Genomic DNA, 144,179 nt, shown 5'->3' on the forward strand with positions numbered 1-144,179 from the left:
ATATGTTTAGTATCGTTGTGATCGTCATGTTCTGACAAACCCATTTATCTAGAGCAAAGTAATGAAAAATGTATGTAATCTGAATTACAAACTTGCTAGAATAATCCCTTTACGAAATCTGACAAGTCCTAAATCATCCAGGGGGTTGGTTCCAGAGACAAAGGAACTTTCCCGCCGCTTCAGATCGCGGATGTTCATTGGGTGGTTCACGTGAAAAGGGGCGTGAACATCTCAATCTATAAGAGTCGACCGAACAAGGCCCGCCTAAGTTTTTAGTTCTTTTCTCTTGTTCTTGGTTCTCGGACACGTCGCTCCGCGCGGCCTCGGGCCGCGCTTGGTTCTCCTCCGCGCACGGACTGAGGAGAGGAAAGCCATTTTCATGGCTCATTTGGAAACTTTCATTTTCGTTGTTTTGTTTTCTTTTCTTTACTAAGTTTATTCAACTATTCGCCTCTCCACACAATGAAGACGAATTCTGGAACATTGTTTGTTGAACCTTTCAAATACCGCGCGAAGATGAACGAACACCTCTTTGCAACAAAGGAACACGTGACTCCACGCTCACGCCAAGATCCAGCGCAGCTTGCACGCGCGTCACACGGCCTCCGGCCCACGCGCGCAGTTTTCAAAGGACCACGTGACATCACACGTGCGTCGCCGGTACCACGCTCACCCACTGGGCCATGCAAGTATCGTTTTCTATGGAGATTTAAATGCTGCTTTAAAGTGTTGCTATTATTTGATTCGTTGTTGGTTTCACTAAGGTTTACTGACTGATTTTCATACCTGAGCTCATTCTGTGATCTCTCTCGCTTTCTCCACTTCTCTCTCTCTCTCTCGCTCTCTCTCTCTCTTTTATTTGGATTCCGTTATGTCTTGTAAACCTTTATTGTCTGTATTTTCGTACGCATATTTACTCTGTGTGATTTGTAGTTTGATGTATTATTAGTTTAATTATTAAAACCCATATTTAAATGATTGGCTTGGACTCCACCCCACTCACATTACGAGTCACTGAAATGTTTTGGTCTTTAGCTACAAGCTTTAAATTTAGAAACTAAATTTATCATAATGATAGGATAATGTTTTCATGGCCAGAGAATATTTTTCCTTGAATTATAAAAAGTGATAACGTTATTGGAAATTGAAATTCAATCTGGTTTGCTGGACAAACCATATGTTTGATTTGCAGTGATTTACAGTAAGAGATATCACAATAATTGATATGAAGAATGGAATATTGACATATTAATGAGTAAGTTACAGTGCCCTGTGATTAGTTATTGGTATAGACAATTGAGCTATTTTTCATGATCAATAAATTTAAATGTAACTGTCACCTGAGAGCTATATTAATCATATTCCTGATTAATTATTCAAATTCCCTATATATCATTTGAGTTAATTATTCTGTAAGACTCATTGTTGTTACATTTAATGGTGGAGAATGCGGGCATTTCAAACTTCGTTTTGTGAGCAATCAATCTGTGTATATGGTTTTTAATAATTTCTGCATGTGCGCTATGAAATTATGTAACGTTACTTGTGAGATAAGTCGCAAGACGCGAACTCACTCCTAACTGACTGAGGCAAAAAGCTGGTCAGTCAGCAGCACCTAGGTATTTATAGAAACTTAACAGTATAGTCACTGTTAATTTTAATGAAAGTAATCTGCAGTATAATGTTAAAAGTATCCTGTTAAGAAAGACCAAAATCTTTTTACAGTGAGAACATTTTAATATCAATGATTAAAAGATAAAGAAATCTTTTATTAGTTGCAACATGTAAATCTGAACATGAGCGATGTTCCTCTGATTCAGTTAAAAAGGCCTTACTTATTAAGTATCGTTATTGAATCTGTGGTGAACCACAGTGATATTCAAGATTAAAACGATAAAAACTCCTGGTCTAAAATTGGCTTAGCTACCCGATTTTTAAACCTAAAACATTTAAATCATAAGTGCTATTTTGATAAATGTTTATGGGATGTCAACAGGTGTAAAAATTCCTGTTTTTCACATTTGTGTCTGGGCAGTGAAACGAATCCTGTCCTTACACTCTTGTGAAGTATATAGCACCACAGAATCAAAACTTTCTGTTTGTTACTTGTGATTTTTGATGCAGAAAATCAGCCTGACAAACGATCAGATAATTTCTAAGTCATATTGAAATTGTAATTCCGCTATCTAAACACCAGAGGGAAAGCGTGGTTCAGAAATTTCAGGTAACGCCCTGCTTTCTGATTCCAGCTTGCATGAGTGCAAAGTCGCCATCCCGTGGCCGTTTCAGATAATGCGCTCTGATTGCTAATTTCAAATCCCCTGTGATGTATTTGAATTAGATGTTTAAATTCTCGATAATTATTTGCATTTACAGCTTTGCTAGTGCGAATATTATTACAGGGAAACAAAATTTTCCCTGCCTTTGACTGTTTACATTTACTTTGAGTTTGGTTCAAACACGATTTGAATTAAAATGTAATTGTTTAACAGTGGAAATCTAGATGTTTCAGGTCAACTACTGATTGACCCACTTAGAAGGTAAGCCATCTAGTGGCAGTCCCCTGTTAAATCGACTAACAGACCTCTGTCTTTTCCATTCTGTTTTGAAGTGCATGTCCACTTTTACCCTTTTTGATTAATCTCACCCTGTTTGATTAATTTCATGATCATTAATGATAACTTACAAGCTATCAATGGTTATTATAGGATATTATTCAGATTTTCCTTTTAATTCTTACATGCTTATTTTAAATTTTGATTTAAACCAGTTTTGAATTTTTAATTTGAATTAAGTTTTCTGCTCAGCAGGTTAAAGACAGAGAAGCAGTACTTTCCCCCCCTTGTGGTGAAAACCAGCTACTCCTTCTCTCTTGTTTCATTCCTGTTTTTTTTTATTTTATTTGATGTTTATTATTTTGCTTCTCTCTTTTGACTTAGGTTATTTTGATAATTACCATTATTATCATAGTTCCTTTGTTTTGTTTTATCATGATTAGGTAAAGCTGTTACCTTTCCTCTCTACATATAGTTACTCAATTGATGTTAAACAAACCAAACCTTAATTAACTTTAAGTTTCCTTTGTTCATCCTTTGTGTATTTGATTGTAGAACTCCCTTGGTGATTGGACAGTCATCTCAGGTTTCCAGTGAGCAAGGCTGCCCGACCGGTGTTACCGATACTGGCTGCGAGTGAAACTCGGTTCCTCTTGTCTCAAGAGACATCAGCAATTTTGGCTCTCCAAAGGTTGTGCTAAAAGTCATAAGCCGTTCGAGACGGCGCCACGCCAGAGTAACGGAGGACCGGGGACACTGCGGTTGAGTGTTTGGGGAGCACCGGGGAGGTTGACCAAGCCACTGGTTCCCACCTGAATGACTTCAATTCACCCAGGTGAACCCAATGTGATAAAACCCATCCACTTATTATAAACCACAGAATATTAGATATTCCCCCGGATATATTTTAAGTGTTCTGACCCTTTTACTGCTTTAAGCCACACCATATTTCTAGGTTTCCTACCCAGATAGCCCACTCACCTGTTGGCCCTATCTTAAAACCTAGCAGTAGGCTTAGGCCTCCTTATTCCCACTAACACATTGTGTTTCTATTGTTTTCATCTCATTTCAAGTGTTCTGCTTCACTTTGATCTTTTTCTACCCTCTTTTCTGTTGTGATTTGTTTCTTTCATTTCACATAGAGACAGTAACCTGGGAGCCACCAACGAAGTTAAATAGTAGAGCGACCACCAGCAGCCGGTGTCATCACACGACCCGCTAGGCTACTGCCTGTCAAATCTCCATTTCAGGTCCTTCGTTGACCCAAGTTAATTGGCTACTTAACTGGCTGACTGTTTGCATCAGTTAGCCCCAAAATTCTCATAAACGGCACAGCCCGTATGAATATAGCTCGTTAAACGTAGAACGAACTTGCATTGGTCTTTTTGTGTGTGTGTGCTGTGCTTCTCTCACCGACAGAGAATCAGGATGTTCCAGGCATCCAGTCCAGCAGTCCACGGGGGCCACCTCTCGACATGGTTGAAAGCAGTGACGACCCCCTTCCTGCCCAAGGATGCCAGTAACCTGCAGCACCCAGAGCAACTAGACACCGAACTAGATGAACTGATGGCACGCGATCCAAACCAAAGCGACTACTACAGAGAACTCGCCAGGATCTTCGGAAGCCCAGTTCCCATTCTCGTCGCCCAGGCACGGCTCAGTGAACGGAGCAACATCGCGGAGGAGGCCTGGAAGGACCAGGCCCCAACCCAGAGTCATCTTGATCAGCTCCTCCTCGAGACCCAGAACCAGCGCGAGAAAGAGGACGACACAGATCCAGAGCTACAGAAAGGAGTTGAAAGACTTCACAATGCCCTGCAAGATCTTCGCCTCGACACAGATCAAAAAGAACAGCTGGAGAGAGAAGCCAGAAAAGACCTCAACAAAAATCTCCAGCAAGGTGACGCTCTCCTAAAAGGAGCAGAGACTGAACTGAAAGAAAGAGACTATAAAACCTGGGCCTGCAAAACACACTTGCAAGCGGCCCGAGCTAAATTCAACAAGCTTACTCTGCAGAGAGACAAGCTCCAAGATGAACTTGACACTGTTCACACAGAACTGAGACAATCTCACAGATTACAGAGTGGCTGCATCGGAGAAACGCACACCACAAAGTTTCTCCCGGCCCGCCACTCCAACCCTTTCAGCCAAGAACCCAGAGCTGAAAAAGGGGGTGTAAGCTCACTTCTAACGAAATCACCAGCCAGCTTACAAGAACACCTGTCAACAACGGAGGGGAGAGAACCCTTCCAGAGAACGCATGTCACTAAACCCTGCACTGCTCACAGAGAACTTCACAAGCTAGCCAGAAGCATCTCTACATTCAATCCAGATCCGGCAGGAGGACATGACGTTCATGCTTCTTTACAAGCCATTGACTTTCATTTGCAAACTGTCACCAACGTGACAGATGTGAACACATTGTACCTGTTAAAAATCACGTCCAGCCGTGATGTGCAGTGTTTTCTGGATCGTCAACCAGAGACTGTCAAAGCGTACTACCAGCAACTGCTACAGACTTTGATTCTTGAATTCTCTGATCCAAACTCAGACCATGGGCTCCTTATTGCTATGGACCTCAAACAGGGCCGATTTGAAAACCCACAGACTTTCTGTAATCAACTACGAAAAGCCTACTTCGGAGCATGCAACGAACCAGGTATGGAGCAGGATGTCAACTTAAAAACTCTGTTCCCCCTAAACCTACATGCCAGTTGGAGTTTTCATCTCAGAGTCCCAGCGTGTCCACGTAACAGAACTACACAAGAGTTACGGAACTTAGCCCACAAAGCTTGCACCAAGCAAAAGACTATTTGTGAAAAGTCTGTGAAAAACCCCAAAATCTCTGTCTCTGAACACTGCCTGGAGTTATCCCTAGATGGCGCCCTACAACACCACAGTCACATACATTTTCACAGAGAGTCAATACCGTTCCAAGCCAGCAGAGGGCAACACAATCGTGGTGGTGCTCATCCAACGCACCAGAGCGAGCGATTCCTACCAGCCAGGACACAAAGCCCCAACAGCCGGCAGTGGAACCACTCTCGACACGACACTGGTAAGCTCAACCCTGAGCCCAGGTCAGAAAAACACAGTGCAGCCACGTCTGAGACAGCAGAGATCCTGAGGGTGCTGAAAGAGCTTCTTCACATGAAAACTCACAAGGAAGATGAGCCAAGCACCCAGAACACTGCCTGTCATCCACAGACCACAGAGCTAACCGTCACAGCACAAAGTGACAGCATCACCCAAGCTCCACAGCTGACAGCTGCACACCCTGAACGAGACAGCACAGGTCCTCACACCAGGTACCACAAACACAAGGTACCAGAAAATGCTGTTTTGACTACCTGCCTTCGCAGCGAGCTACACAAGACCGGTCCTCACCACCCACTGATCATCACACCTGCCCTGATGCCGACATTCCTGGGCAGCCTTGTCAAAAAGGGGGTGGACCGAAAAGGAGTCAGCAGGGCAAGACCTGATCGACACAGGATTTAACCTGACGGTGATCTCATCTCACCTTTTCAAAAGACTCCAATTTGAAGCTAAGAGACAAGATCGAACTCTTACACCTCAAACTTATGAACTGAATGTACAGGCGTACAGACAGAATGACATCCAGTTTGAACAGGTTGTTTCCATTCACCTGACAATCGTTCTGATGAGTCTTATACATCCAATGTATGTCCCACCAATGAACACTCATACATTTCTTATCGACAAAGACCTGCTAGAACACTTTGACCCTTTTCTGAACTTCAAACAGCTAAAAGACTTTGCTCAAGTGCGAGAACCTTTAACTCCCACAGAGCCAGACGGTCAGGTCACAGAGGTCACGGGAACCCCAGCAGCCAGCCATGAGTACAACACCCTTACGACAAGCTCAAGTTCATGCCTCTGTACCTTAGTCAACAAACAGGGTACGGTGGTACCAGCTTACACCAAAGGGGTCGCTGTTCGGCTTAACCTGCAATGTGTTCAAACCTTACACCACACGCTGGGTTTCTTCCAATCCTCACCTGAATGTGTGGAACTCGGACTCACACTTGCAAACAACAAGCATGTCAAACACCAACACCTGTTCCAGCAATGTGATAACATCACAAAAACACACAATGTGATCGTGTACTGGAAGAAGGCAAAAGGACACTCGAAGATACCAAGTCTAGACAAGGACTTTAAAGATCACACTGACACCCTTGCCAAAACTGGCACACTGAAACAACATTCTGTGGTCACTCCCAACCCACCCACCCACATTCAAGGTTGAAGTGATTACACACAGCATAAGAACTTTACTAGCTAAACTGCCTACATCAGAATCGCTTACGCTGGCTCCGTTGTCTACACAGACCAACATAGCGGACATGCGGGCTTCTGAAACCTCGATAATGACTTTGCTTTACCACCTCTCATACCCCTCCATCCACCCTGGCAACCAGTCTACAGTCACTGACAACCAAAGCCCCAGACCACTGCATGATACACAAATCATGCTGCGTGCACAGAACTATATTGTGGGTTGTGCACCGTCTGACATCACAATGCCAGGGCTTGTAATGCCACGGAGCAAAAGGGGGATAATGCCAATATATTTCCATGACGCAGCATGTGCTGCACCACGCAGCACCAGAGCCACTGACAAAACACTGAAGCAAGCGTCATGCCAGCAGCAAGATGTGGCAAAACATGGGCGAGGGCGAGCTAAACCCAGTCGCCGCCCACTAAGCAAAGAGGCTGCCCTGTCCAACCAAAGACAGCCCTCGTTTGTTTCTTTCTCCCCTTTCTCTCTCTCTCTCCCTATTATCTGTACCAGGATGCTGCTGTGGTTTGCCGTGCCGTGCTGTCAGCCAAAGAGAGGACAGCTGCCACAGAGAAAACCGCTGAGACTCCTGATCACCGATGACAGGGCACACTACCCCAGCACTGTCACGGAACAGCTGTACAGCTGTACAAGGTTCCGATGGAGAGAGGACTCCCTCACTCACACTGAGGCCGATGTCAAACACATGTTCAGCCAACATGAGAAAGTGACTGTTACACAAATGGAGTTAAGTGGACGCCACCACCGCTCCAAACAGTTCCCGGGAGCTTTGCTTAGAGCCGCTGCTGCCGCCAGAATGTTTAACATTGTTATGTCCAGTGTCAATGCAGCGAACCAGACCGTAAACTCCTTGAAACCACTGTTTACTGTCTTCCAGAAGAACTTTACCCAGACTCAGCTGTTTACAGCGTTAACAACAGACATGCTGTGGGAGGTTAGCTCCTCCAATGACAGCCTAACCACGAGTAAAACCCCACCATACATGACACCTTTAAGCCTTGTGTCAACTGTGCTGTCTTACGCCATTGCCATGCCAGCTGACCTGCTACAAATACATCTGGCCAACTCTCTGGATAGCGCCTTCCTTCGGCACGTCAACCCCAAACAGAGAGAAGTGAATGTGCTCCTGAACCAACCCATCAGCGAGTCAAGCCAGGTCTACAGACCTAAAGACATTGTCAGTGTCAGGTTTTGGAAAAGCAACACCCCACATCAAGACGCACATTCCAAATGTGGTTGCCTACCACGACAGCGACACACAACTGTACCTGGCCTCAAACATGCCCATGTGTACTTTGTCCAAAGACATTCATTATCTCGGCCTTAGCAAACCCTTCCTCAGACACAACTCTGAAGGAATCTGCGAGCTGCAACCCTGGGTCAGCGATACGCGCTGCCCTGCCGAAGCCAAGCCTCTTACACAAGTCACAGAAACGCAAGCAGAGATTGTGGGTAACAAATGGCTCGTCAACACTCCTGTGCGCTCAGCTACACTGAGCTACAACCAGCATGACACTGCCACCCGCGCCAACCTGCTTGACCAAGTACTGAAGGATACCACCCAACACATTGACATCACTCCCGTCGACACAGCCCTCCAGGCACTGTCTCGACAGCCCGTTCTAAACCCGCCATCTGCGGTCCGAGCCTGGACTGCTGCCGACACTGCACGGTGCATCTCCACCGTCATTGGTCCCGCCCTGACTCTGGGCGTGACCTTCATCCTATACAGGATACTCAACAAGATGCAAACCTCTACAGCCAAACTCATGACAACTGTGGCTGGAGGTCTCCGATGGAATCCCCGGAAAAGGGGGTGCCAAGTCAAAGACAACACCGAACCTCATCAAGCTGAGTCCTCAGCTTCAGGAACCACCTGCCATCATGACCCACCTGCTACATGACCATCACGATTCACCTGTCATCTGCCCATCCTGATGATTGCCGTCCGATGATGTCCACACAGGGACTTCATCCGACGAAAGGGGAGGTGTAACGGATATGCAGATCTTCGATTCATGGGTTCAATTCAAGCCACAAATGAAACCCTGTTTGTACTAAACGGCTGGCCTGGCGCCAGCCTGGCCGGACTTAAATTATTTTACGATACCCATGCGAGCCTCAAAGAAGAAATGAAAACCCCCAACCCAAATTCCTCCAACACACTGGAGACAAAGGAAACCTTTCGTATAAGTTCCTTACTTTCATTTTATTATTAATATGTATTTTAAATATGTTTATGGATTGCATAAAATGGTTAATCCTTGTTATGTGAAGAGTATAAGTTGCTAAGCTATACTTTAGGAAATGTTGAATTCATTCTCAAATAGTCATGTGTATGTAACCCCCACTTTAACAGGTCGTAAAATAATTTACGACCACCCTGGACAAACAGGAGAGGAGAGAAGCCAAATCACTGGTTTCTTTTCCCCAATGCATTCTATGGAATGTATTCATTACCTTTTTGTTTTTATGTTTTATAAATGTATAACATATTCCCTTTTGGTACATTTAGATGTTTCCCATATAAATTGGGACTATTTGCAGTGTTATCATGTGTTAATCAAATCTTTAAATATGTGTAATTCTGCATTTGAATGTAACTTCATGTTTTGATCATTTATACATATGTTTAGTATCGTTGTGATCGTCATGTTCTGACAAACCCATTTATCTAGAGCAAAGTAATGAAAAATGTATGTAATCTGAATTACAAACTTGCTAGAATAATCCCTTTACGAAATCTGACAAGTCCTAAATCATCCAGGGGGTTGGTTCCAGAGACAAAGGAACTTTCCCGCCGCTTCAGATCGCGGATGTTCATTGGGTGGTTCACGTGAAAAGGGGCGTGAACATCTCAATCTATAAGAGTCGACCGAACAAGGCCCGCCTAAGTTTTTAGTTCTTTTCTCTTGTTCTTGGTTCTCGGACACGTCGCTCCGCGCGGCCTCGGGCCGCGCTTGGTTCTCCTCCGCGCACGGACTGAGGAGAGGAAAGCCATTTTCATGGCTCATTTGGAAACTTTCATTTTCGTTGTTTTGTTTTCTTTTCTTTACTAAGTTTATTCAACTATTCGCCTCTCCACACAATGAAGACGAATTCTGGAACATTGTTTGTTGAACCTTTCAAATACCGCGCGAAGATGAACGAACACCTCTTTGCAACAAAGGAACACGTGACTCCACGCTCACGCCAAGATCCAGCGCAGCTTGCACGCGCGTCACACGGCCTCCGGCCCACGCGTGCAGTTTTCAAAGGACCACGTGACATCACACGTGCGTCGCCGGTACCACGCTCACCCACTGGGCCATGCAAGTATCGTTTTCTATGGAGATTTAAATGCTGCTTTAAAGTGTTGCTATTATTTGATTCGTTGTTGGTTTCACTAAGGTTTACTGACTGATTTTCATACCTGAGCTCATTCTGTGATCTCTCTCGCTTTCTCCACTTCTCTCTCTCTCTCTCTCGCTCTCTCTCTCTCTTTTATTTGGATTCCGTTATGTCTTGTAAACCTTTATTGTCTGTATTTTCGTACGCATATTTACTCTGTGTGATTTGTAGTTTGATGTATTATTAGTTTAATTATTAAAACCCATATTTAAATGATTGGCTTGGACTCCACCCCACTCACATTAGGAGTCACTGAAATGTTTTGGTCTTTAGCTACAAGCTTTAAATTTAGAAACTAAATTTATCATAATGATAGGATAATGTTTTCATGGCCAGAGAATATTTTTCCTTGAATTATAAAAAGTGATAACGTTATTGGAAATTGAAATTCAATCTGGTTTGCTGGACAAACCATATGTTTGATTTGCAGTGATTTACAGTAAGAGATATCACAATAATTGATATGAAGAATGGAATATTGACATATTAATGAGTAAGTTACAGTGCCCTGTGATTAGTTATTGGTATAGACAATTGAGCTATTTTTCATGATCAATAAATTTAAATGTAACTGTCACCTGAGAGCTATATTAATCATATTCCTGATTAATTATTCAAATTCCCTATATATCATTTGAGTTAATTATTCTGTAAGACTCATTGTTGTTACATATACTTAAACGTAAAAACTAAAAGTATACTTTTCCTATTTTTAGTTTAAAAGAAGTACACTTGAATAAACTTCTTTTTCGTAAGGGTATTAACACTGAAGACATCAAAACTATGAATTAACACATGTGAAATTATATATGGAATTATATACATAACAAAAAAGTGTGAAACAACTGAAAATATGTCATATTCTAGGTTCTTCAAAGTAGCCACCTTTTGCTTTGATTACTGCTTTGCACACTCTTGGCATTCTCTTGATGAGCTTCAAGAGGTAGTCACCTGAAATGGTCTTCCAACAGTCTTGAAGGAGTTCCCCGAGAGATGCTTAGCACTTGTTGGCTCTTTTGCCTTCTGTCTGTAGTCCAGCGCACCCCTAAACCATCTCGATTGGGTTCAGGTCCGGTGACTGTGGAGGCCAGCCCTTAGCAAAAAGTAGTATACTTCAAGTTTATTTTATTAAGTTTACTTAAGTAAAGTTCAAGTATACTTTTTTTAGCAAGTATACAAAGTGTTCTAGTGTTCTAGTAGTATACTTGTAAGTGTACTGTTTCAATACTCTTTGGGACTAAATCGGCCCACTTTCTAGTATATAAAATATACTTTTAAATATACTTTAAGTATAACAGTCGCAAACTTTGAGTACACAACTAGTTTACCTCTATGTTTGTAGTTTGTACTGCAATCATAATAAAAGTGAACTTGATTTACTGATAGTTTATTAATTAAATACTTTGTACACTTATAATGCAAGTATACTCATAAGTTTTCTCTAAGTGAAATTTATATCATACTTTAAGACTACTATGTCCCTATTTAGGTTTGAATTTGTATACATTTTGTTACATGGATATCTGAGCATGCAAAACATACAAAGAAAGAACAGTGTATCTGCTTGTAAACAAAAACATTTCATTCTAGCTTCATGCATTATTTTTTTTAAACACTTTAATGTGGGTAAGTTACAAAAAAAAAAAGTTGATAGATGCAGGCTACGCACACTTTAACTACACAGAAATCCTTGCAAAATTCCAATCAGACAACGGATGAGGAGATTTCGCTCAAGAGCAATTGATGACATGGCTGAGAAGAAAATATTTAAGTGTAGGTATAATTATGGTTTTTATGACCTATATGTACATTTTACCAGTTGTTACCTACAGTTTATACAAACATTATGGTCATCGACCAGTGATGGATATCTCAAACATAATAATAGTGGTTAGACGTTGGATTTTGGTTGAAAATGAAAATCGGGTTGACGTCAAGCTCCAACGTTGGGCAGATGCTGAATTTTGGCAGGAATAAACACCCCCCAACCCAAAAAAAAAAAAAAAAAAAAAAAGAAAACGGTGGAAAGTGTGGCAGTACACGTATTACCAGCTTCACTTATTACTAACCAGTTTGACTTTATTTCTGTCAGATGTCTACTGAAGTTATTTTTGAGAATTAACAGAGGTTTAGATGTTGATGTCTTATTTGAAAATGTTTGGTCACCATTATTGTGATCAGTGTTTGCTTTAGTTGGGTAGTTTGACTCTTGGCTTAGTAAGTTTGTGGTTCCAGTAATAGTGTTTACCAAAACACATAATTTGTTATAAAATGGGCCATAAACAAAGATAAGGTGATATAGTTTTCATCATCATGAAGAAATATGAAAATTCTTTTTATTGTCATGACCCAAAGTGGTTATTTATTATTAATGAACATTATTCAAGAGACTACGGTATGTAATTGAAAAAAGAGAAAATGGGAAAATGGGCGAGAAAATGGGCGCACAACAATGGACCCAATTATATGTCTAGAAAATGAAATCAGGAAAGCTCAAGTTAGTAAAGAATCTGTTTTGGTTATATTATTCGACATAGAAAAAGCATATGACATGTTGTGGAAGGAGGGGCTTTTAATTAAGTTAAATAAGATGGGTATAGGTGGCAGGATGTTTATTCTGGATTTTTTGAATAACAGAACCAGAGGTAAGAGTAGGGATGGAATTTTCAAGTATATATCAAATAGAGAACGGTACTCCACAAGGAAGCGTATGTAGCCCAATGCTTTTTAATATAATGATTAATGACATTTTTAATGGAATAGATCAGAGGATGAGTAGAGCATTATATGCTGATGATAGGGCATTATGGGTGAGAGGAAGGAATATTGACAACCTGACGGTTAAAATGCAATCAGCAGTTGTTAAGGTTGAAAAGTGGTCATATGAGTGGGGCTTTCATCTATCTATTGAAAAGACACAATTTATATGTTTTTCCAAAAAAAGAACAAACCCTAATATAGATCTTAAACTGTATGGGCAGCATCTAAAGCAAGTTGAAAATATAAGATATTTGGGGGTATTGTTTGACATTAAGCTAAATTTTAAAACGCACATTCAGAAAATGATAGATAAGTGCAAAAAAAGTATAAATATACTGAAGTGTTTAGCAGGGTTTAGATGGGGAGCATCAAGCATGTCCCTGAAAAGGATTTATACTGCACTGATTTGTTCTGTTTTTGATTATGAAAACATAGTTTATAGTTCAACAACTAAAACCTTAATGCAAGAACTAGATAGAGTACAGGCCAAGGCACTTCGAATATGTTGTGGTGCGTTTAGGACAACACCTATTCCATCATTACAAATAGAAGTGGGAGAAATGCCTTTAGACCTAAGGTGATTAAAACTATCCACGTCTTCCTGGACAAATCTGCAAGGTCATGAAGAAACACACCCCACAAAGCAGGTGTTATTAGAATGCTGGGAGTATGGGCGCCCATTATGCAGTTTTGGGTGGCATGGGAATAGGCAGGCAAAGGATATGGAAATTGACAGCATTTCGTGTTGCAAAACTGTCAGCATACCAACAACCCCACCATGGATGTTTTGTTATCCCAGGGTAGATTTGGAAGCTAAGAACATAATTAAATCAGGGATATATCAAAATGCTCAGCAATATGTTGACATAAATTATGAGGACACAGTTCAGATTTTCACAGATGCATCAAAAGATCAGACTGGGGAAACAGGGGTTGCAGTCCACATTTTAAAGTATAATGTTAATATTAAAAAAAGGACAACATACCATCTAGTCATTTTTACAGCAGAAATGGTAGCAATAATTCTGGCTTCACAATGGGTGGAAGAAGTAAAACCCAATAAGGTCATCATCTGTTCAGACTCAATGTCCTCACTAGCATGCATTCAGAGTGGAAAGTCTGCATGTAGACAGGATCTACTAGATGAAATGAATCAAATCATTTTTAAAATAAAAGTATAAGGGTAGGATTTATATGGGTTCCTGCACACATGGGAGTGGAGGTAAGGAAAGATGCTGATAAAGTTCAATGTCTAAGAGAATTTGAAGGAATTTCATATGCAGAGGCATTAAAGTGAGTCCAGAAAAGCACAAAGACGTGTAACGTTCCTGAAAACACAATCCCGGTGGAAGATCCCTCGGTAGGGGTAGTACCACATGCAAACAGTAGTTAAATAAATGAAAATACTTTGTTGGATACTTAAACGTAGAAGAAGTAACAGTGGATCAAATAAATGAGAAATTAAAGGTAAAGATAACAAATTCTCAGACAACATGTGGTGGATCTTAATGGTGTTAGCTATTCTTCAATGGAATGCCAGAAGTTTGATATCAAATGGTCTAGAATTTAAGAACTTTGTGGAAGATATTAGTGATAAACCTCATGTAATTTGTATTCAAGAGTCATGGCTTAAGCCATGTTTAAAATTTGAGTTAAACAGGTACTCCGCAGTTAGAAGGGATTGGGAAATTGGTACTGGTGGAGTGATAATGTTTATAAAATCTGATGTAACTTATAATAAAGTTGATGTGGAGGAAGAATGCGAGTCAGTAGTAGTAGATGTTTGGGCAGGAACACAAAAAATTAGAATAATACGTTTTTACAATCCATGTAAAAGATTAAATAATGAAGCTTTGACTAAAATAGTGTGACGACATAAGTCTAATCTGGTGTGGAGATTTTAATGCACACAATACATTATGGGGTAGTATACAAACCGATAATAACGGAAGTGGAGGAATTTTTGGAAACAAATAATTTGGTATGTATAAATGATGGAAGGGCTACTAGGTTGGATGTATCCAAAATGAAATATTCAGTTTTCGATTTAACAATTATGTCAGAAAATCTAGCTAAAATAAGTATGTGGAACATAATAGATCAACATATGATGGGCAGTGATCATTTTCCAATTAATTGTAAAATTGGTTTAGAAATATCTAAAATTGATATTGGAATGATCTCTAGATGGAAATTTAAATCAGCTGATTGGGACATATTTCAAGAAAAAAGTGAAAATAATTTAATTTAAGTTGTTTAATAGAAGATTTAGAGCAATATAACAATAAAATCTCTGAAAGTCTTTGTAAAGTTGCAGAGGAAGTAATAGGAAAAAGTATAGGTAGATTAAAGAAGAAAAATGTACCTTGGTGGACTGTTGAGTGCAGTGAGGTAATTAAAATAAGGAATAGATTTTTAAAGAAAGTAAGGAAATCATATTCATTTGATGTTTTTATATTGTATAAAAGAGCACAGGCTATAGTAAGGAAAGTTATACGTGCAGTTAAAAGAAAGTACTGGAAAGAATACTGTGACAAAATAGGTAAAAATATAAACATTAGCGAGATATGGGGAATGATAAGGAAAATGGGGGGAATACAAAAATCTAATAGAATTCCAGTTTTGATAAGTGAAAATAATCAAATCATTAGTAATAAAGAAAAGGCTGAGGTGTTGACAGAAGCATTTGTAAAGGTGCATAGCAATAGCAATATTTCAGATAATATGAGGGAATTAAGAGAAAAAATGGTAAGAGATAATCAAAAAATGTTAGATAAAAAAGACTTATCAGAGGGTACTATGGATGATGTTTTTACGTTATACGAGCTTAAGCAGGCCTTGGAAGGAGTTAAACATACGTCACCAGGAAAAGATGAAGTATGTTATGAAATGATTAATACGGAAAGATAATACGGTTCCAGCTAATTATAGATCAATAGCGTTAACATCTAACCTGTGTAAAATAATGGAAAGAATGGTTATATCACGTTTATCATATCTTTTGGATACTAGAAAGTTATTAAATGCATATCAGAGTGGGTTCAGGAAAGGACGTAGCACCATAGATGCAGTAATTTTCTTAGAAAATGAAATCAGGAAAGCTCAAGTAATAAAAGAAATGGTTCTAGGAGTATTTTTCGATATCGAGAAAGCTTATGACATGGTATGGAAGAAAGGGCTTTTAATTAAATTAGGTCAAATGGGCATTGATGGGAAGTTGTTTAATTGGATTATGGATTTCTTAAAAGAACGGAAAATACAGGTAGGTAAAGAATACTCTGATACCTATGTAATTGATAACGGAACTCCTCAAGGTAGTGTTTGCAGTCCTGTACTTTTTAATATTATGATAAATGGTATATTTGAGGCAATAGGATCAGAAATAGGAAGGTCATTATATGCAGATGATGGAGCCTTATGGGTAAGAGCAAGAAATTTAAGATATTTAGAGAAGAAAATTCAGAAAGCAATAGATACGGTTGAAAGCTGGACTAACCATTGGGGATTTCGTCTTTCAGTAGCAAAAACTCAAGTAATTTGTTTCTCAAAAAAAGAGGAAATCCCCTGAAGTTAAATTACAGTTATATGAGCAAACTTTAGAGCAAGTGTCTATTATTAGATATTTGGGAGTAGGCTATGGATGGACTCAAAGCTAATATTTGGAGCACATATTCAAAAGGTAATCTATAAATGTAAGAAAGGAGTTAATGTGTTGATATGTTTGGCAGGACTGGACTGGGGTGCCACAAGACACTCACTAAAGAAAGTATATTGTGCATTAATTAGATCATTGATTGATTATGGAAGAATAATTTATGGATCAGCATCAAATACTTTGCTAAAAAAACATTGATACAATTCAAAGTCAAGCACTAAGGGTTTGCTGTGGAGCTGTTAGAACATCTCCTGTAGCATCACTGCAGGTAGAAATGGGAGAGATGCCCTTGGATTTACGTGAGCTACAGTTAAAACTGGTCTACTGGTCAAATATTAAAGGTCATTTTTTAAACCATCCAGTTAAATATGTTTTGGGAAACTGCTGGGAATATGAACAATCACAGGTTAAAAGCTTTGGATGGATAATAGAAAAGCAAACTCAGCAAATAGGTATTAATAATGTTAATATTAGCATTGCCAGTATCTCCACCTTGGTTTTTCTCAATGCATTCTGTGGATCTCCAGATATTTAAAAATATAAAGGATAAACAAAATCAAGTTCTTAAAGCGATAGTAGTACAGCAGCATCTTGAGATTGAATATTTCCGTATTTTACAAATATACACAGATGGTTCCAAAGAATCACTAATAATATATATGTATATACTGCAGAGATGGTGGCTATTTTGATAGCATTACAATGGGTTAAAGAAGTTAAACCATCTGCAGTAGTAATTTGCTCTGATTCATTTTCAGTTCTTACTAGTTTAATAAGTGGGAAATCAGATTCAAGACAAGATTTATTAATAGAAGTTTTACAAAATCTATATAGATTATGTCAATTAAGACTTTCAGCAGTATTTTTATGGGTGCCAGCTCATGTTGGTGTGGAGGGTAACCAGGAAGTGGACAAGATAGCCAAACAGGCCCTTAAACATGAAAAAAAATGCTATTGATTTAGAAATACCTTTGGGTAAATCTGAAATGAAAAGTTGAATTAAAACCGCTATTAAAAATATGTAGCAGGAGAGTTGGGATAAAGGAAATAAAGGTCGACATCTGTATAAAATACAAAAACAAGTTGGTTTAGTTATGGCAACAGAAAGGAAGATACAGTCATTTCTCGTCTAAGAATTGGTCATTCTGCCCTCAACAAATCACTTCAAATGATAGGAAAACATTGTTCTGGTCAGTGCAATAAATGTGGATTTCCAGAAACTGTAGAGCATGTAATAATCAATTGTATGCCATATGAAAGGGAAAGAATTAAATTAAAAAACGATTTAATTTTTGTTGGCATAAATTCTTTAACTTTGCAAAATATACTTAATAGTTCTTTCAAAGGATATGAAGCTCTTTTTTTTGTTTTTGAAAGCAACTAATGTATATAAGAAAATTTAGAAAGGTAGGGTAGGTTGTTTTTTCTCTCTCTCTCTCTCTCTCTCTCTCTCTCTCCTGTTTACGTCTGATATCGATGCCTCACACTCCATCCCAGTAGGTGGCGGAATAGGCACCCAAGCTGGTTTGCTAAACGCCATTAAACGTTGAAGAAGAAGAAGAAGAAGAACCTTTGTCACACTCCGGTCATAGACCGTAAAAGAAATGGACACAGCGACCCCATTGGAACTCAATTGAGACAATTGAAGCCCATTTTTAGCGTTTTTTAGCACTTCCGTTTCTGACGCGCAGACTCAAACTAAGCTTGACGACGTCAGCAACCTGTCTGACAGATGTAAATCTTCTAGTAGCTGTGCGTGAAAACTGCCATCGTTAATCTTGCAGAGACGGCGAGCTTGAGCGGGGAGTTCTTTGGCGTGAGTGAGCAGGAGTAAGTATTCTGATTAATTATTTTGTATAGTATTTTAAAATGTAATGCCAGTACGCCATATTAAGTTAATTGCCTGTGAGCTTCTCCTCCTGTCTGTACGGTAATGCGACAGAGAGTCGAGTGGTTGTGACGCAATCGTTAGCCTATTTTTTTTACAAAAACTGTTTCTACGGGGCCATAATGTAACATAGAAGGTAATGGAGCCCTTTAAACATTGTCGTGTATCTTTAGAAATAAATAATGGACAAACGGAGTCTTTAAATGCCTCAGATGTAAAGTTATTCGCTGTCAAAGTGACGCCAAAATGAATGGGAGTCAATGGGAATGCTAACACAAGTTCTGCTACAAGATGGCAGCACGCAGCCGACTTCAACTTCCGGTCGACTTCCTTGCCGCCTGACTCCGGTACAGTAGGTGGCGGTATCCACCGGAAAAATTGGTTGCGACCCGCCATTAATACTAGAGAAGAAGAAGAAGAAGAAGAAGAAGAAGAAGAAGAACCTTTGTTAATGTTGTTGTCATAATGGATCCAATAGTATGTTTGGAAGATGGTATAAGAAGAGCTCAAGTAAATAGAGAAGCAGTGGTGGTAGTATTCTTCGATATTGAAAAAGCGTACGACATGTTGTGGACGAACGGATTGTTGATCAGGTTGCAGCATATGGGGATTGGTGGTAGAATGCTCCAGTGGATAAAAGCTTTTTTGGCTGAAAGAAGTCTAAGGGTTAAAATAAACGGAGAATTAAGTAATGAATATATAGTTGAGAATGGCACTCCGCAGGGGAGTATTGTAAGCCCTATATTGTTTGATATAATAATAGATCAGATATTCAAAAAAGTGAAGGGGCCTGATGGAGTAGCTTTGTTTGCTGATGATGGTGCCATGTGGAAGAAAGGGAGGAATGTGGAATTCATAGTAAAGGAAATTCAGAGAGCAGTAAATGAAGTTCAGAAATGGGCAGTTCAATGGGGATTTAGGATATCAGCAGAAAAAACTAAAGTTATGTTCTTTTCTAAGGGGAGTATAAGACCGGAATTTAAGATGAGCTTGTCAGGAAAAGAGCTGGAAAGAGTAGATGTTTTTAAGTACTTGGGTGTATGGTTTGACAAGAAGTTGACATGGGACTTCCATATCCAGAAGATTGTTGATAAATGTAAGACAATTCTAAATGTGATGAGGTGCTTGTGTGGGGTTGAGTGGGGTGCGTCTGGTGCAGCTTTGAGAACAATTTACACTGGTTTAATGAGGTCAGTATTCGATTATGGGAGTGTAGCATATGGATCAGCCTCCAAGTCATTGTTACATAAACTGGATGTAATGCAAAACCAAGCCTTGAGAATTTGCAGTGGAGCAGTCAAGTCCTCTCCAGTGGCAGCCATCCAAGTGGAGGTGGGGGAGATGCCCTTGAATTTAAGAAGAGATCAACTGGCCCTAGTGTACTGGGCTAATCTTAAAGGTCATAGAGAGGATCATATTGCTCACATAACCCTAAGAAATTATCAAGAGCGATTAAATAAAAAAGTAAAAAGCTTTGGGTGGGGTATTGAACAAAAAGTTGAGTGTATGGGTTTAAGTGCTCTTAATATCTGTATGACAGTACCATACTCTACAGTTCCCCCGTGGACTTTTGAGGAATTAAAAGTGGACTTAGGGCTGTTGGAAGAAAAGCAGGTATGTGGAGTAGATAAGGGGATAGTTAATAGATATATAACAGAAAACTACAGAAATGACAGGATTATTTTTACAGATGCATCTAAAAGATCAGATAAAAGAGTGGGAGTGGCTCATGTGGTGCCTGAGCTGGTTTGGCTGTAGGAAATAGGCTAAGTGATGATTTGGCAGTATATACGGCAGAGCTTGTAGCTATATGGCTTGCCCTGTTATGGGTAGAAAGTAATTGGGGGAATAGACAATCTGTCATAGCTTCTGATTCCAGTTCTGCTATTTTAAGTATCAAGAATTCCCATTCAGGGTCCAGGAAAGACATTCTGCTTGAAGTATTGCAGTTAGCGAGTGGGTTGCAAAAGGTGGGTAAAATGTTTTCCTTCTTATGGGTTCCAGCACACATAGGGGTGGAGGGGAATGAGCTGGCTGATGTATGGGCCAAAAGAGCAGCAGATAAAGATATCATTGATGTTGACATAAAACACAGTAAAGCAGAAGTTAAAAGTATTATTAAAACAAGAACTGTTGAAATATGGCAGCGCTGTTGGGAAAATGAATCAAGTGGGAGACATCTTTTTAACTTACAGTCTAAAGTAGGCCTAAATAAGAATGCAGGGTCAGGTAGAACTAGACATGAAGAAGGGGTAGGGTGACCACCTGTCCCGCATTTTGCGGGACAGTCCCGAAATTTGAAGCTTTGTCCCGCGTCCCGCAAGTCAAAAGCAGTGTCCCGCATTTTAATTTCGTCTTCGTCATTTTATTTAATCGTCCTTTAAATTACAATTCTACAATAAAAAAAATGTTAATAAGAAAACACTGAACATGCGCAGCGCAGCCGTTATTATTGGTTCTAGCGGCTAGCCAGAGCAGGAAAATAAACACTGAGAAAAAAAAACCCACACAGACAAAAAAAAAAAAAAAAAAATCCTGGTGAAAGTGAACTACAGCTACACCTGCCAGGAGTTCTAATGACACATAATGAATGAGAAGGCCCTACTCGAAGCTGCCAGATCAGACAAAAAATATAAATTCAAGATGCACTGAATCCGGTAAGAACACTTTTAATCTTTCTAGTCTTTCCTAATGGAATTTATGTGTTTATTTGGAAATGTGCTTTGTAGCGATTGGATTATTATTTTCACTTAATTATTTGGATTGAATAGACACGTTCTGTTAACGTGCTGTAACGTGCTATTTATGTTGATATTTTTTTACTGATATTACTATTAAATATTATTAGTGACGTTCACAGCGCCGGTCAGCACCGTCATTAACATTTTTATAAACCCTTTTAGCAATTTAAAACATGTTAAGATCACTGCAAAAAGATATCTAATAAAAAAAAATCTATATTTATTCACCTAGTATAATAATAGTAATTTCTCTGCCTCGTGTCCCGCATTGTCCCGCAAAATCAGGTCTGCTGACCTCCAACAGAGCAATAGCCAGGTGGTCACCCTAAGAAGGGGTGTTGTCCAGGTTGAGGATTGGGCACACCAGACTTAACAGTACATTATTTTTAATGAAAAAGCATGGTGATGGTATCTGTGAGTATTATCTTGGAAATAACTCAGAAACTGTAGAGCATGTATTGTTTTATTGTCAGAAATATAAGAATGAGAGGGAAAGGTTTATTGAGCAAGTAGACGCTAATGAAATTATATTTAATTATAGAAATATTTTAGAAGTTCTGATAAGATGTGTCAAATTTTGTTTTCTCTTTTAAAGAGTACAGGGCTTTTAAAAAGAATTTAAAAGTTTAGAGATAATATAAGTGGTGGGTATGCTCCAGTCCAGAGGTGGCGGTAATACAACAACAAGTTGTCAACCGCCAGTAAAAATAAAAGAAGAAGAAGAATGTTGTTGTCGTTGAAACCATAGACGTAATAAACGTATATATGTCTAAGGTTGAAACCGTGTGGGGAAGTAAAAATACAGATATAAATGGATTAGAAGTAGAGAAATTTATAGATGATAAGGAGTTGGTGTGTATTAATGATGGAAAGGGCACACGGTATAATAGTGCAAGTAATACAGAAAGTGCTATTGATCTAACACTAGTATCAATTGAAATTGCAGGAATTAGTGCATGGGAAGTAAAAGGTAGGTCAACAGTGGGTAGTGATCACTACCCAATAATAACTAGGATTGGCATAGAGGTACACCAGGAAGAGGAAGTGAAAATACCTAGGTGGAAATTGGATAAAGCTGACTGGCAGACATTTAAAGAAGTTAGTGAGAGTAAGTGTGTGGAAATACTGAGTAGAGATATAACAGATGTGGAGGAAATGAATAATGTAGTAGTAGCAACCATTATACAAGCAGCAGAAGAAACAATTCCAAAAAGTACAGGAAATAAACAGGGAAAAAGTGTGCCGTGGTGGGATGAGAGCTGTAGAATAGCAGTTAAAAAAAGAAATAAAGCATTTAGGCAGCTTAAAGCTCATCACACACTGGAAACTTTAATTAGCTACAAAAAGGCACAAGCAGTAGTTAGGAAAACAATAAGGTCAGTCAAACGTGTGTATTGGAGACAGTATTGCAATAAAATTGGAAGTGAAACTCAGTTGTCAGACATATGGAGAACAATCAGAAGAATGAGTGGATTAGGTAGAAAGGTCGAAATGCCAGTGTTATGTAGCAATAATAAGAATGCAGTTAGTAATGCAGAAAAAGCAGAGCTTTTGGTAGAAACTTTTGTGAAAATCCACAGTTCTGGAAATTTGTCCGCAATAGATAACCAGTATAGGAAGCAGACATTGTTGGAAAATCCTGGAATGAAAGACAGTAGATTTGCACCAGGAGGAGATATGGACCTGCCTTTTAATATGTTTGAATTAAAAAGGGCTATCCTAAGTGCACGACAAACAACACCAGGGAAAGATGCTATATGTTATAGCATGATAGGGCATATGAGAGATGGATCACTGGAGGTAGTATTAAGACTGATCAATATGATATGGAATGAAGGTAGAATTCCACTTGAATGGAAACAGGCAGTGATAGTCCCAATACTCAAACCTGGTAAGAATGCTTTAGACCCGTCAAGTTACAGACCTATAGCGTTAACATCACAATTAGGGAAAGTCATGGAAAGGATGGTAACAGATAGGTTAAGTTACTATATGGAAAGTAAGGGTCTCGTTTCAACATATCAGTCTGGATTTCGTAAGGGTAGGGGAACAATGGATTTTGTTTTGTGCTTAGAAGCAGAAGTAAGGAAAGCACAAACTAATAAGGAAAGTGTAATTGCTGTGTTTTTTGACATCGAAAAAGCATATGATATGCTGTGGAAGGATGGACTTCTTATAAAACTTGTCAAATTAGGAATAAAAGGTAAGTTATTTGGTTGGGTATTAGATTTCCTGGATAGAAGAACAATAGAAGTTAAGGTTGGTACAGAGTATTCAAGTAGGCATATAGTGGAAAATGGTACCCCACAAGGTAGTGTGTGCAGCCCCATACTGTTTAATATTATGATAAATGACATTTTTGATCAGGTAAGTGGAAATATAGGTAAGTCACTTTATGCAGACGATGGAGCACTCTGGGTTAGAGGTCGAAATGTAGAATATCTTAGAAAGAAAATGCAAAATGCAATAGAGAAAGTTGAACAATGGACTTATAAATGGGGATTTAAACTCTCAATTCCAAAAACTAAAGTTATATGCTTCTCTAAGCGCCACAAAGTAGTGCCACTGAAATTGTATGGACAGGATTTGGAACAGGTTAAGGTGGTGAGGTTTCTAGGAGTTCTCTTTGATGAGAGGTTGACTTGGTGTCAGCATATTGATAAGGTCAGAAATAAGTGCAAGAAGATCAACAACGTGTTGAGATGTCTATCAGGGCGAGACTGGGGAGCAAGTAGAGCTTCGCTAATAAACATATATCAGGCTCTCATGAGAACTGCCTCTGACTATGGTTCCTTAGCGTATATGTCGGCATCAGAATCTAACCTTAAAAAGCTCGATGTGGAGCAGGCACAGGCACTTCGGATTTGTACTAGGGCATTTAAAACATCACCAGTTACCGCTTTACAGGTGGAAGCAGGAGAGATGCCGCTGCGTATTAGGAGGGTCAAGATGATGTTGGCATATTGGACTAATTTACAAGGACATAGTATGGTGCACCCCACAAAAACTGTCTTGCAAGAATGCGCAGAGCATAATAAAAGTAATTTTTACAGTTTCGGATGGGTGGGGGATGCTAAGGCTCAAAATGCAGGTCTCAGTCAGTTGCAAATAGGACCCACTGTGGCAATATCAAATATACCACCCTGGAAATTTATAAAACCATCTGTAAATATAAGCTTACAACAAATACTAAAAGAAAACTCAAAAATAATGCCACAGTGGATAATAGTTCAAAACTATGTAGAGCAGTATCAGGAGGAAGTATTCATTTTCAGGGATGGATCAAAGCAGCCGGAAACAGGCCGTACTGGTGCAGCATTTTATATTCCTCGGTATGAAGTAGTAGTCAAAAAGAGGACTACAGACTACCTGTCAGTTTACACTGTGGAGTTGATAGCAATTTTACTGGCATTAGAGTGGGTGGGGAAAAATCATCAGAGTCAAGGTGTTATTATAGCCTCAGACAGTTTATCAGCATTATTAAGCATTCAATCTGGGAGAGCGTCATGTAGGCAAGACCTCATTTATCGAATACTTCACTTGCTTCTCACACTTCATAATAAGGGAGCGGTTGTCTCCTTCCTTTGGGTTCCTGCTCATATGGGGGTGGAAGGAAATTAAGTTGTGGATACGCTAGCAAAAAATTCTATAAAGCATGAAATAGTAGATGTACAAGTACCAATAAGCAGAGCAGAGGTCAAAACCATCATAAAGCAACATTCTCTTAATATATGGCAAGAATATTGGAACACAGCGGATACAGGATGTCACCTACACAGCATACAAAATCAAGTAGTCACAAGCATGAGGAAGGGCAGAAGCCCTAGGGAGGAGATGTTAGTCGCACGTCTTAGAATTGGTCACACTGGTTTAAATACAACATTGCATAGAATATGTAAACATCCCACTGGATTATGCACTGAGTGTAATGTGCAAGAGACAGTGAAGCATATATTGTTAGACTGCAAAAAATATGAAGAAGATCGGGCAGAATTAAAGGCACAGATGGATGAACAAAGCATGACACTTGAGCATTTATTAGGGAAAGCATCTGGGAGTATACACAATTTATTAATTTTGTTTTTGAAAAACACTGGGTTAAGTGAAAGAATTTAATAGGAAGGAATTTTCTTTTGTAAAGATCTTATATAAGTTTTTACTTCTTTTATTTACTAATTTAATTTTTCTTCACCTCTTTTTTATGTCATTCTAATACCCACACTCCAGTCTAGTAGGTGGCGGTAATGCACCTTTGAGATTAGTTGCCAACCGCCATTAAACCCGAAAGAAGAAGAAGAAGAAAAAGGTTGAAACCGTGAACGTCGGCGAGGCGGCGGTCGCCAACTTTGGCTTCAATTAGGCGTATTTGCGAGCTGTTTTTCATTATATGTCAGCGAGTTCTCACCAAGAAGTCTCATAATGTCGACGAATTTTGGTTAAATAGACCAATGAAAGCTCCGACATGAAGTTAAGAAGTGTTGTTTCGTAAGCCTCAGATTTCACTTTCACTTAAACGCGACATTTTGTTCAATGAAATCGGAGTTTTTCAGGATGAAAGTGATGAAGGCGATTCTTGCTTTGATGGTAGGATGTTTGCTCTTTCTAGTGCCTGGTAAGACATTTGCAGTCTCTTACGATCACAGGGTAAAACAGCGAATCTGATCCATTTTGTAGGCCTATCCTACAAACAGTACTTCTTTGCATTCAAATGTATCATTTCACTTATTGTTATTGTTTTATTATTGTAGCTATTGTGTTGCTATTATATGCACTAAATACAACCCAGACAGCAAGCAGTTTCGGCCCATGATCCAGCCCACATCTGGCCCGCATGGATTTCACACGGGCCAGATCCGGGCTAATGATGATGTTTTTGTATGCTGATCTAGTGGCAGAAAATGACGTTTCAACTGGAATAAAAGAATAATAATAATAAAAAAAAAAACTAAATTAGATTTTATATTTCAAAATTATGTCTTTATTCTTGCAGTTCCGAGATGATATCTCACAATTCTAATAAGGAAAAACAACTCGTCATTCTTTCTTTTCCCCTCAACTCTTCAGTGTTTTTTCCCTCAGAATTGACAAACGCAATATTGAGTTAAGTCGAGTTATAATGTCTGAATTTGGATATATAAACTTGCATTTGAGAGGAAAAAAAAAGTCAGAATTGTGAAAATAAATACATTTTGTGTAAAAATGTTAATAGTGAGGTTTGTAGGGCTAATACAATACATCATTGAACAGCAAATTTGAATATGTAGACCTATCGTTTAAATGAAATGTATGTTTTAAAAGTAAAAAAAAAGCAAAAATTGCACACAGCTGCAAGAGATATAACCATGACTCTGAATTGGTATATAGTTCAGTTCTGTCCACGCCCATTCGTTGAGCGTTGTCATCCATGATTCGTCTGTATGTTTTCATTTATAATCTTTCCATTTTGTTTATACTTTTATTTATTGTTAATTTTAGAAACAGCTGGCTGGGAACATACATTTTATTTTGTCACACTCCGTGTTAGATTTCTTTCTTGAAGGAGTTTTATAGTCCTTTCTATCATTTCAACTGACCGCTCTCCTGTAGGAATCATATTTCCTTTCAATTAGTCAACTCCAAGTCTCCAACTGCTTGTTAGGGTCTGGAAGCACTCTCTTTTAACTGCTGACTAATTAGCATTTTAGATATGTGCTGGTATTTGTTCAGAAATGCAAATTACTAGTTGATTCAATTTTTTTTCTCTACTTGATATGGACATTTTTTTCCCATTAATTAAAATATTTTAATTTAATTTGTTTGCGGTATGTTTTACATACAGTTTTGAATAATTAAACTTTTTTTGTGATATTTGTTATTTGTTAAAGTAAATAATTTGGGTAAACACCTAAGTGTGGTGATGTTTTAGCCAGGGGTTGTACATGCAGACACTCTCAGGATGACTTTTAAATGGGTAATTAGTTATTCAGAAAATACATTTTAATGGTGAATATAAAAAAAGGTTTAGACCTCATTGAGCTCAAAGCTGGTTAGAGCCATGATTATAATACATTGAAGTTACATTACAGGTTACATTTCTAGGACAAGTTGAGTGAATTATCAATCTTGTTTAGGTCGTGAAAACTTAAAACTGAAATTTGAATGCAGACATAAGTACTCATTTTATTTATGATCTGCAGAATAATAGTGCGCACACACAGCTTTTCACACCACTAATCATGTATATTTTTGTCCCACTGCCCCATGTTTTATTTATTTTTAACGGCTTGTTTCTTCTTCAGGTGTGTCCGGAGATGATACCGATGAAGAGTCAGTGTCTGCGATGGAGGGAGATTCAGTCATTCTACACACTGGTGTTGACACAAACAAAGAAAATAGAATGACATGGTATTTTAATAACATTCGTATAGCTTATTTAAATGGAGATAAGAATAAGATCTGTACAGATGATCGGTGTCCCCAGAGATTCAGAGACAGACTGAATCTGACAGACAACTCTCTTATGATCACAAACATCAACACTTCAGATGCTGGAGTTTATAAAGTAGAGATCACCAGCCGTAACATCGCAAGGAGCTTCAGTGTTACTGTCCGTGGTGAGTTATTTACTGTTTTAAAACAAGGTTATGCATGTTTAAGTCACATTCATGTGTTTATTATGTAGCAACTTGTGCAACCGTAATATACATTTTATAGGGCACACATGCTGCTTTAAAAACACATATGCTGTACAAGTGAAATTGTCAAATTCAGTTAACATCATTAAGAATAAGATACTGTACATCAATTACAATAAGACTGCAAACCAAATTTTATTTTGGTGAGCTGTTACTTTTAGCTCATAACAAGCTGCAATTTTCTGTTCTGTTGGAGATTACATTTTGTCACCCATCCATTACCTTTTAATTTTCATCTGTTTAATTAATGATTTGGTTCAAAATAAGTCGAGGGAAAAAAAAAAAAACCTTGAATAAATGTCACTTTTCAGACTGATAATCATATGTAATCACAATGTTAGTTTTTTTTTTATTTTATTAAAATATTCTACAGTCATCTGTTGGTTTGTGTTTCAGATGTTCCTGCTGCTGAACGAGATCAAATGAAGAGAAAGTCAATGAAGGAGGGAGAATCTGTCACTTTAGATCCTGGAGTAGGAAGAAAAGCAAATGATGTAATCATGTGGTATTTTAATGACACTCGTATAGACATTAATAGCTGTACAGACGTTGGGTGTAATGAAGACACTGAGAGATTCAGAGACAGATTGAAGCTGGATCATCAGACTGGATCTCTGACCATCATGAACACCAGAACCACAGACTCTGGAGAATATCAACTACAGATCAGTAACAGCAGATTCAGCATCATGAGGACCTTCAGTGTTGCTGTCATTAGTAAGTATTATTTAGTCATTGTAGACCAAAGTGGAAATGTGTAAATATCAGACAAAGATTTTGATAAAGCTGATTATCAGTTCCTGATTAAATATCAATGACTGTCTGTCTTCATCTGTTTCAGATTCAGGATTGTCTTCAGCTGCTGTAGCAAGAAAACATTATGGTGCTGTTGTTTCTGCTGTTTTTTTCTGCTGTTTGTTGCTGCTGTTTGTAGAAAAGATTAAAAGGTGAGTATTACATGCAGATGGTTTAACAGAATTGAAAATAAGATATGTATTGTGTGAAAACAGTTTGAAATATGTTAAAATATAAACAGTTTCCTTTTTTTCATGATTCTTTAATGAATAGGAAGTTCAAAAGAACAGAATTTAGCTCAAATATAAATATTTTCTAAAATAATAATAATAATAATAATATAAAAATAATAATAATAATTTTTTAAATGTTTTTACTGTCACTTCTGATTAATTGAATGTATGCATTGCTGAATTAAAGTTTTGAATGTAGTGTGTAGTGTTACACAAGCTCTGCATTTCAGATCATTTTGAACTATCTATTCATTAAAGAATCATGAAAAAAATTGCAAACAAATGTTTTCAACTTTAATGATAATAAATATTTATTGAGCAGCAAATCAGCATATTAAAGTGATTTCTGAAGGATCATGTGACAAAATTCAGCTCTGTTCACAGGAGTGAATTACATTTTACAATATATTCACCTACTGTAGAAAACAGTTTTAAATTGTTGTAGTAGTAGCTATTACAGGCCTCTAAAGTAATGTAAATTTAAACAGCACGAGACCCTGCTACCGCAACTGTCAAGACTGGCTCGCTCTGTGTTTAGTGTCCCGTCTGCAGCAGCAGCAGCGAACGTGTCTTCAGCGCAGCGGGAAGAGTGATAGAAGAGAGGAGGACTGGGTTAAAACCTTCCACTCTGGGGGCTATTCTTTTTCTCCACGATGCTCTGTAAGAGACTGTTCTAACTTTTCATTAAGACTGGACTTTATTTTCGTTTAACTGTTGGAAACTAATGGAAAAAAGAATTGACATGTTCTGTGGTGCATTTTTTGAGGTAAGATAACCTGTTTGTTTTTAATTAAATTAATTTGTTTAGATTGTAGTCTATTTCTCATTTAGTTTGCGAGCGCTGTTGCGAACCTGCCTAAGTATTTCAATTTTTTTTATTTGATTTTACTCACTGTGGTTTAATAAATAAACATTTATTAAACTGTCTGTGTGATATGCTTGAAGTGTTTTATATATGGATTTTATTGTAGCCAAGTAAAGTATTAGCGTTAATTTGAGAGGCTTAATTGATTAAATATGTGTTAGGTTACTCGCTGTTGGCTCGGCTGTTTAACGTTAATCGTCATTTTAAAAAAAAAAAATGCTCCAAACATTTTTCTAAATTAACTTGATAAAGACATGAAAAGAAACATAACACAAAACTTACCCATTTTTTAATTGTTGCAAATAGGGCAGGCTTCCACTGTGTAATAAAATAAATAAATAAATAAAAACACGGGCTTGTGTCGGACTCGAGCTGATAATTTTGATGAGCTGTCGGACACGGGTCGGGCTAGGGCCTGAGCGTCTCGGGCCAGGTCCGGGCTCGGGCCTAGATTTGAGGCCTGTGCAGGGCTCTATTTGAGTGCACTCGCGCTGCTCCGCTCGCGGTCAGTAGATTGAAGAGCGCGCTGAAAGACGGGGAGGAGACGGATCTGACGCCGGTTTCATATGAAATTTAAGGGGACTGACTCTCAGGCGATCGCAAATTTGTGTACAGTTTATTGAGCTAAATGCTACAGCCCACTAAAAAAGCCTAGCGACACCCGTGTTTCTTGTGTACATTTCGGAGAACCAGGACAAATTTCGATCGCTCAGGCATTTAAAAGGCACCTGAAATCTGCGTCCTTATTTGGTTCGGTGCATACCGGTTCCATACCCAACCCTACTTTTAAGAAATATATGTTTTGATAAACGAACCCAAAACTGGCTATGTCCTGGCTGGGGTGTGATGTGTCCTGTGCAGGTGCGATGGATCGCGTACAAACCAATAGGGTGTCGGAATTGTAAATGTTTATACATCTCATCCAACCACAATCCAATTCACTTCATCCGGATAGGTTTTTTTTTTTTTTTTTTTTTTTTTTTTGAATGATGATAAGCCGGAATGAAAACAAGCTAAATGGCAGTAACAAAGCTATTTTTAAAATGTAAGGAGTAGAAAGTATGGATACTTGCATGAAAATGTAAGGAGTAGAAGGAAAAATTTGGCTGAAAAATTATTACTCAAGTAAAGTATAGATACCCCAAATTGCTACTTAAGTACTGTAACGAAGTATTTGTACTTCGTTACTTGACACCTCTGGACATCAGCACCAGTGTATGGGGATACCCCGTTTACCCAAGTACTACTCTCGCCGCAGACTGTAGCGCAGTGACGACACGTAAGTACGTCATGTATGTACTTGACGTGTGTTTACCGCGCATACACAGTAGGGCTGCGCATATCCAGGTTCATTCACTTCCGGATGTTCGTAAAGTATGCTGGATATGAGATATTACTTTTGTTTTCTTAAAAATGTGCGTTTAAATTGCTTTTAATTGTAAGAATGCTTTGGTCATAATCATAGAGAGTGTCATTGCAAATGTGTGCGATTTCAAACATTTATGACATTTTTTGTGATATAGTATTTGAATGCTGGTCTTTCAAAGTCTTATTTCGCCTAAAATGAAACATTAAAGATGTCTTAAAATAGAGCAGAAAGACTTTATTAATATAAGTAATGCCATTGATGGTTGCATGCATTGCAAAAAAAAAGATCATATTTGTAATCTTTTTCATTAATGTTATCATAGATTAATAGATACTGTAACACATGTATTGTTCATTGTTAGTTCATGTTAATTAATACATTAACTAGTTGTGAGGTAGAGTATTGTGGGTGCTGGTGGAAATTGAGCAGACATAAGTCGCCCGGGTCAGAGACGAAGTACACTTTAATGATTTCAGACTTGTAGAGGATTTACAGTTCTTGAATTTAGTTGAGTGGATGATTGTAGTACAGGCAGCAAAGAGTATGGCAGAGTAGTACAGAGTAGTTTGGAGTGTAACTTAATATGAGTGAGTGGTTCTAAACAAACAGAAATAACAAGAACCAATTAGTAATGAAATATGAATTCACTCTGTTACATATACATAATATCTATACTTAAACATAATAGCAATAATAGCCTATTAGCAAATTAGTGATATAAAGATCGTTTCAGACATGTTCTGACTAGATTAGCACTTGTGAAAATGGCATCACATTCTTTGGCTATTGAGCTTGGAAGAACAGTTAAATATGGCTTAAATACCACAAACAATCTCACTTATTCAGTAAATAATAACATACAAAAACTCAAAGTGACTTTAAGTTTACGATATTATACACCAATATCGCTATATAACCATATCTTGTATGCATTACTAGCGCTAGCGCCGTATATGGATGATGCAATACACAATGAGTATGGTGCACATAAATAATTAGAATGAGAAATTAGAGATAACACAAACTTATGCCTTCAAATACAGCAATTTAAAGATGAATAACAAACACAATCACTCACTTGTATATGAACGCACTCAGTAGAAAACAACAACAGTTTGAACAACAGCGAGGAATGTCCATGCTTTGAACTGCATCCTGTCAATACTGTTAAAACTGTTAAAGGGATCGTTAAAGGGGAATACTGATAAATCAGTGTAATACCTCTTAAAGTCACAAGGGGGCACTAATGGCCCTATACTTAGCTGGCCTTTTCTACAGCCGCCCCCACATTTGCTGTGGAAATGTATAATTTGGATAAGGCACTAAGGTAAGGCATCAAGTATGTTAAAGAGGTAGTACTAAAGAGTACTCAAAAAGCTGGGAGGCTGATTAGCCGGCTGATGGGACGAAGATAGGTCTTATTCTTAACTTCCACTTCTGCAGTCCTGACTCGCCTATCTTCCCCAGGAAACACTTTTGTTACTTGTCTAACTGGCCATTGAGCTCTGGGTAATTGATGATCAACAATCATGACAACTATGCCTGGTTGTAGATTCTCTGCCTCTGTGCCATTTCTGTCGGACTTGCAGGTCTGGGAGATAGTTACGGAGGAAACATCTCCAGAATTGGTCTGCCAGAAGCTGACTGTGTCTCCATCTCCGTTTGCTCAGCAACTCTGATTCAGGGTATACTAATTGTGGCAAGGATGAGTCAGGCCGCCCCATGAGCAACATGTTGGGAGTGACTGGATCAAGGTCCGCTATGTCTGAGGACGTATATCCGATTGGCTTCGAATTGAGAATGCCTTCAATCTCAACAAGCACAGTACCCAGTACTTCCTCGGTCACAATTTGATCCCCTATACTAGAACAGAGAGCTGATTTTATGGATCTTATTTCTCTCTCCCAACAGCCCCCAAAGTGTGAAGCACCTGGGGGGTTGAGCTTAAAACTAATCTGGTGGTTTGATAATTTCTCCTGGAGGGAAGGATGGAGCACAGCAAAATCTTCTTGTAGTGCTTTCTTGCCACCTCTGAAGTTTGTACATTGGTCAGAGATTATCTCAAATGGCTTGCCTCTACGGGAGATGAATCTTCGGAGGGCCATTAAGAATGAATCTGTGTCCATCTGATAGAGCAGGTCCAGGTATACAGCTCTTGTTGTTAGACACTTAAATATGATACCCCATCGTTTCTCATGTCTGCGCCCAATCTTGATGAGGTAAGGGCCGAAACAATCCACTCTTGTAGATTAGAAGGGTGGTTGAAGTAAATGCAGTCTTGAAGGAGGCAAGTCTGCCATCCTGGGAATGCTGGGCTGGCCTCTCCATTGTTGACAGCCTAAGCATGTTCTCTGGTGATGCCGAATAGCTTCTCGGCCTCTCAGTATCCAGTACTTACGACGTATTTCAGCAAACACTCTCTCTGCTCCTGGATGGTGAGGAATTTCATCAAAGTCCTGGATGATGAGTCTGCTCAGGGGATGCTTAGGGTCGAGGACTATAGGGTGTATGGTGGATTCGTCTAACTGCTCTGTTCTTCTGAGACGACCTCCAACTCTGATGAGGTGGGTACTGCTGTCATACTCTGGGGCAAGGCACAAAAGACGACTTCTCATTGGTAGAGGTTTTCCTGACTTAAGATGAGCCATTTCGATTGGGAAACTGGATTTGTGGTTGATGAAGGAGGGTTAGTTGGGCTTTTCTATAATCCTCAGCTGTTAGCACTTCAGTAGGGGTAGCCGCCCCATGCAAGGCTCTAGTTGTAGCTGCTAGTAGTTCCTTATAAGATCCAAATTGATTGCAGTCAGGCAAAGCTGGGTTGGTGACAGGAATTGTAAGTCCACATAATGTGACCTGCTTCAGCTCTGAATCTTCAGTAGGTAGCTGTAGGAGAGGACTCTGAGGCCACTGATCTGCGGGCAGGAGAAGGAATGATGGGCCTTGACTCCATCGGCTTGACTTGGCTAACTCAGCCAAGGTCTTGCACCTAGTGATGTCATCAGCAGGATTAGACTTGGAATCAACATAACGCCAGTCCTTGGGGTCTGTTAACTCCTGTATTTCTGCAATTCTCGTTCCGACGAAGACTTTATATCGACACGAATACCCTTAAATCCATGCCAGCACAGTGGTAGAATCCGACCAGAGTGTGACCTGATGTATGGGAACACTGAGCTCTGTCTTCGGTAATTTGGCTAGTTGTGCTCCTGTCATAGCGGCACAAAACTCAAGACGAGGTATGTACTGTTGTTTCTTTGGAGAAACTCTGGAATGGACAGTCAAGAAAGCTATCTCCTTTTCTCCTTGAGGACTGAGTGTTTGGATGTAGGCTACTGAGCCATAAGCTTGCTCTGAAGCATCACAGAAAATGTGTAGGGTTCTGATACTCAGTGGGTTATCCAAGTGACGTAACATCTGGCAATGGAGATGTGCTTGATGTTTGGTAACTCTTGCTCCCATGTTCGCCAGGCTTGGAGCAGTTCTTCTGAAAGTTGAGGGTCATCCCTAGGATTTTTCAATTAATCGGTTTTTAAAATGTGGTCAATTCTCAAAGACCATGAATCGATTTTTTTTTCCATATTTATTTCCGCAGACATTGAACGTAAGATTAGCGTTAATCTAATTACAAATCTTCTCCACTAGATGTCACCCTCTTATGTGCCTTGTGTGATGTTACCAACGAACCTGTCATTCATTTATTCAGTTTAAAGCAGTGGTTCTCAACCCGCGGCCCGTCATGAATTCAAATGCGGCTCACCATATCCTGAACATACACGCACCGCTTTTGCAACTCACTTGAAGAAGTTAAAGCAAATGGAAACACCATATACTACGCAGCAATCATCGTTAATTGAAGAAATGTGGCAAAACATCTCTGGAGAGAACCTCATATTATTAAATTCGAAAGAGCTTTCCATATTTGGATCAACATAGGCTACATTTGTGAACGCACATTTTCTGCAATGTTGCGCGTCAGGTCATGCTCCCGTTCGCGTCTTACAGACTGCATCTTAAAGCCTCTTATACTATCTGCATCCGCGACTCCGCTATGGACCGCTATGCAGGCTTGATGTAAACATCGCCATCGGAGAGTGTGTACCGAGGCTCTAAGCAGACAACCGCGCGGACAGGTGCGCATGGTCAGTTGTCTTCAAAAGCACAATTGCACATGTTTAGGCAGTGTGAAGAACCCATTGCCAATCGAACCAATCGGGCTCGGGCTTGTGCGGTCATGTAATGTGTTTCGATAAGCGTGAGAAAGATGCGAAAACGTATGCTGAGTAGTTGAAACGGAGGCTTGCTTCTGACGATTACGTTTTGGTAGCACCAGCAACTAAAGCAAAGTCTGAGGTTTGGAAAAGTTTTGACCTTGTTTATAATGAGTGAATAATGACGCACCATCAGTGATCATCCAAAAGGCAGAGCCTTTATCTTAATTCATTTCGTTATTGCCAAATACCCATCTTAATTTAGAATTTATCTTAATTTTTTTAAGAAAGACTTGTTTTTATTGGTGCGTTGGCCTATTTATATGCTAAATGAGCCTAGGGCTATTTATAGTGCTTAGATATTATGATGTTACAGAGGACTTATTTTATTTCTTTGTTCAAACTTCCAAGTGGCCTATTACGTTAGACATGTATAAATTATGTTAAACCATGTATAAATGACTCATTCCTGACAAAAGGCAAAAGAGCTGTTTGCTGCATACATTTGAATAATGTCGGGTTGTAAATGGGTTCGGGCTTTTAAAAAGCTGTCAAAGAATCCCACGCGGTCTGAGAATTCCCAAACCTCCTACATTGTGCAAACAGAATAAACAGTTTTTAAAGAAATGGAGCGAGATTCTTAACAAGTGTTCTATGGATTTGATGCTTCTGATTGTGGAACAAGTATCTGCTGATGTCCAATAAGGATAAGAAGAAATGGATCGACCTTTTTCAATGGACAGAGTGATTCCACTGAGAGTGAGTTTACCATCGACAGTGATTCGAGTGCACACGCTTCGACTTCTTTTTTGGACAGACGAGCCCCTCCACGGAGACTACAAAGAAGAAATGTCGAAGAAGTTCAAGAGCCTCAAAGAAGTTTACGACCGTGGACTCGCAGCTACTCAAAGAGACTGTAATTAATATTTCTGAAAAGGAACTTTCTGATGATCAAAGTGTGGTTTTATCCAAAGGATTATCTTTTGTGCCTACTAGTGGTGTCAATTGTTTTGGTCTAAAAGTGGATCTGTTTAAATGTTTTAGACAGATGAAACTACAGTATTTTTTCTCCAAATCAGAATCAGGTTTATCTACGCCACCTTTTAGACTTAAAAGTAATTTTTGCCCTCATGTGTCTAACCACACTATTCATACTTTTTGTCGTTTGGTTGAACAAGAGGTGATGGAAGCTTGTTCTTCTAGTAATAAAATTTCTCATAATCTTTCATTAAATGAGAAAAAAGCTTTGACCGAACTGATAAGTGACCCAAGCATCATTATAAAACCAAGGCTATTGTAATCCAAGATACGAAAAAATACCAACACGAAATTCTTTCACAATTACAGAATATTAAGTTTTATAAAAAAACTTCCCAGTGATCCTACCAACACTTATCAATCTGAGATATTGTGATTTTTAACAAATGCTAAAACAGAAGGTTGGATATCTCAATCGGAGTTTAAATTTTTGTATTGTCAACACCCGATTAGACCTGTTTTTTATACTCTTCCTAAAATTCATAAGAGATTTATTGACCCTCCAGGTCGTCCGATTGTGGCAGAGACTAATTCCCTCTTATCTCCTTTATCTCAGTATGTTGATTTTTTTATAAAACCTTTTGTTTATTCGTTACCTACTTACATTCGAGATTCTACAGACTTTATCAACAAGATTTCTGAGTTATATGATTTACCCGATAATTCTTTATTATTAACTTTGGACATAAGTCTATATACTAACATCTCACATGAAAAAGGACTTATTGCCCTTAGACATTATCTTTCGTTACGCGAGGACTTTAGTCCACCATCAGACTTTATCATCGAGATGGCTTCGTACCTTTTGAAATATAATTATTTTAGTTTTGATAAGGATTTTTTTTCTTCAGATAAGTGGGACAGCAATGGGCTCGAATTTTGCCCCTAACTATGCCAATCTATTTATGGGTTTTTTGAAGAGAGTTATGTATTGAATACAGAAAATAATCCTTTCTATTCAAAGATCATCAAATGGTATAGATACATTGACGATATTTTCTGTGTCTTTTTGGGTGATCACGATGAGGCTTGAGAATTTGACATATTTGAATAGCTTGGTTGACGACTTGGATTTTACTTCTGAAATTAATCCGTCTAGAGTACACTTCCTTGATATGTGGATACAGAAGAACAAAGGCGGTTTAGCTACAACTTTGTTTACAAAAGAGACCGATCGTAACACACTTTTACTCGCTACCAGTTTTCATCCGACTTTTTAAAAAAAAGGACTGCCTAAGAGTCAGTTCTACAGACTGAGGAGGATTTGTTATTCTGATTCCGACTTTGAGAAATCGAAAATCATGAAAAATAAATTTTTGAACAGAGGTTACCCTTTAGATTGGGTTGATGAAGGATTCAATACAGCTTTTAAAAAGACGCGGTCTGAATTGCTAAAAAAGAAGACAAGAAAAACAAGAAAGTATTCTTTTGCTTGTATTACCACATATTCACCTAAGTCTTACATGATAAATTTTTAAAAAGCACTGGCATTTGTTGTCTTCTGATTCAGAGCTGAGCGATATTTTTAGACATCCTCCTTTGATTGTACACAAACGCGCTAGGAATTTAAAAGACAGCTTGGTACATGCTCATTTTCAGAGCGTTAGCCCTCGTGCATCTCAGAGTTTACTTAGTCCTATACAGAAGGGCAATTATCGTTGTGGGAATTTTGCTCAGTGTAACAATACTTTTAAAACATAATTTTTTTGTCATCCTAGAACTGGCAAAAAATATAGCATCAAATCTGTGATTACTTGTGTTTCCACTCATGTTGTGTATTTGATCCGTTGTCCTTCTGGTATAGGCTATGTGGGAAAAACGTCACGTCAATTGAAACAAAGAATTAGTGAACATAAGAGTTCGATCAGAAGAAAAGATCTAAATTATCCAGTTGCGGCACACTTTTTAACTTTGAATCACGATGTAACCTCTTTACGCTTTTGTGGGATTGAGAAAGTAACTTTGCCACCTAGAGGTGGAGACATCGAATTACTTCTACAGAGACGCGAACTGTTTTGGATTTACACCCTTCAAACTTTATCACCTATGGGTATGAACGATGAAGCATTATTTAATGTAATGTTATAGTCATGCAATTGTTTTGAATGAGGTGTTGTTTTTACTGTGTATTCACGATGAGTTTGAGAGACTATGGAGCCTGACTACCGGTTTAGAATTACAATTTGATGCTGTTTGATGACGATGTGTTGATTGTGTTTTTTGGATGATTTTGTTAACCTATAGGGGGATCTTGATTGTTGTAATTGTTTATGATGTGGTGCTAATTATGTATTCCGAATGAGCTTAATTCTGTGCAGATGGAGCTCTGTTAATTGGTCATGTATTTATTTTAAAAGAGATTAATTTGAACATTTGTATACTCCTGATGAAGGTCGTGTGACCGAAACGTTGGTGTGATTTAAAATGTAAAAAAAAAATTAATTTGCAAGTTAAGATAGTGTGCGGGAGTTCCTTATATGTTGATGCGACCCACCTGGTCTTTATTTTCTACGCACCTATCACTTACAGGTGTGCGATGGAGTTCGTTCACTAAAAAGCTGTCAATCAAAATGTACGTGTCGGGCTCGGGCCGAAACCTGTCGGGCTCGGGACATGTCGGGCTTAACTTTTAAGGCCCGATTACAGCTCTAATAGAAAATCGAAATCGAATCGAAATCGAATCGATTTGAGAGCTTGTGAATCGAAATCGAATCGATCTGGAACATCTGAATCGATACCCAGCCCTAGTCATCCCATTCCCTCTTCTTGTCCCACAGATAGGACTAAGACTTTAGCTCTCGTGGTGTAAGGGACGATGTACCCCAGGGGATCATACGGACTGGCTAGAACCTTGTAAATATGACACATAGTAGGGGCAGAGCTTTCAATGGGGCGATACTTGTATGACAGTGTGTCAGAGGTACAGTGCCAGAGTAGTCCAAGTGCTGACTCTTGTAATTCTGGTTGCTCTTGGGTCAGCTACAATACTAAGTTACTTGACTTGGCTTCTGATGGGATAGAGTCCAGTACTTGAGGGACATTGCTGGCCCACTGTCTTAGATCAAATCCTCCTGTGGCTAGGAGGTCTCGCAACTTAGATGCCAGTGCCAATAACTCTAGTAGTCTTGGCCTCTAGCAGTGAAAGGTCATCTTGATCTTGCTTACAGCGGGTAATGAGCTTCTCACTGCGGTACAGGAGCACATCTAGTTGCCACAATTTCTCAGCTTGTCGGTACAGGTTGGTATGCGAGCTTGAAGTAGCCGTAAACAGACACTGCTGGCTGGCAAAGCAATGCTTGATCTCTTGAGTGGGACCTTGCAGGGTCCAGCCTAATCTGGCCTTGATAGCGGCAGGACCGTTAGGTGGGCCTAGAGGAACTGGCTCTACTGGAGTTATGAGATGCGGGTAATCTGACCCTATAAGGAGGAGCGGTTGGACGGATTCAACAGGTGGTAACTGTACACCTTGTAGGTTCCTATACTTGCGTTGTAACTCATCTACTGTATATGTATGCTCAGCTAATCCCAATGTCTCAGCTGTAAATGCTTGACAAATCTTAAATGAAGTCTTGGGTTGGGAAGCTGGTGAAACTGTGAAGGTTACTGAAGCCCCATGCAGGATGTGAAGGTCTTGTCTGACTGTACGTAGAACAAGCTCTTCGGGTCGACCAGTCAATCCAAGCTGCTGGGCCGCCGAATGAAGGAGGATGGTGCATTCTGACCCGTCATCCAAGAGAGCGTACGTCTCTAAGCACTGATTGCCATTTCGGATGAGTACTTTACAGATCTTTAGTAAGACACAACGACTGTCGATGGGCTGATCAAGATACAGTGTCTCTGTAGTCATGTTCACCAAGCAATTCTCTGAAGGTCCAACCTTAGGTGTCTCGGGTGTTTTCACAAAGAATCGATCGTTAACCTCAGGGAGGATGTACAGATGGCGGCGATTACAACTTTTGCAGGGTGTCTTAAGGTTACACTGTGCGGCTTACACCACCAACATCTCTTGTGCGATTGTATCCAATGCACTTTCTGATCTCTGTTAAGTCTTTGGAAACTGGCACACCCATTCAAGTAGTGGTCTTGAGCATCGCAATATGGGCAGAACATCTTCCAGTCTCTGGGCTTAGGGTCGGAAGCTTTACCTGGCATGTCACTGCTGTCTGTCTCTGTACCAAGGAAGATACTTGTGGCCTTCATTGGCTGTCTTGTGTCTCTCTGGTGTCCCCTCTTGTGTATGGTTATTGGCCTACTCATTAGCCGCATTTCCACTGTCGGGCCAGTGCGAGCCAGGGCTTAAAGCGGGCCGGGCGGGGCTCATAGCCCCGGGCCAGTAGCACCGAGGCCAGAGTAGCGGAGGGTTTCCACAGTGGAGCTTGGAGCACCGCTGCACGTCACTAAAACACGCCCTTTACACGCCTCTCAGAAAAACGTCATGCAACCTCATTATTTCACCATCAAAGAGAAGTTATCAGAAAACTAAGAAATAGGTCACTGGAACATGTGCGATCACAAAACGAACATGATAAAAGCGGCCGTTTGTTTGCATGCTTTGTTATATATTTAAATTCAAAAACAAAGATGTTTTAACTATAGAATACGTGATACATTGATCATATTGATTTAATTTATCAAGACTCAAAATTAATCACACATAAATACACTTTCTATTTTATTTATTTATTTTTAACGCTTATGAAAATAGCCTGCTTATTCAGTCGAGTCTGTTTCTGTTTATTTGTAGTCACAGTAGCCTATACGTCACATTATAAGAATGAATGATAATATCTTTATTTTTTTATAAAGGCTCCCGAACAAAAACATTATTATATTTTTATGATAGGCTACGTGGAGCTAAACTCTGGAGACGACAGATAATATAAGTTAGCCTACTAAATAATTACACGATTGTGATAGAGAATAAGAAGCTGACGTCTGATTTCTTCAAGCGGTTATATTTACCATGTTTAATGTTAATGCCCAGCGTGCATAGTCTTTTACATCGCTTATAAATATTTTTGCCTTGTATGGTGATTATAATCCACATTGGATCAAGTTATTTCAAACACTCGCTGCTGACTGAAAGTGAGTTTTGAGCTTGACGTATTTAAAAAAAAAAGTGTTTAATGCTGGTGTTAGCTGTTATCTTTCTAGCGCAGACTCTCTATTTTTATAAAAGCTCACGAACAAAAATCATTATTGTATTTTGATGATATGCAACGTGGAGCTAAACCTTTGAAACCAGACGACCAATAAAATGTTACTTAATAAATACACAGTTGTTATAGAGAATAAGAAGCTGATGTCTGAATTCTCCAAGTGGTTGCATTTACCATGGTAATGTTAATGTTTAGCGTGCATAGTCTTTTACATCGCTTATAAATATTTCTGCCTTGTTTAGTGATTATAATCCACATCGGATCAAGTTATTTCAAACACTTGCTGCTGACTAAGAGTGAGTTTTGAGCTCAACTGATTTTAAAAAGTCTTTAATACCCGTGTTAAAGCTGTTATCTTTCTGAAATGATCCGCGCTGACGCTCTCCAGACACGGAGAAACCCCGCCTTTGATTACAACCCCTCCTCTAGCCCCAGCTGGCCCGCTTTGGCCCAAGGATTTCGTCGGGCCGAAAAAACCTGGCCGTTGGCCCCGAGGAAGCCCCGACGAGGCACGATCAAGCCCCGGAAGTGACAGTGGAAACGCGACTGGCCCTGGCACGCACTAGCACGCCCGGTCCTAGCTCGATAGTGGAAACACGGCTATTGAAGGATAGAATCTGGTACTGTCTTCTTGAACTTGCAGCTCGAATTCTAACCATGCTGAGAGATCGAGCAAGGTAGGGATGGGAACTTGTTGGGGATGGACCGACCGTCTAAAACTAGTCTGCAGATCATATAGAAGCTTACACAACAGTCTTGATACATGGGAAGCGCACTCTAACTCCATGTAGCCTTTATTCCCCAGCTGCTGAAGCATACTAACTAAAGAATGAACTTTCAGTGCAAACATTCGGAAGGCTCTCACGTCCCCTTGGCTGATGTTTGGACCATCCATAAGTTTGGCTATTCTCTGAAGGGCCAACTGGTGAGGCTGTCCGTACTGTTGGTTAAGTGCCTCCATAGTATCTGAGAAGGGGTATAATGAGTTGCAATAGGAGTCTGCAATCAACAGAGCTTCCTCCAACTTTAGATGATCAACAAGGATCTGGTACTTAAATCTCTCTGTAGCGTCTGCTGGCAGAATGTTCTCCAAAGCGATGCGCAGGCGGGAAAACTCTCGGATCTGGCTTCACAAAGTTTGGGATGATTGGAGCTGGTCCCCTATATTTACTCTCTTGATTGGAGGGAACCCTTAACTGGGTTGAGCTGTAGCCAGTACTACGATCATCAGCTCTGTCATTCGATCTATAGGTAAAGGACTGGTGCTGTGAGGGTCGTGCATGAGTTGCCGGTGATATCATCTACAGCTGACGAAGCCTCTGTTCGAAGTCATGTAGTTGATCTTGTTTGAGTGAATCTGCTGCACTCTCAATCGGTCTCGGAGGTAGCTTAGATCTAGGTAGAAGGATAGGCCTGGCATCTGTAGTGACAGGCGGAATATTGGTGCGGGGTTGAGGAACAGGGGAAGATGCCCTCTGTGGATAATGATTGGGCCGATCACTCATTGCAAGTAGGCTCAACTGAGTTTCCAGGGCCTCGTTCTTCTCTTTCAGTCTCTGTATCTGCTCATAGGAATGACATCTTAGTTTCTCTGTCTCTTTCCGCAACTGCTGGAATTCTGCTAGAACTTGTGATGACAGCTCAGAAGGGGTGAAGTAGGTGCTCGCTGTTGTTCATACTCTCTACTGTGACTCCACTCTGTCAGCGGCTGCCATGACTGCCTACCTGTTCCATACTCAGTGAAGGTGTTGGTGAGCTTGGGTGCAGTCGCTTCCTTGATATTCTGAATCATTCATTTCAGAATAAGTATCTACTTTCTGTCTTGACTGTAACCTTCGTTGATGATCAGTGAGCTCGAAATCTGACAAGTAACTAGGGAGCCGCACCACTCGTCTGGGTCTGACTGCAGGCTCAGGAAGGTCAGGTCTATGATCTGGATCACTGTGATGCATCTTTCTTATGACAGCTCTTCAAATCCGGCTCGAAGGACCATTTGTGAGGTAGACTATTGTGGGTGCTGGTGGAAATTGAGCAGACATAAGTCGCCCGGGTCAGAGACGAAGTACACTTTAATGATTTCAGACTTGTAGAGGATTTACAGTTCTTGAATTTAGTTGAGTGGATGATTGTAGTACAGGCAGCAAAGAGTATGGCAGAGTAGTACAGAGTAGTTTGGAGTGTAACTTAATATGAGTGAGTGGTTCTAAACAAACAGAAATAACAAGAACCAATTAGTAATGAAATATGAATTCACTCTGTTACATATACATAATATCTATACTTAAACATAATAGCAATAATAGCCTATTAGCAAATTAGTGATATAAAGATCGTTTCAGACATGTTCTGACTAGATTAGCACTTGTGAAAACGGCATCACATTCTTTGGCTATTGAGCTCGGAAGAACCGTTAAATATGGCTTAAATACCACAAACAATCTCACTTATTCAGTAAATAATAACATACACAAACTCAAAGTGACTTTAAGTTTACGATATTATACACCAATATCGCTATATAACCATATCTCGTATGCATTACTAGCGCTAGCACCGTATATGGATGATGCAATACACAATGAGTATGGCGCACATAAATAATTAGAATGAGAAATTAGAGATAGCACAAACTTATGCCTTCAAATACAGCAATTTAAAGATGAATAACAAACACAATCACTCACTTGTATATGAACGCACTGAGTAGAAAACAACAACAGCTTGAACAACAGCGAGGAATGTCCGTGCTTTGAACTGCATACTGTTAATACTGTTAAAAGGATCGTTAAAGGGGAATACTGATAAATCAGTGTAATACCTCTTAAAGTCACAAGGGGGCAATAATGGCCCTATACTTAGCTGGCCTTTTCTACACTAGTGTTTACTTATGACACCTTATTGTAAAGTGTTACCTCTTAAATTGACCTTCATATGTCTTAATATGACTTTTTGGGGACATTGTCAGTGAGAAGAAATTCAGAGAAGAGACTCACTTCATGTGGCTAGAGTACTGTAATTATTTGTTTTTCTTTCTCTGACAGACTGTATAGCCCTCAACTGTAAAATTTTCAAATTAAAAAAAACTACAAACTTTCAGGCCATGCTTTTCTCAAGCCAAGCCAACCTAAATTTTGACTTGACAAACTTTATTAATTTAGTTGATGTTAATGCTGGTTATAAATTAAATCTCTTAGGTAGCTTACAGACAAAGTAAATAACACTTTTTCTAACACCATGCTATGATATATTTAAAATATTTTCCTTGTATGGGTCTTCTGCCTTCAAAATGATTTAATATTGCTTTAGTATTGTTTGTTCTTTTCTGTAAATTAGGTGTCGTGAACTGGAGTGCATTGTCTGAAGAACACAACCAGAGTGTCCGGGCTTCATGTTCTCTGACCCAGTGTCTCCGGTGCAGAGATTAAAGATGGTCCACCTGGCTGTGTGAGGAATCGCAGGAGGAGAGTCCTGTGTGGGTTTTATCCATTCAAAGAATTTGAGGGCTACTGCTTGACTTATTGTTTTATCAGTGATGGAGGTGAATTTCAGTTTTTTTTTTCTTGTGTCATGTCTATAGTCTTAATCTATATTTGTATATACAATTATATTTTCTTGTTTCACATGCAGAATTGCCAAAGCAAAAGAAAAATGTCAAAATGTATAGTTAATAAATAGATAAACAAGAACCATAGCAAAGATTAAAATAAGAAAGGCAGTGGCTATTTACACCAAGTGCAAATGGCTATAGATTCTATTTATACGGTGTTAAAACAGCATGGTTTTCTGCTATTTATATTACTTATTGCAAATAGTGGCAATTATCTGCATCTCAGTATTGTAGTTCATTATAAAACAGTATGCAATAATTACTGAGTGTAAATTATAATTTTAATTCAAATTATTAAATGGGTGCCACCATATTAGGAAAATAAAGCCCTGCCTCACAACTTTTTGATTATTTCCTTCATGTTCAATTAAAAGAAATGCTTTTCTGATGTGATTTGAAATTTGAAAAGGGAGAAAAAAAACTGTCAAAAGGCAGATTCGTACTCGTATCAGTTGCATCAAATTGTGAACAACACACGCTTTACCATCTGCACCATTAGAGCTGATGACTGTTTGTTATCTGTTGTAATTTTGACTAGCTCAATAAGAAATATATAAGGTGTCATTAAAGTGTGATATTACAATATACAGTGAAGTAAAGTGCAACAGAATGTTAATATATTGTAAGTAAGATACTACACCGATATTACAGAATAAACTTTAATTCCATATAATTTTACCTCAGATGAAACATGGTTAAAATAATCGATATGGGCTGTTTTTTACTGTTGTTTTTCCCATCTTTTTTTTTTTACACCTTAATGTTCTTTAATACTTTAACATTTTATTAGAGTTGTCTGTTAAGTATGCGCATCATTTTAACGCACGCACGACCCGAAAACAACTAGTCATCACGTGATGCAAATTACAGGCGCATGCGCGGTAAACACGTACGTGACGTACGTTCGTGACGTCATCGCGCTACAGTCTGCGGCGAGGGGTAGTGGTACTGATCGTGTGGCATGAAGTCGGGTACAAAAAAGCATTAAAAGACATGTGGCAAATTAAATGGGATGGTGAGAATAAAGGACGGTATTTATACAATATTCAAAGAACAGTTGGAAATGAGAGGATAATTTTTGGGAATAGAAAGGAAGACTGCATAATATCTCGCCTTAGAATTGGACACACTGCACTTAACCAATCTTTATTTATAATAGGTAAACATGAGTCTGGACTTTGTGTAAAATGTGATCTTCCTGAAACAGTTGAGCATATTTTAATAAAATGTAAAGGATATGATAAGGAAAGATTACAACTTAAGTTACAGAATCAATTAATATAGAAACAAATCAGATCTCACTTCAGAGTTAGTTAGTTTTCATTACCGTCAATGCTCCACACTCCATCCTAGTTGGTGGCAGTAAATGCACCTAAAGCTGGTTTGCCAACCGCCATAAAACGTCAAAGAAGAAGCAGTCGGATACCAGGCGGCAAGGAAGTCGACCGGAAGTTGAAGTCGGATGGGTGCCGCCATCTTGTAGCAGAACTTCACTTGCGTTAGCATTCCATTGACCTCCCATTCATTTTGGTGTCACTTTGACAGCGAATAACTTTACATCTGAGGCATTTAAAGACTCCATTTGTCCATTATTTATTCCTAAAGATACACAACAATGTATAAAGGGCTCCATTACCTTCTATGTTACATTATGGCCCCGTAGAAACAGTTTTTGTAAAAATAGGCTAACGATTGCGACTCCACGTGACTCTCCGTCGCATTACCATACAGACAGGAGGAGAAGCTCGCAGGCAATTAACTTAATATGTTAATTTACATTTTACATTTTAAAATACTATACAAAATAATTAATCAGAATACTTACTCCTGCTCACTCACGCCAAAGAACTCCCCGCTCAAGCTCGCCGTCTCTGCAAGATTAACGATGGCAGTTTGCACGCACCGCTACTAGAACATTTACATCTGTCAGACAGGTTGCTGACGTTGTCAAGCTTCGTTTGAGTCTGCGCGTCAGAAACGGAAGTGCTAAAAATAGCTAAAAACGGGCTTCACTTGTCTCAATTGAGTTCCAATGGGGTCGCTGTGTCCATTTCTTTTACTGTCTATGTCAGATACAGTAGCCATTTCTCAATATGCATACTTATCTGTCCTTGTGTTCTTGTGGACTTGTAAAACTTCATCAGTCGCTGCCCAAGTACTGTTCCAATTCAAAGTTCACATCTAGCCAAGTCCAGTTCAAATCCCCGGATGTGTTCTTGATCCGCCCCTTTTACCGAGGATGCATGGAGAGGTGACTTGTGCGGACTTGATACGGGTCAGAACCCAGAATTCAGTTCGAACCAGGTTCGCATCAATGGCGAAGGAGAAAACTCACAACTTTAAGTAATACATTTCAAAATACTATTGTGCACAAAATTCAACATAAGGTGTTCCATTTTGATTTACACTGATTTACTATTGATTTACACCTTTCAACCGTTTTTCCTGCTTTTTTTTTATTTAAATTGTGGGTTTATTGCTAGATTGTTCTTAATGAAAAGAGGCAGTTGTTTCCACATATTTTATTTTAAATGACATAAATATAATCACAGTAGTAATGTTACCTGAACCACATATTAATATGTTTAATAGTTTTTAAAATAAAAAAGAGGCAGTTGTTAAATATTATATTAAATTTCATTATAAATATAAAGTGAAAATAATCAGAGTAGGTACATACAGTATTAGTTTTTAATACTAATATATTTAATATATTGAAAATAAATAAGAAGTTAATTCGAGTAAAGCATGCAGGCCTATTGCATGCTGAGTGACGCTATCAAGTACGCTGCCTTTCCATTTGTAGAAAGACTGGACTCGCATCCTCAAGAGTTCGTTTTTCTGAGTCGAACTTGGCAAGTCCAAACTCAGAAGACTCTTCGAAACTTAGACTCGGCAATTTACTGAGGTCCAATCCTGCGATCTCCAACTTCTCCAAATACCGTTCTTTTTGAGCACCTACCAGATGCCCTACCTCGACCGATAATGGTATGATAGCTTGTTCAGTAGAAGAAGCCATACAATTTAGTGTTATTTATTTTAAACTGATTGAAACTTCCCGCTCGTCCACTACTATTTAGCTTGTGCTTCCGGTGATTCTGCCGTCCGTCATGGCGTCGTCACATGCAAAGGGTCTATAGTGTCACCTAACCATGCCTTATTTACTAGCTCTGCTGTCAGTGTCTTTAATGTTAATCCAAGAAAATGAAAGAAAATCACTCACTGCTCTTTGTAGTTTTAACAGGAATTAATCCACAGTCAAACCAAAAAATTATTCAGACACCAGATATAATGGTTTATATTGTTTGAATGCAGAACACTATAGTTTATTTATGCAAGTGTATAGCAAAATAAAGCCAACTGTGACATTTTATACCCAAAACATTATTCATACATTGGTGGACTACCAGTAAAATTGATAAAAAAAAAAAAATAAATTGGGACCAAAATTATCCAGACACTTTGACCTGACCATGTTTTTGCTTTAGTGTTTTTTCTGAATTGCTAATGCAACCCTTTCACACCACAGACTTAACAAAATTAAGCATTGCTTGGTAATGGGTCAACAAAGTATTGATTAGTTTTGTGAATATTGTCATAATAACAGTTGTCTGAAGTTTTGTTTGATTGTAATCCATTACATATCTTTCTATCAAAGTTATGTGATATTATCAAGATGAATTTGATGTGAATACATCTAGATGGTGCAATTAGTGTCCTGAAATATTATCGTACCTGTCCGATTTTCTTACCAGGGTTTACTGCGTATGCGCACATCAATATTGCATCCTTTTTCTCATGCTGAACAACAATATTTAATGTAATATGCATAACTGTTACATAAGGGTAGGTTTAGGGTTGGGGTAGGTGTAGACTTTAATAAAAACGCAATCTAATTGGTATAAAATAATATTTATTGTTGGTTTCCTGTAGCTGTATCCCTTCGATCTACAACCGCAAATATAACACATAATTCTGTATTTGTATTACTCTAAGGGTAGGTTTAGGGTTGGGGTAGGTACAGACGTTAATAAACCACAACTTTACAGTAGCATTTTTCGTTGTCGAATTGTACTACCCACTGTTTTAATGGGAGGTAGCAAAATCTGACAGCATAGCACAAATCGACATAACACCGGCCCCAGTACTGTAATTTCACTTTTTTTAACATTCTCCTTCTATGTCTGCAAGAATTTTGTGGCTAAAGAACATGCTGGATTGTCATCACAATCTAGATCAGATTGTTATTTTTCAAAGATCAGTTCTCATCAGCAGTATATATATATGTTTTATGGCTTTATTTCAATAGGACAGTAAGTGAACAGGAAGTGAAGTGGGAGAGAGATAGAAGGACAAAAATGATTCAGACACCAGATATAATGGTTTATTTTGTTTGAATGCAGAACACTATAGTTTATTTATGCAAGTGTATAGCAAAATAAAGCCAACTGTGACATTTTATACCCAAAAAAAGTCTTCATACATTTGTGGACTACCAGTAAAATTGATAATAAAAAGAATAGGGACCAAAATTATCCAGACACTTTGACCTGACCATGTTTTGGCTTTAGTGTTTTTTTCTGAATTGCTAATGCAACCTTTTTAACATATTATGTTTTATGGCTTTATTTCAATAGGACAGTAAGTGAACAGGAAGTGAAGTGGGAGAGAGATAGAAGGACAGGATCAGGAAAGGTCTGCAAGCCGGGACTCATACTCAGGAAGCTCAACATTAGTGGTGTAAAGGAATTCTGAGGGATATGCAGGTGGCTGGCTTGAGACCAGTGGAGGTGTCGGTAAGAACAATCCAGTCCAGTCACTTCAATTACACAACTTCTTTCCTTTATTAGGTAGGTATATGTGTGTGTGTGTGTGTGTGTGTGGTTTCTAAGAGGAAAAGGATATGGGATACAATTAGCTACATAATGCTACAATACAAAGCCACAATTCATTTGAAGGATAAACATTTGTACAAGAACTTAGATTGCAGGAAATTAGCTAGATAGCCTACAAACAAGTCAATACATACATTTTCTCTGCCCCGTAATTAAGGAACTGGTCATGCCTATAAATACTCAAATGCACATATTCTTACAATTACCACAGTAAGCCACATGAACAATATAAGCCAAGTTAAACTGTTCATTCTAACAGTAGAAACATATGGAACTTACATAGTTCAGTAACGCACACAAGGCAGGAGACACGGCATTTCCAACAGCAACACACTAGGATTCCTCCATGTGGCATGAACAAAGGGATGATGCTATGTCTACAGGTGCTGCCTAATAAAGTCTGTGGCTAATTAAGGCTAATTGAAGGTGTGGTGAACTGCATGAGAACTAAGTGGCAAAGAAAACTGGAATGTGGCAACTGCAGGACGGAGAGCAAAAACTTCCAAACAAGTGGTCTAACAACACTCTTCTGTGTCCTCATTTTTAACCTAATTCACAGTTTATTAATGGTCTTGTGTAATTATTAATTACATGATGTTATGGTCATTAAGACAGAATTTTAATTTTGTTGAGCACACCCCAAACTTAGTCCAATCTCAGCTAAATTTGGTTTGTTTTCATTTCTCATGAAGGATGTTGACTCGGCGGATGAGAGCAGAAGATTTATAAAATCCAAAAATAAGAGCCAACCTGATAGATAGATAGATAGATAGACAGAAAACACCTTCAAAGTTTGGTCTGACACCTAGACGTTCTTGTGTACTGCCTTTCTATCATCAAATTCTAACTGTTGCAGTGTTGCTAAACTATTACCTTTTTAACAACAATGAGAGAAATGCAAGATTTACTTTAAATATAAAGGGGGGGGGGGGGGTGAAATGCTATTTCATGCATACTGAGTTTTTTACACTGTTAAAGAGTTGGATTCCCATGCTAAACATGGACAAAGTTTCAAAAATTAAGTTGTACGTTTGAAGGAGTATTTCTGTTCCAAAAATACTCCTTTCGGTTTGTCACAAGTTTCGGAAAGTTTTTTTCGAGTACGGCTCTGTGTGACGTTAGATGAAGCGGAATTTCCTTATATGGGTCCTAAGGCACTTCTGCCGGAAGAGCGCGCACTCCCGTATAGCAGAGCACTGAAAGCACAACAGACTTCACTGATCAGAGCGAGAGCGTCGCGAAATGTCACAAAGGAGTGTGTTTTTGGTTGACAGGGCAAGACAACCCTGCACAGATTACCAAAAGAAAAACAGCATTAAGGGACCAGTGGATGGAGTTTATTTTTACAGAGCATCAACGGAGTTGTGCAAGTGTTTGTGTTTGTTCCCTGCATTTCGAAGATGCTTGTTTTACAAACAAGGCCCAGTTTGACGACGGATTTGCACATTGTTTATTTCTTAAGGATAATGCAGTCCCAACGAAAAAGGGTCACGATCGTGTGTTGGAACCGCAGGCGGTGAGTAAAACTGCTTCAAACTGCTTCTACTTATTTGTATTTTTTATTCTTTCATTATGTGTTTTATGTTCTGTCGCTGTCATTCTGTTGTACTGCGGAGCTTCTGTCACGAAAACAAATTCCTCGTATGTGTAAACATACCTGGCAATAAAGCTCATTCTGATTCTGATTCTGAAATATCTCTGTGTTGTTAAGTTAGCTATCGGCGCGTAAGCACATCAAGTAAACAACATGCGATGTTGTCATCAAACTGCACTTACCACATGTACAGCTTAAAAAAAAAAAAAAAAAAAAAAAAAAAAAAAGACGACAAAGTGGAACTTAGTCATTTTCAGCCTCTGGATCTGATTCTGGATCATAAATATACGCTGAATCTGACTGTTAGCCATGGTTTGTTTTGGTTGGTTTTGTCCTCAGGGTAATGTCACAGCTTCCAAACGCTCTTAACTCAAAAGCCTACTGGCGCTCGTGATTCTTTAGCTCCGCCCACACGTCACACCTCCAGCGGCTCGTGTTTTTCTCTTCTATCTTTCTCTTATGAATATAATAAAACTAAAGACTTTTTGGAGTTATGAAGGATGCAGTACTACTCTATAGGTACTCAAGATTAACAGGATATTGAGCGAAAACGAGCATTTCACCCCCCCCCCCCCTTTAAGATTTTTATTATGTTAATCTATTAGTCTGCATTTACTCTAACTAATAAACATCTATCATATATATATATATATATATATATATATATATATATATATATATATAGAGAGAGAGAGAGAGAGAGAGAGAGAGAGAGAGAGAGAGAGAGAGAGAGAGCTTGGGAAACTACGTCACTGCGCATTGCATTCTGGGTAGTCACGGCCATTTTTGGGGACACGCTCATCAGTAAAAGTGAAAGTGACATGACATACAGATCAAGTGTAAGATTACATATAAATTTGCAGTATTTAGAAAAAAATCAAGACAATCAACGAACTCAATCTGCACGAACACAAAGAGTGGTCGGATGATCTTAAAGAGCTGCTAAAAATGATAAATCTCTCGAGTCTCTCCTGCAATTTACAAATGGATGGGTGCAGAACCTTCAAACTTTCCGCGTCAGCGAGCGGAAAACTGTTGTCTGCACAAAGGTCTTGAATTAATCAATTTTAACAATTGTCTTTCTATGTACCTTTTTTACTTATTACATTATCTATGTTCTTGATACTTGAAGGTTACTGTACTATACTTGAAGGATACTTGAAGTGCACTGAACGTATAAATTAAATAATCTTCCTTTCTTTTCAATTTTCACTGCCCTACCTGTGGTCTTGATACTTGTTTACCTAATTACCTTTTATGTGTTACACTGCCCCTTTACTTTTTAATATGCGTTATTGTAAACTGTACAAATTAACCTCAGTGTGTTATGATGCACAAATAAAGAGATACAGAATTGATCAATTTTGCCGTTTATTACTGTAACAGGTGGTATGCAATATGCATAGCACTGATAATGCAGGAGATGTGGTTCATGCATAGGTAACATTTAATGTAAGTCTGTCAAATCGATTAATCACATCCAAAAAAAAAAGTTGTTTATATAACGTACATTTCTGTATATTTATTTATATATAAATGCACATACATACTGTGTGTGTATATATCAGACCAAAGGGACAATCCTTCTTTTCCTTCTTACTGCTGCTAACCAAGCCATGTGACGCGAGAAGGGTCTGGCTGCAGACTTGCACTTGCACTCTCGGACTTGCATTCTCAGACTTGCACTCTCAGACACTTGTGCTTCCGCTAGCGACGTTACTTGCAATCTTTATTATTTTTATTTTTTTGTTCTATTTATTGATAACTTTTTTGTTTGAATCTCTCAACATTTTACAAAAGTAGCCAAGTGGTGAAGACAAGAAAAAAGAAACTAAATTGCAGTGTCACTTGCAATCGCTACTTGCACTCTCCGCTACCTGTGAAGTCACTTGCAATCAACACAAATCGTACCTGTTGCCAATGGAGACAATAGCTGTGGTGGTGATTAAACGATTAAAACTAAATTAGTAGGCCTACTACTGTACAAGGTCCTGCAAGAAAAAGACAAGACCGGTGTTCTGTCGATTTGTCCTACGCTGTCAGATTTTCCTACCTCCCACCAAAACAGTGGGTAGTACAATTCCACAACGAAAATTCTACTGTAAAGTTATGGTTTATTAATGTCTACACCTACCACAACCCTAATCATACCCTTACAGTACTGCAAATACAGTAATTATGTGTTATATTTGCGGTTGTAGCTAAAAGGGATACAGTTACAGGAAACCAACAATAAATATTATTTTCTACCAATAAGATTGCGTTTTTATTAAAGTCTACACCTACCCCAGCCCTAAACCTACCCTTACAGTAATGCAGATACATTAAATATCATTGTTTAGCATGAGACAAAGGACGCGATATTGATGTGCACGTGCGCAGTAAACCCGCGTAGGAAAATCTGACAGGGTAGGATAAAATGTCAGGACACCGGCAAATCCGTGGCCACAGAACAGCAGAATATGAATGCAGTGCACAAAGTCTTTCGTTAAGCGTTTTCCTCCTGTAGAAAAAAAACAAACATAATATGACATAATGTATTAGGATATGTTAAGTTCAAGTAAAAGACCAAATTCGATATATAGTTATTATTTAATGTACTACAAGGGAAGCAGATGGCTATGAACACAATGCGATTGCTTAATGTGGCCTAATAACAGACTAAGATGATAAATACAATTCAGTAGGCCTAGGCTATATGTCTTGTTGTTGACTCAATATATATACAGACCAGCAAATATGAACGTGCATTATGAAATGCATTGATTTTAAAAGGATCAGCTCCGTACAGGCAAGCAGATGAGTACAGAACGCAGTGTGTTAAATTGTACATTAAACGTTTTCCGCCTACAGAAAACCATTATAAATAAAACACAATGTAGCTTAATGGACAAAGACAGTGATATAAACGAGTTGTAGACAGTTTATTCTATTTGGAAAAATGCTTAACGTGAAACTTTGCGCGTTGCGTTTATTCACCACCACAGCTTCTTGTCTCCATTGGCAACATGCACAATTTATGTCGATTGTAGCAGAGAGTGCAAGTAGCTATTGCAAGTGACAATGTAATTTAGTTTATTTTTTCTTGTCTTCGCCACCTGGCTACTGTTATAAAACATCGGGCAATTCAAACAAAAGTAAAAAAAAATCAATAAAAAAAAATAATAAAGACTGCAAGTAATGTCACTAGCGGAAGTGCAAGTGTCTGAGAGTGCAAGTCTGAGAGTGCAAGTCTGAGAGTGCAAGTGCAAGTCTGCAGCCAGACCCTCTTGGGTGACGCCGCTTTGTTAACTCGGAGACCTGAGATCAAGGTGCGCTTTTCCAGCAGGAAAGCTGAAAAATCGCACTCCATTCAAATTATTTTTCCATGCCGGTCATGAGTACGAGTATGGCAGTTAATTACACAACAAGCTTTTACCATTGTAACTTATTTTTTAGCTGTAGATCTATCTATCTATCTATCTATCTATCTATCTATATATATATATATATATATATATATATATGAAAATTAGAGATTTATATACTCTGGAAGCTTTGCTGCTTGTAAAGGGTAGGACTATTTATGGCTGTTAGCTGTGAAATAAATAATAGAAATAAAATAAAAAACCTTTTATTAACTTTTATAAACGTTTATTAATAGATTATATTTAGCCTACAAAGTATGCGAATAGCCCTTCCTTTATAATCACTAAAATGTGTTACTTGCAAAGTTCCCTTATAATCAATGAACCTCTTATCATTTTACAATAAGAGGATTTGCGAGCGTGCAGAACAAAATCTGGCGTCTAATATAAACATGTTTTATATACAAACTTGATGTTCTCCATCATGACTGAGTACAAATGGAGAATTTACCAAATTTGTTTGCCAATATCCTAGCATTTACCAAATCTGTTCGCCAGTATCATTTAATTACATTTTGAACTTAGGGTGCTTCTGTCTAATGAAAATGGACATGTGGCGTGAGAGCATGAGAAACTAGTCTCACACTGAATATATGAGAGTTGGCAGACCTGCTGCATTTTTGCAACATACACCAATGAAATACTGATGAGTTTACTACAGTGATGTGTAGAGAAGCTCAACATGGAGCAGACCTGGCTTACATTTCACTGCTGGTTATATGCTCTACATAACCATGTATGTGACAAATAAAAATCTTGAATCTTGAATCAAGTTGTGAGCAGCGTATGGGCAGGAATGGAAAAAACACCCTTCAACCACACGCTACTGAGAGGGGCACATCTTTCACACCTCAGACACACACTCACAGACTGAAATCAACCACAAACGTCCAGAAGTAGATGCTAATTCAGAAGCTGCTTATCCACTCACCAAATCAACCCAAATTTATATATATATAGGTAGATAAATTATAAAATATACAGCACCTTTTAATGAGGCATCTGTGTTTGTATTGTACAAATTTTAATAACATGTGGCAAGTTCATTCTGAACATCAATGAAATTCAATCTGATTAACATTTTTATTTAGGGAAAAATCCTTAATGAAGCAGCTTTGGTGTTTGGTGAACAACACACAATATTGTTTCAATGTTCTTATGGCTTTTATAAATATCTGATATTGTGTTGTTGTGTGTGATAAATGTGAAAGTCATGTAAGGGAAACAGGTCAATTTAGCTCAAAGGGAATCATTTAAGATTTTAAAGGGAATTTGAACAGAATCACTGTTTCAGTAAAGTTTGACGAGACTAGGTGGTGTTTCTTCTCATCGTGGCCAAGTAGCAGCAGGCGTGCAGGCCGAAGCACGCTGGAACCGCCCGCGCTCAAAGAACGGCTAACAGTGATGACTAAAAGCATGGCTAAAAGCTAAAGCTAGGAAGCAAAGCTACAAGCTAAAAGCATACGAAAAGCTGGCATGACTGATAGCACAAGCTAAAAAGCTAAAAGCTAATTTTTATGGTGTCCTGAGTATTTAAACTGGCCTGTTGGCTACACCTCAAACGTTGTCTTGACCAATCAGATATTGTCTTGGCTCGGGGGTATCATAAATCATATGTTATCTTATCAAGCACATGGTCCGAATTTTCCCGCTCTTGAAGAGTCTAATTTTGGACATGATTCCTATAACCAGAATATGATACATTTGACAAATAACTGTTGGTCATGACTGTTCCAAGCTAACAGATTCGAACACGTACATACTAAACATGGACATGTTTCTTTAAGCTTTCCAATAGTTATTAAAAGACATACACAATAAGTGATTGTAACATGATAGTCAAATGTGTTGGTTACATATAAATGAATATGGAGTGAAGCGATGGACTGATATTCATTTATAAGTCTTTTTGAGTTCATTTTGGTCCATATATATGTAGAAAAGACAGTTTCTATGCCAATCCCCTTGACAAAAGATTTCTGTGGAGACCAGAGGTTAAAAGGCTCCCCTTTTGGAATTTCAGTCTGGTTCTGGTAGCCGGGGGAAGTCCAAGGATCTTGTGTATAACTCTCATGGGTTTACACGTGATGTCCGGCGTTGCATCTCAATTACTTGCCCCAAATTTGACAATCTCTTCTCCAAATTGAAATTGTCAATAATTGTTCTAATGGTGTTAATGTTGAAAGCTGTTCTGTGAAAGAGTTGGTTGGTTGGTTAACTTGTTTCGGACTTGTGTCACTAGGAAAGATTTATGACCTCCTGAGGAATTCGGCTCATGTTTCAACCACAGTCCTGATCGACTCTTTTATTTGTCTGATTCGGGTCAGATCTGCTACAGTCATTATACAGACAAAACACAAGCGCACACAGATCTGCATCTGATGTGCTGAAATGATACAGAGAGATATAAATTATCTTACCAATTTAAATGCGTTTCTTTTGTAGAACGTGGGTTCAGCATAAGTGATCTGTTCTTCAGGAGTCTCATCTGTGTGAACAATACAAGATGTGTTAAAACAACAAAATCAGTCTTTACTCAGTCTGTTTCTTTACAACATATTTAATTATTAAGACTGTTAAAGTTAAAGCATTAATGCACATGATTAATTTAATGTTAAAAGCTGTAAACAGGATTAGACAGTTTAGTTTGATACTATAAGTTTTCACACACACTCATAACTACACATTGTTATTATTATTAGCTTTTTATTAAAAAAAAAACTTGAAGGCATTAACTACATAAATTATCAAAATGAATTTATGATAATTAAGGCTATCAACTGACTAAAATATTTAGAGTACATTTTCAAAGTATTATTTATTGGTTAAAATGTATTGGTTAACACTTGCCTTCTTGATTAGTTTTGCTGTGCTTTCTGCAGATGCAGAAGATCCAGAGTGCAGTTACAATCAACAGAGATCCAGAAGCAGCAGAGATCAACACTATCAGAGAAACTGAAACTCCTGGAGTAAACGAAGGAACATGTGCTGTGATGATGAAGAGAAGCATTAATGTAAACAATAAACACACATATCACTACTTCCATACCTGAACATGTGTGACAGAGTGGAGTAATGTCCAGATGTGTGGTCTGGTTTCTGATGGGATTGTTGATCACACAGCTGTAGCTGTTTTTCTCATGATATTCCACCTCCAGAGGTAGAGAGAGACTGATGCTGAGATCAGACACACTGATGCTGGACAATAAACTGTTTCCTTTGTACCAGGAGAGAGTCACATGACCCACATTCACCACTGAACACACCAGTGAACAATTCTGCTGTGATGAAGATGAAGATGAGGATGATGATGATGATGAACACTGTGAAGAGTTACTACTGATGACAGGAACAGGCAGACGAGCTGAAAATATAAGAGAATAATTATAAATATGAATAAATTACAAAAAAATATTTTAAATGTAATATTATGTAATCTTTATTAATAATTGTAATTTTTTTTTTTTTTCGGTTAAATTGGTTAAGTACATATTTAGTGTGCTAACTAGAAATGAGTTTGTCTGTATGAAAATGTCTTTTTATAAATAATGAATAAAATAAAATATGTGATGGAGAGAAAATGATCTCTACTCACCATAGACAGAAACACAGAATGTGTTTGATGAGAGTTCAGCTGCAATTATCTTTACTTCATAGAGTCCAGCGTGTTGAGTTGTGATGTTTGTGATGGTCAGAGATCCAGTCTGTCTGTCCAGCTTCAGTCTGTCTCTGAATCTCCCGTCAGGACCATCAGATGTGGAGAAGAGTCTAGGGGTTCTTTTTATTTGAGCTATCAGAGAGTTTTCTGCTCCAAAATTCCACATTATTTCATCGTCTTCATGTATTTCAGTAACATCAGTGTGTAGAGTGACAGAATCACCCTCCATCACTGACTGTGTTTCATTTGCCTCAGAACCAAACACACCTGAAGAAATAAACAAACAGCAGATTTGTTAACTGTTGGTTTGTGAAGCATGAAATTAGTTTGTAACATTTGAATGTGAAATGAATAACAGCAGCAGAGAGCAACATAAAACAAAAGGTGACATATTAACACACGCATGTCTAGATCAAATTTGATTTGTAATGTGTTTTAAAATTATCTAGTGTAGAGTGAAATAAATGTGTGAAAGTAATGAAAAGTTTAAATATCCAGGATATTAGTCATATTTTCATTAAGAAGTTTCATTTATTTTCCTTTTGTAAATGATTACTGCAGAAGTAGGTAAAAAAAAATGCTGGTGGGAATTTGCAGTTGTAATAGTTGAAATTAAGATTTCTAAAACAACAAATAGAAGACACAGTAGATGAAAATAATGAAATTTGAACAGAAATACCTTATTACTCTGAAAGGGAAATAAAAATAAAAATGCTCTTATAACTTACCGATCAGATGACAGCAGCTCAAACAGAACAAAATAAGCATCTGAATCATTTTTAGTTGCTCGGTGAAGAATCAGATCTAAGACTCTCCAGAAATAACACTTAAACTGATTAAAATAACCCCAACAGATCTGTTGATCTTGCGGTGAATCCTCCCCCAAAAGAACTGGACAACCCTCGAATGCAGACGCACATGATCTGTACACAAGTTATATATAGTTACATATTCTTATTAACATTTTGATTGTTAACTGCTAACATAAATTATATATATATATATATATATATATATATATATATATATATATAATATTGACAGTTTTAAAAGGTAATTGCCTGACTGTTACATATTTACTGTAAACTAAGAATTTGTAGAAATATTACTGGATGAAGTACATTTTATGGTAGAGTAAAATCAAGCCTAACTAGTGATTTTAAAACGGTTGTGTAGTCTCAGTTTAAAGTGTATGGAAAAAGTACACAGCTAAAATAGAGCTACTCACAGTTCTGAAGTTACTGAAGTTTCTAAAGTTATCTTGTGAGTCAAACTGAAAGCTGTGGTTGTTTCTTTAGAAATGTGGTTGATCTGTTGGATTGACAAACAGCTTGGGCATGTAGAGTATGTGTGTAGTTTGTAGGTGAAGGGCTTCTTCCTGTGCTGCCTTTATGAGCAGCTTTTGAAGACACTTTAATCTGCAGAAACAATAAGAAACTGTGAAGGAGAAAAACTATAGCAACACAATAATATTTAACACATATTACAAGTGTAGAATGCTCATTTTATTAAATAAATAAATAAATAAAAGAGAGAGAAAAAATGAGAAGAAATGAAAACATTGATCAAATTAGAAAGGTTTTTTTTTTTTTTCTCAAATTCTCAAATTCTTAACAGTACTTGGTTTCCACTGCCTTGGTAAAGGTTTCATTTTGTCAGCAGCTTTCCTTATTCATTTTTCCATTTTGTTGTAAAATAATTTAATGCTGTATTCATATGGGAAGCTGCAGTAAGAAACCATGTGAAATACACAAACACACATTTCTGTGAACTGTGGGGACTTTTCATAGACTTCTATTTCTTTTATACTGATATATAAAGGGGGAAGTCATGGGCTAGTGGTTAGAGAGTATGACTCCTAACCTTAAGGTTGTGGGTTTGAGACTTGGGCTGACAATACCACGACTGAGGTGCCCTTGAGCAAGGCCCTGGACACCACAGCATAAATGATGCCCAATGCTCCGTTTTTTGAAAATTTTTGTTTTATTTTTTAAAGGCAGGCTGGTCCCCACAACCTCAACAATTTCAGGTTTTACTGTCTTTGTAGGGAATTTTGGTTGGTCCCCACAATGTAGCATAAACACTAACACACAATGGCATCCAACCTTTTGTTTCACTGATTTGTTGCTGTTGTTTATGTTGCAACTAAAAAATATATTGTAAAGGTCTTATTTCCGATAGTTTCCATTTAGGTGACTGCTTGATCACTGCAGGGGTGATGTGGACCATATCTAATAAAATAACTACATTTCCAAGCCCTTTAAATAGATGACAACCCTCAGGATTTATCACCATCTACACAAACTCAGGCCAAAATATGCATAAAACTGCTTTTATTACCAATATATTGCAAATTTTTTAGCGAAGTAGGCTAATATATCAAATGCAGTAAACATCTCATCAATGAGCTACAGTGCCTGAAGAATAGTCCGGGCTGTGTCCTTTTATTAATTTACTATGTTTGTAAACAGACCAAGATAGTATTACACGTCTTTTTATAGTCACACAAATTCAAATACCTTCACATTTACTGAACTGATTCGAGATCAGGCACACAATAACAGAAACTGGTTCAGAGTTCAGTGATTCGTGTGTTCACAGAGTACAGCGCCCCCAGCAGCGAAACATCTACATTTATTGCAAGTATAAACCATTAACTTCAACAATTAATTACAACACTGGATGACTTTATGGATACAGAAATAATATAGGAAGACAAATAAAAAAAAAATAAATAAAAAAAAAAAGAATACATAGATAAAACAAAGACATGCAGAGGTAGTAAATCAAAATTGCGTAACATATCTTTATACAGTTTCAGAAATTACTATTTTTTTGTGTTATAATTAGGTAGTTCAAGTCACCAAGAAAGCATGTAGTTTTGGGAATGTTTAAGAAAATGTAGATTTATCAATAGAATATTTTCCCAATAAAATAAACACATTTCCTGTATATTCTATGTTATGTTTACAATGAGAAATTATGATTCAAATGAGGATTACAACATTAGGATGTAAAGCTTTTACTTTGTTGGGGACACAGAATTTATAAGGTAAGACCGTGCTTTTTTCCAATTAATATTATCTAAACATCTAACAGTTATGACGAAACCTTGTTTAGTGAAATCACTTGACTGTGGCAGATTGCTATATAAAAGAAATCTAATGTATCTCTTGCTCTGGCTACTTTGTATAGACCACCAGGGCCATATACAGAATTCCTAAAAGAATTTTCAGATTTCCCCTCAGACCTTCTAGTTACAGTTGATAAAGCGCTAATCATGGGAGATTTTAACATTCACGTTGATAATACAAATGATACATTAGGACTTGCGTTTACTGACCTAATAAACTCTTTTGGAGTCAACCAAAATGTCACCAGGTCCACTCATCATTTTAATCATACACTAGATTTAATTATATCGCATGGAATCGATCTTACTGCTATAGATATTGTACCTCAAAGTAATGATGTTACAGACCATTTCCTTGTATCGTGCATGCTGCGTATAACTGATATTAACTATATGTCTCAGCGATACCGTCTGGGCAGAACTATTGTTCCAGCCACCAAAGAAAGATTCGCAAATAACCTGCCTGATCTATCTCAACTGCTATTTGTACCCAAAAATACACATGATTTAGACGAAATGACTGACAACATGGGCACTATTTTCTCTAAAACATTAGAAACTGTTGCCCCCTTCAAATTGAAAAAGGTTAGAGAAAAACGTACTGTGCCATGGTATAACAGTAATACTCACTCTCTCAAGAAAGTAACTCGTAGTCTTGAACGCAAATGGAGAAAAACTAACTTGGAAGTCCAGCTATAGACAGGCTCTGAAACTGCTAGGGCAGAGCATATACACAAACTCATAGAAAATAACCAAAACAATCCAAGGTTTTTATTTAGCACAGTGGCTAAGTTAACAAATTATCAGACGCCACCTGATTCAAATATTCCACCAACATTAAATAGTAATGACTTTATGAATTTCTTCAATGATAAAATAGATAACATTAGAAATACAATAGCGAATGTAGATTCTACAGCGTCTAACACTTCAGTTTCATCCATCGCACCCAAAGATAAACTGCAGTGCTTTACAACCATAGGACAGGAAGAACTAAATAAACTTATCACTGTATCTAAACCAACAACATGTTTAGATCCTGTACCCACTAAATTACTGAAAGAGTTGTTACCTGTAGCTGAAGAACCGCTTCTCAATATCATTAACTCGTCGTTATCTTTAGGTCACGTCCCAAAACCATTCAAGCTGGCGGTTATCAAGCCTCTTATTAAGTAACCAAAACTAGATCCTAATGTATAGGCCTATTTCAAATCTTCCATTTATGTCAAAAATGTTAGAAAAAGTTGTGTCTGCTCAATTGAGCACCTTCCTGTATAAAAATGATCTGTATGAAGCAGTGTTGTAGTCGAGTCACCAACTGTCGAGTCCAAGTCGAGTCTCGAGTCTCAGTGTTCGAGTCCGAGTCCAAGTCCGAGTCACCAAAGAAGAGTCCGAGTCGAGTCCAAGTCGAGTCACCATTCCCATATGGAAAAGTTTTGTTAAAACCCCCCGTGATTCTTATATGTTCCAAATGAATATTGTAAGGGACATATATGCTGCAAAAACCACACATACAAAATGCATAATATTAATGTACTTTCAATCATATATGTTATATATGTCCTACATATGACTAAAGCCTCATAAGTTTTCATGATGTAAAAACATAGGGAAAGAACGCTAATTTAATATGAATGTCCATCACATCTCTTGAGACGTGTATAAAACATAGTGCAGTTTACCAATCAGTATAAAGTTGCACTTCACTCATCCCCTTGGTCTTATTTTGTACTAAGTGGAGCCCATGCCTATAGTCAATCATTGTCATATACTGTATACTGATAAGCCTTAAATAAAACACAACATTTAAACTAGTCAGACAAGCACACATTCTAATTACAAAATTATTTATTAGTGTATTCTACAAGATACAGTTGCATATTTCACATTTCAAAATAGTTTTCCTTTCAAATCCTACATCACCAGATTTCATTTTAATTTATGACAATGTTTATCACAACTTAATTACAGTACTAAGTTTACTATATACAAAAGTTCTGTTTAACATAAAACTTTCCAAAATGTCAAAGTGATTATTACGCATATCGCCACCAACAGTTTGTCACATTTACAAAAATGACTTTGTCAAATATATTCCAGCCAATTTTTAACCCCTCAATTGTTAACATTTTAGATTACTGTTCTACAAACATATTTGACTCAACTTCATTCATTTACAATAATATGTTTTGATTTGTTCACAAACAACAGGACCAGACTGTTCACAATTAATGTAAACACATGGTCTCACAATGTCATTGCTGTCAACTGCTCTTTCAAATCCTGTAGGAAAATGTACAGTCTTCATAAAGGTCAATGATATTTTAAGAGTACATCCTCGAACCAGCTTCTGCACTGTACAATTTCCAAATTTACCAACTGCATATAGGTGATGTTGGTCATCACTGACACAGAGAAAGTATGACACCTTGAAAATGCTGCCATCTTTCAGCATCACAACAGAGTTGTTCCTTTTCTTTGTCTTGGTGTATGTTTGGCTGTGAATAACCTCTCCATTGACAACTATTCTGTTATAGTACATGCCAGTAGAGGTCCCGGGTACATCTCGCAATGCATGCAATGCATTCATATCATTTTCAGACACTGGCCTAATCTTTGGCACTCCAAGTGCAGGCACCCTGTCATATCTAGCATAGTTCCTTACATGATGTTTACTGGAGGTCATTTCTGTGTAGAATGATTTCATTTCAGGTGAGACATCATTAGATGAACAGGCCTTAGCTATGCGTGGCAATGCACGAGACCAAACTACCCTTTTGCAAAGCTGCTGAGGCACTGCATTACTGCTTTTTACTTGCTTGAGCAAGTAACCATTATAGTTCTCAAACATGAAAGCAGACTGGGCCCAGAGAGGACCCAAATTCTCAACACTCTTAGTCAAATGCAGGAGTGAATGCACATTGTAGGTCATCTGGTCTTTGCCGTACAAAGACTGAACTGATTCAACATAAAGCTCAACAGCCTGATGAGCATGGTCAATATTCTCTTGGCTAATGTCTGAACCTAGCAAAATGCTCACACCCTCCACAAGTAAAGCCCAGTGGCAAATATACTTGTTTGGAAGTATCCCCTTCAGGACTGGCAAACTGTAATATAAAAGCCAATTCTGCCATTCGTGAGCTTTCCAAAACCTTCGCTCAGCAATAGACCTTGGGGTTCTGGAAAAAATGCTTGGAGGCTTGATTGATAAAAGATTTCCATCCACTCTTGCAGCGTTCAAACCAATATACCATGGTTGACGGTAGCTTTTCGAATCAAACCATAAAGTGGCTATTTGCCGACAAACCCCCAGTAACACACAATGCATGTAATCAGGGACCATGCCATTGATCAGGTCAAAATGGGGCAAGTCCACAATTGGAGATGGCCCTTTTATACCCAAAATGCTCTGCTCATTTTTTTGGGCAATTTCACCTATTTTTACAGTTGTGTTGTGATCTCTAAGTCCTGGCATCTCCTCCAAACCATGATACACTCGCACAGTCCCATTGCCTTTTCTCATTTGAACACCTGGATGAAGACAGTGCCCACACCCATACTCTCCATTAAACTGTTTGAAATTTTGCAGTAAAGGCCGTGCTACAGCATCACATATAGCACATAATGCATAGACCTTTGCAGTTTTGATTGAGTGATCTACTGGATCCTGCCACTGAAGTCCCGTTTGTCCAAGACTTTTGCATTCCTCCACAAAAGGTTTGAGGAAGCTACTCATCAGTGGTTTAGATGACCCAAACCACAAGGCACATAGTATGACATTTTTATCTCTTTCCTCTCTGGGTATTTCATTAACAGAGCATAGTAAGGGCCAGATGCTGAATTTAGATGACTGGAACACAGGCACTCCATCACAATTAAATGACAGGGAAAAGAAAGAATCGCTAATTGATTTCAGATATTTGTACAGCTTCCCATCAGAAATATCCGTTATTCTATCTCTGTTTTGGTCATTGTAAATGTTTATAAAAGGTTCATTCTCCAAAAGAAATTTAAGTTGATCCCTCAGAGGTATGCAAATAAAAAAGTAGCCCAACTCTAAACTTTGTCTCACAGTTTGTGTTGATGAGCAAATCTGACATTTTAATTCACTGTCCTTAGACACTGAAAGGCCAATGTAAGTGCTGCAAATACCACAATAATGATGGTATTCTGATTTGTCTACAAAATCTTTAAACGCCTTCTCTAGCATGTACTTGCTTCGTGGGATGCTTGCACCATCCCCATTGCATAACCTTAACAGCTTCAGTAGGTCCTCCATTAAAGCCCCTGTTACATTATGCTTCAAGGAAAATGCAAGGATGTTCAGCCAACTGGTATCTGTGACATGGACATTTGAGAAACCTGAAGAGGCATGGTTGGTATTCTGTAAAAAAATGGGAAAGAATCAAAATAGGAGTCATCATAATCAAAGTGTGGAGGAGGATCCAAGATGGCGGAATGAGAGGTCTAACTTTTGCGGGCTCTGTATATTAGTTGTTATTTAGTTCCCAGATTTTGACATTCAAAGATGCAGCAAATATAATTTTCATTGAAAAGATTGTTTTAATACTTTTGGAGTATTTATCAGTCGCACTGAAGTTTTTTTTTTTCAGTTTTGTGAAGATGTCTGTTCAAAACTATAATCTGTTAGCCCTGCAGGAGGCTTGCGACGAAAGTGATTTAGAAAGCATGGTTGTAGCAAGCTCAAAATCTACCAATCCTACTCACACGCCGATTGATAGCCCGCTCCCAAAAAGGTTGAGATCCGTGGAAGAAGGTGAAACTAGTATGGCTATTCTCAGTGCCTTACAACTGTTAACCAAAAAAGTGGATGAGCAGACCGAGCTGTTGAAAGGCTTTGATAAGCGTATTGAAGTTAACAAGGGCGCTATCTCTGAGAACAAGGCAGAAATCTCCGTGTTGCAGAAGAAAGTCGCCGAATTACAGATAGTGAACAGCTCGCTCAAGAAAGCCCACGAAGAACAAGCTCGCTACAATCGAAGATGGAATCTGAGGATGATTGGTCTACAAGAAAAAGACGGAGAGGATGCAAGAGAACTGGTGATTGGGATTTTAACCAGAGTGGTTCCGCTTTCTGTTGATCGGCTACGAGACACGGTGGACGTTGTTCACCGTTTGGGGATCAAGAGAAGTGATGGCACGCCAAGGCCCATCATCATTCGGTTCGGAATGAGAAATGTACGTGATGATGTGTGGAGAAAGTCCAAGGACGCAAGAGTTTGCAAAGAAATGCATATTCGGTTCAAGGAGGACTTTTCCAAAGAAGACCGGGAAGCTCGGGCAAAGTTATGGCCGTTGGTTCAAGAGGCTCGGAAGAGGGGGACGCGAGTGTTCCTTAAAGAAGATTACGCTTTGATTGTGGACCCCAAATGACTGTTTTAATGCTTTGTAATCTGAGGTAATGTTTGACTTGACGACAAGTGCTTTTCTGGTTTGTTGCATCTTCTTTGTTGCTGAGAATTTAAAGGAACATATTCTTCTCGTTCCTGCGCATCGTCCTTATTGTTTGGTTTATTGAGGTTCGAATTAATGGTGTTATCATTTCTTTCTTTAAATTGTAGGGGGCTAAAAGATAATTTAAAACGTAAGGCTATTTTTCTTTATTGCAAGGAGCAAAAGACGAATTGTGTTTTTTTTTTTTTTACAGGAGACTCACTCTCAGGAAGTTGATGTTAAATTTTGGAAGAATCAGTGGGGGGATTCAGCTTTTTTTAGTCATGGTACATCCCATTCTGCAGGTGTCATGGTTCTGTTTAATAGGCTACCAGGTAGTGTTATGTGCCACCTAAGTGATTCAAAGGGTCATTGGCTTATGGTGGTAATTGAACAAGGAGGTGTTAATTTTATTTTGCTGTGTATTTATGGATATAACCAAAAAACACTGAATAGGGAATTGCTTGTTTTTCTTAAGGAGTCTGTCAAAAAATGGAGAATCACCTATGCTGTTGATAGAATTATTTTGGGAGGGGATTTTAATTTAGTTCATGATCTTTGGTTCGATCGTTCTCCTCCAAAAGCAAATTGTCATTGTTATGAGGAAGTTATTTCAGATTTGATTTCAGATTTACACTTAACAGATTATTGGAGATGGAGTAATCCTCATAAATCACAATTTACATGGTTCAGTTCTTCTAATAAGGCCCAATGCTCAAGACTTGACTACTGGTTGATATCTAATAATCTAATTAACAACGTATCGAAATGTGACATTTCAGTTTCTCCCTTAACCGATCATTGTGCAGTTTTGTTATCCTTTTCCTTCCTTAAATCAGGGTGTGAGCGCAGTGTCATTTGGAAGTTTAATAACAGTCTTCTTGAAAATGAGGGTTTCTGTGAAAAGGTTAAAGAAGCTTTGAAAGATGTTAATGCAATGGAAACGTCACCCCTGAGTAAATGGGAATGGTTTAAATTTAATGTTAGAGGATTAGCTATAGAGACTGGTAAACAAATTAGCAAATTTAAAAGTATGAAACGGCTTGAATTGATAAATGAAATGCACAAATTTGGCAACAAAACTGATTTAACTATAGATGAACAGATTCAGCTAAATAACTTACAAGCGAAATTTGACAATTTATACTTGGAGAAGGCCAAGGGAGCCTTCATTCGCTCTCGAGCCAGATGGTTAGAAGAAGGGGAAAAAAATTCTTCGTATTTTTTTAATTTGGAGAAACAAAGACAAACTAAAAAGAAGATTCAGAAGTTGTCAATCAATGGCTTAATTATTGAAGATGATGATCAGATTAACAAAGAAATAAGAACTTTTTATTGCAATCTGTATAATTCTAAATTCTCCGGTATTGAGTCTTCAATATTTTTCACAAAGATAAAAGAACTAAGAAAAGAGGAAATAGAACAGGATTTCAAATCATATTTGGAGGAGCCCCTTAAAATAGAAGAACTCGACATTGCTATTTTTATAATGTCAAAGGGTAAATCGCCAGGTTTAGATGGTTTATCGGTGGCTTTTTATCAACACTTTTGGACAGACATAAGACTTTTGCTTTATAATGCTTTTTTAGAATGTATTTCTAGTGGCAACCTTTCACCTTCCATGAAAAGAGGCATCATTACACTAATCCCTAAACCCAATAAAGATCATTTGCTGCTGGACAACTGGAGACCCATAACTCTGTTATGTAATGACTACAAATTATTAGCACATGTTTATTCGAGAAGGCTGGATAGAGGTTTGGCTAAAATTATTGATGAATGTCAATCTGCCTTTATAAAAGGTAGAAATATTCATAACCATACTAGATTAATACTGGATATTTTAGACTATAGTGACTTTATTAACACAGACAGTTATATTATGTTTTTGGACTTTTTTAAGGCATTTGATACTATTGAACATCCCTTCCTTTTAGAATCTTTACGTTTTCTTGGTTTTGGTGAGAAATTTTGTAGCATTATCAAAATGTTTTACACTGATATTAGAAGCTATGTCTCGTTAAATTCTGGTATGACTTCTAGTTTTATAGTGTCAAGAGGAATAAGACAAGGTTGCCCCATTTCTCCAAAACTTTTCATTTTGACTACTCAGTTATTAACATTACTTATTAATAATTCACATGATTTACAAGGTATTATTATATTTGATAAAGAGTTTAGGTTAAGCCAATTTGCTGATGATACATCAATTTTTTTTAAAGACAAATCTATGGTTGAAAAAACAATTAATATCATTCAAACTTTCTCTAAAGCTTCTGGCTTAACTCTTAATTTAAATAAATGTGAATTACTTCCAGTTCATACAAGTGTGGATTCTACCATTAGCAATATTAAAGTTGTTCAAGAAGTAAAATATTTAGGAATCTCAATATCTAAAAACCCAATTAGAAGACAAGATGTAAATATTGCCAATCGAATCATTGTTACGGAGAAGTCTTTAAGTCATTGGTTAACCAGAGATTTAACAGTATTTGGTAGAGTTCTTCTGTCTAAAGCTAAAGGTATATCCAAATTATCTTATCCTTGTCACTCTCTTTATGTCTCCTCCAGCAATATTAGTAAAGCCAACTCTGTTTTATTCCATTTTTTGTGGAGAAATAAAACCCACTATATTAAGAGATCTCAACTAGTCAGAGATTATATTGAAGGTGGAATTAAGGCCATTGACTTTGAGGCACTAGTAGGTGTGTTTAGGATTAAGTGGATTAAAGAGTTTCTTTCTCAACCAAATTCAATGTGGTTCCACATTCCCAGAAGGTTGTTCCATAAGTTAGGTGGCCTGGAATTTCTTTTAAGGTGTGATTTTGAAGTTAATAAAATCCCTCTTAGATTGTCTAATTTCCATAAACAAATCCTTCATTTTTGGAAAATGATATTTACACATAATTTTACTCCCCATAGATCCACACTTTGGAATAATAGGATCATTTTAATAAATAAAAAATCATTATTTAAGAGGAATTGGTTTGAGAAAGGCGTTTTATTTGTGACTGATATCCTTGATCACAGTTGTAATTTCCTTAGTTTTGAGAGTTTCAAAGAGAAATACGACGTGGCTTGTACAACAAAAGAATTTGACAAAATCTGTAAAGCCGTTCCTCTTCCCCTTTTACATTTAATTTGTGGTATTTTAAAATATTACAATAGCAAGCCTTCTCTTCCGGCCCTACTTATTAATGGTCTAGATTTAGTAGATAAGAAATGTAATAATAAAGTAATGGGTTTGGTGTTAAGATCTAAAATATATACAGATTTTAACAAACCACTGTTGGTTCCTGAATTTCCATCGCAGTCCACTATGGCAAAGGCTGTCTCAAAATGTATTAGATGGCCTGTTTCTCCTAAAGTTAAAGAAACTCATTTTAAAATAATACGTAATATTTACCCAGTTGCTGAATTTCTTAAAAAGCGATTTAAATTCGTGGTGGACGCTTGTGTATTTTGTGGAAAATTCGAGGAAACAGTGGAACATTTATTTGTTTTTTGTCCGGTTACCAAAGAATTTTGGAAAGATATAAAGGATTGGTTGTCTATAAAAATAGATGGTGTTCCTTTGCTTGATACTGTTGATATTCTGTATTTTGTGGATAATTTGGATCTGTCCGTATCGGACTTAATTAATGTGATCATTCTTCTGTGTAAATATCATATTCACTGTAGTAAATGGAAAAATTCTAAGCCGTCATTTCATTGTTTCATCAATGATTTCAAACTTTTTTTTTCATCTCTCCATAAAATTAAAATGTACAAGTCAGCCAAAAAAATACTTTGTGACATAACAGAATTTTTACTGTTTTGAGTGTTGTACTGCTCCTTTTTTTCTATAGGTTGTTGTAGAGGTTAAATTATAGCTCCCTTGTTATTTTATTTTATTATTATTATTATATTTTTTTGTTCGTTTGTTTGTGACATGTATATGTGGCTGGGTTTGGTTCTTTTTTTCTAAATATGCCCCTTATTGTAATCGTTTGTATTGTTTTTTGTTCCTCTGCTAGAGTATGTATCTTGTTGTTGTGTGGTTCAATAAAAATAAAAAAATAAAAAATAAAAATAAATAATCAAAGTGTGTACCAAAAGAAACAAACAAATTTAAATGCTGATATTCTTATTTTTAAACTCATCAACACTGCATTATGCTATGCACTGAATTAAGCATCTCATCTCAAAATCAGTTGTCTCTACACATTAAGGGACAATGTACGTAAAACACAATTGTAAACCTAAATTACACACAACATTCCTGATTTACATACAGTATGGTTTGATATAAGTTTCTTATTTACCTGCACTTCTGATGAATTCCCCTCTTCCGCAGTCTCTGGTAAATGTGACATCAGGCTGTCATCCTAAAAAGAACAAGACTTTTTAATATATATAATTGTAACTATTAATATCAAATATAGCAATCGAAACATATAGAAACTAAAGAAGAAATAAGTCATGTTTGCCTGTATTTCTTTGGATGTAGGCTGCCCTGTCCTCAGTGATGGATTTACCTGGATGAGGGGACAAAATTAACTAATAAATGTGAATATGAAAGAGAATGTAACTTAAGAAATATAGATTCAAGTATTAACTGCTGGATATTTTTTAAGGGAAGAAATCTCACATAAGTGTTCTGTGATTGTGACTGTTCTTTCCTTTTGGGTAGGTGTGATATATTCTAAAAGAAGGCAATACATCAATTTATTAAATTCAAAAGAATAACCTTTGGCAATCTTCAGTATCCAAATGTCTACTGACAGCTGGATGACAAACAAATTTTTTCACCTGTTTTTCGATGGATGGTGACTCTCTTGTGGTCTCTGGTTGTAAAAGTATATTGCCCTAAAAGAGGCGACAACATAATTCAATTATATGAATGAAACAAAAACAGGCCTATAGCAATAGACTAATACCATTTACTCAAATGTCTACCTGGAGGCCTGTATCTGTGGGGGTGGATTCTTCAGTCCCCTTTGGTGAGTGCGAAACATCATTCTAAGACAGGGAAAAAGTAAATATACAAAAGAGAAGGAAAACAGAACATTCCATTTAAAGGTGTATAAAGATGAGAAACCATTAAATTTAATTGGGCACTATAAAACTTTTAGCACATTAATTAACAATACCCCCACAAATGTGTTTCCTTTGTAAAATGTCTGATTTATTTTCTTACTTAGGACTTACATCATTAGTGTCACTCCAGAAAGTTTCCCCTTCCAAGTCATGTAGATATTTTTCGATTTTCCTATACAGTTTCAGACACAACATTATGACAGACACAGCTTCAACTCTAGACTTCTTTACCATTAGTCTAGATCATTGGCTCAGCCAGGGTCAGAAATCAGCTTTTCCATTATGAGGTCATGTTTCCAGGGCTATTATTAAATTTGTAAGGGCAAATTTGATTAACCTTATTGCATAAAATACTTAAATTTAACAGTTATTTAAATCAATCAGAATACTTAAAACTGTTACTAATATAAACAACCTTTATATAAATTGTACATAAGTAAAAAAAAAAAAAATCTAAAAGTAATAGGGTTGCAAAAAAAAAACAAAAAAAAACAACAGCAATTTTCATTAATTTTCACATTTAATGTTAATCGCGACAGCCATAATACATTTAAATACAATGTATGTCGATTGTGTGGGCTTTTTACATTTATTTATAATAATTATTATTATTTGTGCAACTTATAATTTCCGACCCTGTTCTCAACCTTATCTACATATATTTTAGGCCTATATTTATTTTATTTTATACACTTTACCTTTTTTTCCACCTGGTCCGTGTACGATGAGGAATCTTTCTTTCTTCTTCTTGGCAGCTGTGAAAGCAATACGCTTTTCGTTTCGGCATTTGTTCCGCGTATGTTCTGTATCATTTAAAAAATAGTCTATTTTTTGAACATCTATCTACCTACAGGCAACTCTATGTAAAAAGAGACTATAAAATACACTGATTGGTTGATGTTTGAATTGCTTCGCGGGATCCAATGAAAAGTCTCATTTAGACAAGCGCCCAGAAAGCGGTAAAACGGTACGTTGCGTGACTTGCGTCAACAGCTCCGAAATTACAGTCAGATTGCCTAGACGTTGATTTCTGCAGTAACGTAACCAGGATCCTAAGGTAGGAATAATTTTCACTTGTTGTATTGATTACTCAGGTAGCAGTGCTTATTCAGGCTTGTGTTTTTAGCAATTTATAAGCAAAATATTATTATTTTTTTCAAATGGGTAATGCTAACCTATCAGAAAACAGTTGCTAGAGTTAGTTTGCTTTCAGCGAGTAACTGGAGCATTATTCAGGAATTCTCTGCAACAACTTTGGCATAGACCTTGCTTCCTGTATTTAGCTAATGTTAGCTGGATTAATTTATTTTTAGTTTATGTTGTATTGGTATTATACCGATAACATTAACTTACGTTACTTTTATTTAAAAAAATATTATCTCCCACATGCTCTGCAGCTAACTTGCATGGAGTTGACACATCAAGTTGACAGTTTTATGTCTGACTGAATAATGAAACAGTCTTAAATGCATTAATCTAATTTGACTACAAGCAACTCTCTTTTAATTTCCAAGGTGTGATGAGAAAGTTAGCAGTGGTCCAGTGGGTCAGTGGGGAGGATGCTGGGATGTATAGTGAGGTAAAAACCGATGCCATACGTAAATATGATGACACCAAGATGGATGATGATGGATACCCACAAACTGACCCCAGCAGGCACAGGATGTAGACTCCAACGTCGGTTAGACGTTGGATTTTGGTTGAAAATGAAAATCGGGTTGACGTCTAAATCCAACGACTGTTTGACGTCAAGCTCCAACGTTGGGCAGATGCTGAATTTTGGCTGGAATAAACACCCCCACAAAAAATAATAAAAAACTTTGAAATGCATGGCAGTACACATATTACCAGCTTCACTTATTACTAACAAGTTGGACTTTATTTCTGTCAGACGTCTACAGAAGTTATTTTTGAGAATTAACAGAGATTTAGATGTTGATGTTTTATTTGAAAATGTTTGATCACCATTATTGTGATCAGTGTTTGCTTTAGTTGGGTAGTTTGACTCTTGACTTAGTAAGTTTGTGGTTCTTGTATTAGTGTTTACCAAAACACATACTTTGGTATAAAAGGGGCCATGAACAAATATAAGGTGATATAGTTTTCATAATCATGAAGAAAAATGATTGAGGATAATTTTTCTTGTCATTGACCCAATTGTTGATGGACAAGATTAAAAAAACAACACTTTCTTCCTTCAGATCAGACATTCTGATTTTTTTAAAATGCATTTTGAAAGAAAAGTATTTTGAGACACATAGACATCAATAAGCAGTATATGAATCTCAACAATGGTGACATGCTTCATGCAGCAATGCATGCTGGGAGCCACCATAGTATAAAACTCATGGCTCCCAGCATGCATTGCTGCATGAAGCATGTCACCATTGTTGAGATTCATACGCTGATTGTTGATGTCTGTGTGTGTCAGTGTAGGTTAAGTTTTTTTGAGCTCATGTTTAAAAGATTTTAACTGATTGTTATAATACCACTGTATCTCATGTGACAGAAACACAGTTTTTGCAATATGAACGTAAAAATGTATGATTATAAAACCAATAACAGATAACAGCCATCACCTGATCTCATGTCACGTTAGCTTTCTTTGATGCTGCAAATGTGCTTAATACACAACTGTCACAGCGAAGACAAAAGATATAATAAGTGTTAAGAGCCCAACTAATGGAAACACTAATCACTGTTATGGTGTTTAATTTGATATGTTATGGAAATTAAACACATTAGAGTTAAACCCCTCTTAATTTTCAATAAGAGCTTTTGTAGACGTCTGACAGAAATAAAGTCAGTCTGGTTAGTAATACGTGAAGCTGGTAATGCTGTTTGTGGAGTTGTTTAATCCTTCTCTTCTGAGATCTTGAGATATTTAATGTGCTGCCATGCATTTCACCCTTTGTTGCAGTGTGGTGCTTATTCCAACCAAAATTCAACGTCTGTCTGATGTCGGAGTTTGACGTCAAACAAAGTTGGGTTTAGACGTCAACCCGACTTTCATTTTCAACCAAAATATGACGTCTGACTGACGTTGGATTAGTTGGAGTCCAACGTCTTCCTGACGTCACATTGATGTACTGTGCCTGCTGGGTAAGAACTACAAAACAGTGTGATCGCTGATTGCATGATTCACCACAATACTAAAATAAATGTGATACCTCTAATAAGCATTCTTCTTAATTTTTCGTTGTCGTTTCTCAATTTTTTGTTTTCCTCCTCCATTTCCTTCAGCTTCTTCTGAGTCTCTGTCAAGGTTGGGGCTTGATACTCATCAACAATCATTTGGGCAACATTTCTCTGTGGTTTGGGGATCACTGTCCTTTTCCTTTGGGTCTGTCAAGGAAAAAGAGAAACAAGTCTAAGAGTTATTTACTTAACATGATTCCAGTGCAAGTAGATAAAAAATAAAATTAAAATAGTTCTCAATATACGTGTAAAGTCTGAGCTGACTGAGACTAGTCCAAACATCAGTGGAAAAATCCATTCATTTTTATGAAAACATTCAATTGAGAGTGGTATATCCAGCTATCATATATGAAAAGGCTATACAATGGAAGTGTGCCAGTCAAGATGGCATCATGAAAGTAATGCTTACTTTTAAAACTACTAGGCCAAAAATGTTATTAAAATTGTATGACAATGGAGCAGATAAGGAGATGATACGTATTCATCTTCTTAGATATTTGTCTTACTACTGTACTTCAATAAATGTAAACAGATATAAATAAAATTACTGTACAGTATAGGATGCTAAGTAAGAGAATCAGAAGGGGAAGGAGGCAGATCTCAAAGAAGATTTTGATGCCATTCACATTTTGGATATAGTCAGGTTCAAAAACAAGTAGATTACTTTGTTGTCTTGCCTTGTACACTTCCTTTGCATAGCCTGGTTGTCACTGATGGTTTTACTGTTCTAACAAAAGGACATAGTTTTAAAAATACCAGAGACCTTTTTTTAAGTCTGCAAACATTTCAGTTCAGTCCTTAAGTATATGGTGTGTGATTATATGCTTAAAATTAATTCACTGACAGTTGAACACAAATAGTCTTACCGGTGTACTCTCAACATCAGTTTCATCTGAATCTGTATATCTTGATGGTGGGACTGAGGCCCTTTTCTTAGGCAGTGCTTTGCTACTTTCATCAGACTCCAACCCCAGAAATTCCTTAATTTTATTACTAGTATGAAATCGATTGTCTGAAAAATGACCAAAGTGGGAGGAGAGATCAGATTAAGGGCACTTCACAGCACAGAAAACAATATTTTACATTTACTGCATGAAATTATTCCTGCGCATATTATTGTCAGTGGTAGTTACAAAAACTGCCATAACAATTTTATTTACACATCACAACAGTTTCACATTATTAATTGGACCTGACACTGTAGAAAAAAAAATTAATAAATAAAAATATAACCCATTAGATAGGTCTACTTACTGCTCACAAACTTGACAGAGGTTATGTACACCGGCCAGCCATGTTTTGGCTTTTTCCCTTTCTGCCACTCCACAGCAGCTGAATAGGCTACCTATACGCTGAGTTTTGGTCTGAACGTGTTGTGATTATACAAAATAATGAAACATGGATTAAAATTAAGATAAAATTAATACAAAACGAATTTCGTTTCAAAGAGAGGCTTCGTGTTTTCTGTTTGATGTTTTCTCTCTCTCTCTCTCTCTCTCTCTCTCTGTGTGTGTGTTGGGACAGTGCTTGGCTTGTGTCCAGTGTTGAAGTTATTTGTTTATTAATGAAATACTGTTATTATAGTGTACAATTGCAGTGCACTCTATTATTACACATTGTGTAGCTGTTCATTCTAAAGGTCCAGTCTGTCTTCTAATTTTTATGTAATTGTTACTCTTTGACATATTTAGTAAATCCTATGGACCAAGGCCTGTTGTGATCTTGATTAATCCAAGTCTTATGGTAGAGTTCCCTCTTACTTGACTGTAGCTCACTCACTTGCCGTAACACACATGCAGACTCACATACACCGACAGAACCTCTCCTGACTTTCTCTTTCTCGCTCTCTTTTAGAACTTAGAAAAAAGATCCTGCAGCCAATGAGTAGCCGGCGGGGGCTGGTTGCAGAACGACTCAACTTCCGCAGACAGTTTTTAATGTTTATCAGACAATAACTACTCAAGATTTTGCTTTAGTATAATTTTCGGGACAATTAGGGCCAGATTCGGGATTCGGGACAACAGTTTCGATTTCGGGACTGTCCGGAATTTTTCGGGACATCTGGTCACCCTGCCTGAAAGAGCTACTGCATTAGTTTGCGTCTGACGTCCAGCGATATGGCGGGGTGTCAGCCAGCGAGTCGTCTGATTTTGACTGTTTTGTTGTAGTACTCAGAATATAAAGCCAAGAGAGCATATTAACTGTTGTTCACTGTATTTGAATTATTGTGCGCGTTTCATAAATTCTCTCCGGCCACATTAAGTTGTTACTGACAGCGACAAAAGCAACGCATGCGTTTCTCACTTGTAAAAGTCATGGGTGTGTGGGTGATGTCTCTGCTCTCGGTGGGACGAATTAGGAAGCTTACATTGTGAAGGGCGCTCTGAAAAACGGCAGCACTGGCAAAGAAAGGATTAAAACCTCTATTAAAACAGATGTCCAAATGAGCGTACCTGTACGCTAAAAGCACGTTCCTGGCGCACGGAGAGGTGGCGGTACGCTCAAGAGCTATATTTGGAAGTGGCGGTACTGAGTACCGGTGCGTACCGGCCCACTTAAAGCACTGACCGTGAGGGAGTAAACAAAATAACATCTGACAGCTTAAGTATATACAGTCGAGTTATGTTCAGTATTACTAGCATTAGAATTGATTGAACAATCCGGATGGGATAATGTTGTAATATGTAGTGATTCTGTATCTGCCATCATGAGCATAAAGTCTGGTGTGACTAGCAACCATCAGGAATTACTTTATGAGCTTCTATTTACTCAAGAATAAGTGGGCATGGGAAAAAAAAAAACATTATGTATTTGTGCGTACCAGCAACATGTGGGCATACAGGGAAATGAGAGAGTAGACAGACTGGCAAAAGAAGCAACAACAAAAAAGAAAATGTTGATGTCAAAATTAAATTATCAAAAACAGAAGGGAAGAGAGTTTAGTGTGGAAAAAGATAATGCAAAAATGGCAGTAGCAGTGGGATAATGAAATCAAAGTGAGACATCATGATATAAAATGTGATAGTAAGAAAGCGGGACAAGGGAAGGAACAAGTCATAATAAACAGACTGAGGATTGGACATTGTAAGTTAAACAAAACTCTTCATATTATAGGAAAACACCCGACAGGATTATGTGGGGAATGTCAGGATCGGAAACCATTAATCACATCTTTATATCATGTAAGAAATATATACTAGAAGAGTTTAAGAATCAGCTAAGGGGAATAGGTATATTATAATATAATGTTAAAAATATGGAAATAATGACCAAGGACGGAGATATTTGTTTAATTTTCTAAGGAAAAGTGGACTGGAAGGACGAGTTTAAAATTTAGTAAGTTAGAGTGAGACAACAGATGGCAGTAATGCAACACTATGGATGCCAACAGCTCCAAAGAAGAAGAAGAAGAAAAAAACGGTTTGCCATATTCGCCATTGAATGTCAAGCAAGAAGGCTGCGTTCGACAACTTTGGCTTCAGTTAGGCGGATTTGAGTTTTTCATTAGATGTCAGCGAGTTCTCACTAAGAAGTCTCATAATATCGAAGATTTTTGGAGTAATACCAATGAAAGCTCCGACATGAATTTAAGAAGTGTTGTTTCGTATTTGGCGCACGCTTTCACTTTCACTTAAAGGCGACATTTTGTTCAATGAAATCGGAGTTGGTTTTTAAGAATGAAATTGATGAAGAGGATTCTTGCTTTTTTGGTAGGATGTTTGCACCTCTTTCCAGTGCCCGGTAAGACATTTACAGTCTCTTACGTTCACCGGATAAAACAGCGAATTTGGTCCAGTATGTAACGTTAGGCCTATCCTACAAACAATACTACTTTGCATTCAAATGCATCATTTCAGTTTTTGTTTTATTGTTGAGCATTATTATCCTTGGTTCCTCTGTTTTCATTTTATAATCTTTCCATTTTGTTTATTCTTACAACAAACATCCATCTTCTTTTGTCACACTCTGTGTTGGATTTCCTTCTTGAAGGAGTTTTATAGTCCTTTCTATCATTTCAACTGACCGCTCTCCTGTAGGAATCATATTTCCTTTCAATTAGTCAACTCCAAGTCTCCAACTGCTTGTTAGGGTCTGGAAGTACTCTCTTTTAACTGCTGACTAATTAGAATTTTAGATATGTGCTGGTATTTGTTCAGAAATGCAAATTACAAGCTTTTTTTTACTCTACTTGATACTTAAGATGGAAAATTATTTTCCATTAATTAAAATATTTTAATTAAATTAGTTTGAAGTATGTTTTACATAACCAGAGTGTTAGTAAACTTTTTTTTTTTTTGCCATTTGTTATTTGTTAAAAAGTAAAACATTTGGGTGAACACCTAAGTGTGGTGATTCCATAGTTTTTGCCAGGGGTTGTACACGCAGACACTTTCAGGATGACTTTTAAATGGGTAATTAGTGATACAGAAAATACATTTTAATGGTGAATATAAAAAAGGTTTAGACCTCATTGAGCTCAAAGCTGGTTACAGCCATGATTATTGAACATTGAAGTTACTTTTCGATTTTCTAGGACAAGTTGAGTGATTTATCAATCTTGTTTAGGTCGTGAAAACTTCAAACTGAAATTTGAATGCAGGCATAAGTACTCATTTTATTTATGAATAAAAGCACACACACATACCTTTTCACACCACTAATCATATTTTTTGGTCCCACTGCCCCATGTTTTGTTAATTATTATCTGTTTGTTTCTTCTTCAGGTGTGTCCGGAGATGAAGTGTCAGTGTCTGCGATGGAGGGAGATTCAGTCATTCTACACACTGGTGTTGACACAAACAAAGAAGATAGAATGACATGGTATTTTAATAACATTCGTATAGCTTATATAAATGGAGAGAAGAATAAGATCTGTACAGATGATCGGTGTCCCCAGAGATTCAGAGACAGACTGAAGCTGACAGACAGTTCTCTTACGATCATAAACATCAACACTTCAGATGCTGGAGTTTATAAAGTAGAGATCACCAGCCGTAACATCGCAAAGAGCTTCAGTGTTACAGTCCGTGGTGAGTTATTTACTGTTTTAAAACTAGTTTATGTATGTTTAAGTCACATTAATGTTAGTGATGCAATACAAAGTATTTATGGCCTAGTTTGTTCATTTTTAATACAAGTTTGAGTTTGCTGGTATAATAATTGCTTTTCCTAGGCAAACGTCACATTTTGGTCTAATATTAGGACTGTACTAGAATAATCGAATATTCGAATATTCGTTCGGTGGGGTGGCATTCGATTTTCAGTTTTGAGATTCGAATATTCCTTTTTGTTTTTCAACACGTGACTTCCGTCGCGGATTCATTCTCACTCATGCTTGAACCGCCCGTTGGAGAACATAGTGATTTATTTCATCTCATACTGAATAGGTACAAAATGCCCAAGACATCAGCTGTTTGGGAGTAGGCTTGTTGCGATAGTCGGTGTTACCGGTGATACACGGTGTTTAACCCACCTACCGGTCATAGCACTTGACCACCGGCACCGTCCCCATCGTGTTGAAGTTTTAACCTATAGCAATAAAGCACTTAATTCAGTTAGTGACTATGTGCATTCTTAATTTAGCGTGAGAGGAACGAGCGCCGCAGTAAAGCAGCAGGTGTCCGATTTCATTTATCATTTGAGGAGAGTGAGGCGAGCTAAAGGATGGCGGAAGATCTGGTTTCAAAGCGAAATGCAAAAGCACCTATTTGGAAATATTTTGGATTCAAACCAAATGCCAACAGGGATGTGTTTGATTTTCGTTCGTTGCATATTCGATGGTTGTGCGGTGTTTTTTTTTTTTTTTTTGCTGAAAAAGCCAAGGAAGGCACTTTATTTAACGAATAATGAATTTTATATAATTTATATAATATAGTAATATTTTATATAATTTCTTGTTTGATACTTCCACAATGTGTGCAGTGGTTCGTTTTGTTAATAAATGCACTTTAAAGGCGTTTCATAAGTGCTTTTGTTTAGTTTTTGCATGGTGTGTTAAGTTATTATTCATTTTGCAATATGTAATACCAGCGAGTGTCTTATTGTTTTGTGTATTTTTATTAAGAAAAAAATAAATTAACCCATGGTTAATTCAAACAAATGCTACTGAATTGCCGCTAATTAAAGTGAAAGTAAATTGAGACGTGTGCACGTCTGCACGACCGCATTTTCGGCCACCCGAAATCCCGGACACGCAACCCCGGTGACACCGGGATTACCGGTTTTTTCACACGTCGATGACAAGACAAAGTCAGTGTGTCAAATATGCGATTTGAAACTTGCCTACCACAACAGCACCACAAGTTTGAAAAATCACCTGAGTTCTGTAAGTAGCACGAGGCAAAAAAAATAAATAAAAAAAATGCTTTTATGCGCTTAATTTGCTATGATAAATAGGCATGCTTTCAATAAAAGCATCGCGCATTTTAAAGATTTAAATTAACAAAAAGTCAGAATAAGACAAAATAAATCCCTTATATAGAATAAAACTAATTGTAATAGATATTACATTTTGTCATTTTAAAAACAATTCATTTATTCTTATTCAACTGTTTATAAGCATGCTACCGTGTTCTTTATTTATTACAGTTCGTTGAAATCACCGTGTGTTACTAATTTAATTTCTGTTTTGGGATTAATTTGTTTTAAAGAAATGTTCGTTATTAATACCTTATTAAAGTTCTTGCTCTCAACAGACTGTGTTTAGTATCACTTGTGCACTGTCCGTTTTCAGAGCATAAACCTGCCCGTGTAATGCGTACCGGAAACTGTTCTAATTAAAAGATTATTAAATGTTTATTAATATTTAAAGAATGTGTGCCACCTGATCATAATGCACCAAATGCAACACTGCACTCCACTGGGTCTGCCGCAACACATTTACGATGCCGAAGAGTGAAACATGAAGTCGTGAAAGATGATACAAATGCAAACCGACACTATTATTATATATTTAGCCCCACCCACCGAAGCTTCGAATATTCGATATTGATTGCTACCTAAGCTTCGAAGCTCAAAAAATGGCATTCGAAACAGCCCTATCTAATATATGTACAAGAATTTTTCAAAAAGGACATAATGACATAAGTTAAAAGCCAGTGGCGGCTCCAGACAATTTTGATTGGGGGGGGGGGGGGGCAATGGGGGGTCCTGGTCATTTCAAGGGGGGTCTTGTGAAAACCAACAAAAAATACAGTGGACACGGCTAATAACTGCATATTACTGCTACTAAACAACAAAAGCAACACAGCATATCAACTACTTTTAACTGTTTTTAATTAATCAATTGCAGTTTACAAACAATATGCTCAAACTTTAAAGGGTTGGCGCTTTAAATGGTTTGCGTCTCCAATACGCATTAATCCACAAATGACTTAACTTTTTTAACGTGGCTGACACTCCCTCTGAGCAGGGCCGTGAAGAGACCTTTGGTGGTGATGCTGTTGTAAACACTGTTGCTATTGTAGAAAAAAAAAAATTGCGTCACATTTAAAATTTAATTATATTTTAATTCATTTCTGAATTGTTTTTATTTTTATAATGATAATTCAGAGAATGAGAAAATCTCAAAAAGCCTTACCAGTGTTGTGATAATTATTTTTAAGGCACTCTGTGTTAAAAAATAAATAAGTACTGTAATATAATAATAGTTTAGTCAAATAACATAAAAAAGACCAGACCCTGTGAAACTTTTCTCCCTCAAACAGCACGCTAGTGTTACTTCTACACTACAGGCTACACACAGCAACATATCTGCATGTTCTCACATCACATCATTCTTGCAAAATAATAATAAGTAAATAAACATAAAAATCACTTCGCTGAGAATGAAACACCACTTACCGGCTGCCACGGTGTTGAAAATATCCTTTAGCAATTAAAAAATGCGCGTGCGGCATGAGGAATCATGTTGGTCATTTTATTTACGGCTAAATTATTATTAATAAATTGTACTAATATTATGATTGGGCGTGGGCAGGCATTCACAAAAGGGAATGTTATTACAAAAAAATATGAGGAAATTTTGCTTTGACAAAAGGCCACTTAAGGGCCGCAGCAGGTGCTCAAGTGAACCGGTTCTTTCGGACAGTTCGATCAAATAAACCGGTTCACCTGTTCTTTTGCGCTCAATGTAATGTCATTGGTGATGACTGCCCTTCTATGGCATTAGAATCCCGCCAAATGTATTGCAGTCACAGATCGAAAAATAATAAGCATATATAAAATATTTAAAAACGTGTGTAAAATAATAATGCACAAAACCGAAAAACAAATGCAATTTTTTTAAATGACAAACAGCGCAGACATGGATTACACAAAACTGAAACATGAAAAATCAAAATTTTCCAAATCGAAAACAAAATCAGATTTGCAGTGATCATTCTGTGCAGCTGCTTCAAGTCGAACGCTAATGCTGCTCCTTGTGAAAGCGTGCAGGTGATGGAGATTTACAGCTGATCACACAACCAGCTTTACTGACAAGATGTGCATTAAATATCACACAAAGGGAATGTTTCTGTCACCCACTAACAAAATATTTAAGACCAATTACCTGAGATCACCCGGGATTTGCCTGCTGACGCTGGCTATCCTTCTTCACACTAGAGACTGACATTGATTGTAAACAAAATCACTATCACGGGATTGGGACAGGACGGGAAAAAATGTTGGTGGGACCTGGAATCGTAATAACGCTTTGATCCCCAACTTTCTACACAAATATAGCCTACCTTTTAAATAAATAAAGTATAAACTGTAGGCTTATATTTTAATTTTGAACTCAATTGTACTCACCCTGTGTCTTTATGCTCTCCTCCTGTTTGCTTTGGTGTGGCTGGTAATGGACATATCGGTAACGGCTGGTCTATGTGGTAATACAGTAGCCTACATCGGGCAGTACATCCAAAAGCCCACTTATCATTCATAGACCTCAAATATAGCTTTTCATCGAAAAGATGTATGTAGTAATAACTTTATATGGCCGCTCAATCTAATTGTAACGGGTCTTTGAGACCTGCTGGCCAATATTATGTCATTAATATTAGCTATAATACATGGGCGTAGGTTTGGTCTCAGCTTTGGTGGGGACTTTTTCTATTATAAACACTATTTACCCTCCAGTACACTCACATTTATGTTGACTGCAAGATTCTAAGTTAACTTACAGGCTAATTGACATTCAGTTACTTGCTAACGTAGCATTCTATCATCCTGAGTAATACTATCACCAGTTAATACTATTTTCCACAGAATATGCATTTGAAAGCCTGGTCAGTCACTACTGCTAGTTTATTTTTGTGGCTAGCTAGTTATTTTGCCTACTTACACTCTGACTCTGCTTTATGAAAAAGCTTCTTATGTCCCCTTTCTTCTTCTTGGGTGGCATCTACAAAGTACAAAAAAAAAAACCCCGGAATATTAAAATGTTTTTACTCTGGCTTTTGTATATGGCAGAGAGACAGCCCTGGGCTGCGTTCAGCCCCGACAAAACGTTGCACAATGTTTTTTAAACAGAAACGGTGGTGCGTTGAACACACTGTTCTGTTGATGCAAGAGTTGCAACTATGGCAGCTGAGAAGGCCATTCTTTGTGTTCTTTGTGAAGAATTTTCGGAGCCATCTATTTAGCCTCACATTCTGACTTTATTTGTAGTTCATATGGTTTTAATACCCTGTATTTTCTTTCTCATTTTTAGGAAAAGCACTTAATTACCATTGTTTATTTCTATACCAAATGTCATACACTTGCAATGAAGCTAAAAATATAAACAACTACATCATTATGTTGATATCCTATATTTTTACAATAAAACTTACGACAAACATGTCTTCTAATATCCTCAGTTGTTGCGTATACCGAGCTGCAACGAACACATTTGTACATTATTTTCCTTGAAGCCATTGTGCGAGTTCACTTTAATACCGCGTGCTTTATATACATGTTGCTGCTGATTGGACTGCAGTTCTGACACACCCACCAAACAAGAGAAAACGCATCTCAAACCCCATTGCACACCGCCACCAATCAAATTACGGCGTTTCTTGTACTTTCGTCATCCTGGCCATTAGAATCGATCCAAATAGCAGTGCAAAGATCCAAATAGCAGTTCAAAGGAGCTTGCTACATATTGGTGGGGACAAATTTGTCATCTCAAAATATTGATAGGGACTAGTACCTAGCGCCCCCCCCCCCAAACCTACGCCCATGCTATAATAGGTTGAATAGGTAGCTATGGAAATAAACAATATAGACTAGTGTTGGGAACTCAGAAACGAAGACCAGGAGACTCTTGGGTAATCTTCAGCAGTATTCTTTATTGAGAACGCTTTGCGTGGCGCTGCAGTCATCAACAGTCTAACTTGTCATTAAGACATTGTAGTTTTTATACATTTAAGTGGGAGGGATCCATACAGTAGAGTTGGAGACCATTTTAACAAAGCATGCAAATGCAATCAGGAAAGTACCAGACACTGGCATCTTCCCAGCCTTGATCTTATCAGCATAACAGTGTCATTTAAATACAGAGGTGCCTGACAGTATCACTGATACATTCACATTATCATAGAGACAAAAGGCACAGCTGTGTCTTGAGCTTCAAGGAAGAAACACAAAGACAAAAGGTTAATGTCTCAGACACTTGATTTTCCTGATTTGAGCTTCTTGGATGTCAGCTTTATTACCCCAAAAAGTCTACTATTATATTGGAACCTAGTAGTCCCCTAGTATTACCTCATTGTAATTCCACAGTCCTCCCGTTGAGAGTTCTAATAACTCTCACATAATACAAATTTAAACTTTCATAAGTCCATTCTATGGCCTATGTTTGTTAACATAAGCCCCATCTTCGGTCATGTAACTTGAAAAGGTTACAGGCACGTTTAACTTATTCTGTGTCTTGTCCTAGATTTACTTAGGTGTATTTTTAGAGCCATAACTGTTGACACATATGGCATGGATGGTAACACATCGTACAAACTACATGATGACACAGAAAAAATCATGTAGCATAAGAGTGGAAGTCTTGATGTCCATGGCGTCCGAATAGCTGTGAAGTCTGTTTTCTGTAGTCCATTTCCCATGCAGTTTCACTCAGATGAGTCATTGTCCTCATGAAGCTTGTTCATGGATGTCTGAGGTGATGCTTTACACCAGGGTGTCACATATGGAAATGACTTCTCATGCACACATACCTGCAACACAAGAAAAAAAAGAAACAGCAGACCAGCAGTATTCATGCATAGACAATTTTAGACTTCTGTTGATCGTATAGTGGTTTTAAGTCTGGTGATCGTATAGTGTTTTTCTCAAACTAGTTTTAAGTAATTTGACACCTATGGACCAGTGAGGTGGGGACAAAACTATGGACAGGGGAAACCTATGAGAATGTCTTCACCACAGGGTTGGCCCCCGAGGCCTGTTGCACATCGGTTCTTCCCTGGGCTCTTCACTGGTCTGTGTGTGTCCTACTCTGTCCCTGTAGCTGTTGTTTGAACTTTACTGGGTGACATCTCCATCCTCTAATGAAACATCAGTCATAACAAGACATAACCCAAAAAGAATAGGAGTGACTGGAGGGTACTTTAGTATAGCTTTGAAGGCTGTGAGTGTACTTAATGTTCCCTCAATGAAAGGAAGTGACAGTCAGCTTCCTGTAGTTTTATTTACAAAGGATCATTCATCTTTGTTGTACATTACTGGGGAAGTTAAGCACTCACAGCCCTCACAGCTAACACCTGAGCAAGCTGCTCCAACAGTTAGGTGACGTGGGGAGGGGCAGATTCAGAGTGGTAAGTAGACTGAGTAGGAGCTGAGTAATTTTCTCTTAATGTCTTCTTTCTTTTCCTACACTTTCATCCAGTGTCCAGTTTTACCACAAAAATGACAACTGCCCTCCTTCTTAGGACTTCTAAGTTTCGGTCGGTTCTCTGTTTTGACCTAAAAAAGATGCTGCTGCAATCTTTACTGTGGCTTTGATATCAGAGTTTCTTTCCCAAGTAGCTACACTGTCTACAGAATCTACAGGCACATCAGTTACTGACTGGATGGCTACATCTGTTTCAAAGAAAGATTGTAAGTCAGGATAATTGTTATCAGTCTGACTAACTTCTTCCGCATCAGTTTTTGCTGCAGCTTTGTTGCGGTTTAATTTTTTAGTCAAAGAGTATACTCTAGCCCTGAGCTCTTTGTTCTGTTCCTCTAGTTCTGAGGTACGCTGAGAATGTTGCGTAGCTAGTGCTAAACCAAATTCTCTGTGGCAGCAGATAATGCCTTTCGCATTGTTTTTGCGAATACATGATCCTAGTACTTTTTTACATTCTTCAATTGACCATACTTTTTCTGGATCAATACCAAAATTCTTTATCAAATCCAATCTGACTGACTCTGTCACTAATGAGTCCATGTGCTGTCCTAACAATGATTTGAACTCACTGTCTGTCCATGAAGGAGTAGCTAGTCACCACCTTTCTTAGTTGCTGGAATCAGCTTAGGATTCCTTCTCAACATTTTGTAATGTCTTTCTGACACAAAAGGACACTTCTAACACTTCCCTGACAAGCAGAGGATAAAAACGCAAACTATTAGCACTTTATGCTAAACTTCCCTGTCAGACACAGAGGGTAGCAAGATATTAGCATGTGATGCTAATCTTCCCTGCCTAAACAGAGGCTCACTTTCATCTCTAAAATATCCTTTTTATAGGGTAACTTAACACAAACTTCTAGCACTTTATGCTAAACTTCCCTGCCGAGACACAGAGGGTAGCAAAATATTAGCATGTGATGCTAATCTTCCCTGGCTAAACAGAGGATTATTTTCATCTCTAAAATATCCTTTTTAGAGGGTAACTTAGTTAACCAAACCCTACAGCTGTCTGTTAACTCTTCTCTGACGGCGCAGAGGCTAACAAATTTGTTCTGGTCTTAAATGTTCTTTTGGATAGAGGTACACTCACCAATCATTGGTTGTAAAGAAAGATTCAGTCTGGAATGAAGTCTGATCTTTGTTGAGGTTGCAGTTTCAGGTGAGAAGCTCTATCCGGGTCACGTCGCACAAAAAAACTGTTGGGAACTCAGAAACGAAGACCAGGAGACTCTTGGATAATCTTCAGCAGGATTCTTTATTGAGAACGCTTTGCGTGGCGCTGCAGTCATCAACAGTCTAACTTGTCATTAAGACATTGTAGTTTTTATACATTTAAGTGGGAGGGATCCATACAGTAGAGGTGGAGACCATTTTAACAAAGCATGCAAATGCAATCAGGAAAGTACCAGACACTGGCATCTTCCCAGCCTTGATCTTATCAGCATAACAGTGTCATTTAAATATAGAGGTGCCTGACAGTATCACTGATACATTCACATTATCATAGAGACAAAAGGCACAGCTGTGTCTTGAGCTTCAAGGAAGAAACACAAAGACAAAAGGTTAATGTCTCAGACACTTGATTTTCCTGATTTGAGCTTCTTGGATGTCAGCTTTATTACGCCAAAAAGTCTACTATTATATTGGAACCTAGATTTAACATTTTATAAATTTGTAATCCCACACTAGTTAAATCACAGAAGTTTAAGGCCCCGTCCACACGGAGACGGAGCTTACCTTCTTTTTTTTCCTCGTCTCAAGAAATATCCGCGTCCACACGAAACCGCATAATGATGTAGTATACATGCCAGACCAGTATGTGGCGCTGTAATTCTGCCACAGAGATACACTAAAAACAGAGAAGAAGACTTGGACTATGCTCATAAACATTGCGCGTGGTACACAAATGAACATGGAACAATACATTTATTAATCAGTGTTAATGTTAGTTGATAAAAAGACAATCGTTCACTGTTTGTTCATTTTTTTTTGTTGCTGTTACGTGACGTAGAGGTGTCTGACTAGGGGGGGAGACGTGGGCTGATGACGTCATTGTTTCAGAAAATATACGGATTAGCCGTCCAGACGAAAACGCAAAGACGGCGTTTTCAAATTTATCCACTTTGGGACCCGGTTTCAAAAAATAGCGGTTTCACCTTGCGAAAATGCTGGATCAGTGTGGACGAAATGCCTATCCGATAAAAAAAAATGTGCGTATTCACCAGTGTTAATTTCGTTGACTAAATATTTTCGTCATTATTTTCGTCACAAATATATTTTTGCGGACGAAAACGAAACGAAAACTAAAAAAGAAAGCACTGATGGAGACTAAAACGATGACTAAATTGATTGACATTATCGTCAACGAATAAAGGATGAGACGAAAATAGACTGTGACGAAAATCAAATCAGCAGACGGGAGAGATGCGAGGAATGAACAAAAGAACCGGCAAAACGGAACAGGCGAGACTGCATGAGAGAAGAGAACCAATCCGAGCCTGACTTATTGAGACGTGAAGCAAAGGTTTTCAGTTTTTAAATGAGCTCCCGGGAAGTCGGCATTCGAAGAGGTGATGTCTAAAAGAGCGACAAAATGTCCACAGCTCACTTCACGTTTGACGACGAACAAAACAAAACAAAGTGTAAAGCACGCGGAGCGCTCATTCGTGGCAAGAACACAACAAATTTGAAAAGACATTTACAGACGAGCCACCTGGACATTTTCTCAAATGTAATTTCACAACAATGTTCTTTTGTTTATTGAGCTAAGCAAAATAGGAAGACTGCAGTGCGTAGATGTTGTAGCATTAAATATTACGAACTGAAAAGTACTGTAAAATAGCCCCTTCTTCAAGTTAGATGAGAGCACAATACTAATACGTAATATTATGATACATACATTTGATTAATACTAATGTTTAGTATATTTTATAATGTTCTACTTGTTGACAATATCACAAATATTTCTATATTAGTCATGCGAAATGTGAATGTTCACATCCTATCATTATAATCTAGCAATATTGTAGTATTTAAAACATACAATATTGCTAGACAAATGAATACCTTATAAAATCTTGTTACTTTTTTTATCCACCCAACTTATTAAATATTTACTTTAAATGTATGCACTTATTGTTCAGCTCAGCTGTAAGCTTTAAGGTCCTGGACCTAACTATATTTTTCTTTTTTTGATGGTCAATTGGCAGCTAGTTATTGTTTAAATTATCATGACAGTGTTTGTTGCTGCATAAAAGCTTTTGAATCGAAATAAAGACACAGTTGTGTTGAAATAAAGTTGAATTTGTGTTTTATATATTTTGGTTAAGTTTGTTTCCTATACCAGCTGTAAAAAATTGTCTAGTAAATCTGTTATTGATTTTAGTCGACTAAAATACCAAGCAATTTTAGTCGACTAAAATACCAAGCAATTTTAGTCGACTAAAATACCAAGCAATTTTAGTCGACTAAAATACCAAGCAATTTTAGTCGACTAAAATACCAAGCAATTTTAGTTGACTAAAATACCAAGCAATTTTAGTCGACTAAAATAAGATTAAAATTAAAACAAATCAGATGACTAAAACTTGACTAAAACTAAAAATAATTATAGTCAAGAGACTAAAACTAAATAAAAATTTAGTGTCAAAATTAACACTGGTATTCACAGAAACGCTCCGTGTGGATGGGGCCTAAGTACGGCAGATTTGGGCCGCAGTTCTAGGACCCTAGTTTTTCGTGACAGCGCCACCTACCGTACTGGATGATATAGCGAAGGCTGCAGTTTCAGGACCGCAGTTCTAGTACCCTGTTGGTTTAGTTTGCAGTCACGTTACTTTGTATATAGCGTCAATATATTAATCACAGTAGTATTTGTTTTTAAATGTGATTTTTGATTCAAAATGCAGCAGAGGTTAATTACTAAGTGTGCTTTGAGTCACAATTTTAAATTTAAACATGAATTTACACAAAATATAAGTGAAATATCAATTTTGTAAAATTGATGTATATCAATTTTTAAACAATTGTAAAAAAATGAAGAACCTTAAAATTCTTAGTCTCTTGTATTATACAGTATATTGATTAACCTCCTTAAGGTGAATTAGCTCATTATCAGGTAAGTTAAAGTTGGAATCAGCGTATGGAGTCACTATATTACAGCCGATATTTTAAAATTTGTTGAGAGGCAAGACAAGACACAAATATATATATATATATATATATATATATATATATATATATATATATATATATATATATATATATATATATGTGTGTGTGTTCCAGTTGAATATGTTAAACAAATGTTTCTTATTTATCTCTCTCTGTTTCTCTCTCTGTGTATATAGAAACAGAGAGAGATAAATAAGAAACATTTGTTTAACATATTCAACTGGAACACACACACATATATATATATATATATATATATATATATATATATATATATATATATATATATATATATATATATATATATATATATATATATATGAAAATTTAAAGTCCTTGCAGCATGTGGTGCATCTCTTCAATTCGGGCAGGGATCTCCCTTTTTGGATTGTTATATGTTACTTGAAAAAGAGAGAGCCTACATGTTAGAATGTTTTGAGATCATGAAAATATCCCTAGTGCTTTTTTTAATCATCTGTCCTACAGTGAGCCTAACTAAATCCATAAAATCACTTCATATTCCAAATTGTAACAAGCTATTAAAATTGCCAAACGCCTCATTCATCATTGTAAAACAATGCCAAAACAACAGGCTAACATACTGCAACTAGGCAGTCAGTGCAGTTTAATTATGAAAGATATTTTATACATAAATATGGTAAAACAACAACTATTAAGCCAGTATTCACACTAATACATTAAGCTGTAGGTAAATCTTACAAACCTCACATTAACCATGCTCTTGTCATCTGATAAGTTTAATTAAAGTGCAGGCTAGATTCACTTATAATACTTCATCATTAAAACTCAACAAGGATTTATGAAATCATGGCCATGAATTAATGTCGTAGTAATTAATAAAACTAACTCACAAATTCTTAATTTGGTGGGAATTAATTATTAATTCATAGTTAGCAGTTCTCACTATGTAAACTTCGCACCGTAAAAAAGTAAAACTTAATAAAATATCGATACTTACCGTCTGAATGCTGTCCACGTCGTCCATCTTTAATCAGTGTTGATCCAGTACGGTAACAGTAGGTGACGGTGTCACAAAAATTCTAGGGTCCTAAAGCTGCGGTCCAAGAGTTGCGGTCCTGAAATTGCAGCCTCAGGTTGTGCAGGAATACCCTTCTCGGAGGGGGGGTATCTGCAGTAGTTTCTGCCTTTTTTTTAAATCGACTCTCTGGCAAGAGACCCGCCCTCCTCCGACTCTGATTGGCCGTGAACCTGAAACAAACCAATCAATCCAACGATGGCAGCGAGTATTACCCAATCACAGAATGGTGAGATGATTTGCATGAGATGCTGCACTGAAGACAACTCCGAAAATATGGGACAAACACCGTCCCGTATTGATTCAAAACGGGACGCGCTATTTTAGTCTCAAATACGGGACGATTCCGTATTTTAAGGGACGGGTGGGAACCCTAGCACCCATCTTTAAATATACTCCCAAAAGTATTAGTTACCCAAAAAATGTACTCAAGTAAATGTAACGAAGTAAATGCAACTCGTTACTACCCACCTCTGGTGTACATAATATAGTATATATAGTAGTGAGTAATGTATAGGTGTATATGCACGTGTTTTATGTATGTATTGATAAGCGAAGTAAGTTTTAAATTCTATACGTGTCGCTTCAAAGCACTGTGATACAGTTTTAGCTGCTCTTCTTGAAAACCCCACCAGATGACGTCATTTATCAGTCACATTAATATCGTACAACTGAGTCCCAAATAGAGCTGTGTAGATCTCAGTTAACGATTTAGTGAAGGGTTAAACTGATTATCAGTCTATCTTTTACTATTAATAACCTTCTGTCTTTATCATTAAATATCCAGAGCTGATTTCAGGTGATATATATGTAGATGTTCTGCTGCTAGAGACTGAAACTGATGTAATTTATTATCACCACCATCATACTCTACACAAATAAAGAAAAATAATAAAAAAAAACAACAACAGCACAACAGAATGACAAGCATTACATACTGCAGCTTTAATAAAATAGAAATATATCATTTTAGTTTGTGAAAGGAACCTTTAAAAGATAAATACGTGTATTTTACTATAATTAACTGTGTAACTAATTCATTTTTTAAATATAATGTGAACCACTTTGGATAAAATCATCTGCCAAAGAATTATATGTAGATGAAAATGTTATTTACTTTTTAAACTTAAAATGAAAAAAAAAAAATTTGTACATGAAAAAAATAAAATAAAATCAGATATTTTTAGGGAAGTAGAAATGTGGTCATATAAGTGGGGATTCAAGGGATGTCGACAAGAAAATCTTGTTATATTTTGTTTATAAAGAAGCACAAGTGCCATAATGAAAGGTTACCAATAAATGAGCAGCCAATGGTGAAAGTAAATAAATTTAAGTACTTTGGACTATATGGTTTGATAGTAGTTGTACATGGAAAACACATATAAAGCACTTGGAAACTAAATGCAAAAAAGTTAAACCTCCTGAGAGCTGTGGCTGGATGTGACTGGGGTGCAGACAGGCAGTCATTAATTAATATCTATAGGGCTTGCATGAGGTCATCAATAGACTATGGTTGTGTAGTTTATGGAGCAGCAGCAAATCAATATTGGGAAAAATGAATAGATTACAATATAGAGCATTACGTGTATGCATCGGAGCTGTTAAGACAACCCCCATTAATGCTATACTCATAAAAGCAGGAGAGATGCCACTGGAGTTAAGAAGAGAGAAACTGGCAATGGCGTATTGGATCAGATTAAAAGGAAGTGGGAAAGAAACGATACAGGAATTTTGGGACTCGGGAGTATTCCAAGTTTCAGGGGCTTGGGTTTGGATGGACAAGGGAAATGAAAGTGAAGGAATATGAAATGGAAACCTTAGATTTCACCATGGTCAATTCCGTGAGTAGTATTCCACCATGTTTGTTCCCAGAGGTAAAGGTTGATATTAATATATTGGAAGAGAAAAGAGAATAGAGGAAGTGGGAATTAAAACAAGCATTTACATAAGAAACAGTTATTATTTAAAAATTTACACAGACGGATCCCAGAACAGTCGGAATACATATCCCAGAATTTAAAATAAATCTATCCAAAAGACTGTCTGATCAGTTATCTGCATATACAGCAGAAATAGTGGCAGCCATTACTGCACTACAGTGGGTTGAAAAGGACAGACCTAGGGTGGTACTTTGCACAGATTCTTAAGCTGTCATTAAGAGTATTCAGTCAATGACATCGGTAAGAGAAGATTTCAAGAGGGTCTGGCTGCAGACTCTCAGACACTTGCACTTCCGTTTTTTTACTTTTTTTTTAATTTCCCAACATTTTATAACAGTAGCCAGGTGGCGAAGACAAGAAAAAATAAACTAAATTAAAATGTTACTTGCAATCGCTACTTGCACTCTCTGCTGCGACCAGGGGGGCAGTGTTTCATATTTTTTTGAAGCACCCTTGGGCGCCACCATTGGCAAGCGGACCCCCACCTGCTGTTAGCATTCCATTGACTCCCGTTCATTTTGGCATCACTTTGACATAAAAGAAGAAGATTGGAAATGACACAGCCAAAGAGTATAGAAGCTTCTTTGACACAGCTAAAGAATTAGGAGTTTTTAATTTGAGTTGTTTATCCAGAGATGGCTCACTGGAAGTTAGTTTGCTACAGGTAGATTGGTTTGTGTTAAAGGATAAAAGGAGGGCAAAGGTAAATCTAAAAACAAAACAACAATTAGATAGCAGAAAAGTATAATGATTACACGCAGGTCTATACAGATGGCGCTAAGGAACCAGAGACGGAAGTAACAGAATTGAGTGTGGTGGTTCCAAGTAAAGGAATTGGAATTAATAGAAGAACCTCTAATATGTTAGGGGTTTATACAGTGGAAATGCTGGCAATATTAATCACAGTACGGTGGGTGGAAAAGACAGGGCAGCATAAAGTATTAGTTTGTTCAGATTCATCATCAGTGTTAGCAAGTATAAGGTCATTTTACTCAAAAAGTCGACAAGATATACTGTATGAAGTCCTACAGTCAGTTACAAGAATATTTAATCAAGGAGGGCAGATACAATTTGTATGGGTACCAGGACATGTAGTGATAAGGGGAAATTAACTGGCAGATAAATTAGCCAAAACGGCGTTAACAAAAGGAAATATAGAAATGCAAGTCAGTATCAGCAAAGCAGAGGTTAAAAGTGTGATATGGAAGACAGTAAACCAAATGTGACAAGAGAGGTGAGATAGAGAGGGAAAAGGAAGGCATTTATACCAAATCCAGAGGGATGTTAAATGTTCAGTGATTGGAAGATGAAATTGCAGAGAGGAAACTGTAATTTCTAGGTTAAGATTGGGACATTGTTTATTAAACAAAACACTCAAGTTAATCGGAAAACATGATACTGGATTGTGTGAGGTGTGCAAGGAAGAGGAGTCAGTGGAGCATGTGGTCTTGAGGTGCAACAGGAATGATGTTCAGAGAGAGATGATGAGGAATAAGTTGAGAGAGATAGAGGTTCAGGACATGACATTAAAAGAGCTATTGAGCACTCAACATAGGGCACAGACTAGAAATATTATGGATTTCTTAAGGGACACGGGTTTATAAGAGTGAAAAGTCATAGGAGTATTGAGGAAGTTTATAAATATTATTATTATTAGTATTATTATTATAGAGTAGACTAATGGTGAAGTGTATGGATTTATATGCTTGGGGAGTAGGAGGGAATTGGGTGAATTAGTTTGTGACCCTGTTGTCTGATTCAGACTCCGGAGCAGAGGGTGGCGGACGGTAATGCACCAATTATGCTGGATGCAAACCGCCGTTGAAGAAGAAGAAGAAGAAGAAGTGTTTTATGATATTGAATCATAAATATATATCTATGGCAAAATGTGACCGACTTGTCCGCGGTAGCTCCGACTCGACGCCTCGGTTCATAAGTATCATATAGTCCTCACCAAGAACCACCAAACAGTCTCATAATGTAGAAGCCCAAACACGAACGAAGGCCTGGGCACAGTGTTTGAAGCTGAATTTTTTTGTTGATTTCTGTAAAATCTACCTTCTTTTTCAACGGAAAAGTGATGAATATATTCACTTGTTTCCAGACGTTAGGAGGTGTATGCCTGTTCTTCGTGTATGGTAAGACTTTATTAGTTGTTTTATTTAATTGTCTCTTAAATTCTTCGGTAAAACCCATCATTTTTTAATTCTTATCACTATCATAGTTCATGGCGTCATCACAGATCAATGTCTTAAAATATAATAAATATAAATTACAATATTTTTGACATCTAATATGAATCTTAGCAGAAATATTATCTCACATAGCTCTAAAATTAGCCATAGGCCTACTGTTAACGTGAACGTATCTAATATACATGGCATGCAAAGACGTATCTTAAACCTGGGACATTCATTCTGTAAGTTTAAAGTAAAAACACATTTTTATTAGGATGAAAATACCAGTAAGTTATTTAAAACCCTTTAAATTGGTTATTTATTATTTTATGATTAGAGTAAAGCATGCAAGGAAACTCTGCTCTAATCACTGCTTGGATAATTAAATACAGATATAGACAGTGTGACGTGAATCAGGATGTGGGTTTTATTATATTCATTACGGTGCAGAAGATCATCTATGAGAGTGAAAGTGTGAATTGATGTTCTTCTGCTGTTTGTTTGGATGTGACATTCAGCAAGACCAGGTTACAGCTTGTGTAAAAGAGTGCTCCTCCTTTATCTCCTCTCAAACTTTGAAATTGTAATGTCAAGTTACAAGCATACATACTTAGATTAATGGCGTAAAAAAAAAAAAAAAAACTATGCTCAAGCTATTATTTTAAGATGTAATTAGCCACTACAATTCTCCTTATGTTGATTTGTAATGAAATGTTTGTTTCTACTTCAGGTGCTTCTGCTGTTGATCCAGAAAGAGCGTCAGTGTCAGTGATGGAGGGAGATACAGTGACGTTACACACTGGTGTTCAAATGAACCAAAGAGACAGAATGATATGGATTTTTGGAGAAGATCGCCTAGCTATAATTAATGGAGATAAACATGAGCTCTGTGAAGATGTTGAGTGTAAAGAGAGATTCAGAGACAGACTGAAGCTGGACAATCAGACTGGATCTCTGACCATCATGAACATCACAAACACAGACTCTGGACTTTATAAACTGAAGAACACCACCCTCAACACTGACAATATCTTTAGCGTTAATGTACATGGTGAGTCGTTTATAAATTTAAAGACAGGTTATCTGTGTTTAAATCACATCAGTTTAGTGTGTTGTGTTTTTGTGTCAAGTTTAAACTGCAATACTAAAATATTTTAGTACAAATGGTGATAGATGCTAACAGATATCAAAGAAAAGCCTTTGCCAAGGTTGACTTGCATTCAATGTGAAAAAAACAACAACAACAAAATAAAACAAACAACTGCCACAAACACAAATCTGAGAAGTCTTTCTGCTCAACATCGTTTCTCTTTTATTTCATTAAAGGCAGCATTGCTTTAGTTATCACTGTTATAAGGTCATTTGTGAACAAAACTCTTTAGAGTAGTGACAGTTGCTCATTTTAATAACTCTGATTGACTTACATTCACGCTCTTAGCATCATTTCTGTGATTGGTGACTGATCTTTGCTGCTAAAAATAGTTGTTAATAGAAATGTTAATACAATGCAAGTACATCTATCATAAAAACAAACTTTTAGTGAGCTTTTCTTTTAGTTCATGAGCTGCACTTGACAGTTTCTCATGAGACTCTTATCTTCTGTTACGATCCGTTTAATTGAGGATTTGATGAAAAATAAGTCTGTGATGAGCAAAAATGGATAAAGGATTTTCAAACTGAAATTCATGGAAAATGTAACCACAATGTTGTGTAGTTTTTTCCCCTTTCTTTCATTATTTGTTATTTTGTTTGTTGTCGTCGATCCTCCAATCATCTGTTGGTTTGTGTTTTCAGGTGTTTCTGCTGCTGAACAAGATGAAATGAAGAGAAAGTCAGTGAAGGAGGGAGAATCTGTTACTTTAGACACTCGTGTAATAAAAAAACCAACTGATGTGATGAGATGGTATTTTAATGATGCTCTCATCGCTGAAATCACTGGAGATCAGAGTAAGATCTGTTCAGATGTTCAGTGTAAAGAGAGATACAGAGACAGACTGAAGGTGAATCAGACTGGATCTCTGATCATCACAAACACCAGAACCACAGACTCTGGAGAATATAGACTACAGATCAGGAGCAGCAGATTCAGCATCATGAGGAGCTTTACTCTTACTGTCTCTGGTAAGTATCATCTCGTCATTCAGTGCATGTTCCCTTTTTATTTTAGAATACAGTTTTATTTTTAGGTCCACTATATTTTAAGGTCCACTAAATGAGAAAGTGGATTGATCTTTAAAAACAATGCCAGGTTTATTTATCAGTTAAAATCAAGCAACACTGATGATCCAGGGACAGAAAGTGTAAATATCAGTCAAAGATTTTGATCAAATCTGTCTGTCTTTCTCTCAGTCAAAGATGTTCCAGATTCAGGATCGTCTTCATCTGCCGCTGTTGCTGTTGTTGTTCTTCTTCTTCTTCTGCTCGTTGCTGCTGTGGTTTTCTACAAGCGCCAATCAATAATGCAATGTGAGTATTATATTCAGTTGATTTAACAAGAAGGAAATATGAAGATTGTTGTATGAAAATGTACATATTTTGTCTTTGTACAGTAAAGTCAGCAGTGTTTAACTAAGTTTATTGTTGTTCATACAGTCATCAGGAGGCAGCGCGGGAGACAGGAGCGCCGTGAACAGGTAAGATTTTATCTGCAACTGTAAATTTATTCTGATCTGGTGTTTCTGGTTTCATTCACGTTCAGTTATCAGGGCTCTGAACAGGTTTAAGGAACGTAAACGAAAACCGGAAATTATATTTTGACAGGAACAGAACCAGAAACTGAAACGAAATGATTTTTTTTTAGTTCCGAACAGAATCGAAAATTTGAAATGGACATTAAGTGAAAGTGAAAGTGAAAGTGAAGTGACATTCAGCCAAGTATGGTGACCCATACTCAGAATTTGTGCTCTGCATTTAACCATCCGAAGTGCACACACACAGAGCAGTGAACACACACACTGTGAACACACACCTGGAGCAGTGTTCATCATTTATGCTGCGGCGCCCGGGGAGCAGTCGGGGGTTCGATGCCTTGCTCAAGGACACCTAAGTCGTGGTATTGAAGGTGGAGAGAGAACTGTACATGCACTCCCCCCACCCACAATTCCTGCCTGCCCGGGACTCAAACTCACAACCTTTCGATTGGGATTGTGTGCGGGTTGCGGGAAAATAAAGTTATTTGCGGGACTCCCGCAAAGTGGAAATATCTAGCAAAATAAAATTACTAAAAACAGGTAAACCTTTATTTATAATAGACTAAAATAAAATAAAATAGATTTTGCGGAATGGGAGGATGCTGATGAAACCATGGACAGCGACGTGTAATTCCATTCCGAAATAGCGAGAGATCCAGTGGTGGAAAAGGCGATGTCAAGAGTTTCCGATATTAAGCAATGTAACACGCCATGTAGGCTACTTTGTATTCCATCTCCCAGCACACCATTGGAGAGGGCTTTCAGTAATTGCGGTCGCATAAGTGCGCAGAGATGGGTTAATCTGAAGCCCTCCTCATTGAACGACATGCTATTCCTGCACGGACTACATTAGTATTCGTAGTCTACAATTTTTTTTTTATTTGTTTATTTTTTTAATTATTTATTTATTTTGCTAAATATTTAAAATTGGTCTATTTTGTTATTGAGGGAACAATTTTTTTTTTGTTTGTTTAATGTTTGAGGAAAATAAGGCATTCTTAAGCATATAGGGTATAATTTTCATTTGAACATGAAATAAATCCAGGTTTATTATTATTATATAATTCATTAGGCTATACTATATTAGGCCTACATTTCTTACTTTTGTACTGTATTTCTATGTTCTAAGTTCCTTGTTCGTTCCTTTCATCCATTTAATTAAACGCAAATAAAACAAAACATTTGTTTCTTTTTAACATTTATATTCAACAGGGGAGCAATTGAAAAATAACAAAGTAGCAGGCAGAATATGCAATGCATTAAAAAAAAAAATGTATACTTTACCCGCGGGATTTTGCAGGCGGGAGCGGGAGAAAATAACTTTTTTGCGGGAGAAAATAACTTTTTTGCGGGAGCGGGATAAAATCTTGCGGGAACGGGACAGAAAAATCCATCCCACGCAGGTCTCTACACTCAAGCGCCAGCATGCTTAGGCTTTCCTGCCCAAACGAGGACCGCAGCTCTCCTTTGATTATTCCCAACTTTGAGAAGCTCCGCTCGCCAGAGTCATTGGACATCATCATGCATAGATAGATGCACTAACCAATTTCGACATATGGAAACGTCTGAGAAAGATTTAACGATGACAAAAGCTCTAAAAGTTTTTTAGAGAAAAAAAATATATTTTATTCAGAAGTAGACATAATGCAGACACAAAATGTTTACAAACATTAGGCTATTTTTTATAATCATTTGTTATTCAAATACATGGCGAATACGGAAACTTTGATTTTGTTTCGAATGAGAAACCCAACGTTGTTTTCAGTTTCGTTTTAGTCTAATTAGTTTTGGTTTGTCGTTAATATTGATATAGCTTCTTATATTTGTAATTCTTATTCTTTTCTAAATACTGTTAATTGAAATTATTTTGTTGTGGAGTGAGGGGAACTAAAATAGTCTAGCGGAGCTTCACGAATTTCCCAGAAGCTGAACAGTTTTCATTTGCTATTAACCTCAAAAAAAATTATTGAATGAAATTTGGAGTCCGACTGTCGGACGCATATACAGCGTTACTTATTATACATTTACTATTATTCTATATTCTTTATATTAAATAACATTTTAGCATCCAGATAGGTCGGGAACATGGAAACATTTGGATTCGTGCTGAATGAGAGAGGTAGGCGTCAGCTTCTTACATTAATTTGTTTTTGGATTGAGGTTTTTATAGCCTAAACTTTAGAGGATTTGATTTGAAGAGAAACTAATAAATGTTTTTATAATGTTTTTAAACATTTTGCTTTATACTACAGGCATTTTAGCCTTCATTATTTCGGAAAGTAATAGGGCTAATAAAATGTGAGCCGCGACTTAAGTTTTTTTTTTTGTTTTTTTTTTCACACGCAGTCTTATACAAGTGTTTTTTTTTAACAATGCAGCAAACATTTTTAAACATCTTAAAAATACTTTTAAAGTGTTGATAGATTTAAAAAAACAATTTTTTTTTAAGTAGGCCTAGCTTACATTTGGACAAAATCTGGTGCAAGCTGTAAACTGTAAGCGTTAGATCTGTATTTGTTCCTTTTTTTGAGTAAGGAAAACGCTATACTTTATTATTATTATTATTATTAAATTATTATTATTAGGCAAATTATAGGCAAATAATATTGTTTTTTAAAAATAACATTATTAACCCTTTCCTCCCGGAACGGTAATAATAGAGGAACGCAGAACAGAACCGTTAAAATATCGATTCTGCTCTGAGTGAACCGATTGAATTTTTTTTTTTCGTTTTCAAGCCCTGGTTATTATTAAGTTGGACAAAACAGATCCTTATATTGCTTGATATTGTGAACTTACATTTCTTATTTTAATTTATTATCATAATCATAAACACACAAACTTGATATTTAAGTTATTTAGTAACTAATGAATCTGAAATCTTGCACATTCACAGTAAATATTCTCAGAAACTCCTCAATAAACTAAAAAAACTAATAACATAAAAACAAAAATCACAACTTTATATCTAGTTTGTAGTATTGTATGTTTGTGTAATTAAATTATCAATCCTGTTCATTTATTTTACCTTCTGTGAATCTGTTTCTTACAGAGAGATGATGCTCAAGCCCCTGAACAGATTGAAACTCTAATGCATAGGTCTTCTACTGGGACATCTCGTGAGACGGAGGCTGCCGGTGAGACGGAGGCTGCCGGTGAGACGGAGGCTGCCGGTGAGACGGAGGCTGCCGGTGAGACGGAGGCTGCCGGTGAGACGGAGGCTGCCGGTGAGACGGAGGCTGCCGGTGAGACGGAGGCTGCCGGTGAGACGGAGGCTGCCGGTGAGACGGAGGCTGCTGGTGAGACGGAGGCTGCCGGTGAGACGGAGGCTGCCGGTGAGACGGAGGCTGCCGGTGAGACGGAGGCTGCCGGTGAGACGGAGGCTGCCTGTGAGACGGAGGCTGCTGGTGACACTGAGGCTGCTGATCAGTCACAACTGTAACATTATTCTTTTATTGAAAGGGAAAATTAAGAGAAGATGGGACATTAGAGAAGAGCATCAGCAGAAATTCTCATTGTTCATAGAAACTGTCACAATATCGAGGTGGCAGTGTCATTAATATTAGGGATGCACCGGTTGACCAGCCATAAATCGGAACCGGCAGGTTTTTGCTTAAAATACGTGATTGGCAGTCGGCCGGTTTTTGGTCTTTTTTCGGCCAGTTTTTCCGGAAGTGATCCCACTTGAACCTACTACATTGTAATCGTTCGCTATGTCATTATGGAAGTATTTTGAAATCTGTGCGTAGGACACAGGCAGCCGATCAGTACTGGAAGTGCAGAGCTTCATGTCTGAGGCACAGATAGCAGGAAGCGAACAGCAGCTTGTGTACTGCAGCTCAAATAAGAGCCCCTCTTCTGCACGCACTAAAGCTTTGCAAGAATATACTGTACCAGTCCGTGCCCTGAACACGTTTAAAAATCACTTGCTGTAACACACTGAATAAAAAAGTGTTTTATTCATCTGATTAAACTTTTTTTAGGGTAATGATTCACATCTATATTTGTTTAAAACAAATACTTAACGCTGATTAAGAAACATCTTATTGAATGTGTGTTGACTGTGTTGTTTGGATTGTAGAACAATGCAGTTGTTGCCTTTAATTTCACATGGTTACGGTTAATTGTGAAATCTCACAATTGTGTGCTCAAACAAGACTCTGAAACTCATGAACTGAAACTTTAACCCTGTAATCCCTGCCATGTACAATAATACATTGTATTATATATATATATATATATATATATATATATATATATATATATATCTCCATATAATGTCTTTGTAAGATTATATTTTTCTACAGTTTCAAAACAGAAAGATCAACCAACAATTGTTCCTCAAAAGCTTGATTTATATTTGATACATTTGAACACAATTTGGATAAAAATGTGTGGATAGTTAAGTGAGCATAAGTTGATTAAGTGTTTTTATTATTATTAACAATATACAAGCTATTGTTCTTTTTTAATTTATAAAAATCAGTAACTTGTAATTTGACAGCAAACAGACAAGTCAAGCACAAGCTCACTTTATACTAAAAATAAACTTTAAAAAGTGTATTTAATTGTTTTGTCTTTCTTGAACTTATTTGTTACCATCAATTATTTAATGGTTTAGTCCTAGTGGGAGGGGCTTATACTTTTTAAGTGTTTCTCTCAGTCTGATAAAAGGAGCTCGTAGAGTGAGTCAGTGAAGTTGCTTGCTTGATTTTTGGGTCAAATTATTGACATAGCCAAAAGTTTTGTTTGTACATTTAAAATTTGTACAGTTTTTTTTTAAATACTTTTTGGGTTACACCGTAAATATCATTTGCATTCTTTTGGAAAATCTTTGTTTTTCACATTTTGGAATAAACACCAACTTTTTGAAATTGATATACAGTCTTGTTCAAAATAATAGCAGTACAATGTGACTAACCAGAATAATCAAGGTTTTTAGTATATTTTTTTATTGCTACGTGGCAAACAAGTTACCAGTAGGTTCAGTAGATTCTCAGAAAACAAATGAGACCCAGCATTCATGATATGCACGCTCTTAAGGCTGTGCAATTGGGCAATTAGTTGAAAGGGGTGTGTTCAAAAAAATAGCAGTGTGGCATTCAATCACTGAGGTCATCAATTTTGTGAAGAAACAGGTGTGAATCAGGTGGCCCCTATTTAAGGATGAAGCCAACACTTGTTGAACATGCATTTGAAAGCTGAGGAAAATGGGTCGTTCAAGACATTGTTCAGAAGAACAGCGTACTTTGATTAAAAAGTTGATTAGAGAGGGGAAAACCTATAAAGAGGTGCAAAAAATGATCGGCTGTTCAGCTAAAATGATCTCCAATGCCTTAAAATGGAGAGCAAAACCAGAGAGACGTGGAAGAAAACGGAAGACAACCATCAAAATGGATAGAATAATAACCAGAATGGCAAAGGCTCAGCCAATGATCACCTCCAGGATGATCAAAGACAGTCTGGAGTTACCTGTAAGTACTGTGACAGTTAGAAGACGTCTGTGTGAAGCTAATCTATTTTCAAGAATCCCCCGCAAAGTCCCTCTGTTAAAAAAAAGGCATGTGCAGAAGAGGTTACAATTTGCCAAAGAACACATCAACTGGCCTAAAGAATAATGGAGGAACATTTTGTGGACTGATGAGAGTAAAATTGTTCTTTTTGGGTCCAAGGGCCACAGGCAGTTTGTGAGACGACCCCCAAACTCTGAATTCAAGCCACAGTACACCGTGAAGACAGTGAAGCATGGAGGTGCAAGCATCATGATATGGGCATGTTTCTCCTACTATGGTGTTGGGCCTATTTATCGCATACCAGGGATCATGGATCAGTTTGCATATGTTAAAATACTTGAAGAGGTCATGTTGCCCTATGCTGAAGAGGACATGCCCTTGAAATGGTTGTTTCAACAAGACAATGGCCCAAAACACACTAGTAAACGGGCAAAGTCTTGGTTCCAAACCAACAAAATTAATGTTATGGAGTGGCCAGCCCAATCTCCAGACCTTAATCCAATTGAGAACTTGTGGGGTGATATCAAAAATGCTGTTTCTGAAGCAAAACCAAGAAATGTGAATGAATTGTGGAATGTTGTTAAAGAATCATGGAGTGGAATAACAGCTGAGAGGTGCCACAAGTTGGTTGACTCCATGACACACAGATGTCAAGCAGTTTTAAAAAACTGTGGTCATACAACTAAATATTAGTTTAGTGATTCACAGGATTGCTAAATCCCAGAAAAAAAAATGTTTGTACAAAATAGTTTTGAGTTTGTACAGTCAAAGGTAGACACTGCTATTTTTTTGAACACACCCCTTTCAACTACTTGCCCAATTGCACAGCCTTAAGAGCGTGCATATCATGAATGCTGGGTCTTGTTTGTTTTCTGACAATCTACTGAACCTACTGGTAACTTGTTTGCCACGTAGCAATAAAAATATACTAAAAACCTTGATTATTCTGGTTAGTCACATTGTACTGCTATTATTTTGAACAAGACTGTATATATATATATATATATATATATATATATATATATATATATATATATATATTTATGCACAACAATTATACATATACTTTTCTTTGACAATTTTTCTTTGAAATCCATGTATTTGGCAAAAATATGTATTTGCTCCTCTTAAAGATCATCGGTGAGACCATTCCACAAGTCGACCACTTTTACCGAAATGGTGTTCATTTTAAAGTTCTTTCTGAACCTTTGTTTTTTAAAAGTTCTCTCCTCTTGGGTTATATTTATGTTCCCTGTTTTCAAACAAACTTTGCTATTTTCCTATTGACTTTGAACATAAAGACAACGGTATTCAGAGTGACTAGATCAGAAAAAATGCGTAAAATAAAAATAGGTTTTGTGTTTGTGGTGTAGGCATGCCCCCATATTTCAACACAGTAAGAAATAAAAGCAATAAGAGAATGATACAGAATAAACAGAGACAGTGTATTTAAGACAGTTTTGATTGAACATTAGCGATGTGTGGTTTCCAGGATAATTTATGATCTAATATTATTCCAAGAAATTTGTTTTCATTCACCCTTTCTAGTACCACGTCATGAATCTTTTAGCTCATGTTAGTCTTAATTTGTCAATTACTGTATATAATATATTTGGTTTTACTTGGATTAAAAGATTTTAGATTGGATTAAAGAGGGTTTTTTTTTTTTTCGATCAAACCATTGCTTGATTCTGGATAGTTCTCTGGTCACATCAGTAATTAGATGGTAAAGATTATCCCCAGATACAAACTGTGTTGGGTCATCTGCAAATAAAACACATTTTAACAAATTGGATAGATGTCATTAATATATAAAAGAAACTACTTAGGACCAATCATCGAACCCTGGGGCACCCCACAAGTTAATTTACACATTTCTGATTGATGATCATTAAAGTGTACATACTGGTATCTATTGTCAAGATTGCTTTCTAACCATGAGTAAGCACGGCCCCTAATACCATACTGCTCTATTTTATTCATTAACAATTTATGATCTATAGTATCGAAGGCTTTTTTGAGGTCGACAAAAATGCCCAAAGTAAAATACTTTTTGTCTACTGCAGTTGCTATATAATCAACTAATTGAATAACTGCCATTGAAGTTGATCGACCGCTCCTGAATCCATATTGATTGTCACTCAATACCATGCATTTTTCTATTAAACTATCAAGCCTCTTCAGAAAAAGTTTTTCCAATATTTTTGAGAATTGGGATAATGAAATTGGTCTATAATTTGAGTATAAATGACTGTCACCACTCTTATAAATTGGAATAAATTTTGCAATTTTCATCTGATCTGGAAACACGCCAGATTTAAAGGACAAATTGAAGATATGGATTAGAGGTTCTAATATTAAATGGATTATATTTTTAACTGATTTCATATCAGTATCTGTCCAATCTGTTGACCTTTTATTTTTAAAACCATTCACAATGTCCAGTATTTCATTTTTGGTAATGTCAGACACATAGATGGAGGAAATCTTCCTACTGATATATTCACAACTCTTTGTTTTTACTTTTTGAGTCAATAATACCTTTTGCCAAATTTAAACCAACATTAACAAAATAGTCATTTAATTCGTTTGCACTCTTCTTTGGATTTCTAATGAGGAATTCATTTTCATGTTTTAAATAACTTGGACACTCTCGTTTGTTGTTTTTTTTTAAATATTTTTAAAGCATTTTTATGTTTTGTTTCAAAACTTACTGGCTGCTGAATACTTTTATTTAATTTTTTTTACTAAAATTAAGCATCTTAAGGGTGTTTTTAATACATTTCACAAATGTTTACTGAAAAAAAACTATTTGTTTTCCACAAATGTTTACTGAGAAAACAATATTTGTTTTTTTTTATTAAATATCGATGTAGATGGTTTTTTGGTGTAAAGTATAACGTTCTGCCTTTTTTTGTCTGTAGCGCATTCAATGTAAAGCTTCCTATTTCACATTATTTTGTAATCTGTTTTTCCTCTTCATCTGTGTCTCTTTCAGTTGAAATATGAAACTCATTCAGCTGGGCTGTTTGTACAGTATTATTTCTAACATGTAATTGTGTTGGTGTGTTTGTTCACTTAATCACTATTTTAGCCTATTTTAGATTATTTCATTCTTATTATCTGCATACATATATATATAATTTTCTTTTTGATGATGATGATTAGCCTGTTTTTAGATTCATTTCCTAAATTTGCATTATTTGCTCTAATGCATTAAGCATTCTTTTTTTTTCATTTAGAATGTCTGAATTAATCCGATATTTTTGCATGTATCATGATGTATATGCTGTGTAGACTTAGTGATTTTGAGATCACTTTGAATGTGTCCACCAGTTTTTCTTAACACACAGTTCATCAAATTAGATCATATCTGGCATACTAATGAAACTTTGTTTTTTTTTTTTACCTGTAAGGATTATTTCAGTTACGCTGTTTATTTCCCCAGAGGAGCTTGGACAGTATAATGATGATGAGTCACTAATATGGATGTTATTCTGATCTGTTGCTAAAATGTATCTGTTCAACTTGTATTACTTTGTTAAACATGAAATATCATTGGTGTAAGTGATTAGATTTTTTTTTTTATAATTATTTCATTGTTATTATTAATATTACTTTGGCTGTATGGGCCATTGTTAAAAAAGGTAGAGCTGTTACTGTTTTTTTTTTTTTTTAGGTAAAATCTTATTTTAGACACTAGATGGCACCTCTAGGATTTTAATTTATCTGAATTTTCTGGGCTTTTTGTTTTCCTGAAATGAGCAAAACAGTCTGTCTTTAATCAGATCACAGACATGAGTGCCTCAGTCATCTTAAGAATAAATGTAGTCTATGTACAATACTGTACTTATTATTAAGATGACTTCCAGTAATTGACAGACAAAACCAGGATGTGTTCTTTCAAGAACAGTTGTTCTCTAAAAAATGCTGGGTTATTTCAACCCAACTTTAGGTCAAATATGTAGTGATGTCCGATTCGCGAATGAATCATTTGATTTAACCGGTTCTTCATAGTGAACCGATTGAACTAGTTCACCAAATCGAACTGAATCGTTTGAAACGATTCGCGTCTCCAATAACCATTAATCCACAAATGACTTAAAGGTCCCGTTCTTCGTGATTCCATGTTTTAAACTTTAGTTAGTGTGTAATGTTGTTGTTAGAGTATAATCAGTGGTGTCAAAAGTACTGGCATTCATTACTCAAGTAGAAGTATAGATACTAGGGTTTAAAAAGACTTTTGTAGAAGTTGAAGTATCACCTCAAGCATTTTAATCAAGTAAAAGTGTAAAAGTACTGGTTTAAAAAACTACTTAAAGTATAAAAGTAAAAGTAATGTAAGGGGAAAAAAATATTCATGTTGAAAAATTTGGGATGCACTAGACTACCTGTTTCAGCCGAATATATGAAAATACAAAAATGGTGTGCACATCCCAAACATCCAATTAGGACGCAGGTGCAAGACAACTGAATGATATAGACAAATAAAGAAGTGAAGTCTGAACACTGAAAACTACTGCTCCAGAGGAATTTTATCAAGCAACGTTTCGACCTTCAGGTCTTCATCAACCGCATACATGCCCATTTAAAATGAACGCACTTTAGTACAATGCAAATACATTAAAGGACTAGAGAGATATGGGAATGGACAAGAACATTGGTGCAGGCTTAGTAACAATTACTCTTGTATCGTTGTCTATTTACAATAAACATTATAGTGCTGTCAAAATGAATGATTAATCCAAGTGATTAATCAAAAACTAAAACTGAAAAATAAGTCATAATCCTGATACCTTCTTGATTGATAGCTTCTTGTATTTGGTACATACATCTGCTATGTCCAGTGTTCAGGGGGTAACGAGTTACAAAATTGGTACTTATCACAACATTGTCAATCCCATCATCAATTGAAAACGCTAATTTATTCAAACGTCTCGCTACCGAACTACCTACAGTAGCTTAATTTGTGGAGGACGAAGAAAAAGCACACATTTGGTAAATGAGCCAGTGAGAAATAATAACTTTTAAGTAGGGTCCAGTGCTTTTATAATGGTACCGGCGCCTAAACGGTGCCTGAACCGATACTTAAAAAAAAAGAACTATGCATAACATTAAAGAACATTACAAATATTTAAAATAAATCCATAGCTTTCATCTTGGATGCTCTCATTTCCCAAGTTGTGCTTCCCTTAATCTAAGGCTAATAAATGTATTTCACAATCTGGGTCATTATTTAATACAAAACCACATGTTTCTACTGTATCTCTTTCACTCTCTCTGATATTTAGTTAAAATGAGTGCTGTCTGTCACTGTTTTTAATCAGTTGTGTGAATTATTGTATGCTCATTCTTTATAAAGTAGCAACAATGTCATTTTAAAATACAGTACTGTGCAAAAGTCTTATGGAAAATTAGTAGGCTATTTTCACCCCAAAAAAGGGTTTTAAGCAAGTTATTTATATCTTTTGCTGTAGTGTGTCAGTAGGAAATATCAGTTTGCCATTAATTTTAATAATAATCTATTGCGAGTTTGAATGCACAAGCAGTTTGACAACGGCAAAATGAATGTTTGGAAATGTAAACTGATATTATATACAGACACACTTCAGCAAAATATATAAATAGCCGAACACCATTCTTTTAAGTGAAAATACTAACATCTCTAAAGACTTTTGCACAGTAGCTAGTGTTAAGGGCTAGATTTTCGCTGGAGGAAACGGCTGTTTAGTGATGAGCGGTGAACAGAGCGAAAACTTTATAGTAGATGAGAAACTGACTCAGGCCCGGCGCCACAAGGGGGCAAAAGGGGGCAATGCCCCCTCAAATCTGACTTGTGCCCCCTCTGTTTCATTTTTTTATTCATGGTTAAAAATAAAATGTTCAACCTTTTGAGTTAAATAATAATTTAACCTTATCCCCATGGCATTTAGAATGTTCAGTGTTGTAACCACTGATCTATAATATAGAATAAATATAGATCAGTGGTTGTAACTCGTGACATTACTGCCAGATTCAAACGTCTTTCGCGTTGGTTGGCGCTGAGCCAGATACGGACGAGCTCAACGCTGTCATATATCACAACTATGCGGTGTTTTCAACCTCATAATAATTATTTTAGATTTCAGACATTTAAATACACATAAGCACTGGTAAAACAACAGCCTACATTTGGAGTTTGTAAAATACACACTGATGTCTGTGGAAGCAAGTGTCGCGTTGGTTGGCGCTGAGCCAGAGACAGACGAGCTCAGCGCTGTCATATCACAACTATGCAGTGTTTTCAACCTCATAATGTTTATTTTAGATTTCATACATTTAAAAAGGCTACACATAAGCACTGGTAAAACAATAGCCTACATTTGGAGTCTGTGAAAGCAGCAAAAACAATCTATTCAAATATAATTTGCCGACGTGTGTTTTTCATATCAGATAAACACAGTAGAAGTAACGTTAACGTTAGGCTAACTATAAATTTTACTCTATTGTTATAAAGATTTTTAAACGACCAAACACACTCACTTACACATATTTGAGAATCGAAATATAGGATAGTTGATTACATGGTAAGTACGTTTGTGAATATTTCATATAAAAAAGGAAAAACGAAATGAAGGATAGCCTACATCTGTTATACAGTGTTATTATTGTGGCTGCGGTGTTTCACGTGACAAATATGACGCGTTGCCATGGAAACATTAAGGGGGGGACGTTCTAAAATAACTATCGCCTTGAAAAATCTTACTCTCGGGAGTCAGTAAGAATATTTTAAACTTAAGTGTGATTCATTGCCAAATTAAGCAGACTGCAGCTCTTCTAAAAAGGTATAGGCTAGGACATGATCTATCATCATTACACTGTTTAAAATTTGGTAGTCTCTGGTTACCTGCAGTTGCATATGGAGTGTTTTAGGGAGCGCTGTATTTAAAAATCTGTCGTTGCAAAGGAGATCTCAGTGTGTATTAATCATTGATGGTGTAATAAAGTTAAGCCCCCTTAACAATTTCACATGCCCCCTCAGTAGTTTCATCCTGCAGCCGGGCCTGAACTGACTGCTCCTTCGTGACCTTTTGTAAACTGTATTTATGACAAAGAACTGCACAGATACGCATATTCTAACAATCTATCGATAAACACATACCTTGTGTCCTCTGTCTCTGTTTGAGCTCACGGATTGAAGAGCGCGCTGAAAGACGGGGAGGAGACCGTTCTGACGCCGGTTTCATATTAAATTTAAGCGGACTGACTCTAAGGCGATCGGATACCGGTTCCATACCTAACCCTACTTTTAAGAAATATATTTTTTTATAAACGAACCCAAAACTGGCTATGTCCTGGCTGGAGTGTGATGTGATTTGTGTCACGTGCAGGTGTGATGGATCGCGTACAGACCAATAGTGATGTGTCGTTCTTGAACGATTCGTTCATTTTGAACGAATCTTTAATGTGACACGGGAAGAACGAGTCGTCTCGGGGAGTGATTCGTTCAGTCGCGCATGCGCATTATTCAATAGGTTCTGTTCTAGTGTAGTAATTCACCTGTCAGTCAATGCAGTCTTGAGCCGGAAAGGGAATTGATTAGTTCATAGTTCGGGTCTATCGGGTTTTTGACTCGTTCCTCAATCACGTGACAGCCCAATATACTGAACCCAATGCAGCATGAGCCGGAAAGAGAATTGATTAGTTCATAGTTCGGGTCTATCGGGTTTTTGACTCGTTCCTTAATCACGTGACAGCCCAATACGCTAAACCCAATGCAGAATGAGCCGGAAAGAGAATTGATTAGTTCATCTCATGAGTCTTCGGGTCGAGTCATTCTTTAATCACGTGACAGACCCATACGCTAAAACCATAGACAGTAAAAGAATGCAGAGAATTGAATAGTTCATCTTTCGGTTCTTCGGGTTTTACGTTCCCGTGATGTGACAACATTGGCTAGAATAATTAGTTAATTTACAACTTTTCTTAAAACATGGGTGCGTAGTACTTATTTATTTATTATTAGTATTATTTACTCTTACAGTAACGTGATGCATTTCTGGTTTCAAATTGTTGCTTTTAATTTCTGTCATGGTGGTACTTTTCCATAACACTGAATGTGGAAATTAAGAGTTGGTTATGCTTAAAATGTTGATCTTTTTTTCTGTCTGTCTGTTTGTTTGTTTGTTTTTTGTTTAGTTGTGCAGTTATTAAATCAGATTGTCTGTGTAAACCATACTTTTGTAACATATGACACTTTATAAACATTAAAAACACTGTACATACTTTTCAATTGTTGTTTGTTTATTTTTGTGCCAGAAAAGCTTTGTAACAAAGAGGACAACTATTCCAAAATAAATTAAAATAATAAAAATGTAAATAATTAAAAATGAAATTAAAATTAAAAGATAATAAAGCCACTGGGTCTAATAACCTTAACAAATGAACTTTAAAAGTACAATATAAAAAAAAGAAAAACTAAATATTGCACAACAAGCTTTGCTTTTTTTACACAATAATTTTAAATGAATGCGTTTTAAAATAAATAACACTTTTGTGCCAAAATAAAAACTAAGAGGATAACTAATCCCAAAATAATTTTAAACCATTTGAATAAAAATTAAATGAAATTTAAGAGATACTAAAACTACGGAGCCTTATAACAATAACAGATTACCTTTAAAATCACAACAACAAAAATATTGCACAACAAGCTAGTCTTTTTCTAAAGAAATAAAAATAAGCTTTAAAATAAATAACACACTGTGGCTATATTTTTCGGACTTGCTTTAAGGCATGTTTGCATTATTAAAAAAAATTAAAAAAAGCAAGCTCCCTGACCTTGGATGGGCTGAGTCTGTGAGTTCTTCTATCTGAGATAATCTGCCCAGTTTTAGAAAAAATAAATTTCAGATGGCACTGATGTGGCCACAATGCAAAGTCTTGTCTTTGTGACTTCAGAAAGGCTTTTGTATACTGGTGAACATCTCCTCCACCAGGCCAGAGGGTCTGATGTGCGGGGTAAGAGTAGCTCTGCAAGGTTGGCCCGCATTTCCATCATAGCATCTGAGGTCTTAGAAGAGGTAGCAGAAGGCCTCAAACTTGCTAACCTCTCGTCAAAGTCTTCCCAAAACATGGCCCCTGCATTGGCAGTCGCACCAGGATCTAAAACTCCTCACTCTGAGCTGGGTTAAAACTGTTAAAACTGAAGTTATCATAACCTTAATGTTTTAAACTAACATTAATAATTCAAATTCAAAATGTTATTTGCTTTTAATGCATGTCATTATGTCCTTTTTTGAGCAATCTTCTTATACATATATTACACCAATATGTCAAGTCTGCCTAGGAAAAGCAATTAGCATACAAGCAAACTCAAAACTGGAGTAAAAATGAACAAACTAGTCTATAAATACTTTTTATTGTAAATTTGGATTATTATATTATATAGCCTAGTGTTTATTAACCGATAGACAGTCAAGATGACAAATTAATCAAAATTTTATTTATAACAAGGTTTTATTTATTTATAAAATAATAACACACCACAGATCCTCAACAAACAGTAAAAAAAACACAATGACAGAAATGTCAGAAATAGCGCATGGGTCTGTCACGTGGTTAAGGAACGAGTCAAACTCGACCCGAAAGACTCATGAGATGAACTAATCAATTCTCTTTCCGGCTCAAGACCGCGTTAGTTTTGCGTATGGGGCTGTCACGTGATTAAGGAACGAGTCAAACTCGACCCGAAAGACTCATGAGATGAACTAATCAATTCTCTTTCCGGCTCAAGACCGCGTTAGTTTTGCGTATGGGGCTGTCACGTGATTAAGGAACGAGTCAAACTCGACCCGAAAGACTCATGAGATGAACTAATCAATTCTCTTTCCGGCTCAAGGCTGCGTTAGTTTTGCGTATGGGGCTGTCACGTGATTAAGGAACGAGTCAAACTCGACCCGAAAGACTCATGAGATGAACTAATCAATTCTCTTTCCGGCTCAAGACCGCGTTAGTTTTGCGTATGGGGCTGTCACCTGATTAAGGAATGACTTAAACCCGAAGACTTCTTGTCAAATAAGAGGTGAGATGAGCTAATCACAGGCTGAAGACCCAGGTAAAGAATGAATATTTTTTTCTTTATCTTATAACATTTTAGTTTTGTATTGTTTGTAGTGTGATCAACGTTTGCGTAAGTACTAGATGTGTTGGGAAGGTAGCACTTAATATTTTAATAACATTTTGCTAAAATGAACGAAATGAACGAAATGACTCGAAAAAAGATTCGTTCATTTTGCTGAACGAGACTCAAAAGTCCGAGTCGGTAAAATGATCCGAACTTCCCATCACTAATAGGGTGTCGGAATGGTATATGTTTATACTTCTCATCCAACCACAATCCAATTCACTTCATCCGGATGGCGAGATTTATCTGGATAGGTTTTTTTTTTTTTTTTTTTTTTTTTTTTTTTGAATGATGACAAGCCGGAATGAAAACAAGCCGAAATGAAATAGCAGTAACGAAGCTATTTCTAAAATTTAAGGAGTAGAAAGTACAGATACTTGCGTGAAAATGTAAGGAGTAGAAGTAAAAAGTCGGCTGAAAAATAATTAGGCTACTCAAGTAAAGTACAGATACCCCAAATTTCTACTTAAGTACAGTAACGAAGTATTTGTACTTCGTTACTTGACACCTCTGGAGTATAAATAATATCTGTAAAATTCTGAAGCTCAAAGTTCAATGCCAAGCGAGATATTTTATTTAACAGAATTCGCCTACAAAAAACGACCCGTTTGGACTACAGCCCTCTAGTTCCTGTAGTAATGACATCACTAAAACAGTTTTTTGACTAACCTCCGCCCACATGAATACACAAAAAGGGGAGCTGGCCTTGTTGCTCCGACAGACAAGAGGAAGAGCTGCGTTAGTGTTTGTCGCCATGTCTTTGAAACGCTGTTATTTTCATCTCGGAGTCCAATTACCTTTGTTTGGCCTTCCCAGGGACGCTGGACTTGGAGATTAATGGTTACAATTTATGTTTAACTTGGTTTCTGAAAATTATAATCCACATGTGAAAACTACGTAAAACTATGTGCAGCATATTTTGCTGCGGACAGCAAGCTTCCTCAATCTCCATCAGTTTAATGCCGGATTTGCACAAAGATTATTCTTTAAAGATGGAGCAGTTCCCTCTTTGTCAGGAGAATGCGTTGTTTATGGACCACAACCGGTAAGTGTATTTTATTATTTAAGTTGGTGCAGTTTAACAGTTTCTGTAACTTATTACACAAAGGGAAACGCTGTTTAGCTTTGTGAACTAGATGTTAGGGCTGTGCAACACAATCGAATGCGATTTTCATGTGCATCTTGTCACCAGTACACTGAACCGAGAACCGTTTCTGTCGGACGCGTCCGATTTGAGAACCGATTAAATCAACCACAAACGTTCAGCAGTATATGCTAATTCAGAAGCCGTTTATCTACTCACCAAATCAACCCACATTTATATACAGAGGTAAATAAATAATAAAATATACAACACTCTTTAATGAGGCATCATTGTTTGTGTTTACACACATGGTATGGTCATTTCATGCCAACTTTTAAGTCAAACATTAAAAACGTTTTTATATGGGCAACACAATATAGATAATTCTTAGAAAACCATTTAATTATTCCATCTTTAAACACATCAAACCCCTCAAGTCCTATGATTAACCCTTGACTGAACCTGGTATTTAGAAAAGGTTAAAGTTGGGTCATCACATGGTAATTGTTCCATACTCCACGTGATCCTCCTGTTGAAATTTCTGTAAAAAAATAATGCAGAACAAATTTTTAAATATCATGTGGCAAGTTCATTCTGAGCATCCCTGAAATGCAATGTAAACAGCACACAATTTATTCTGAATCTGCCTTAGAGGTTTCATTTAAAATTCAAAGTTTGAAATCAAGTGGACTTGCATGTCTTTACACTATTGTAAAAGGAAACGCAGTGGTGTCAAAAACTGACGTAAGTAAATATAACATCAGCGCCTCAGGTTAAGCAATTAAAATATAAGCAAATGTCCCATAAACATACCTGTGTCTGTTATATGGTGCAGTGGATGTTGTGAGTATTATGGAATATTTGTCAATGTTTCAATGTTCTTATGGTCTTTATAAATATCTCTGAAATTGTGTTGTTGTGTGTGATGAATGTGAAAGTCATTATACAGACAAAATACAAGCGCCATAGATCTGCATCTGATGTGCTGAAATGATACAGAGAGATATAAATAATCTTACCAATTTATATGTATTTCTCTTGTAGAACGTGGGTTCAGCATAAGTGATCTGTTGTTCACGAGTCTCATCTGTGTGAACAATACAAGATGTGTTAAAACTGTCACAGTGTCTGGGTTGTGTTCCCTGGGGACCCACTAGGTGTTTCTACTGGACTACAGAAGATGCTGGCCTGACTCTGCTCGCGAAGATCATTGGTGACTTGCACTTGTTCATGAAAATCATTGGTGACTTGCATTTGTTTCTGAAGATCCCCGGTGACTGGACTCAGTCCTTGAAGATCACCGGCGACTTGACTCAGTCCTTGAAAATCACCAGTGACTTGACTCTGTCCTTGAAGATCACCAGTGACTTGCCCTGATTCTGGAGGGCCAGTCACCGATGACCCTCCAGAATCAGGGCTAGTCACTGATGACCCTCCAGAGTCAGGGCTAGTCTCTGATGACCTTCCAGAGTCAGGGCTAGGTACCATGGACTTTCCAGAGACAAGGCTAGTCAATGTTGACCTTTCAGAGTCGGGTCAAGTCACTTGTGATTTTCAAGGACTGAGTCAAGTCGCCGGTGATCTTCAAGGACTGAGTCCAGTCACCGGGGATCTTCAGAAACAAATGCAAGTCACCAATGATTTTCATGAACAAGTGCAAGTCACCAATGATCTTCGTGAGCAGAGTCAGGCCAGCACCGATCTTCTGGAGTCCAGTAGAAACACCTAGTGGGTTCCCAGGGAACACAACCCAGACACTGTGACAAAAACAACAAAAAACTCAGTCTGTTTCTTTACAGCATATGTTTAATTATTAAGACTGTCAAAGTTAAAGCATATTGCACAAGATTTATTAAATCTTAAAGGTCCCCTTCTTCATGATCCCATGATTTAAACTTTAGTTAGTGTGTAATGTTGTTGTTAGAGTATAAATAATATCTGTAAAATACTAAAGCTCAAAGTTCATTGCCAAGCGAGATATTTCATGTAACCGAATTCGCCTACAAAAAAACGACCCGTTTGGACTACAGCCCTCTAGTTCCTGCAGTAATGATGTCACTAAAACAGTTTTTTGACTAACCTCCACCCATATGAATTCACAAAAAGGGGGACATGGTCTTGTTGCGCTCGACGGAGAAGAAGGAACAGCTGCGTTTGTGTTTGACTCCTTGTCATCGAAACGCTGTTATTTTCATGTCGGAGTCCAATCATCTTTGTTTGGCCTTCCCAGGGACACTGTATTTGGAGATTAATGGTTACAATTTATGTTTAACTCGGTTCCCGAAAATTATAATCCACATGTAAAACTATGTGCAGCACATTTTGCTGAGGACAGCTTGCTGAGGATAACTTCCTCAATCTCAATCAGTTTAATGCCGGATTCGCAAAAAGATTATTCTTGAAAGATGGAGCAGTTCCCTCTTTGTCTGGAGAAGGCGTTGTTTATGGACCACAACCGGTAAGTGTATTTTATTATTTATGTTAGTGCGTTTAACAGTTTCTGTAACTTACTACACAAAGGGCAACGCTGTTTAGCTTTGTTAATTAGATGTTAGGGCTGTGCAAAAAAAACAAATGCGATTTTCATGCGCATCTCGTCAGTAAAAAAGCTCCTGTGATTATAAGTACATCTCCAGCACGTGCTCCTGCCCACTTGCTTCTCAAAACTAGTCCAATCGCGTTTCCAGGAGGGCCACGTACGCTAAGCTGCTGTCGAATCACAACACAGGAACCGCTGGCCCAATCAGTGCTCGTCACGTATTTCTGAAGGAGGGACTTTATAGAACAAGGAAGTTATCAGCCCATTTTTATGACAGTGAAAACAGCGGTATACAGATAGGTGAATTGTGTGAAAAATACTGTTTTTTTTTACACGCAAAACATGAACATAAGTTATATTGCACACTGTAAACACAATCAAAGCTTCAAAAAAGCATGAAAAACGGGACCTTTAAAAGCTGTGAACAACATTAGCAAATTTAATTTGATGCTATAAGTCTTCGCATAAACAGACACACACACATATATAAACATACACAAACACAGACACACACACACACACACACAAATATAATGCTTAACATTAAATTTAGATTGACAATCTTTACACATAATTTATAAATCAAACCAAGACAGAATGTTTCTGTTAATGGTAAAATTTTAACATCATTGAAGATCAATAACAATTTTTGAAGATCATTGACGATCAATAACATTTTGGACTTTGTTTACACCACACATAGAGGAGCTTACAAGGCCCTCCCCCTCCCCCACCTCGGAGCTTCAGACCACATCACTGTTATGCTAATGCCTGCATACAGACCGCTCATTAAAGTCGCCAAACCAGTTCAAAAACCGATTCAAGTGTTGCCAGAAGGATCTTCAGAGGTTCTTCAAGACTGCTTCAACACAACTGACTGCGACATGTTTAAGCAGGCTGCCACATGCAATAACACCACTGACCTCCAGGAGTACTCGGAGACTGTCAATACCTACATCAACAAGTGTATTGATGATGTAACGGTCACAAAAACCATCACTGTCCCAGCCAATAAGAAGCCGTGGATGACAGGAGAGATCTACAGACTTCTGAAGACACGGAACGCTGCCTTCAGAGCTGGAGATGAGTTGGGCCTGAGAACAGCCAGGGCCAACCAGTCCAGCGGCATCAGACATTTTCAACAGCTCACTGAGTCAGGCTGTTGTTCCCACATGCTTCAAAACTACAACCATCATTCCAGTTCCGAAGAAGCCATCTCCATCCTGCTTCAATGACTACCGTCCTGTTGCACTTACCCCCATCCTCATGAAGTGCTTTGAACGGCTAGTCATGCACCACATCAAGTCTGCCCCCCCCCCCTCCCTGGACCCCTTCCAGTTTGCATATCGGTCCAACCGCTCGACCGATGATGCCATCTCCACTACCCTCCACTCAGCACTCACACATCTGGACAAAAAGGACTCATATGTCAGAATGCTGTTCATTGACTTCAGTTCAGCATTCAACACAATCATCCCTCAACAGCTCATTTACAAACTGATTCAGCAGGGACTCAACACTTCGCTGTGCGACTGGCTGTTGGACTTTCTGACTGGAAGACCTCAGGCAGTACGGGTCGGCAGCAAAACATCCAGCACTATCACACTGAACACTGGGGCCCCCCAAGGATGTGTGCTGAGCCCCCTCCTCTTCACTCTGCTGACCCATGACTGCATACCATCATACAACTGCAACCTCTTTATTAAATTTGTGGATGACACGACTGTGGTGGGTCTCATTAGCAACAAAGATGAGACAAACTACACGAGTGAAGTGAGCCGCCTGGCCAAGTGGTGCAGTGACAACAATCTCACTCTGAATGTGGAGAAGACGAAGGAGATTGTTGTTGACTTCGGGAGAAGTCGTTCCTCCGACCATCAACGGTGCGACTGTGGAGAGAGTGAGCAGCAGTGTGCACATCACAGAGGACCTCTCCTTGACTGAAAAAACAGCAGTACTGGTTAAGAAATCAAAGCAGTGTCTTTACTTCCTCTGCAAACTGAGGAGAGCCAGAGCCCCACCCCCCATCATGTACACCTTCTACAGAGGCACCATCAAGAGCATCCTGTCGAGCAGCATCACTGTGTGGTATGGCGCCTGCAACGCGTCCTGCCGAAAGACTCTGCAACGCATAGTGAGAGCAGCTGAGAAAATCATTGGTGTCTCTCTCCCCTCCCTGCAGCACATTTACGGAACCCATCTCACTCGTAAAGCCCTCTGCATTGCAGCTGGTCCCACACACCCGTCACACAGCTTCTTCAGTCTGCTGCCATCAGGGAGGAGACTGCGGAGTCTCCAGGCCAGGACCAGCAGACTGAAGGACAGCTTCATCCACCAGGCTGTCAGGAAGCTGAACTCCCTCCTGAACTTGCCCCCCCTCCCCTCCCCTCTTCTGCCCCAGGCACCACTGAACTATGACCCCCCCCCCCACACACACACACACACACACTAATATACGATGACATGCACCAGTCACTTTGTGCAGCATTGGTCTGCTCACTACCTCATTCTCCATGGAGCTGACATAATTCCACTTCCTCATCAGTCAGTTAAATAAAATAACTGCTCTTGAGCCCATTGTCACTTTAATCAGACTTAATAAGCTTTTGTTTTTGCACTAAAAAACTTTTATCTGCACTTTTGTTCACTTCATTGATTTGCACTCTATCTGCCTTTTGCCTCGCGCTGCTTTATTTAACTTTATTTTTAATTTTATTATATGTCTTTTTTAACATTCCCTTATTGTATAGTTGCATCTACATTTTATATTTTCATATAGATTTTTAGGCTCTACTGCACTGAAAAAAGTAATAAGTAAATTTACTTAATTTTTATTTGGCAAGTTTTTGCACAAGCATTTTTCAAGTAAATTTAACACATTTGGAAATTAAGTAAATCTACTTAACTAAGTTAAGTAAAAAAAAATAAATAAATAATAAGTACATTTTATTGAGTAAAATTTAATTAAATAATATTATATTAATACATTTAGCAGACACTTTTATCCAAGGCAACTTACAGTGCATTCAGGCTAACAATTTTCACCTATCATGTGTTCCCGGGGAATCGAACTCCCAACCTTACACTTGCTAATGCAATGTTCTGCCACTGAGCTACAGGAACACTTTGAGATTTTGTGAAAAATAAGTGAAAATTTCACTTACTTACTTTTTTATTTTGGAAAAGTTTTTACACTAATAAAAAAGCCCGAAACAGATATTGTAGAAATTTCTAAATGTAAAATTATTTTTTTCAAAAAAGTTTTATCAAATGAGGGTAAATAAGTCTCTCACTTCTGTCCCTTTAAACCAGTTTACAGCAAAGACAGCACGAAGGACTGGATGCACATGATAAATATTCTGCAATTAAGAAAACAGACAAAAGAAATAGCACTGTAAAACCCGATAAGTAAACTTTACTCAAACCGTTTGAGTAAATAGATTGCTTTGATTTAAACCATGTAAGTTTTGCATTCAAGTTATTAAGTGATTAACTAAATGCTGATTGAGAATTAGTGATGAACAGCTGCTGCTAACAAACAGAATCACTGAAGAAAAGAGAAACACAAGAACTACTACAACTGACTTCAGACACAGCCTTAGATGAAATCAACTGAAATAAAATACATGAAATCTCTCAAGATCTGATTAAACAACCCCACAAACAGCATCAGCAGCTGCACTTATTAATAACCAGACTGACTTTATTTCTGTCAGACGTCTACAGAAGATCTTATTGAGAATGAACTAAGGTTTAGATGTTGATTTATTGTTTCATTTGAAGTAACCATGTTAGAGATCAGTGTTTGCTTTAGTTGGGCTCTTGGCTCTTAACTTCTGTCTTAGTCTTTTCTCTGGCAGTTATAACCATGTGTTTCTAAAACACATTTGTTGTAACTCAAAAGCCAAGAAGAAATATCATCAGGTGTTAACCTGTGCCTAGGTTTAGATTGTTGTACTTTATATTGGTAATGGTAATCATCAAATATTTATGTGTATGGAGTCTAATGAAGTAGGTGTTGTGTACTTAGTGGAAGTGATTCTAGTAAACGTGACACTAAGAGCCAGTGATTCTGTGCTAATCAGTTAATATAAAAATGACTTTCTAAAAATTTTTGTACACATACATTTGTCTTTACCTGTTGGTCAAACACTCACATCAATAATCAGAATATGAACCTCTACAATGGCGACGAAAAAAACATGCTGCAATGCATTCTGGGTACTATTGAAGTACAAAACTCATCCATGGCTCCCAGCATGCTCTGCAGCAATTTTTTTATGGTCACCATTGTTGAGGTTCATATTCTGATTATTGATGTCTGTGTGTGACTGTTTAACACCGTAGAAGACCACACTGTTTGAAAAGTCATTCATATTAACTGATTATCACGGAAGCACTGGCTCTTAGAATCACTTCTACTATAATCAATCAAATTACACAACACCCATTTCATCAGAGATTAGACTCTGTACAGCTCAATAATTGATGATTATCATCACTGATATAAAGTATAACAACCTACACCTAGGTACGGGTTAATACCTGATGACATTTTTCTGGGCTTTTGAGTTACAACAAATGTGTTTTAGAAACACATGGTTATAACAGCCAGAGAAAAGACTAATACAGAAGTTAAGAGCCAAGAGCCCAACTAAAGCAAACAGTGATCTCTAACATGGTTACTTCAAATGAAACAATAAATCAACATCTAAACCTTAGTTCATTCTCAATAAGATCTTCTGTAGACGTCTGACAGAAATAAAGTCAGTCTGGTTATTAATAAGTGGAGCTGGTGATGCTGTTTGTGGGGTTGTTTAATCAGATCTTGAGAGATTTCATGTATTTTATTTCAGTTGATTTCATCTAAGTCTGTGTCTGAAGTCAGTTGTAGTAGTTCTTGTGTTTCTCTTTTCTTCAGTGATTCTGTTTGTTAACAGCAGCTGTTCATCACTAATTCTCAATCAGCACTTAGTTAATCACTTAATTACTTAATCGCAAAGTTTTAAAACTTACATGGTTTAAATCAAGGCAATCTATTTACTCAAACGGTTTGAGTAAAGTTTACTAATCGGGTTTTACAGTGCTATTTCTTTTGTCTGTTTTCTTAATTGCAGAATATTTATCACGTGCATCCAGTCCTTCGTGCTGTCTTTGCTGTAAACTGGTTTAAAGGGACAGAAGTGAGAGACTTATTTACCCTCATTTGATAAAACTGTTTTGAAAAAAATAATTTTACATTTAGAAATTTCTAGAATATCTGTTTCGGGTTTTTTATTAGTGTAAAAACTTTTCCAAAATAAAAAAGTAAGAAAGTGAAATTTTGACTTGATTTTTGTCACAAAATCTTGAAGTGTTGCTGTAGCTCAGTGGCAGAACATTGCATTAACAAGTGCAAGGTTGGGGGTTCGATTCCCCGGGAACACATGATAGGTGAAAATTGTTAGCCTGAATGCACCGTAAGTTGCTTTGGATAAAAGTGTCTGCTAAATACATTAATTTAATATTATTTAATTCAAATTTACTCAATAAAATATACCTATTCGTTTTTTTTTTTTTTTTTTTTTACTTAACTTAGTTAAGTAAATTTACTAAATTTCCAAATGTGTTAAATTTTCTTGAAAAATGCTTGTGCAAAAACTTGCCAAATAAAAATTAAGTAAATTTACTTATTACTTTTTCAGTGTGTTAGTGTTATCTGTGTGCACCGGGGGTCTGAGTGTAACACAATTTTGATTATCTGTATGTACTATACATCTGGAAGAATTGACAATAAAGCAGACTTGAACTTGAACTTGAAGCTCAACATGTTCAACAATCATTTTTCATAGAGATTTTAATATGGACATGTAATCTGATTTGGTGTTTGATCATTTCTGTAGATTACACTCATAACTACATATAATTATTATTATTGTTAGTTTTTTTCATTAAACTTGAGGGCATTAACTACAGAAATTATCAAAATGAATAATAATTAGGGCTATCAACTAATTCAAATACTTAATTTTTCAAAGTATTATTTATTGGTTAAAATGTATTGGTTAACACTTGCCTTCTTGATTAGTTTTGCTGTTTTTCCTGAAGAAGCAAAAGATCCCAAGTGCAGTTACAATCAACAGAGATCCAGCAGCAGAAGATATCAGCACTATCAGAGAAACTGAAACTCCTGGAGTAAACAAAGGAACATGTACTGTGATGATGAAGAGAAACATTAATGTAAACAATAAACACACATATCACTACTTCCATACCTGAACATGTGTGACAGAGTTTGCTGATGTCCAGATGTGTGGTCTGGTTTGTGATGGGATTGTTGATCACACAGCTGTAGCTGTTTTTCTCCTGATAGTCCACCTCCAGAGGTAGAGAGAGACTGATGCTGAGATCAGACACACTGATGCTGGACAATAAACTGTTTCCTTTGTACCAGGAGAGAGTCACATGACCCACATTCACCACTGAACACAACAATGAACAATTCTGCTGTGATGAAGATGATGATGATGAAGAAGAAGAAGATGATGATGATGAACATTGTGAAGAGTCTCTGCTGATGACAGGAACAGGAAGACGAGCTGAAAACAAGAGAACATAATGTTAAATATGAATAAATTACACAAAAATATTTTTGTTTCCAATGGGTTGAGTACATATTTAGTGTGATGATGAGCACTGAGTGTCTGTATAAAATTTCCTTACTTAAATAATTAATAAAATAAAATATGTGATGGAGAGAAAATGATCTCTACTCACCAAAGACAGAAACACTGAAAGTTTTTGATGAAATTTTTGCTAGAATGATCTCTACTTCATAGAGTCCAGCGTGTTGAGTTGTGATGTTTGTGATGGTCAGAGATCCAGTCTGTCTGTCCAGCTTCAGTCTGTCTCTGAATCTCCCATCAGGGAATGTGGAGAAGATTTCAGAGGCTTTTTTTATTTGAGCTATCAGAGACTTTTCTGCTCCAAACTTCCACAATATTGCATCTTTTTCATGTATTTCAGTAACATCAGTGTGTAGAGTGACAGAATCACCCTCCATCACTGACTGTGTTTCATTTGTCTCAGAACCAAACACACCTGAAGAAATAAACAAAGAGCAGATTTGTTAACTGTTGGTTTACAAAGCAAGAAATCAGTTTGTAACATTTGAATGTGAAATGAATAACAGCAGCAGAGAGCAACATAAAACAAATGGTGACATTAACACACACGTCTAGATCAAATTTGATCTGTAATGCATTTTTTTATGATTTGTAGAGTAAAATAAATGTGTGAAAGTAGATTGCTACTTTCAAGCTACATTCACACAGTTATTTTGCTCTACAAGTTGAAATATCCAGGATATTATAAATATATAAAAAAATAGATATATTTATTTAATTTTCTTTGGTTAACTATTACTGCATAAGTATGTATAAAGAAAAAAAAACATTGCTGGTAAGGATTTGCATTTGTAATCTTTGAAATTAAGATTTCTAAAACAACAAGAAAGAAATCACAATTTGAACAGAAATCCCTTATTACTCTGAAAGGGAAATAAATGGCAGTATGAAAATGCTCTTGTAACTTACCGATCAGATGACAGCAGCTCAAACAGAAAAAAATAAGCATCTGGATCATTTTTAGTTGCTCGGTGAAAAATCTAAACTAAAATCTCTGCAGATAACCGTCAAACTGATTAAAATAACCCCAACAGATCTGTTGTTCTAGCTGTGAATCCTCCCCCAAAAGAACTGGACAACCCTCGAATGCAGACGCACATGATCTGTGCACAAGTTATACATAGTTACATATTCTTATTAACATTTTGATTGTTAACTGCTAAAATTTTTTCTATCATTTAACATTGACAGTTTTAAAAGGTAATTGCCTGAATATGTTACTTATTTATTATAAACTAAGAATATTATTGGATGAACTACATTTTATGGTGGAGTAAAATCAAGCCTAACAAGTGATTTTAAAACGGATGTGTATTTATTCACGTCTCAATTCAAAGTGTATGGAAAAAGTACACAGCTAAAATAGAGCTTCAGTTTCTAAAGTTCTAAAATCTTGTGAGTCAAACTGAAAGCTGTGGTTGTTTCTTTAGAAATGTGGTTGATCTGTTGGATGGACAAACAGCTTGTAAGGGCACGTAGAGTATGTGTTTAGTTTTCTAGGTGAAGGGCTTCTTCCTGTGCTGCCTTTATGAGCAGCTTTTGAAGACACTTTAATCTGCAGAAACAATAAGAAACTGTGAAGGAGAAAAACTATAGCAACACAATAATATTTAACACATATTACAAGTGTAGTATGCTAATATAAAAAAAGAAAAGAGAGATAAAAAAAAGAAATGAAAACATTGAATATTTTTTTTTTGTTGAAAAAAAAAGAATGCTGTATTCATACGGGAAGCTGCACTAAGAAACCATGTCAAATACACACACACACACACACACACACATGTGATGTTCTGAATATGTTGTCAAATGTAGCACAGACACATCTTCGCTCTTTAGTGTCCAGATAGTTAATGATAAAGACAGATGGTCATTATATTGACTCACAATCATTTTTTTGGAAACCTTGACTGATAGTTACTTCTTTCTACTTTTAAACTGACAAATGGCTCCATCTGGTAGATAAATGAGAAAAGCAGCTAAAACAAAATCACAGCAAGGACTCACCTCAAGTCTGAGCTTCTGGGCTGCATTTCCCAAAACCATCGAAAGTCTAATTTGGCTACATTGTAAAATCTGATGAAATGAAATGTCTCTACAATCAACTTATCTCATGATGAAACACAGCACTGGTCTCTATATGGCTCCTGCTCCTCCATTTTTACCCGACTTTCTCTTTGTTACTTAGTAAAATAACAGCATGTTTATTATCTCCAGAATCTGTGGTTCTGGTGTTCATGATGTTCAGAGATCCAGTCCTATTCAATAGATGATTAACCCTAAGATTCAAATAATACTGCACCTGCTCGTTACGGGCTGAGCAGTTACACCTGCAACCCATCAAGGCCTGGCTTTATAAGCAGCACCAACGGACATAGAGGTGAGAGATGTCTCCAAAGACTCGGCTAACGTATTTCTGTTATTTCCTCCCGATAGCAGTGTGTGACCGCCAGTCCACGACATACACAGACTACACGGACCCACACAGCAAAAAAGGAGAGAGTAGGCCGAGCACAGAGCACCGGAAACCCCTCACGTTGGCTACTTTACCCTCACATTGGTTAATAAAATCCACCTTTCAGGGAACTCACCTTGATCCTCGTGTCATGTGCTTCTTCACCCCGTCACACTGGTGGAGAATGCAGGTATTACACTGAAGAAGTTACCGACCAGTATACCACCACATTCATTGTCACCCCACTTTGCTTGCTATGGATGTTTTTTTTTTTTTGCTGGTTGTTTGGCTCAAGTCCCCTTCCTGTTTCCCCAGGTGGCGCTCCTCCCCCAAAGATGGAAGATCTGCTCAAGCACCTCACCGAGGTAAGCATTCGCCAGCAACAGATCATGGAGCACATGGCCTCCCGACAAGGAGAAATCGGAACGCGAGCTGGCCACCCTCTGCATAGCCACCACCCCGCGATCTCCGCTACCTGACCCCCGAGCCCAGGCTACCCATCTCATCCCCAAGATGATGGCGCATGATGACCGCCTCAAACACTGCTGGGCCCAAGTGAGGATCGCCGATGGGAAGGAGCTCCAACTGGCACCTCATACAACGCCTCACATAAGCGACCGCTTCCACTGGCCGGGCCTGGAGGCTGAGGTCAAACACTTCTGTCGGCCCTGTCCCACCTGTCAACGGACGTCTCCATGCACCCCTCCCCCCAGCCCTCTGATTCTGCTTCCCATCAATGAGGTACCCTTCGAGCGGATCGGAATGGACCTAATGGGGCTGCTGTCGAAGTCCGCCCGGGGACACGAACACATCCTGGTCATCCTGGACTACGCCACCCACTACCCTGTGGCCGTCCCCATCTGTAAGGCCACCGCAAAAGTCATCGCCCAAGAGCTCTTCCTGCTGAGTAGTCGGGTCGGCCTACCATCCCAGATACTGACTGACCAAGGCACCCCCTTCATATCCCGGGTGATGGCTGACCTCTGAAAGCTCCTCCAAATTAAACAGCTCCGCACCACCGTGTATCACCCGCAAATGGATGGCCTGGTCAAGTGGTTCAACCAAACGCTCAAGCAGATGCTGCGTCGAGTGGCTGCTGAGGACAAGCACGACTGGGATAAGATGCTGCCCTATGTCCTGTTCGGCATCCAGGAGGTACCCCAGGCTTCCACCGGCTTTACCCCCTTTGAGCTCCTCTTCAGCCGACAGCCCTAAGGCCTGCTTGACGTCGCCAGAGAAGCCTGGGAGAAACCGTCAGCCATCCACCGCTCTACGATAGAACATGTCCGGGAGATGTGGGAGAGGATCGACAGGGGTCATGCCCATCATCCGGGAACACCTTGCCAAAGCCCAACAAGCCCAGCAACGGCACTACAACAGGGCAGCCACTGGAGTTTCAGCCAGAAGACCACGTCATGGTCCTAGTCCCCATCGCCACCTGCAAATTCTTGGCCAGCTGGCAAGGTCCCTACACAGTCACAGAAAGGATTGGCCCTTTCACCTACCGAGTCTGGCAGTCTGGAAGGCGGAGGGAAGATCAAATATACCATGTGAATCTCCTGAAACACTGGGTCGGGACCGGGACCGGGCCCCAGCTTACTGCCCTCGCTCATCTACCTCCTGTGGCTGTTGACATGGACCCCCCCTTCCCGGCCACCCAAATGTCGGAGCTGCAACACCTGGTCAGTCAGTTCACCGATGTGTTCTCTTCCCAGTATGGGTGGACCCATGTCCTCAAGCATGATATCCACACAGCACCCAGAGTGATCGTCTGGTAGCAGCCCTATTGTGTTCCGGAGGCTCTGCAACATTTCATCGAGGAAGAGGTACAGGGGATTCTGAGGTTAGGGACCATTGAGCCATCACACAGTCCCTGGTCCAGCCCCATTGTCCGAAGCTCGACGGCACCTTCCGCTTCTGCAAAAACTTCCACCACTTGAATGAAGTATCTGAGTTTGACAGCTACCCGATGCCGCGAGATAAGCTGTCGGACTGCCTGGAAAGGGCCTGGTTCATTTCGACCCTTGACCTCACCAAGGGCTACTGGCAGGTCTCCTTAACCGAGTAGGGCAAGCCGAAGACGGCGTTCTTGATCCCTAGTGGCCTGCACAGGGCTTCCGTCACCTTCCAACGTCTGATGGACGTCCTCCTGCGGCCCCACCAAGCCTACGCGGCCGCCTACCTGGACGATGTGGTCATACATTCTTTTTTTTTTTTATTAGATTTTCAATTTTTGACAAACATGCCAAAAAGAAACACAACAAACAACAACACATCTACCAATCCCTCCCACCCCACCCCGCGGTCTCTTTTTAATGGGGTACAAAATGAACAGATAAGTCTACAAAAAAAAAACAGCCACAGGATTGGTAAAAACATTTATAAAAAACAATAAAAAGAAAAGAAAAATAAAGAAATGGGATAAAGTGATGAAGTGTTCAAACTGAGTCCTGAACATTGCTTTGTGCAATATACTTGGAGACCTTTTCAGCAGCTATTGTCCATATTTTAGTGTTGAGATTTGAGCCAAGTTCACCCGAGCTGTGGATTTTTCTATCATTATAATGTCCTGAAGTTGAAACAACCACTTGAATATATCCAAGTTATGTGGTGGGAGCCAGTGTTGAGCTATGAGTTTTTTTTGCAGACGTTAAACCGGCCAGGTAGACAATTTTTTTGCAGCTTAGAGAAGTCAAACTGAGAGTCATCATTCAGTAATAATACAGAGGGTGTCACTGGAATAGGATATTCAATGATTTTCTGTAAGATACCTCATACCTCAGTCCAAAAATGTTTAACCTAATGTTGGTCAGGACATTTATCACAAAAAGGACTGAAGGAGGCTAAGCTCTCCTCTATCTTTCTCCAAGGAACCCTAGAGAGCGGGTCTAGCCAATCCTTAATTAATTTGATTTGAGAGGACCTCTGATACAATTTGAAATTCGGAAGCGCTAATCCTCCATTATGTTTTGCACGCTGCAGTGTTTCAAATTTCAGTCTGGGTTCCTTGCCATTCCAGATGAGTTTACGAATTTTAGAATTGAGTTTATGCCAAAACATTTTCGGTGCAGGTAACAGAATCATAGAGCTAAGAAAAATTCATTTTAACATTCACTATTCTGGCATGTAATGATAATGGCAACGAGATCCATTTTTGGAGATCTTGTTCAACCATAGTTAGAATTTGTAGATAATTGGCATCAGGTATGCCATGAAGGGAAGAGTGAACAACAATGCCTAAGTAACTTAGTGAAGATTGTATGGAGATGTTACAAGGTAGTCTAACTTTCTTAGTCATGCTATTAAATGGAAGCAAAGAGGATTTATCCCAATTAATTTTATACCCAGAGAGCCCACTGAACTTTTCACAGTATCTGGGGAAATGAAACTTGAAGATCCGATATAAACAGTAAAATATCAACAGACATTTTCCTGTCTTATCAGTTGGGCTAGGGGCTCGAGTGACATTGCAAATAGCATAGGGGATAATGGGCACCCTTGTCTTGTGCCTCGTTGTAAATTAAAACCCCTTAACTGTCACCCCCCCCCCCCCCCCATTTTTTAAATAGGCATTAAAGTGCACTATCCAAACTAAAATTGCTGTAATTTATGAACACTTTGGAATATAAACATAAGGTTGGTCTCTTTTTAAAGAAAATAATTAGCAGATTTTTGGCAAATTTTTTCAAAAAAGTAAAGTATCAAAAAGTTATAGAAGTTTAAATGTTCTGTAAATAATATGCGCAATATTAATTTTATTATATTTTATTTATTATAAATATTTTACATAATAGGTTTGACTCTAAAATTGGTATAAAATTAAAGCCTTGTGTCTAAATAAGTTATGTTATAAATTTGAAGTTGATATGAAAAAAATTGAGGTTCCTGTGAGATTTTATTTAGGGCGTCATACCACACACAGCCACTGGGAGTCATCAAAACTATTTGGAATTTTGCTTAATGAATTTTTCCCGAGATTTCTCTGTGAATTTTACTTCTATCTCAAAATAACCACCAAATATGAAATCCTGAGCCTCAGACCTTTCCAATGATATGTTTGTTGCCAAGATTATAAAAAGTTTTGGTTCTAGAAGACCGTAATGCATTGTATTTTATGACACTTGGCCCTGCCCACTAAGGGGGAGGTGACCGCCATTAGATTTTACCATTTCCATGGTAAAGCAATGTCCGATTTCAAAATGGTTTTCACAGGGCTTCTAAGCTTTCAAATGATATATGATTTATGATGATTACTAAAAGATTTGATAGAGAAAAAGACAACAACAAAAAAGAGTGCCAAGCGTCCCACAGGTGGGACGGTGAGGGTAAAGAATGTTCTCCATTAGTCATAACAGAGGCCATGGGGTTTCTATACAAAACTCTTATCATGTTTATGAAGCTTTTGCCCAGACCAAACACCTCCAAAACAGACCAGAGGTAGTCCCACTCCAGCCTGTCAAACGCCTTCTCTGCATCCAACGAAAGAACCTCAGCTGGAGTGGGACAACCCTGCCCTGACAGCAAGCAGTTTTGGCCCAGATCCGGCCCACATCTGGCCCGCATGAAATCCATGCTGGCCAGAGGTGGGCTGGATCTGGGCCAACACTATGTTGCTGCCTGGGTGGGATTCATGAATGACATGCAATAGTCTCCGAATGTTGTCCGCCGCTAATCTATTATGAAGCCAGACTGGTTAGGATGGACTAAAAAAGCACCCACCTCTACTGCCGCGTGGATGGCAGTCAGGAAGACAGGTCCGAGAAGATCAAAGTATTTAAGAAATAATTCTGCAGGGATCCAGTCTAAGCCTGGCGCCCAGCCTGTCTTAGCACCTTGTAATGTCCCTTTAAGTTCCTCCAAAGTAACTGGCTGTCCTAAAGATTCAGTTTCCTCATGACTAAGTCGAGGTAGAGTAAGAGACTGCAAAAAGGCAGTACAACTTGAACTTGAGGGATTAAGTTCAGACGTATAGAGTTTGGAAAAGAAATCGGAAAATGAGGAATTAATTTCTTTGCTATTCCCAACCAATCCTATAGAAGGGTGCTTAATTTTTTCAATGTAGGCTTTTGCCTGATTTTGCTTCAGTCTTAAGGATAAAAGTTTGCTCGGTCTGGCACCATAAAAGTAATAGGACTGTTCTGTGAATCACAAATTCTGCTTTCTTCTCAAAAGATCATTCAATTCCTCTTTAAGAGTCTGAAGCATCTTATAATTTGAATTGGAGAAAGAAGATTTTAGTGACAAATCAAGTTTTTGAAATTCTTTTTCTAAATGGTAAATTCTCTGATTATGTGCCTTTTTTACGTTAGTAGCAAAGGCTATAGAAAAATCTTTGATAAAACCTTTCGTAGCTTCCCAGATAAAAATAGGGTCTTCAACCAAACCAACATTAAATAAAAGAAATTCAGACAGACCAGCTTTGAAGCCTTCTTCAAACTTATTGTTCTGTAAAAGAGAGATATTGAAACGCCACAGCAGAAATCTTTCAACAAATGGAGCACATTCAAATTCTACCATTAAAGAACTATGATCTGCAAGAATAGCTGGTAGTATAATTGTCTGGTCAAAAGAGTTCAAAAGTTCCTTGGAGCATATGTTTTCATTTCTTTATCTTTTTTTTTTTTTTTTTTTATAAATAAAACGAGCATTCTACACTTGTAATATGTGTTAAATATTATTGTGTTGCTATAGTTTTTCTCCTTCACAGTTTCTTATTGTTTCTGCAGATTAAAGTGTCTTCAAAAGCTGCTCATAAAGGCAGCACAGGAAGAAGCCCTTCACCTGCAAACTACACACATACTCTACATGCCCAAGCTGTTTGTCCATCCAACAGATCAACCACATTTCTAAAGAAACAACCACAGCTTTCAGTTTGACTCACAAGATTTTAGAACTTTAGAAACTGAAGCTCTATTTTAGCTGTGTACTTTTTCCATACACTTTGAATTGAGACGTGAATAAATACACATCCGTTTTAAAATCACTTGTTAGGCTTGATTTTACTCTACCATAAAATGTAGTTCATCCAATAATATTCTTAGTTTATAATAAATAAGTAACATATTCAGGCAATTACCTTTTAAAACTGTCAATGTTAAATGATAGAAAAAATGTTAGCAGTTAACAATCAAAATGTTAATAAGAATATGTAACTATGTATAACTTGTGCACAGATCATGTGCGTCTGCATTCGAGGGTTGTCCAGTTCTTTTGGGGGAGGATTCACAGCTAGAACAACAGATCTGTTGGAGTTATTTTAATCAGTTTGACGGTTATCTGCAGAGATTTTAGTTTAGATTTTTCACCGAGCAACTAAAAATGATCCAGATGCTTATTTTTTTCTGTTTGAGCTGCTGTCATCTGATCGGTAAGTTACAAGAGCATTTTCATACTGCCATTTATTTCCCTTTCGGAGTAATAAGGGATTTCTGTTCAAATTGTGATTTCTTTCTTGTTGTTTTAGAAATCTTAATTTCAAAGATTACAAATGCAAATCCTTACCAGCAATGTTTTTCTTTTCTTTATACATACTTATGCAGTAATAGTTAACCAAAGAAAATTAAATAAATATATCTATTTTTTTATATATTTATAATATCCTGGATATTTCAACTTGTAGAGCAAAATAACTGTGTGAATGTAGCTAGAAAGTAGCAATCTACTTTCACACATTTATTTTACTCTACAAATCATAAAAAAATGCATTACAGATCAAATTTGATCTAGACGTGTGTGTTAATGTCACCATTTGTTTTATGTTGCTCTCTGCTGCTGTTATTCATTTCACATTCAAATGTTACAAACTGATTTCTTGCTTTGTAAACCAACAGTTAACAAATCTGCTCTTTGTTTATTTCTTCAGGTGTTTTTGGTTCTAAGACAAATGAAACACAGTCAGTGATGGAGGGTGATTCTGTCACTCTACACACTGATGTTACTGAAATACATGAAAACGATGCAATAATGTGGAAGTTTGGAGCAGAAAAGTCTCTGATAGCTCAAATAAAAAGAGCCTCTGAAATCTTCTCCACATTCCCTGATGGGAGATTCAGAAACAGACTGAATCTGGACAGACAGACTGGATCTCTGACCATCACAAACATCACAACTCAACACGCTGGACTCTATGAAGTAGAGATCATTCTAGCAAAAATGTCATCAAAAATTTTCAGTGTTTCTGTCTTTGGTGAGTAGAGATCATTTTCTCTCCATCACATATTTTATTTTATTAATTATTTACGTAAGGAAATTTTTATACAGACACTCAATGCACACTAAATATGTACTCAACCCATTGGAAACAAAAATATTTTTGTGTAATTTATTCATATTTATCATTAAGTTCTCATGTTTTCAGCTCGTCTTCCTGTTCCTGTCATCAGCAGTAACTCTTCACAATGTTCATCTTCATCATCATCATCACAGCAGAATTGTTCATTGCTGTGTTCAGTGGTGAATGTGAGTCATGTGACTCTCTCCTGGTACAAAGGAAACAGTTTATTGTCCAGCATCAGTGTGTCTGATCTCAGCATCAGTCTCTCTCTACCTCTGGAGGTGGAATATCAGGAGAAAAACAGCTACAGCTGTGTGATCAACAATCCCATCACAAACCAGACCACACATCTGGACATCAGCAAACTCTGTCACACGTGTTCAGGTACAGCAGTGCTGTTTTAATGTTCATATTCACTTACATGCATGTCTCTCTTCATCATCATAACACTCTTCTTCATGTCTTCCAGGAGGCTCAGTCTCTCTGATAGTGTTGATTTCTGCTGCTGGATCTCTGTTGATTGTAGCTGCAGTCGTGATGAGCTGCATTTGCTGGACACACAGAAAAACTGATCAAGAAGGCAAGTTTTACCCGCTACTTTTATTACAAACTGGGTCTGACAATTATAATAATACTGCTCAGTGTTTTCAAATTCATATCACTCACACAAAAAACAAAGGCTACTTTTTTTTAGCATATATTTTTTATGTGTATGTTTAAAACAAAAAAGACATTAAATTTAGCAAGGTATTTTTATTTTTATTTTTTTATTTTTTGCAGTGTTAAAACCATTGAATTGTATGCAGTAATGCAGCCCTAATAAACAATTGTTAATAGTAATAATAATAATAATAATAATAATAATAATAATAATAATAAGACTGAGATTATTTTAATCTATTACTATTTTTCAAACAGTTAATTCCTGTGAAGACATGATCACTTTTGCTGTTATGAAGTATTATCCAACATCCTACGAAAAAAACACACATAAGTCGGTAAGAACATTTATTCTTTATTTAATCTCTGTGTCATTTGATCAGTGAGACAGATTTAGATTTGCATTTGTGTTTTTGCCTGTATACTACTGACCTATCATTAACATATCACATCTACACAGCTCTATATAAAATATATAACATCTCATAACTTCAAAATTAAAGTCCAAACTGCTGAAAAAACATCACAATAATCCACAAGTAATTTACACCACTCTAGTCCATCATTTAACATCTTGTGAAGCAAAATCTGCATAATGGTAAGAAATAAATCCATCCATCATCCAACATTAAGTTTAAACAAAGTCCATAATCCATAATCAAAAATTTCTTCCATTAAAAAATGTCGTCATCTTGTATCAAAATCGACCAAGATACATGTTTAGAACTGTTTTGAGTGTTTTGGCTTGTACACATTACCTGATCTGTGCAGATTTCTCTTGTGACACCTGAAAGATTACTTGTTTTTATTTTTTTACTAAAGAACCAGAATGAATAGAGATCTCCTATAAGCCACCAACAATGGTTTGCCTCTCTTCAGTGCAAGGACAGCCACACAAAAACTAAAATATAACAGAAACTCTTCTAATCTGCAACATAACAGAACATTCAATAAACCTTCCCTTTCACTCAAAAACACATTAAATAACATCTAACTTCATCATACTCTCTGTAGTCTAGATGGAAATAGGGGTCCACGAGCACCCCCCCCCCCCCCCCCGGCTTTTTTTATGCCACCTGATTTTTTAAAATCCTTAAAGTGTCTATTTTCATAATCTGCCAGGTGCCAAGCTGAAATAATGTCCCAAAGGGTTCTTTTTTAACCCTTTGCTGCACCCGATTTTTTTTTCCACAACATATTATTTCTTTATCATTCAAGTGTCTATTTTACGATTAAATTGGGTACCAAGCTGAAATATATCTCCAAAATGCTTGATTTTTAACCCTTTGCACCAAACCCGAAAAATCTAAATATGATTTAAAGTGGCATAACTTTTGATGTAAACAACTCACAGAGACAAATGGACACATTTTTCAATACAATTCTGACCCCATAAATTGTTATTTGTCATGTTTTATAACATCTTGACCATCTGTAATCAAAAAGAGCAAATAAAGTTCATTTGACAGTGTTTTTATTATACTTAACAGCCTGAAAAAGGGTTTATTTGAACCTTTTACTTCACCTATCCTGAACCTGAAGATATTTAAAATAGTTTTACTTTTGAAGTTAACAAAACAAAGCAAATTAGCTTAAATAAATAAAATAAATAAATAAAAAACTACAAAAAAAAAAATCCAAAAAGGTCCAAAAAGTTGACTGAGCATAAACTGCAAGTTTTGAATTTTGGGGCTTTGCAGTTGGTGGTCATCGGTTCATACCTGCAGATCGCCATCTCCCACTGCTCTCTCTTTTGGAAAAATTTCAGTAAGTATTTGAAACTATAATTAAGATATACCTTTGCAGTCATAACTTAAAGTGATTTTTCAACAGTTTTTACTATTATCACAGGCTTTCGGAAATCGAATCTGTATTCTTGACTAGCAGTGTTGGTAGCTTAGTTGGGTGGGGGATATGAGATAAGAGACTCTGTGAAGACGTCAGTTCACCATACCACATGAGGGATATTTGTGAACAGATTCCATTGAAATTAGAGAACTTGTCTTTGGATACAATTGGCTATCACCAATATTGCTATAAAAGCTTTACAGGGAAAATAAATCGTTTAAAAGTGTGTAAAAGGCTTCTACATCTGGTGAATCATTATCATTGAAAAGGGACTCTCTGCGCCATGTCAAATCACGGTCAGTTCAATCTGAAGGAGCTCCAAGACGGTGTTCCTTCTTGTTTCCCAATCAGTGCATTTTCTTTGACAAAGCAAAATCCAAGTTCAAGGGCAAGACTGAAGAGCTTACAAAGTTTCAAAGTTGGAAAAGTTGTTTTTTTCCCTGTAAAGCTTTTATAGCAGTATTGGTGATAGCCAATTGTATCCAAAGACAAGTCCTCTAATTTCAATGGAGCCTGTTCACAAATATCCCTCATGTGGTCTGGTGAACTGACGTCTTCACAGAGTCTCATATCTCATATACTGTCTAGATATGATAGCTTCCTGCTTGCCCTTCCCACCTTCATGTGTTGAGTGTTGTAAAATTACCATACTCAGAAAGAGTTGAGACATGTAAAATACGTGTTAGGGAACGAATCCTCTTTGGAGGCACTTCAGCTGTGATACAATGTTTAATTTTCCCCTTGGTAAATATGTATGAAGTATTGAGCCTGAAAAAAAAACAAAAAAAAACAAACAAATAACAACCTTTAGCTAGTAGATACCAACTAAGCTACCAACACTGCTAGTCAAGAATACAGATTCAATTTCCGAAAGCCTGTGATAATAGTAAAAACTGTTGAAAAATCACTTTAAGTTATGACTACAAAGGTATATCTTAATTATAGTTTCAAATACTTACTGACATTTTTCCAAAAGAGAGAGCAGTGGGAGATGGTGATCTGCAGGTATGAACCGACGACCACCAACTGCAAAGCCCCAAAATTCAAAACTTGAATTGACAAGTCAACTTTTTGGACCATTTTTGATTTTTTCTGTCATTTTTTATTTATTTATTTATTAATTTATTTAAGCTAATTTGCTTTGTTTTGTTAACTTCAAAAGTAAAACTATTTTAAATATCTTCAGGTTCAGGATAGGTGAAGTAAAAGGTTCAAATAAACCCTTTTTCAGGCTGTTAAGTATAATAAAAACGCTGTCAAATGAACTTTTTTTGCTCTTTTTGATTACAGATGGTCAAGATGTTATAAAACATGACAAATAACAATTTCTGGGGTCAGAATTGTATTGAAAAATGTGTCCATTTGTCTCTGTGAGTTGTTTACATCAAAAGTTATGCCACTTTAAATCATATTTAGATTTTTCGGGTTTGGTGCAAAGGGTTAAAAATTAAGCATTTTGGACATTATTTCAGCTTGGTACCCAATTTAATCTTATAATAGACACTTGAATGATAAAAAAAATAATATGTTGTGGAAAAAAATCACCCTATGCGCTTGAGAAAACGAAAAAATAGTTGATCCTCTACACATCTTTGGCCATTTTTTGCTATTTTTGTCCAGAAATAAGGTCAATATGTTGTCAAATGTCAAAAATAACCATTCCATTAAATTCCTGGGGTCAGAATTGTATGGGAAAATGTGTTCATTTGTCTCTGTATGTTGTTTACTTTTAATGTTATGCCACTTTCTATTTCACTTTTAGATTTTTCGGGTTCCGGTCGGGTGCAGCAAAGGGTTAAAAAGAACCCTTTGGGACATTATTTCAGCTTGGCACCTGGCAGATTATGAAAATAGACACTTTAAGGATTTTAAAAAATCAGGTGGCATAAAAAAAGCCGGGGGGTGCGCGTGGACCCCTATTTCCATCTAGACTACTGTAATCACTTGTCATAAAACTGAACAAATAACTTGCACAAACAGGCTCTGAGTCGAGTGAAATCCTTTGTGTGGACTGAAGACAGGAATCAAATCAATGTGAGAATAAAGAAATGGGACACAGGTCTGTTCTGACACAACTGTCAAGACGGTTGTTATTGATGCTTTTACAGAATTGTTAATTTCATAATTCTTATCAATATGTGATTTTTTTCCTTTTGAATAATTAAAATGTTGCCACTGTGACGTTATTACTTGATACCTAATGTAACATCTGGACCCTGAAGTAAAAACACTGACAGCCCGGTCTCAAGCTGCTTCATGTTAGCGTATCTTATGTGTTTTGTTTAGAAACGTGAAGAGGATGTTCATGTGGTGTATGCTCCTGTCACTATAAGAGAAGATGATCTTAAACCTCTTCTAGTATCAGATCCAGCTGTGTCCTCGTCTTCACCAGGAATCTCCCGCCAAAACTTCAGATTCAAAGTCACTGGTTGAGTTTCAGGATTAGTGAGAATCACCTTATGTATCAGTATGGTGGCTCCAAAACAAATAAAACAGATGATATGAGGTAAAACTTTTTAACAGTGTGAAAATCAGAGATGGACTAATGAAATGGTCCCTAAAAATCTTGAAAAAAATATGCTTTGTAATACAAAAATACTTTTACTGATGATCTGCATCATGATCATGTTGCCCAATTTAGTATTGTTTGTTTAACACTTTACGCCTCAAATTTAGAGCATATATGTTTAGATATAAAACTTAATTTAATTATGTACATACGTGGTTTGATTCATTGGGTGGAGAAACATCTGCATCAGTCTATTACTGGATGTTTGTGGTTGATGTAAATAGTGTGTGGTTACATTTTTTTCCTTCTTTCATTCCTGCTCATATGAAAATCATTGTTTGACTTCTGCCCGACACAAAACAGCTTCATCACTGGCCTTCGTCAAAAGCATGACAGTGTGCCGCCGGCCACAACAAAACATGCTAACCACACTTAAAAAAATAAAATGTTTACTAAAGTCTGTACTGTTCTAAGACAAATGTGTTTGGCTCAAATTTTGGCTTCAAATTTTCATCAACTTTAGTCAGTTGCAGTTGGTGTAATTACACGATCTAACAGCAGAAGCTGACTGATCATGTTAAAGTCAGCATTTCATTACACAAAGAGTACAAGTAGTGCCATGTAGTGTTCAACATAAGACTTACTTCTATGAGAATAACATCCCTTTGACCAGGGTGAGCCATAAACAGACCTCAGAGAGCCTCTAAATATAGTCTAAAGTGTTATGAATGTGAGTCTTAAGTGACTCTTTGAGCTGGCTGACTCATTCATACTGTGAGATCCATGTCAGAAAATTCATAACCAACCTCAGATCCCGCCAGATGATAACTCATAACAGCAAGTCATGTCTGGTACCTAAAAACCAGTATATCTGGTACCCAAAACTATATTAACAGTCTTCTGTCAGCCAAGAATTTGACTGAGCTGAAAGAGAAAAAAAAGTTCAAACCAGAGAAGAGAAAAACAAGGCACCGAACCCCCAACTGCTCTACGGGCGCTGCATAAATGATGCCCACTGCTCCGGGTGTGTGTTCACAGTGTGTGTGTGTGTTATCACTGCTCTGTGTGTGTGCACTTTGGATGGGTTAAATGCAGAGCATAAATTCTGAGTATGGGTCACCGTACTTGGCTGTATGTCACTTCACTTACTCACATACTTCTGTGCCATTGTCTGCTTAGGACCAAGACAGTAGCTGTTTTAAACGCCTGTTCAAAAGTTGTCACAATAGCTTGTTGTGTGGCAAACTGAAGCTGCGGTCGCTTGTTTTTTTTTAATTTTTTATCTAAAATAATTTTGTAAAAGCAACATACAGAATGTAATCTGTAAAAGAAAAAAAAGGTTAATTTCAGGTGGTACAGAATTAACCTGCCACATTTTATTTAAAAATTTGTCATGCATTGGTGAGTGGATAAACAGCTTCAGCATAAGCATCTACTTCTGGACGTTTGTGATTGATTTCAGTCTGTGAGTGTGTGTCTGAGGTGTGAAAGATGTGCCAATCTCAGTAGCGTGTGGTTGAAGGGTGTTTTTTTTCCATTCCTGCCCATACGCTGCTCAAAACTTGACGTCTTCTCTGCACATCATTGTGGTAAACTCATCAGTATTTTATTGGTGTATGTTGCAAAAAGTGCATCAGGGCTGCCAACTCTCTTACATTCAGCGTGAGACTAGTTTCTCACACTCTCACGCCACATGTCCATTTTCTAACACAAAAACACCCTAAGTTGAAAATGTAATTAAATGATACTGGCGAATAGATTTGGTAAATGCTCCATTTGTACTCTGGAGAACATCACGATTGTAAGTGAAAGTGACAAGTATCACCTCATGATTCAGCCAAGTATGTGACCCATAGTCATTCAGCCAAGTATGGTGACCCGTACTCAGAATTCATGCTCTACATTTAACCCATCCAAAGTGCGCACACACACACACACACACGTTTGTTTTTGTGAAAAGTGGGGACATCCCATAGGCGTAATGGTTTTTATACTGTAGAAGCTGTATATTCTATCGCCATTCACCAACCCTACACCTAACCCTAACCCTCACAGGAAACTTTGTGCATTTTTTCTTTCTCAAAAAAACTCATTCTGTATGATTTATAAGCGTTTTGAAAAATGGGGACATGGCTTATGTCCTCATAAGTCACCCTCCCCTTGTAATACCTGTGTCATACCCATGTCATTATACAGAGTTTTGTCCTGATATGTCACAAAAACATGCCCACACCAAAAACCAAACATAATGTGTTTGCTTGCATGTGGAGATGGTTGGGTGTATCTAGGCTCCATCTCTCCTCCGGGCTGGGTCCGGCCAACATACGTCATCCACGTCACATGCTATTTACATGCTCTTGATACCTTACCAAACTGTGACCAATACAATGCACTGTAGTAAATGAATGCAAGGGTACTACAGTAAAATATATTTATTATAGTATAGGCCTATTGTTTGTTATGGTAAAAAAGCCATTATGTGTACATTAGAACGTGTACATTACATTAGATTGTTACATACTGGTTCTCATTTCTAAAGGTTCTAATTATACCCGCCACAGTAAATCTACTCAAATTAGGCTGGACTCTCAGTCCAGCCTCTCTCATTGTTAAACCATGGTTTATCACACGATCGACTACTGTAAACCTAATCTCATTTGAGACCACTCTTCTTGTTCCTTGTCCTCCTCAATTTCTGACTCATCCTCTTCCTCCCCTTGCTCCCCTTCCAACTCCTCTTAGTCGAACTCATCCTCTGGCTCTCCCTCCAACTCCTCTTACTCTGTCTGCATTGTTTGCATCCATTGTCCAAAAGCTATTACTTGACCTTTGGCCTATTTATAGGCCACATCTAAAGTTATGATTGGTTGTTGTTAAGTAAAGCAACAAGTGTTTGCACATGTGAGGAGTTAGTGTGAGGCACTGATGAATTAGTGTGGCATTTTGATTGTTGTGTTTATAAAAGGAAATCAAGAAACTTCCTGTCAGATTTTTTGTGCTGCATAGAAAATTATGTGTTGTGTTTTGCAAAAAGTGTTTAACGAAATTGAAAACTGAGTAAAAGGCCAAAAATTTGTGTATGGTTTTGCAGATTTAGTGTGTGGTTCTGGTGTTTGAGTGTCAGGTTGTAGAAATTGTGTGACAAGTAATAATTTTGTGTTTAAGCAGTTGAAAAAAACTGTAGGATGGCCCTTATTTTTTGGACTTTTCTAAATCTTCTGCTCTCACCCGCCGAGTCAACATCAAATGGAAACAAACCAAATTTTGCTGAGATTGGACTAAGCTTGGGGTGTGCCTAATAAAATTGAAATTCTGTCTGAATGACCATAACAGCATGTACGGTAATTAATAATTACACAAGACCTTGTAATAATCTGCCAAGCAGTTTTTTTTTTTTTTTTTACACATTATTAGAGTTTTTGTAAATTTGGCATGAATTGTGCAAGTGAACCTTGACTAATGAAGATAATGATAAACCAATGATAAACCATTTCTCTGAAATAGCTCAAAGGTTCATCTCATGAATCTTCAGTTGGAAAGTTTATACTGTATAGACAGAGAACAACACAAGAGTTACACATTCTGACAATGGACTTATTTTTATCTTTTCTATATCACAATGACATTGTAAAGGTTTTTTTTTTTTTATTATTCTTTATTTTGGTCAGACCACTAGTAAAAGTGTAACCGTGAATTCTATACAGTCTCCTTCAATCAATATCCCACATACAGTAATGTGTAAATGTATACTTTTGAAATGGATATATGGCATACATTAGCATACGGCACATTGTTCAATACAGTAGTTTACATCAGAGCATCGCTCCAGAGCACACTGTTATATTGATAACATGACTAAGCGATTTGACTGTCTTATCCGTAAACTA

At 37.4% G+C, this 144,179-nt stretch overlaps 2 protein-coding genes and 1 long non-coding RNA gene across 3 annotated transcripts; all 3 read left to right on the plus strand.

The window, feature by feature from the left end:
- The first annotated feature begins 25,638 nt into the window (after positions 1–25,638).
- LOC113074988 (uncharacterized) lies at positions 25,639–103,023 on the plus strand. The gene is made up of 6 exons (XM_026247703.1): positions 25,639–25,928; positions 80,407–80,712; positions 97,622–97,969; positions 99,241–99,357; positions 99,484–99,524; positions 102,634–103,023. Exons 1-6 carry the CDS (start codon positions 25,847–25,849, stop codon positions 103,021–103,023), a joined length of 1,284 nt encoding a protein of 427 aa, XP_026103488.1. The 5' UTR covers positions 25,639–25,846.
- On the plus strand, positions 28,903–29,937 carry LOC113074989 (uncharacterized). Its single transcript, XR_003280864.1, has 2 exons — positions 28,903–28,937; positions 29,507–29,937. It is a non-coding gene; the product is annotated as an uncharacterized LOC113074989 (long non-coding RNA).
- Positions 103,024–134,073: 31,050 nt separating the features above from the next.
- LOC113074990 (SLAM family member 9-like) lies at positions 134,074–135,742 on the plus strand. Its single transcript, XM_026247705.1, has 3 exons — positions 134,074–134,369; positions 134,865–135,188; positions 135,360–135,742. The coding sequence occupies exons 1-3, from the start codon at positions 134,321–134,323 to the stop codon at positions 135,677–135,679; spliced, it is 693 nt and encodes a 230-aa protein (XP_026103490.1). The 5' UTR covers positions 134,074–134,320; the 3' UTR covers positions 135,680–135,742.
- The last annotated feature ends 8,437 nt before the right edge of the window (positions 135,743–144,179 follow it).

The sequence above is a fragment of the Carassius auratus genome, unplaced genomic scaffold (assembly GCF_003368295.1).
Source record: "Carassius auratus strain Wakin unplaced genomic scaffold, ASM336829v1 scaf_tig00015962, whole genome shotgun sequence".
In the NCBI taxonomy this organism is placed as follows: Eukaryota; Metazoa; Chordata; class Actinopteri; order Cypriniformes; family Cyprinidae; genus Carassius; species Carassius auratus.

What these genes read in the sequence shown, in the direction of transcription:
- LOC113074990 (XM_026247705.1), top strand. Translation starts at nt 134,321, where the DNA reads ATGATCCAGATGCTTATTTTTTTCTGTTTGAGCTGCTGTCATCTGATC. An exon ending in GAGCTGCTGTCATCTGATCG is followed by an intron (nt 134,370 to 134,864) that starts GTAAGTTACAAG and finishes TTATTTCTTCAG; the next exon opens with GTGTTTTTGGTTCTAAGACA. An exon ending in TTTCAGTGTTTCTGTCTTTG is followed by an intron (nt 135,189 to 135,359) that starts GTGAGTAGAGAT and finishes TCATGTTTTCAG; the next exon opens with CTCGTCTTCCTGTTCCTGTC.
- LOC113074988 (XM_026247703.1), top strand. Translation starts at nt 25,847, where the DNA reads ATGAAATCGGAGTTTTTCAGGATGAAAGTGATGAAGGCGATTCTTGCT. An exon ending in CTTCAGTGTTACAGTCCGTG is followed by an intron (nt 80,713 to 97,621) that starts GTGAGTTATTTA and finishes TTTCTACTTCAG; the next exon opens with GTGCTTCTGCTGTTGATCCA. An exon ending in GTTTATAAATTTAAAGACAG is followed by an intron (nt 97,970 to 99,240) that starts GTTATCTGTGTT and finishes TCTTTCTCTCAG; the next exon opens with TCAAAGATGTTCCAGATTCA.